Source organism: Phycodurus eques, chromosome 4 (genome assembly GCF_024500275.1).
Source record: "Phycodurus eques isolate BA_2022a chromosome 4, UOR_Pequ_1.1, whole genome shotgun sequence".
Lineage (NCBI taxonomy): Eukaryota > Metazoa > Chordata > Actinopteri > Syngnathiformes > Syngnathidae > Phycodurus > Phycodurus eques.
In genome coordinates, this window is record NC_084528.1 from 4,672,811 (window position 1) to 4,816,989 (window position 144,179).

General features: G+C 41.8%; 4 protein-coding genes across 7 annotated transcripts in view; 2 read left to right on the plus strand and 2 right to left on the minus strand.

Moving 5' to 3' along the window:
• Positions 1-10,053, minus strand: part of seh1l (SEH1-like (S. cerevisiae)) — a 16,540-nt gene extending 6,487 nt beyond the window's left edge. For both annotated transcript variants that reach the window (XM_061673703.1, XM_061673702.1), the window contains exons 1-7: positions 9,867-10,053; positions 9,386-9,436; positions 7,363-7,509; positions 5,217-5,428; positions 4,484-4,582; positions 1,350-1,490; positions 1,094-1,248 (exon numbers count right to left, since the gene is read on the minus strand). In XM_061673703.1, the coding sequence (XP_061529687.1) occupies positions 1,094-1,248; positions 1,350-1,490; positions 4,484-4,582; positions 5,217-5,428; positions 7,363-7,509; positions 9,386-9,436; positions 9,867-9,977 (916 nt within the window). In that variant the 5' untranslated portion in view covers positions 9,978-10,053. The remainder of the gene's footprint in view (positions 1-1,093; positions 1,249-1,349; positions 1,491-4,483; positions 4,583-5,216; positions 5,429-7,362; positions 7,510-9,385; positions 9,437-9,866) is intronic.
• Positions 10,054-13,520: 3,467 nt separating this feature from the next.
• Positions 13,521-36,790, plus strand: ptpn2a (protein tyrosine phosphatase non-receptor type 2a). Its single transcript, XM_061673706.1, has 9 exons — positions 13,521-13,781; positions 17,239-17,329; positions 17,797-17,897; positions 18,059-18,157; positions 29,701-29,838; positions 30,020-30,229; positions 33,361-33,522; positions 34,446-34,633; positions 35,129-36,790. Exons 1-9 carry the CDS (start codon positions 13,725-13,727, stop codon positions 35,319-35,321), a joined length of 1,239 nt encoding a protein of 412 aa, XP_061529690.1. The 5' UTR covers positions 13,521-13,724; the 3' UTR covers positions 35,322-36,790.
• A 6,531-nt stretch (positions 36,791-43,321) lies between these two features.
• dync2i2 (dynein 2 intermediate chain 2) lies at positions 43,322-54,087 on the minus strand. 2 transcript variants are annotated; one of them, XM_061673705.1, is made up of 9 exons: positions 53,935-54,087; positions 51,666-51,926; positions 51,476-51,585; positions 51,178-51,335; positions 50,998-51,107; positions 49,046-49,213; positions 46,414-46,529; positions 46,174-46,331; positions 43,322-44,166 (listed from the first exon to the last, which is right to left on the minus strand). In XM_061673705.1, the coding sequence occupies exons 1-9, from the start codon at positions 54,067-54,069 to the stop codon at positions 43,928-43,930; spliced, it is 1,455 nt and encodes a 484-aa protein (XP_061529689.1). In that variant the 5' UTR covers positions 54,070-54,087; the 3' UTR covers positions 43,322-43,927. The 2 variants fall into 2 exon arrangements, with proteins under 2 accessions (XP_061529689.1, XP_061529688.1); XM_061673704.1 differs by having other exon boundaries at positions 46,414-46,646.
• Positions 54,088-55,675: 1,588 nt separating this feature from the next.
• On the plus strand, positions 55,676-83,775 carry cep76 (centrosomal protein 76). 2 transcript variants are annotated; one of them, XM_061673708.1, is made up of 13 exons: positions 55,676-55,875; positions 56,612-56,767; positions 56,895-56,979; positions 57,069-57,293; positions 57,410-57,595; positions 67,899-67,996; positions 72,506-72,634; positions 72,724-72,912; positions 74,229-74,395; positions 78,270-78,429; positions 78,577-78,750; positions 78,990-79,207; positions 83,380-83,775. In XM_061673708.1, exons 1-13 carry the CDS (start codon positions 55,813-55,815, stop codon positions 83,516-83,518), a joined length of 1,989 nt encoding a protein of 662 aa, XP_061529692.1. In that variant the 5' UTR covers positions 55,676-55,812; the 3' UTR covers positions 83,519-83,775. The 2 variants fall into 2 exon arrangements, with proteins under 2 accessions (XP_061529692.1, XP_061529693.1); XM_061673709.1 differs by lacking the exon at positions 55,676-55,875 and adding an exon at positions 55,898-56,066.
• The last annotated feature ends 60,404 nt before the right edge of the window (positions 83,776-144,179 follow it).

The window sequence follows — 144,179 nt, forward strand, 5'->3', positions numbered from 1 at the left end:
TTTTTGGGGAACATTTATTTGATAAACTCCAACACCAAGAACAAACATTTCATCTTGATAGGCAATTTAAGATAAATATAGAATAGTGAACAAGAGGCTGAATAGGTGTACGGTATGCTAACGCAACACATTCAGCTAACGTTACATGACGCAAAAACAACGAACTGAGAACGTGCCTGGTATGTTAACGTAACATTAACAGTTAACTATAACTCAGATAACTATAGCATAAAGAGCACGCTAACAAGTTTACCAAACCATCAGTGTCACTCCAAATCACTAAATCCAATGAAATCTTTATCCTCGGTGTCACTTCTAAACAACTCCGCCAATTCCGGAGGTAGACGATGCGCCCCTTCATCTTCTACATCGTCTAGAGCACCCTCTTGCGGTTATCAGTGTGAAAATAACGTGAAATTATATAAATGTGTTAATAATTTCTCATATAAGTCACTCCAGAGTATAAGTCCCACCCCCGGCCAAACTACGAAAAAAACTGCGACTTATAGTCCGAAAAATACGGTACGTGAACATACCTCAAGCAATCTTTGAACCAACTTCTTCTCCCGAGCACCGGTGACCACCACCACAAGTTTTTCCCCATTTTGTTCTTTTTTGACCAACACAATACACGCGCGATCTATTGTTGTCGCCGGGGCCATGGTAACAAGTGTATCCGGTTGAGTTTGAGCTGACAAGATAAAGCCCAGTGATCGTAAAAGACGGGATGTAGCAAGATTTTATTGCAGTAGTGTGGCTTAGTGCAATCGTGAAAGACCAAATTTGTCTTGTAGTCTGATCCAGGCATTACGTGTTGTCTGTCCCACACCGCCAATGTGGTTTTTTTTTTTTAAACAACTTTATTGGCTGTCAGATATTTACAGTACTACGTCAAAAGACACGCGACAAGGCTAAGAATAAACTAGCTTTTGGATTCAAATATACTGTACACGATGGAAACGCAGAGTAAATGTCTTTTACGGAGCTGATTGGCGAATTATGACAAAGCTGATCAGTATAAAATGCAAATTATCGTTCGATGCCGATCAAGCCGATCAGATCGGTGTAAAGTCTATTCTTAACAGACACTAACCTTTCCATAAACGCACACAGCCATCATCCCCAGAAGAGGCCAGCAAGGTGCTGGTGATGTTCCAGCTCACACGCCACACCTGGGAGTTGTGGTTGTCAAACTGGGCGACAATCTGCACCTCAAACTTGGTCGGTCCTGTAGCGGTGCTCTCCTTTCTAGATGAAGATGCAAAGCAACGAAGTGCTTGATGCAATATATTTCTGTTATGCATGCATTAATGTCAATTTATAGCATAAGAAAACAGTGAATTAGTCACCTTAAAGGGACAAGTTTAAAGATTCTGACATCTTTTGTTGCAATGGCGAGGACATGGAAAGATCGTCCCAGATTTGGAGCAAATGCAATGTCATGCACTGCATCGGTAATGGTCATCAGCGTCTCAGCTTTGGCATATTTCCTTTTCCACAATGGTAGGAACAAAACATTAAGTTAGCGTCTCATCTTTAACATATTTCCTTTTCGACAATGGTAGGAACAAAACGTTAAGGTAGCAGTTATTAAAGAGGAATTATACCCCCCCCCCCCTTTTTTTTAAAACAGGAATATGTTGTATGTGCACCCACGAGTCTAAACATGGTCTTTTGATTGATATTGCAGGGCTTTAGACTAAAGTTTTGCACTGGTGTACCCAACTGCTTTTCTTGGGTGCACAATATATTGTGAATCACGATTTGATCGATAATTTATTAATGCTTAATATGGAAAAAGGGATAATCGATTTTATTTTCTATACCTTTTGCTACTCCGTGAAATTTCGTTGCTCCGTGAGACTTCCGCAGCAGATCTTGTTGCACGAAGGCAACATAGAGAAGACGCTAGCAACTAGCGAGTCTGAAATAGTCCCCAAAAAAAGGGCACGTAATGTCTCTTATTTGGAAACAATCGGAATCTGCAAAACGTGTATGAAAGCTGTTGCAACGAAGAGAGGCATATCCGTGAAAAAAAAAATCACTTGAAGATGAGGCATGTTATCAAGTGCGATGCATGCATCACGCTAGAGAGAGCCACAACTCCCTGTGCCCCTCCTGTAAACCACAAGAACTTAACAAGAGCTATGTTCAGCTCCTCTCGTTATGAGAGGTCGACCACCAAATAGAGGGAGGCAACGTCAACAATCTCATTCTATATACTGTAGCCAAGGACATGATTCCTATTGACAGTAAAAAAAAAAAGACTGATTCAAAAACCTGATGAAAACATTGTATCCCAGACACGAGTCGCCCAGTAGGAACTATTTTGTTGAGGAATTCATTGCCTAAAGTCTACAATAATGTCAGGAAGTGTGTTGGCTTAAACCTTCTGCTTTATTGTGTGAATCAAGTTGGTCTGGTCCGGTTTTATACATTTATAAACTTTAATACAATAAATATAGAGTCATGTCGTGATATTAAATTTAGGCTATATTGCCTTAGCACTAATTTTAGACAACATTCAACACTCCAGTTTTACAGGTTCACTCTAATAATAAACATTTTTGAAAAACAAAAAAAAAAAAGGAAGTTTTTGGGAACTATTGACTGGTAATAAGAAACTCATTTTGAGCACAATTCCAAAGACCGATAACTTCGTCACTTAGAAATGTGTCGGTGCTCCGTGTCAGAGCATTGGTTAGGCCTTTTGGACGAATCAGGCGAATCATTCTTAACATTGTTCACGAAGAAGTTTTAAATCATTCTTTTCATCCATCTTCCACAGCTATTTCCACTCTAAATCTGATGGGCCGAGGCCACTCACCTATGGCTGTCACAATAAAAGATTTTAGGACGATATATTTTCCCAGAAACTATCACAATAAACCATAGTATTGTTGATGTTTTTTATTCCACTGATATTATATTAGCGCATAAAGGCTCTTCCACACAGCACTTGGCAAGTCGTCTGATGCCCTCGACTTTCCCATTCATTGTGTGCACACTGAGGGCACATCAGCGCGTTTTGACATGACGCTGAGGGTCGCGTGAATGCGTCGCATCATCGGATAGAAAAATGTTCTATTCTGGAGTTCCTCAAATGGGAGCGGGGCTGGGGGAGAGATTTATTAATCCTATTTTACCTGACTTGTACTGTAAACGCTAAGGGGAAAATGGTGGACGGCATAATAACTACGGTGTCCCACGAGCCCAGACTTTAGGCCATTAAAAAAATAATATACAGACACGACTCTGCGGGAGGTTTTCCAACTCCATTTCAAAGCTCCCTGCTCAGCCTGAAATACACCACAAAGCGCTCTTCGTGGAAGTAGAAAGCTCACAAACAAGTTTAAACGCCGAGATCCTGTCATTAATTTTTTTTTTTTGCTACCACCTCCTCCTTAAAATAAGCAAAGTTAGGGCATTCTTTTCCAACAATGACAAATACATATTGCTGAGATGCGGTCCACTCAGCGGGGAAAGCCTTCGGTCTTAGACTTCCTTCTAGACTGTTGCGTCACTACTTCCAAATATGGGATGGTCGCACCCCCGTTGCAGTCGTCGTTGCGCTTTGACGCGGGAGCCTTTCACACTGAGCAAGTGCGGTCTGAAAACGCCTTAATTCAAGTACATCATTTTGAAGAGTTAACTTTTAATTCAAGAATATTGATCATTGGCATTGAAATGAAGAACAATAAATAAAATATGTTAGATAAAAATAAAAAAGTCTCAGCCTCTGTTCACAACGATTTCACTTAAATACTAACCATTTGGCAGAGAGGCAATTAACAGACAATATACTGACAATCAGGTTTACAGTTGCTTCAGAAAAAGTGCAAATGTGTTAGTTATGTTAGTGTTAATTTGGTAACAGAAATGACACAACAAGCAGATCAAACCAACGAGTTGTGCATCAAGCAGGGCTGCAACTAAAGATTTAAATTATTAATCGATGAATCGGATTTAAAAGACGATTGTTATCCCTTATACTCAAAAACAGGAGATCATTTCAAATTCACAGTGCCGAAAATGAACAAACTGATTATGATTCAGTTTCTGGTTTGGTCCATAACATCTGTCACATGATGGTTTGAACCCACAGTTGCTCAAATTTTGTTCAACCCACCATCTCTTCAGCCCATAATTATGCTAGTTCTCGCAGTATACACGAGGAGCCCACTACCGGGTTTGGTCATGTGACGTTCGCAACACAACCGTGAGAGCAGTTGTGGAGTTCATTTCAGCCCACAGCAGATGGCGATATTGCCCAAAATGGCGACCACCTGAGATGGATGAAAATTGATGAATTAATCTGTTTCATTCTTATTCTACCAACACAATATTCATCAGAATACTGTGTCTAGACCAGTGGGGAGACATATAACGTATCCTTGCATAAACTTTTTTTGTTTTAACTTTAATTCCTCAGTGTTGATTATGACAGAAACTGTGTGACAAATAACACTGAGGGAAACCCTACCTTGTGTTTTCATTGTACTCATAGATCTGGACTTTGCCACCGTACGTGACATTGCTGTCGTCGCTCCCCACTGCGAACATTGGCGGGTGGGCACGTGAGCTGGTTGGGAGGGATATGCACAAGATTTAATTTGTATGTAAGTGCAATGGATTATTATTATTATTATTATTATTATAATACAGCCACATTTAAAGGGTCCGACATTTTGTATTTTAACACATGCCAAAATGTTTGACGGATTTATTTCTCTGACCAAAATAGCGTAACAAATGGAGACAGCTGTACTGGGTCTAACCCAAACAAATAGCCCATTATGTGAAATACAGCTTACCATCCTAAGTATTGAGCTAAAATAGTATAAGAGTCATCCATACTCTACAAAATACTTTGCTTTATTTCACTGCTAAAAGATACACTTACATGAGCTACCTTACCGGGTTGACCATCTTTCATGTCCGTTATTTTTCCAAAATGTTAATCAGAGATATTGGTTCATCTCACATTCTTTGTGAATGAGCAAATGAAGTGTTAAAAAAAAAAAAAAAAATACATATGCCAATTGAACGTTGAGTGGAACCTTCAGTGCTGCAAATAACTGAATTTGAATATTTGCTACAAACATGACAACAGTGTCAGCGTATAAAAAGGACAAAAGGTGAACACCATATATCATCGTATTAATTTTATATAATAATACAATACCCGCTAGCTTTCAATAAAACGCAGGTCTAACCTGGAGGGATTCCAAGAAATGCAGCTGCAGGTGAGCTTGCAAGAGATTTCATGCTGCAGGGACCACTGACTCAGGTTCATGACATCCGGAGCCTCATAGATCCTCACCACTCCATCCGCAGAACACGTGGTCAGCATTAGACCCATGTGTTTGGGGGCAAATTTCACATCAGTCACTGATGTTCTACTGTCCACAAGTGTGGTTCTTTTTATCTAGAAGAAAATAATGGGAGATAGCTTCGTCTCGTAACACATATATCAGCAAACTGTCACACAAACATTTGTTGAAACAATTGGGTTTGATGTTTTTTTGTTTAATTCATTCTAAAAAGGTTCCATTGTAAACGGGGGTATACGGATATTTAAATAGATGTCTGTTATAATTGAAGTGCAGAAGTTGTGCTTTATGTTGATGATGATATATGCAGTGATACTTACTCCATATTGTTGCATTGTCATGTATTTGCAATGTATATGTGCCAGTATTTTACTGACAAAACCTTTGACATCGGGCTGCGAGTGTGTGTGACATGATGCGAAAAATTTGATAATCTCATGAGACTTCAGCATAGTGACCATCTAAAGCACGTCAAACACGTGGCCCGCCGTGTCATTTTATGTGACCCATGGGGGCTTGAAAGGTCTTAAAATAAGTCAATTGAGCAGTTTACACGTGTATTCACATCAATATTTCCCATAATAAATCGTTGCCTTACAAATTACCTCCAAGTGACGGGGTCTTACCACTAGGTGGTAGGGTACCCGCATCAGTGTAAAGCAGCAGTTTTATAAGTGACTTGAGAAACGTCTACAGAGGATCCCAAAATGTCGAAAAAACAAAGATTGGAAAACGAATAAATATTTTTGCTGCTGCTGTGTTCACGGGTTTCTGTATTCATGCAGACAAATTTTGACAGTATTCACTATTCACACATTTCTCTTTAGCAGGTGGTATACCAGGCCGATTTGTATTTCTAAAATGCTAACTCTGACACCAATGTTCTGAGTAGTGTAAAATTGCTAAGTGTAAATAAAAAAACTTCTGAAAAAAGTTAATGTCATAACTTGGGTTTGGCAATATTCTTCTTTATTAAATACTTTGATTATTTATTGATGAGCAACGCGGGTTTCTTAGGATTCATGTTATAATACCAGGGCAATAAGTAATAACAAATAGAGTTATTTAACAATATGTTAAAGAGTATAGTTACATTTATTTTACATTACATTTAGTTACATGAACTGTCTTCGAACTGGCCAATATGATCCTTGGTGAAAATGAGCTTGACACCCCTGGCTAAAGGATGGAATTTGTATTGTTTATTTTACGTGACATCATGATACAGTGTGTTCCAGTGACTACAAAGAGGACAAATATAACACCACAGAACCAGAAATTGACATTCAACATGGGAAAGCAGTAAACACATAAAATGCTTAAAATACTTAAAATGTAAATGACCACTGGATAGGGCTCCAGCCTGCTCAACACAATATGATCATATGTCAAAGATCAGTGGGTAAACAAAAAAAAAAAAAAAAGTATGCGAGCCTGTAAAGCGCACGACTTCCAAAAATTTCTGTTTGGTTTCCGCTCGCTTCACAGCATTGACACTCCGTTGGTCAAGGCCGCTAATGACTTGCTGCTTGCAGTCTAAATAGGCCAATATTCTATTTTCATACTCCTTGACCTCAGCTCAGCATTTGACATTGTTGCCCATGATGTCTTGATCAACTGTCTGAAAACCAATGTTGCATCAGTGATGTGGCTCTGCACTTTCAAATCCAACTTATCATTTGACAACGAGGTAACCAAACCTTCTCATCCAGAAAAATTATCAAGAAACCATTCCTCTCCCCCACAGACAGAAAAGGTTACTGCTGCCATAGCCAAAGACTGCAGTTAGTCCAAAATGCTGCTGCCATGTTTTTAACAGGTACTAGGAGAAGAGACTCCATCATACCAGTCCTTGCTGCCCTTCACTGGTTACCTGAGTTTTAAAATTTATTTTTGGCCCATATGGATTTGTTTGCAACATTGAATCTCTCGAGTGAATGAGGATGTAGCGGATACCATCTTAAATATTAGCTTCCCCGTCAGATGTTATTCATGCAAGAAGGAAAAAATAATCTGGCATTGTACTGACCCAGTGGCTCAATCCCCTCTGTTTGTCATTTGATTCTCCGACAATCTCCTCCCAGACAGCCGCTGTCCTGTCAAAGGAGCATGATGCAAGCACTTGTCCAAATTCTGGATGAGCCCAGGTCACTCTCCACACTGATCCACTATGTGTCTGTGGGCAGAGAGAAGAGCTTATCAACCGTATCCCCACTAGAAATGCATTTGCGGACACGGAAGACAGTTTTCGCCCGTCGTCCTGCTCTTCTTTCTCTCTTCCCATAACGATCATGAGTTTCATGTCAAGTCCCCAGACCTCAGCTGTATGTCACCGGCGATCGACGTCCGCAGGGACATTAAGGAAGTTGCGGCAGCGCGCAGGGAGAACCTCTCAAAGTCATAACAGGTGGTGAAGCAGCACCAGTGTTACGATGCTCAAAGTGGATAAACATTCTCGCAAACCACATTGCTGGGTCACTTGCAAGTTACCTTACACACACACACACATTAAAAAAGATGAGATCAACAAAAGAAAGAAAGAAACGATCACTGAGGACGAGAGGAGTGCTGGGTAGTATCCACGTGACCACCCACACAGCTGCTGCCAGCAAAAGGCTCACGAAAAGAGGTAGATGTCCGTTTGCCGCAATTTTTATTATTGTTTTTTGTTCACACAGTAATTATTTTATTACTATTTTCTGCCAAAGAAAAACATTTTTAATGAGAGTTATACTCCATGGGCTCCACCCATTGCTAGGCAAAATGGCTCATTTCCGTGCCGTAATTTCCTTCAACGTAATTTTCGGTGCGCCACCAACTGGGCCAGCGTGGGAAATGAATGGCGCAGTCACTAATAGACTTTACACCGATTTTATCAGGCTGATAAAACCGATATTGAGCATTTTATGCTGATCGGCTTTAATGTCATGATTCGCCGATCCGATTAATGACGTCATTGATCGGCTCCGCAAAAGAAATGTACTCCAGGTCGCCGCGTGCACAGTATATTTGAATCCAAAAGCTTGTTTATTTTTAGCCTTGTCTCATCTTTTGACGTAACATTGGAAATATCTGATGGCCAATAAAGTTATTTTAAAAATAAATAAATAAATAAAAAATACATGTCGGCAGTGTGGAACAGACAACACGTAATGCCCGGATCAAACTACAAGACAAATTTGCTCTTTCACGATTGCACTGTCAGACTACTGCAATAAAATATTGTTCACATACTTTTTATACGATACGGCTCACAAGCAGGCAATAAAATGTTATGTAGCCTCGCAAGCTAGTGGTATCATGAACGGTTGTACGTAAACATGCCGCCGTTCTGTCAAATAATGCTCTAACGATTCGGTGTGGGTGAAGTAATTTAATTAAAACTAAAGTAATTTAACTACAGTAAGTTAGCACCCATTATTTCTGTCATGTAATATTGGTTTGACCTGACTGATTAGAATACACGATCTGACTAGAGCAGTGATTTCCAACCTTGATGGAGCCCAGGCACTTATTTTACAATTGAAAAATTGCACGGCACACCAACAAACAAAAATGTCACAAAAAGTGGATACATTAATTACTGTATTTACTTCCTGCCATCTAATAGAAGACCATTCATTTGTTCTGTCTGTCACTATGCCTCATTGGCATAAATAAAGGAAAAAAGATATATTATTTATTGTAAATATAATTTTTGGAGCAATTAAGTACACAAGTATATACAGTAAATGAACAGGTAATTTAAATAGACACATTCCTCCATCTTGTGATCGGATCGGTGATCGTTTTTTTAAATTCTGTGAACGGCCCCAAAAATCGTGATCGTGTAAAGCCTAGTCACTAAATATTACAAAATTAAATATTGGAAAGATGTTAGAGGAGCTGACAGACAGTCAGCATTTTGTCATCTCCTCTAGTATTGGCTTGGGTCAAAATAAACGTTTTGTTTTCTTTAAACAAAAAATAGTTGTAGATTTCAATATTAAGCATGCACATTCAGTGTGACTTTCTGCAGAAATAGTTTCCAATGTTCAATTTCGGAATCTTACCTTCCAACTGGCGGTGCAGTGCCACACCCCATTCTCACTTTTGTCCCACACCTGAAAAGTAAAACCTTACAAAAGTAACTGTTAACAGTCTCCAGGCAATCAATATGCCTATTTTTCCATTAAAATCAAACACGACTATGTGAGGGGATAGACTAAATTTAAGCTTGTCCGTTTTCTCATAAACTGGGGTTGTACACAATGTATTTAAGAAACGTATGTAAGAATGTGCGTTTACTTGTGTAGGCTATACAACGTAACTTATCTTCATTTTATATCCTACGTAAGCCAAACCACTAGTTAGCTACGATGGAGCCACCCTTATACGCCAGACCTTGCAGCACACAAAGAAAATTGAGTTGTTTACGTCTGCCGACAACTTATCAAATGCAACACCATGAATTCAAAAGTCCGCGCGATGTGTTGGAAATGTGGGTATGGTACAGCCAAGTGAGGCTACTTAAGCTAACACGAGTTAACTTACTTTGACACTTTGGTCACTGGAACAAGTCGCCATTCTCCGGCCGTGAAAATCATACGACACATCATGAATTAGATCTTTATGATCCGCTGCAATGCTGCGGGCAACAAACATGTTTGCAAATACAGGTAAAGTACACCGAGGACACAATGCACTCCTCAAGCTAACAGGCCTGTCATGACGTGAGCATTTGTTGGCGCAATGAGCACAAGTGATGTGATTACTAAGAATGACCACAGCGGGGCGCATTTTAGGAGTTAAAAAAACAAAACAAAAACAACTCCTCTTGTTAGAGAAATTAAAAAAATTGGTAAAATGCGCCCATGCGACAGTGGTTATAAATCACCACATTTATGTTGCTTTATGTAGTGTCTGACTTCGGCATAAAACATTAAATGGTATTTAAACTAACATCAGTTCTTCTTCTTCGTCGTCTTCGTCTTCATCTCAAGTTTTTTTTTGGTTATAATTTTTATTTTAAACATTTAGAAAATACAAACATGGCAACACGTTTTTACAACATCATGACATAACTGCCAAGGTAGCATGCCCATATTACAATAGAGATAAAACTGACAAGTACAATAAAGAAATAATAATAATAATAAATAAATAAATACAGCTCAGTAAATTAAATTAATATATACAAGTGCATCAATCGTAATAAAACTCTGATAATCGGTAGTTCGTCAATATTAAATTCGCTAAAAAGCAGGAACTCTATGCCTCCAAGTTTGTTAAATATGTAGTTTGGGATAGTACCAATGAGTCGCTATTAGACAGCCACAATTTTATCCAATTTACTTTCAAAGTGCGGCACGAGATGGTGAAAGAGGTAAAGAAGAACCCAAAGTTCACTGTGGCTGAGCTCCAAAGATGCAGTCGGGAGAGGGGAGAAAGTTCGAGAAAAGTCAACCATCACTGCAGTGACCCGACGGAAGCCTCTCCTCAGTGCAAGACATATGAAAGCCCGCATGGAGTTTCCTAAAAAAAACACCTGAAGGACTACAAGACGGTGAGAAATAAGATTCTCTGGTCTGATGAGACCAAGATAGAACTTTTTTTGCCTTCATTCTAAGGTGATTCTGCTCATCACCTGTCCAATACAGTCTCAACAGTGAAGGATGGTGGTGGCAGCATCATGCTGTGGGGGTGTTTTTCGGCTGCAGGGACAGGACGGCTGGTTGCAATCAAAGCAAAGATGAATACGGCCAAGTACAGGGATATCCTGGACGAAAACCTTCTCTGGAGTGCTCAGGATCTCAGACTGGGCCGAAGGTTCACCTTCCAACAAGACAATGACCCGAAGCACACCGCTAAAATAGCGAAGGAGTGACTTCAGAACAACTCCGTGACTGTTCTTGAATGGCCCAGCCAGAGCCCTGACTTAATTGAGCACCTCTGGAGAGACCTGAAAATGGCTGTCGACCAACGTTCACCATCCAACCTGACAGAACTGGAGAGGATCTGCAAGGAGGAGGATCCCCAAATCCAGGTGTGAAAAACTTGTCGCATCATTCCCAAAAAGACTAATGGGCGTATTAGCTCAAAAGGGTGCTTCTACTAAATATTGAGCAAAGGGTCTGAATACTCATGGCTGTGTGATATTTCAATTTGTCTTTTTTAATAAATCTGCAAAAATGTCAACAATTCAATTTTTTTTTCTGTCAAGACGGGGTGCTGTGTGTACATTAATGAGGAAAAAATGAACTGAAATGCCATCCATCCATCCATTTTCTGAGCCGCTTCTCCTCACTAGGGTCGCGGGCGTGCTGGAGCCTATCCCAGCTGTCATCGGGCAGCAGGCGGGGTACACCCTGAACTGGTTGCCAGCCAATCGCAGTGAACTGAAATGATTTTTATATTGCAGCCATTTGCTAAAATCATTTTTTTTTTTTAATTAAAAAATGAAATGATTTTAGCAAATGGCTGCAATATAACAAAGAGTGCAAAATTTAAGGGGGTCTGAATACTTTCCGTACCCACTGTATGTGCCGTATGATTGGCTGGCGACCAGTTCAGGGTGTACCCCGCCGCTCGCCCGAAGATAGCTGGGATAGGCTCCAGCATGCCCGCGACCCCTGTGAGGAGAGGCGCTACAGAAAATGGATGCATACTTTCGAAGTGCCATTGAGACAGTGCAAATCTATTTCTTTGAGGCCACCATCTCCTATTACTTTAACCATGTGACTTTTTTTCATGTAATGTGGCTTATTCCTCCAAATGAAGTTAATTTGGAAGATAGTTTAGAAGCTTTTGAAAGCTAGCATATACGCATCTGGATAGACTGTCCATTTCGGTTAAGTAGAATTGGCCGAGCGGCACGGTGGTGACTGGTTAGCGCATCTGCCTCACAGTTCTGAGGACCTGGGCCCAAATCTGGCCTTGATTTTGTTCTCCCCCTGCCTGCGTGGGTTTTCTCCCGGAAACCGGGTTTCCTCCCACTCCTTCCCCTGTATGTGTGCACGTTGCATTCACTTCATTAAAATTCTAAAAGTTTATCTTACACACAATCATGATATCATATTTTACCTTGCTATAGTTCTTTATGTATCCATTATTCTTCTCTTCAATTTGCTGCTCTCTGTTATATTTTTGCACTTCATAATCTTCTCTGACACGCATCAGTTCTGTACAGACATAGCTGAACGACATCATTCCTCTCCTGCTTCCTCAGTTAGATTGGATAGAAAATACAATTTAACTTGAAGGTTTTAGGTTTGTCCATCCATTCATTTTCTACCGCTTATCCGGGTCGGGTCGCGGGGGCAGTAGCTTTAGCAGGGACGCCCGGACTTCCCTCCCCCCAGCCACTTCATCCAGCTCTTCCGGGAGGATCCCGAGGCGTTCCCAGGCCAGCCGAAGGACGTAGCCTCTCCAGCGTGTCCTGGGTCGTCCCCGGTGGGACATGCCCGGAACACCTCACCAGGGAGGCGTCCGGGAGGCATCCAAATCAGATGCCCCAGCCACCTCATCTGGCTCCTCTCGATGTGGAGGTTTTAGGTTTGTGTAAAATTAAATTAAGTACAGTGGACCCCGCATATTTGTGGTTCGGCACCTGCGGATTCACCTATTCGTGGACCCCCACCCAAAAAAGGTTAAATTTTGGGTCGGGGTAAACCTACTCCAGTTTTTCACGGAAACCGCTTATTGGAGGTATTTTCCCGCTTCTTCACGCTTTTTTTGGGGGGGCTTATTTACACTTTTTTTCTGGGAAAAAAATAACTTTGGGGAGCGGATTCTCAACCCTACCCAAGTTTTTTGCAGAAACCGCTTATTGGCACTACTGTCCCGCTTAGCCAGGTTTTTTGTTGTTGTTGTAAATAAATGAGTAAAAATTATAATGGGAGTCAATTATTTGCAGGTTTTCGCTATTCACGGTTGGCCCGATCCCTATCCCCTGTGAATAGCGATGGTCTCCTGTATTATACATAGAGTGTATTCAAACGTTCTTTAAAAAAAAAAAAAAAAAAAAAAAAAATCAATTGTCTGAGAAAGGATTTAAATAGTTTTGTACTATTGAAGACAGGTTAATTTATGGGGGTGGCATTTAAAACAAGTTCAACGCCAAGAACAATGTGTGTTTAAAATGTGAAGATATCCCCAAAGGAGAGTCAAGAGGGGGCGGGGGATAGAGTCGAGCTGGCAAGGAATCATTATCAGCGTGAAGCGTAGTGGAGTGGAGAAGTAGCAGACAGACAGACAAGACAAGACAAGACACACAGCCTCCCCCAGGGATCCCCACGGTCAAATAGATAAACGACTGTGTAGATGGCTGCCAGAGAGGAGTAACTTAGGGAACGGAGCTGCAAACATTACTTTCGTCAGCCACAAAGTGTCCGGGCAGCTATTCATATTACAATGGAGCAAGAATTTGAAGCCATTGATTATTCCAGGGGATGGCAAAACATTTACAACGTAAGTTGGTCGCTATCTACTGTAGGCCTCTGGTGTTTTCATGCCGCTCGTTTGCTAATTTAACTAGCAAGCTAATTGTATTGCTAGGATTTTAAGACATTTCTGTGCTTGCTAGACTTCAGCTACTTTTCCGAGCGACCGGTCTAATAGGCATGGGGAAATGTAATCTGTTTATGCGAATGAGACTCAATTACCCTACCCACATTTTTAAGGACAGACTTAAGGAGAACTAGCTTTGCGTGCTAGTACCCCTCGACTTCCGTAGCAAGAAAACGTGCAAATGCAGTGTTTCCAAGTTGAGCTCGGTTAGCTAATGCTATTTGACGGCAACAGCAGACGCTCGCCGCGTCAGTCAGTTTCTGAGAAGTCGTCATCAGCACGACTTCCCAAGAAAAAGGCACGTGTTCGACCGCCATCTCCAAGGGAGACGTGCGTTCACATTCGCACTCTTCGGTTCCGGTTTAACCAGGCTGCTGTGACCATGTCACATGAAAACTCCCTCAAAAACAACATTCACTCAAACAGACACGCGTCATATACGTTACAACAAGGACAACATAAGGGCAGCGCTGACGATGAAAACAAAAATGTTACCGAGAAAACAGCAGGTGGAAGTTGTTTCATAGGTATGCAGGCAGTATTGTAGAGACACGTGTGCAATGAGCGCTATTGTAGAGGTGTATGCTCCTAATAATGTAATAGTAAATAGTTGTCAGAGGTTTTGGCAGTGATTTTATTGTATTTTTTTTAAAATTTGGTTCAGTCGTTCATGTTTCTCTTTTCCATTTTGCTACTTCAGCATTTTACAAAGTTTAGCTATGAAAATATAGATTGTTGCACCTCCAATTGTGTGTATCTTTCTGTTTATATATTGTAGAGGTGCAACAGTTAATCAATTAGTAAACAACTAATCGACAACTATTTTGAGATTCGATTGATCGTTTTGAGAAATGTTTTGAAATGTTTGTTTCGCATAAAAATGTCCAAATCCTCGGAATTTCGGCCTCGCAACAGTACATATTCTTGGATTTCAGTACTCCTCCATGAAAGCAGACTGACCTTTGCGAACATCTGCTTTTCCTTAGGAAAAGAATGATCAACATTTGTGCCTACTTTCTGACATTACAGACAAAACCAGTAACTTAATCATTATCAATGTTTGTGCGTCTTCTGCACTGTACATTTATTAAAAATTTCCTCTTTTTGACTAAGGGATTCATTTTTTTTAATCAGGTTCATAGATTAATTGGAAAAATATTTGATAGATTAAAATTTTTTTGAAATAATCATTAGTTGCAGCCCTAATATACTGTTCTATTATATACTGCAGGATATACGTTGCAATGATTTGTTTTGCAAATATGAAATAAAACGTATATATTTGCTCAGGCATTTTTTTTTAACTAACCTGAGCTGTTCAGTACAAAAAAAACCCAAAAACGTTAAAGGGGGCATATTATGGAGCATTTGTCTTCAGTTGCCAGTACTGTATACAGATATTTAGGCCTCCAGAGTGCCTGCCTACCCAGCACGTTAAATTTCACAAACAAGTAAATATTTTGTGAGCTGCCTCTTTACGAAAATGTTGTCGTTCTAAATTTTGCAGGATTGTGCTCTAACAGTGTAGCTGGTTAGCACACCTGCCTCACAGTTCTGAGGATCCGGGTTCAAATCCGGCCTCGCCTGTGTGGAGTTTGCATGTTCTCCCCATGCCTGCATGGGTTTTCTCCGGGTACTATGGTTTCTTCCCACATCCCAAAAACATGCATGGTAGGTTCATTGAAAACTCCAAATTGCCCATAGGTGTGAATGTGAGTGCGAATGGTTGTTTGTTTATGTACCCCGCCTCTTGTCCGAAGATAGCTGGGTTAGGCTCCAGCACGCCCGCGACCCTAGTAAGGATAACCGGTATGGAAAATGAAGGCATGAATGTGCTCAAACAGTGAGAGTAAAAATCTATGACATTTTGTGTGACGCTACATGCGCCACATATTGTTTTTATGGGCGGTCACTTTTTTCTTCGGACTCTGGAATTTATGCTATAAGTGGAACACAGAAGAGGGCTGAAATTGCTTTTGAAAAGGGCCACTGTCACAAAAACAATGCAAAAAAAAAAAAGCAAGACATAAAACATTTATTCATGCTCCTTGGATTATAAAGTGGTTATAGAGGAAAGAGGAGGTCTGCAGCCAAAAGCAAAGTTCAAAGTTAACAAGCAACTATAGCGTCCAATGTCGAGTAACACACACAATACACATACAGAAAGAATGTCTCGATTCTCCCCGCCAAGCTTCCGGTTGTAGGGCACCATCAAAGGCAGTCCACTAGCTACAACGTTTCCGCGACTGTTGCAAAAGTACTGCCTGTCAAGGTGCGAAAGCAACAAGCGGCAACACTCAAACATCCCTGAAATTCTCTTTATCAGAAACGGTGCTGCTGTAAGCCTGCTGTTGAAAGGGCGCAACCGGGCGCAAGCGCTGACATTCTCCTCCAATGAATGTCCCGCTGCCGCTGTAAACAGTCCACCACGGACCGCTCCACACAAGTGACAAACAACACTAAATGACAAAAAACAACGCGCAAACAGTGGAGCTCTCGAAGAACGCTGCCCTCTTTCGGCGCTACTTGCCTCGTTGCAACACCCTAGCTCCGTCTCCGGTTGTCATGGTAATTAAAGGCATACTTAACCGCATTATTGCATGTGACAGGACTGCCCCTCAAAACAGCCTGAGTTCAGTAGGCTTAAAAACAGGGTGTAAAGTCAGCTGTAAAACTTGATTCTTAGGCTATTATTACGAAAGTATGTTAAGACACCTGGGAACTGTTTAAACTGAGAAAAGATGCATTTTCTCCTTTATAACTTAAGCAGCTGTTATTGAGTTGAGTTGCTGCCAAAATGTTTGGCCACGACTGTATGGGATAGACTACAATTTATTTCAGTGTGGATGACAGTTTGAAACTGAGGGCATTATTGTATCACTGAAGCTGAAATACTAATTTGCATATACGGAGGTGGCATTCCCACTGTAATAATCTCCGCCTTGGAAATTATTTGTATAGCATATAAACAATGGTCACGGAGTGTTTTTGCTTAAGCATGTGAAGACAGAGATGCAATGAAACAGCCTTTATTACAAAAGACAAGTCAAGCAGGATGCCAGAACCAAATAACAACTGAAAGAAATTCAGCATGCACTGCAAGATTGCATATTAGCAGGGCTAAAAGCTTGCAGTTTGTCCAGCAAAAATAGCTCGGTCATCTTTGTGGACAATACTGATTTTACAGATTAGGTTAATAGTTACATTTGCGCCTCAAAACAAAAATGAAAGAATAATTATTGTCCGGTGAGGGCCAGGCTAAATAGAGCACAACTTTACCCAGATGGATTACAATTTCCCACCAAGTAATCATTTCAAAGCAAAGCTAACATTGTTTGTGTTTTGTCTGCTCCTCCAGGAAATCCGTAACCAAGCCAATGAATATCCCTACAATGTGGCAAAACTTCCTGTGAATCGGAATTTGAATCGCTACAGAGATGTTAGTCCATGTAAGTCTCACAACAGACTTGTATGTTGAGGTGGGCATGATGTGTAGCAATTGTAAAGGTAATGTTGTGTTCAAGTAAAAACAGCGTAAACAAGGAGAGCAAATGTTAGTGCAGTTAGTGTTATTTAAAAACCAAAATGATGACAAAAAGTTGTAAATGTGATATGTAATTACTGTATGAACCTACAACAATGAATGCTGGAAAAGTGAGCGAGGTTCTGTTATTAGGCTGCTTTGACGTGGATAACTTACAGCAGGAATCGGTTAACAAGTTATTTTGTTTTGAAGTTGGCTTGTGCATTTAAATTTAAAGCTGTTGAGTTTCAATTTTTCCAATTGACAAGCTGTTGATGTTCATTGATACGAGAATTGTTGAAATATCTAAGTCATTGACCTTTCTTCAAATAGGCATCCTTAATTGAAGTCAATAATGTCTTTGTAACGCTTTTCTGTCTCTCCTGATTTTAGATGATCACAGCCGGGTAAAACTTGAAAACTCTGAAAATGACTACATCAATGCAAGTTTAGTAACGGTGGAAGAAGCCCATAGAGCTTACATTCTTTCTCAGGTGAGGTGCGAACTAGCAAGTCTTGTTTACAATACTTAATTCACTCTTAAAAGTTTGACAATAGACGATTGAATTAATTGGCTAGGCTTATTTGGAGAACACAATGGATTTAAATCTCTTTGTGACGACAGTGCCTAATTCATTTTCACTGGGATTTACAGGGACCTTTAAGGAACACTTGTGGTCACTTCTGGCTGATGATTTGGGAGCAGTGTTCCAAAGCTGTTATAATGCTGAACAGAATAATTGAAAAGGGATCTGTAAGTACATATCAGTTCATCACCTGCAACCCTCATTGTCTTTTCAAGAGACAAATCTGCACACTGGGCTATAGATTATTATATTGTTTTTATAATATAGACATGGGTTTACTTGCAGTGTTTTTTTTTTTTTTTACCCAATATTCCTTCAGGTTGTGCTCAGAAATGGCTACGGACAAGTTGAAAGGATAGTAAAATGCTAGATGCCGTATTTACATTTTAAATTTGTTAACAATACTTCTGACCTGTTTCAAATTTTCAAATAACTAAACATAGTGGACTTAGTCTACACAAGCTTCAAGCTTTTGGTGGTATAAAACAAAAATGAGTCCAAGATAAATATTTTTAAAACACTTCCCACCCTCATTCTAACCTATAACTTAACTCAATTGAGGAAAAAAAAAAACATTTTAGAGAGTGCAAGAAAAATAAACTGTTACTGACTTACTTATGTGGTGGTTCCACAAATGTGGGCACCCTCTTATAACTCGGAAGTTGGCTGTGTTCATAATTAACCAATCATATTAATTTCTGGCGATACGGTCGACATCTGCTTCGCAGTTCTGTGGACCGGGGTTCTAATCCTGGCCCGCCTGTGTGGAGTTTGCATGTTCTCCCTGTACCTGCATGGGTTTTCTCTGGGTACTCCGGTTTCCTCCCACATCTCAAAAACATGCATGGTATGTTAATTGAAGACTCTTAAATTGTCCTTAGGTGTGAGTGTATGCGCGAATAGTTGTTTATATGTGCCCTGCGATTGGCTGGCGACTAGTTCAGGGTGTACCTCGCCTCTCGCCCGAAGATTGCTGGGATAGGCTCCAGCATGCCTGCAACGCTAGTGAGGATAAGCGGAACGGAAGATGTATGAATGAATGAACATTGATTTAAAGTTCCTCTGATTAACCCCTAATAAAGGTCAGATGTTCCATTTTGTGTTGTCAAATCCTGAGATTTAGCAGAAGCCTCAAGGCTTTGTGTTGCCACTGACGGGTATTTTGAACTGTTTGTAATTCTCTCCACCTTGACCAAGGCCCTGGCTCCAGCTGAAGAAAAAATGCACCAAAGCATGATTCTGCCACCGAAACGCATCACTTATAGCAGGGATCTTGTTTGATGTGCGTCCCACATCCTAGACGCACAAAAATGATCAAGGATGCATAAAGCATGGTGACTCTGCGTCCAGTGGCGCACAACATTGCTTACCTATGTACAGTATGTGTGCAAGGCTTGAATTAAGCGGTCTCGCATCGCAGACTGCGGGTCAAAATTTGCATTTTGCGCATAAAAAAACTGCAAATCAGGTTTAACACTTGAGACGGTGTGAAGACGGAAGCAGGCAGTGATCTTTGTCACTGATGTGTGTATGCGGAAGTGAAGCGATTCGATTGAGGAGCGGGGAAACAGCGGTTGCAAAATGCGATGCCGAATTGAGAAGAGAGAGGAAAAAAGACAAATGGCGAAAGTGTGGTAGCATTTTATAGTGAAATGCAGGCAGAGCACCTGATATTTGTAACCAGGACCTTTCAGTTAGCCGAGTATGACGCCGCGTCGGGGGACCTGAGAGACAGAAGTGAAGTTAAACATAGCGCAAATCAGTGAGGTTAATGTTAGTCTACTTTACTACCGTGTGGCTTTTTTTTTGTAATTATTATTTTTTTTAATTCACCGTGACAAGCAAAGTATAAGGCAGCCATGACGGTAGGTACAGTGTGCTTTTTGCTCAGTGTAGTCACTGTGTGACATATGGCCAATGTGATGTAAGTGACACAACTTTGAGTCAAGTATGTGATAAATGTGCCAAATGTGGCCAGAGAGGTAACATGGATCATTATCTTGTACCCAAACAGAGGAGGGGTTGGGTCAAGGGAGATAAAGGAAATATTTTTCTCTATCAAGGTTTCTTCAGTTTAGTTTGAGAAAATTGAACATTTCTAAAACTTGCAGTAGTGCAAAGAATATTTGTCTTATTCCTAGTCAGGCTTTTTTTTTTTTTCTTTTATATTTGAGATTTTTGCATGTTGTGTGTTGTAAGAGTTGCAGACAACTGTGTGTTTTGGCTGTCAAATGTATTTAAAAGAAAATTGTATTAATTGTTCAACCTTGTCATGGTTTTTAAAATAGATTTTTATGGTTTTGGTCTTGTCACAGTCTCTGCTTGTCTTGGTCTTGTCTCGGTCTCAACCCCCAAAGGTCTTGGTCTTGTCTTGGTCTCATTAGGCTCTGGTCTCGGGGAAGTCTTGGTCTTGGATAATGTGGTCTTGAGCACAACACTATCCACATCCCCAGTTATAAAATAGTGTGCACATTAGAACAACATTAGATTTATTATTATTATTTTTTTTCAAGTTAAGTTGATAGTTGAATGCACGTTCATTAATTGATTTTTTTTTTTTTTTTTTTTCCCTCAGTCGTCCGCTTGCTTTGCTCGCTTTTGCCTCCAAACACAAGCTTGCTTGCTCACTCGCACTACTTGCTGTCCTCAGTTGCACTGGCCCCACCCCACACCTCTTTCAGCCGATCACATTCTGACACTCGCTCTTCCAGTCATTGCGATACCTTCATGGCCTCGCAGACAGTCGGAACCTGTAAAACTCGTAAGACCAAATCACGTACACCCCAGCAGGCTTGCTTCTTGCTGTAGGACATAGTAGTAGTAGTATAATTTGAAAAAAAAGATTACAGGTGGAAGGAATTCTTTGCAAGAATGTATTGTAGCAAACCGGCGGCATGGTGGCCGACTGGTTAGAGCGTCAGCCTCACAGTTCTGAGGACCCGGGTTCAATCCCCGCCCCCGCCTGTGTGGAGTTTGCATGTTCTCCCCGTGCCTGTGTGGGTTTTCTCCGGGCACTCCGGTTTCCTCCCACATCCCAAAAACATGCATGAATTGGAGACTCTAAATTGCCCGTAGGCATGACTGTGAGTGCGAATGGTTGTTTGTTCCTATGTGCCCTGCGATTGGCTGGCAACCGGTTCAGGGTGTACCCCGCCTCCTGCCCGAGGACAGCTGGGATAGGCTCCAGCACGCCCGCGACCCAAGTGAGGATAACCGGCTCAGAAAATGAATGAATGAATGAATGAATATTGTAGCAAACGTACGGTTGTTACATGGATTGTTCGGCGAGTTTTATAAGATCCGACCGTCTTTGAGACCATCAGGTTGTTTGAGTTTGAGTTGTGATTGGATAAGTGAGTCGGGGGGTGTGGCAACTGGAAGGAGGGAGAAGTGTGTATCTGAAGGATAAAGGCTTGAGTAAAAAAAGAGTTGGATGTTGTTTTTTTGACAACTGTTCATTTTGATAATAAAGAGGTTATTGATCGATTCCCGCTTGTCTTCGTTTTGTTATCTTAGCAGACGCTACAGTATACAGTATTTTTTTACTGTTATAGGAGGGTGTTTGGTGAATTCGCTGATGTGACGATATAAAGTGTACATCAACTAGCGTTAGTGAGTGCCTTTTAAGATGGGTGTTCCCAGCGCTTTTGTTTTATTTGAGGAAAAACTTGCATATTTTGCAAGTGACTGTGCTACCGGTCTCATTTTTAGTAAAATATTTTCACACACTTGAAGCACCACTGCTTGTTTTCTGTGCTGACCAAGCCCCTGTTGATTTCAGCAAGGCACTTATGCTGTGAATGCCAAAACAGATGAATACTGATTAATCGGCTTCAAGCAATTAAACATCATTGCACAGTGGTAAAGTTGATGCGTAGACTAGTTGGTTCAAACCCAGGATATGCAACCACATTATTGCAGTTGTTTATGATGATTCCCCCTCTCTAAAGTATTTTCTTTTTTCTTCAAATGAGTAGTACAGGTTCCAGGTCCCATCAATAGTAAAAATAGCTTTGAAATGATTTATGTCTCATTTTTTATATCACAAAAACCTGGCATTTGAACAGGGTGTTTGTATATTTTAATGGCCCCACTGCTAACAAATACTTTTTTTTTTTTACATGTTTAATGCATATTATATTTGGACATCACATACATGCATCTTTTTGCCACTTTTTGTTTCTATTTTACCACTTTTCACACATTTACTCATCAGTAACAAAGATAATCCCTTTGTTATATTTTATTTATATTCTGTGTTTTCCAAATTTGTTGGCTGCCCAATATTTCTTGAAATATAGCTATCTGCTTGTACAGCAACCCAAAAAATTGTCTAGCTCACAGTCACATTGTTTTCTCCCTTCTGGTTTTGGTACTGTAGTCCAGTGTTTCCCAACATTTAGTGAACCAAGGCACATGCATTCTATTGCCAAAAGTATTTGGTCACCTGCCGTGACTCATATATGATTTGAAGTGACATCCCCTTCTTCCCGTTCAATAGGGTTTAATATGACATCGGTCCACTTTTTTACAGCGATAACAGCTTTAACTCTTCTGAAAAAGCTTTCCAGAAGGTTCAGGAGTGTGTGTAGAGAATTTTTGACCGTTCTTCCAGAAGCGCCTTTGTGAGGTCACACAGTGATATTGGACGAGAAGGCCTGGCTCTCAGTCTGCAATGTAATTCATCCGATCACACCAATGGGTATTCTATGAGGCTGATGTCAAAGCTTTCCACAAGGTTCAGGAGTGTGTGTAGGGAATGTTTGACCGTTCTTTCAGAAGCGCGTTTGTCAGGTCACACAGTGATATTGGACGAGAAGGCCTGGCTCTCAGTCTGCAATGTAATTCATCCGATCACACCAATGGGTATTCTATGAGGCTAATGTCAGGACACTGTGCAGGCCAGTCAAGTCCATCCACACCAAACTCTGTCATCCATGTCTTTATGGACCTTGCTTTGTGTGTTGGTGCACACTCATGTGGGAACAGGAAAGAGGCCATCCCCAAACTGTTCCCACAAAGGTGGGAGCAGTGAATTGTCCAAAAGCTCTTTGCATGCTGAATCATTGAGAGTTCCTTTTAACTTGAACCAAGGAGAACAGGGCCCATACAGACAAAGAACCATTCACAGTCACAATCACAACTACGGACAATTTAGAGCCTTCAATAAACCTACCATGGATGTTTTTGAAATGTGGGATGAAAACGGATTACCTGGTAGGTGCACAGGGAGAACATGCAAACTCCACACAGGGAGGCTTGATCTAAACCCAGGATGTCAGAACTGTGAGACCGATGTATTAATCAGTCGCCCACCGTGCCACCATGCAGTTGCACATATTATTCATAATTTTAAGATCCGCAGGCTGTAGCCAACCTACATTAACGTGGCCGCAGGAGGAAAATTTATGACAAATTGAAGAGATGGATAATACGAATGGTAACAAAAGAGCCCAGACCTCCAAAGAAATTAAATGTAAACTCACAAGGTCAGGGTACATCAGTGTCAGATCTCACTAACCGCCGTTGTTAGTTTAAGTGGACTTAATGGGAGCTAACCAAGGAGGACACATCTGTTGAAAAGAGATCATAAAAATGTGAGAGTGTAATTTGCCATACTGCATGTTGACAAGCCACAAAGCTTCTGGGAAAATGTCCAATGGACAGATGAGACAAAACTGGAATCTTTTGGCAAGGCACATGAGCTCTATGTTCATAGACGCAAAAGTGAAGCATACCAAAAAAAGAACACTTTCTCTACTGTGAAACATGGAGGAGGCTCTGTTTTGTTCTGCGACTGCTTTCCTACATCTGGCATAGGGTGTCTTGAGTCTGTGTCATGAAATCTCAAGACTATCAAGGTATTTTAGAAAGAAATGTGCTGCCCAGTGTCAGAAAGCAACTTGGTCTCAGTCGCCGGTCAAGTGTCTTGCAACAGGGTAATGACTGAAAACACAGCTAAAAACACCCAAGAATGGCTAAGAGCAAAATATTGCCTCAAAAGGTTGTGCAACATAATATTAAGGCTACCATCATTTTTGTCAAGGCCGGTTTCATGAGTTTATTTTTAAAAATAATTCTGTTGATCCACAATTCAAAAGTAGTGCCTGATTGTCATTAGTTTATTTTCATTAGATTTGTACTACTACTTTTGTCTGCTTCAAGTTATTTCTTTGACCACTTTGTGTTTTTCTTTCATTAACAGAGGGGTACCAACAATTTTGTCCATGTGTGTATGTTTGTGATTTGCATGTTTTTTTGTTTTTTTTTTCTGTGGGTCCATGCGGCAGTCACAGCTAAACCTAACAGCACCAAACCTCACTTGCAAAGAGGCCAGGTACCACCTCTTCAAGTGGAGTTTGTGTGCAGCATGGTTCAGAACTTCAGATGTTAGCCTGAACACTATCATACTGGTGGCATTATCGCGGAACGAGCGTTTTACCTTCACCACACCTGGAAAGGGCAACTTTTGATGGCTGGAACAGTTGTTATTAGAAGTAAGCTTCAATGTGGTAAAAGGCGCAGTCGGGACATTACAAAACCTTTTTGTTCTCCAACACCAAAGACATTGCTTCACCCATATATCACCAAAATGCGACGCCGTGTTTTGATTATCAGTTTTGGTAGTTTAAGAGACGGCGAAAGAGATTTAATATAAACCATATTGTTAAACATTACAATGTAAGTACTGTATAGCATTTTTGAGGCTGAAGTGTTTACAGTCTGATGAATAAAATAATATGATAAAGCCCTGCTTTGTTATGAAGCTCAGTTAGTTAATTTTGTGGTTGTATTTTGCCAGGCTGCAGTCCTGTGCTGACTTAAAACTAAATTACTTCATGGCATGACAGTTTGTTTTAAGATGACATGTTTTGTTTAAAAAAAGGAGTGGTTTGTGTTCCATTCTATTCTTGTTGTCATGACAATTCTCTGTTGGTCAACTCAAATGACTGTTTTATGTCTAGTTCCACTTTTTTTGTGGCGTCTCACAATGTAGTATGTGATCCTTCACAACTGTGAACACTTGAAATACAAAAAAAATAATAATAATTCCATCCCGAACAGAGCTTTACTAATTCTTCGAAATGGCCTAAGCTATCGAAATTTCTTGGGCCCTACACTAACTTTTGCACTGGTAGCACTGGTGCGGCCAACTTTTTCAGTTGGTCTTAATAGCCTTTCTTCTATCTAGGCTTTATTGTAATTAATAACATTTATGTTAGGCTTTGTTGTATTTCATGTTAACTTATTGTACTGAAAAAAGAGAACAGATTCCAATTCAAGTTTAAACAAAGATTTGTATTCACACAGGACATCATCCACTTTGCCAACTCTTCTCTAGGGAACAGGACATTTAACATCAAAGTGTAAGATGAAGGTTTCTACAGGTATGTGCCCAAAAAATTTGAATATCGAGGGAAAGTCCATTTATTTCAAAAAGTGAAACTTATGTTATATTAGTTCACCACACACAAAGTGGAATATTTCAAGCATTTATTCGTTTCATTTTGAAGATTATGGCAGAAAGATAAAAAAAAAAACATTAACAAATGCAGTATTTTACAAAATTAGAATATCATGACAAAGTTCAACATTGTAGGCTGCCTGTGTCCCAATCTTTTCAGCTAATTAAAATAAAACACCTGCCAAGGTTTTCCTCAGCCTTTAAATGGTCTCAGTCTTAGCAGACTTCAGAAACATTGGGAAGACTGCTGACTTGACAGTTGATCAGAAAATAAACATCGACACCCTGTATAATGAGAAAAGGTCTCAAAAATAAATTGCAAAAAGAAGCTGGATGGTCATAGAGCGCTGTATCAAAGTACATTAACAGAGTGTTAAGAGGAAAGGGAAAATGTAGCTGGAAAAGGTGCACAAGTGACAGGGATGACCGCAGCATTGAGATGATTGTCAAGCAACGGCGATTCAGAAATCTGGGGGAGCTTCATAAGGAGTGGACTGAGGCTAGTGTCAGTGCGTCAAGAACCACCACATACAGACGTCTGCATTACATGGGCTACAGCTGTAGAATTTCATGTGTCAAGCCATTCCTGAACCAAAAGGTCAGAAGCATCTGTGCTGGGCTAAGGAAAAAGTACTGGTCCTCTTTTCAGATTAAATTAAATTTTGCATTTCATTTGGAAATGAAGGTCCCACAGTCTGAAGGAAAACTGGAGAAGCACAAAAGTCAAGCTACTTAAAGTCCATTGTGAAGTTTCCACAGTCAGTAATGGTTTGGGGAGCCATGTCATTTGCTGGGGTGGGTTGCTTGTCTTTTATCAAGTCCACCGTCAACACCGGTGTCTACCGGGAAATTTAAGAGCGCTTCATGTTTCCCGCTGCCGACGTGCTTTTTGGAGACTGATTTTATTTTCCAGCAGGATTTGGCACCTGCCCACAAAGTCAAAACTACCAATTACCTGGTTTAATAGCCATGGAATAACAGTACTTGATTGGCCAGCAAATTCGCCTGACTTGAACCCCATTGAAAATGTATGCGGTATTGTCAAGAGGAAGAGGAGGGAACAGAAACTCCGAAATGCAGACGATCTAAAGGAGAATATCGCAGCAACTTGGGCTACAATAACACCTGAACTGTGCCAAAGGCTGATCACCTTCATGCCATGCCACCTTGATGCTATAATTAAGGAGGACCAACAAAGTACTGAGGGCATATTACTTTAATACACTTTTCAGAAGGCCAACATTTCTATGTTTGGCCAACATTTCTGTGATTAAGATCCTTTTTTGTTGGTCACATGAAATATTCAAATTTTGTGAAATACTGAACCGTTTTTTTTTTGTCTTTCTGCCATAATCAAAATTGAAACAAAGTCTTGAAATATTTCACTTTGTGTGTGGTGAACTAATGTAACATGCAAGCTTCACTTTTTGAAACAAATTATTGTAAATAAAGTGACTTTCCCTCAATATAATTTTTTTTGGCACATACCTGTATATACAAATAATAAATAGAATGATAAACAAAGTACATAAAAAAGAGTGTGTTTTTTTAAAAAAATAAAACATGAAATGGCATTCTGCTGTGTTATACAAAGATGACACCATCACACGAAACACAAATTAACAAGAACCACATTAAACAAGAAAAAAAAATACAATGAACATGAATAACATTACACCCATACAGAATTTACAGTATTGCGTGCGTACACACACAATTTTACAATATGTTCACACATGGCACACGAGCACACAGTCATTTACGTCATTTATCTCTGACGCTGTGTCATAGGGGATGCCAGAAACTTTAACCAGGTCATCTCCCTGTCTATGCCCTTATCCTTGTACAGAGCGTAAACTTTGGTTGGGCAGTAAATGTACTTGCCTGCTTGCCCCGCGAAGCCTGTGTGAAAGTGCGGTCTGTCAGGTCCAGGTTTCAGCACGTGACTGCAGAAACGACACACAACCGACCACTCTGCGGAGTCTCTTCCCTTCTCTTCTTCTCAGCCTGTTGAGGCCATAATTTAGATTAGATTAGATTGTGGTAGCACGGGCGGGTTGATGACGACTGACTCCATTTTTTACCACTAGAACGCTGGCCATCTGGGAGCCCTCGATCGAAGAGTGCTATAAGAGCTGTGTCTCAAGTGATGACGTTGCCCACTCTGTGCACCGGGCGAGATCCTGGCCATAGCCCAGATCCTGCAGCTCTGCCTTCATCCACATCTCCTGGTGTTGAGAGCATGTTGTTACCTGGTTTTCCAGACATGTTATTCACCGCCAAGCATATCTTACACTTTCACATTTAAACTGGAAATGAACACGCACAATATCCTTGTTTAGAAAAAATCTTTTGGCTTTTCATACAAAATAAAACAAGAAAAAACAACTAAAATAAGTAAATAATTTGTACACTCTTCTGATTCCCCTTCACTGGCAGCTCTTTGATTTGATTTGATTTCATTTGGTGATAGTACAAAAAAAGGGCACATTAGCACGTCCCGACATAGTCAAGCATGGTCACCAAGGATAAAAACACAATTAAGGCCGAGGGCATAAAGCTACAGTATGTACACAAGTACATATTAGTAATCACATTTTCTTTTATGGTGCAGAAACCTGAAAAACAGGGTAATGGCAGCAGCAGGGCAATATACACATACTGTACATATTAACAACTTAAGATCATCCAAAATTAAACCATTAAAATAAAAATATGACTAAAAGTGTGTAACAAAGTGATGTTTTGTAGCCAGTTTTTAAAGTAGTCAAGGAATCACTTGATGTCCTTTGACAAGTTGTTCCATTGGACTGCTGCGCTTTCAGCCATTAACCAACCTCATTCATTTGAATGAAGAGGTAGTTCTCCCAAAAGATGCCAAAAATGCAAAGCATGCGATTAAAAATTGAATTAAATCAAATTTCATTATAAGACTTTAGGAATATAAGCATTTCAGCACACTATTTTAAGCACTACCCCATTCATTCACATGTGACTGTGTTTTTATGTTTTAAGTATTTTCTCTCAATTCTCTGTTGTTGTACCAGAGCAGCTCCAACGACCGGAGACAAATTCCTTGTGTTTTTGACATACTTGGCAATTAAAGATTATACTGATGTTCAATGCAACCTAACAAAATCGCCACACAAATGGCTAAAAAATGCAAAGGAATCCGACTATAAAGAGACAAAACAAAATGCATCATAAGACACAAAAAATATGAGCATTTAAGCACAGAATTAGAACATAAATATGTGAGATTTTCATTCAAATCACCTCGTAGGGAATTGTCTGTTTGTATCAAAGTTTCCGTGTTTAAAATAGCTCATGCACGATGTGACTACACAAAAACGGTCATGATTTATGACAAACCTGACCATGAAATCGCTTAAAACGTAGCTGCTTGAGCCAAACACTCTGATTGCTGCACAGCTGCCAAGAAGTGGCATTGCAATGTAAGTAAATTGTAATGGTTTAGGGCTTTTTCAAATTTCCTGATTCCTGTCCGAAACATGTTTGAAGCGCCACAACCGGACGTAGTGGTCAGAAAAAATATGGCATCCGTAGTCGTTCAGCACTACTATTAGAAATGAATGGGATTCGGTTTCGTGCTATTAAGCTGAACTATTCTGCGGTTAGCACATCCACCTCAGTTCTGAGGTCCCAGGTTCAAATCCGGCCTTCCTGTGTGGTGTTTGTATGTTCCCCCGGTGCATGTGGGGGTTTTCTCCGGCTACTCCATCTTCTCCTCACATTCCCAAAACATGCCTGGTAGATTAATTGAAGACTCAAAATTTACCATTGGTGTGAATTGTTGTTTCTCTATATGTGCCTTGCGATTGGCTGGCGACCAGTTCAGGGTGTAGCGCCTCTCGCTCAGAGTTACCTGAGATAGGCTCCAGCACACCCGTGACCCTAGTGAGGATAATGGAAAAAATAAAATCACCTTAGAAGGTCTTTAAAGATGCAAAATCAGCCAGGGCAAGTCATCCCAGGTTTGAGAAATCACATGCATGTACAAAATTCATTTTCATTTGCACGTATTCCTCCCATAAGGGGCAAAATGAACTGTGCGACAATTTCCAGATGTAATCCTGTTTGCGCCCCGTTAGTATCTCAGCTTTCACATCTGTTTGCATGCACAGTCAAGTTTGTGCCTCTTTTTGCATGTATAAACCTGAAATGAACTAGGCCCCTTTGTCTTTTATACCATACTGAGTTAATTCCTTTTTGATTTTTTTTCAGGAAAAATGTGCGCAATACTGGCCAACTACGGAGGAACTACAAATGTCTTTCACAGATACGGGTTTTGTTGTCAGGCTACTTTCAGAGGAGGACCATTCCTATTTCACAATCAGAGTGCTAAAATTACAAAACATAAAGGTAAGTCTTCATAAAGGCAACTTCTAAATATTTATTTTCATGAGTTGTCAAATCCTGCAGGAAAATTGAAATGCTGGGGTTTAATGTTTCTTGTAATAGTTCCCCAGTGAAAAATCAGCCCGTTCAACTCTGTTTACACAGTCCTCATGTCACGATTAATGTCACACATTGTCTGTTGTAGACAGGGGAGTGGAGATCAATTTATCACTTTCACTACACTGCATGGCCGGATTTTGGTGTTCCAGAATCTCCCGCCTCCTTCCTCAACTTCCTTTTCAAGGTTCGGGAGTCTGGTTCACTGGACATGGAGCACGGGCCCTCAGTTGTGCACTGCAGTGCTGGGATTGGGCGATCTGGGACCTTTGCCTTAGTGGACACCTGCCTGGTCTTGGTAAGAACAGAGATTGTCTCAAAATTGGCCATTGTGGATAGTACCTGTTGCTAAGGGTTGACATGGGTTGACAAAGGCTACTTTCACACTGCAGGGCATGATGCTCAATTCGGATTGTTTATTCAAGTTGATCTTTTCATGTAGTCATTCACATTACAAAAACAAATGCAACCTCTACTGTAGATGGAATGCGTCCGTGACGTCACACCCATGCGCACAACGGCAAGGCGGTGTGTTTACGGAAGTAAATGTGACCCCCTCACGGTGGTCTCGTCATGACGCATTTGTGGCAGTTTCAAGGATTTTATGCAATCGGAGCCAACATTTACTTCGAGTTCTAAAGTATCTTATGTCCATCACTCTTTTCCTGCTTCGTCCGCAGTTTGCTTTTGTCATGCGTCTGTTTTGTTGAACAATTGTGATGTTTGTCGCCTTTTAATGACGTTTAGGTTGGATGAGCTCCCTCCCGTGAGCATCCATATTGCACTCGTGTCTTACACATATCCTATTTAGATCCACATATGAAAGAGGCCTGGATCGAATATGAAAAAATCAGAATTGTACTGTTCACATTGACATGAAAAAATCTGATAAATGTCACGTTGGGCAAAATTGAGCTGCAGTGAGCTGCAGTGTGAACATGGCCAAAGAGTCATAAATTCACCAAAAACTTGCGTATTAGCAGGACCAAATAGCATCCACATTTTGGAATTTTAAGTAAGTTATTTAAGTCTTCCATATTCCTGTATTCCCATAAATTAAATGAAAATGAATGTTGTTTTCATGATGGCATTTTGAAATGCTAAATAAAGAAACTAACCAAGAACGTTGCTAAATTACCTTTTGTCTTTACATATTCCATGACATATTTTTACATAGGTGTGTGTGCGTGTGTGTGTGTGTGTGTGTACGTACGTACACAGTGCCGTGAAAAAGTATTGGCCCCCTTCTCAAATGTTAAAGATTATCAAACAAATGTAGATATCAGACAAATATAACCCAACTTAAAAATGCTGTTTTTAAATGATTTAATTTAAGGAAAAAAACAAAACTATTCAAAGTCACCTGGCCCGGTGTGAAAAGGTGATGGCCCCCTAAACCAGTAACTCGTTGGACCATCCTCACCAGCAACAACTGAAATCCAAGTGTTTTCTGTAACTGGCAATAACTCTTTCGAAAATATCTCTGTGCAGATATTTTAGCCAACTCTTTCTTGCAGATTTGTTTGAATTCAGAAAAAAATAGAGGGTTTTCGAGCATTAACGGCCTTTTTAGGGACATGCCACTGCCTTTCGATCTTATTTCAATCCGGACTTCGACGAGGCCACTCCAAAACCTTCATTTTGTAGTTTTAAACCATTCAGAAGTTGACTTGCTGGTGTGTTTTGGATCGTTATCCTGCTGCAGATCCCATGAGCGCTTTACCTTGAGGTCACAAACTGATGGCTGAACATTCTTCTTCATGATTTTCTGTTAAAGAGCAGTATTCATGATTCCATTAATCAAAGCAAGTTGTCCAGGTCCTGAAGGAATAAATCAGGCCAAGACCATCACACTACCGCCATGATGTTTGACTGTTGGTAGGCTGTTCTTTTTCTGAAATGCTGTGCTTCATTTACGCTAGATGTAACGAGATACACGCCTTCCAAAAAGTTCCACTTTCATCTTGTCAGTCCAAATATTGCCCCCAAATTCTTGGGAATCAATCAGATTTTTTTTAATGGAAAAGTTAGACAAGCCGTCATGTTCTTTTTGGTCAGCAGTCGTTTTCACCTTGGAACTCTGCCAAAGATGCCATTTTTTCCCAGTCTCTTCCTTATTGCCGAGTCACTGTTATTGTCGAACACTGACTTTAACTGAAGCAAGGGAGGCCAGCGGTTCTTTAGAAGTTGTCCTGAGTTCCTTTGTGGCCTGCTGGATGAGTCATTGCTGTTCTCTTGTAATTGTTGTGGGCCGGCCACTCCCGGGAAGGTTCACCACCGTTCCTTGTTTTTTCCATGTGAGGATAATGGCTCTCTCTATGTTCGGCTGGAATCCTAAAGCTTTCGAAATGAGCAGACTGATAGATGATTGGATCGTGTCTTTTTTGTTTTGTTTTTTGTTTTTAAATCTTTTGTCCGACTTCATTTTGTCAGACAGGTTCTGTTTAAGTGATTTCTTGATTGAACAGGTCAAGAGGTAATCAGGCTTGGGTGCGATCGGTGAAAGTTAAACAAAAATTGTGATTAGCCACAATTAATTCATGATTTAACGAGGGGGGAATTACTTTTTCACACAGAACCAGGTAACTTAGATTTTTTTTCCCTTAATAGCTGAAATAATGGTTATTTCAGCTATTAAGGGAAAAAAAATCAGCATTTTAAGTTCACTTGGGTTGTATTTGTGATATTTATATTTGTTTGATGATCTTCAACATTAAAGTGAGAAACTATGCAAAATGGAAGAATTTGAGAAGGGGGCCAATACTTTTTCACGGCACTGTATGTATGTATATATAATATTTTCAAATTTATTTGCGCAATACAGTACAACAAAATCAATATGTTCAAATAACCGGATGCTGGTGAGATCAGAAAACCAGGTGGGCTTTATACAATTAATCTCACCTCATTATGCATTCACAGGTACAAATAAATTTACTGTCCATACAAAAATAAGATGTAGGTAAACAATGAAAGTAAAGGAATTCAGAAGTTTAAAGAAAAAAGTGCATGCGATGCAGCAAAAATGTCCTGAACCAAAATCTAAAATTCAGTGCAGCTGACTGAGATGATGCGTTGCTTAGTTCCACAATTGCCTACTCAGTAGACTTGTCAAAACGCCAATTAGACTCAGATGGCCACTCAACAATTTGACTTATCTGCTCTGATAGAACTATATTGTAACAATAATTAAAAAAAAAAAAAAGTTGTTAAATGCACTTGCAGTGTCAGAAGGATGAGAGTAAAGATCATCATCATTAAACTGGGTGGCAAGACTGGTTGAAACTTTTTTCCTAGTCTTAGTCAATATACCGCAATTCAAGAATCAGGTTTTACTCAACGTGAATAACAAGGCAAATGTGTCAACTGTTTTCAAAAGCGTAGATTTACCTGTTCCTTCTTATCAAATAAGAAAAATGTGTTTTACAGATGGACCGGAGGAATAATCCAGCCTCAGTGGACATACAGAAGGTTCTTCTGGACATGAGGGATTACCGCATGGGCCTGATCCAGACTCCTGACCAACTGCGCTTCTCGTACATGGCCGTCATCGAGGGAGCCAAACTCCTTGGGACCAACAGTTCATCACAGGTAGCTCTTTGACTGGAGGTGACAGCAAGGATGATTGTTTGAATACACTTTAATAAATGTAATCAAAAAATGTATCAGTTTAAAGTGATTCATGAAATATTGCTATTTTTCATATTACCGGTAATTTCAAATGGAAGAAAATTATATAAGGGGTTTATTTAAAGAATACCTTTTTCAACAACAAAACATTACATTATTTTTTTCACAAAAGAAAGCAGTGTGGCGGCACGGTGTACGACTGGTTAGCACATCCGGATCACAGTTCTGAGGACCCGGCTTTAAATCCGGCCTCGCCTGTGTGGAGTTTGCATGTTCTCCCCGTGCCTACATGGGTTTTCTCTGAGTTCTCAGATTTCGTGCCACATCCCAAAAACAAATTAACTAACTGAAGACTCTAAATTGCCCATAGATATGAATGTGAGCGTGAATGGTTGTTTGTTTATATGTGCCCTGCGATTGGCTGGCAACCAGTTCAGGGTGTACCCCGCCTCCTGCTCGCACTTAGCTGGGATAGGCTCCATTATACCCACGACCCTAGTGAGGATAAACTGTGTAGAAAATGGATGGATGTGGTGTGTGACTCTTTTCCTAAATACAAATACAAAGGGGTTTACAATGGTCCCGATTATACGAGTTTCAAGTTTGCAAACAGCATACGTCATTGCAATATTTACCACAAAAAATTGTTTTAATCATTGATGTGCGGTGAGGTTTAATTGCACCTTCTGTTGCTTGCTGCCAACAAGTGAAATTCCTTAAGCCTCAGTTTTAATACATAATTAATATAGCTTTTCCATAGAACAAGCCACAACCTTTGCTACTGTCCCAAAATAATAAACGCCTTTCCATGTGATGGAACACAGTTCTCCTTATGAGCTTAATTGTTATATCATTTTTTACAATATTTTTTTCCCTTGTATCAGGTCAAGCTGGGAGTGAGGACAAGTGATTATTTGGAGCCAGATCTGCCTCCACCTCCACCTCCACCCAGACTGCACTTAAACAACAGCAGACCTTGCCAGGAGTCCCAGCCTACCTTAAAAGACCACATGCCGTTGCTGGTAGAGAAGCCTCACAACCAAGACCACAGCGAGGCAGAGAGCACTGGACAGTAAGAAAACTGGCTTTTGAATCTCATTGACTTGAAATGTAATTAAGAAAAAAGATGGATGCATAAAGACTTAGTTAATGCAGTAAGGGAAGTTAAGTATATTTAAAAAAAATTAGACACAAGAGTGTTTCTGGTGACAGAAAAGGGTCTTTCCCAAAAGTTACTACAAATTTGTAAATATCGACTTGTCTAAACCATTCAAATATAAGATTTAGTGAGTGTCAAGAGTTTGATCTCAATTCTTTGTTGATTGATTGGGATACAATATGTCACTACTGAACTTGTGTCCATGTCGTGTAATTATGTTTCTGTGTGTAGCTGCAGTTTCCCTGTGGATTTATACATATTTGTGGTAACTTTTCTCACTCAAAGAATACCTACTTCTGGCTTCTTAATCTTCTCTGTTGCATTTGTTATTCCATTCTAATTATAGGCTAGACTCATGACGTAAACGTTTGATTTGTTGACGACACATTCCTTGACTTGCTCTCGCAGTGTGAAGAAGCGACACCGCGAAGAGAGGATTGCCAGCACCTCACAGAAGGTCCAGCAGATGAAACAGAGACTGACCGACTCGGAGAGAAAAAAAGAGAAGTGGCAGTACTGGAGACCCATTCTGCTTAATGTCGGTGCTGGTGCCGCAATGGCTTTTGGTCTGCTGGTGTGCTGGATGTATTCCTCCCAGTGAGCCTCTCTCACTCACTTCGAACTGACTCTTATTTTGCACCAGTACCTGAGATTAGGTACTATCAAAGTAGATTTAGAGGGTATTTATTTCTTAAGGTCACAATGCGGGAGCGCTAGATCAAATGACTCTGTATATTTTTAATAAATCTAAACAAAATTAGTAACATCTCAGGATCTTGGTGCCAGCATGAGGATTTTCTTTCCTTGTCTATGAATGTACTGTATCATTTCATGGAAAATTGGTATGAAATGTGCAGTACAAAAGGTTTTTTTTTTTTTTTTACTTTTTTCATTCTTTATTTACAATGGTCAGATGTGTGCAACCCATCCTTAGTCACATCTTTACATTTATAAATTCAAAACTGCTTTCCAGGAATTTGATACTTGAGTGTGGGACTTTCTTTCCACTCCCCCATCCCCTGTTGAATTTCATAAATGCGTTATTTGTGAAATGCGCCACTTGTTCTTCCATTCACATTCAGCAGGGCATCCCAAAATGGATTGAGTTTATATTTTTTAGATGACTGGACACTCGGAAAGCTGCCTTGCTTCTGTTTTCATTTGAGGAAAAAGTTTTGTTCAATTATATGAGTGAACGTTTAGCTTTCATGTCCTTTATTCGGATCTGACAAATAGTCAGGTCCTTCACCTCATGGTGCACATACTGACCCACTGGATGGGTTCATTTTTGTGTCATTACACATTATCCCACTTATTACTCTTTAAGGAAACCAAAGCCAACCTGTTTATTTTCTCGATCTTTTTTTTTTTTTTTAAACTCTTATTAGGTGGAATGTATATATGGCGGAGGTCTGATACAACTGACTCCTATTCCTAGTTGCACCTTGGTGTTGCATGTAACCGCATTGGTTTGCAACTGAGTGGGACCAAGCTTTATTAGTTGGAAGTGCATGACGGAATATTATTCTGTGAGCAAATGCAAGAGTGTGTGTGTTTGCTATTTGAGGATGTGCCTTCATGTGATTTGAAATGGAACTGTGCTAACAGGTTTCCTGCAAGCTCAGCATCGGTTACGTGAGATTTTATACCCCCTTAACAAAAAAGATATTTGCAGTGTCCTAACTGCCCAAGGGTTTTGTCAATTCTGTCATAAGTATGGTCTGATTTGATTTGGATGTCTTGGTGTTGACTGACTGCATGGCGGCTTATTCTTCTGTGAGCAAATGCAAGTCTGTGTTTGCTATTTGAGGATGTGCCTTCATGTGATTTTAAATGGAACAAATGTGTGCTACCAGGTTTCCTGCCAGCTCAACATCAAAGTTCATGTGAGATTTGACCCCCCCCCCCTCCACCTTTAACAAAAAAAGATATTTGCAGTGTGCTAACTGACCAAGGGTTTTGCCAATTCTGTCATAAGTATGGTGTGATTTCGCTTGGATGTTGACTGACTAGTTCACTGTCTGGCTTTTATCCGTTTTTCATTGAACCCATAAACATTTTTATTCATGGCATTCCATTTATTTTTGCTTTCCAGATTCAATGTTTTACGTTTCGCACTTTCAAGTCACAGTGACAAAACTTGTTTTGAAAAAACAAACAAAAACAAAAAAAACAACTACTTATTAAAACATTATCCTGGCCAAAGACTGGCCTTGCATCTGTTACTCTGTAGATGATAGTATTCATGACAGCTTTCAACTTTTCTGTATTGTTGCCATAATTTCATTCAGAGCCATGAGTTTCATCATTCTTGGCAGACTGGCAGTGCTCTCCCCATGGATTCCAGGAACTGATTCAAGGTAAGAGAAGTACTGGCTCATAGTGACTGTTATTTTCCGCCATCACATCATTGTAAATCACAGTCTGTAAGTGTCCCGAACTCAGTAGTGCCTTTATCAAACATTAGTTGTCCTCCCATTGGAAGGCATGGAAATGTTTAGTGGAGTTCAAGGACTTGGATTAATTTGTCCACATAAAACAGTTCAAACATTTTGAAAACGAGAAGTAACAAAGAACAAGCAACAAAGTACAAAAATATACCATCTCTGTCACTTAATAACAAGTGTATATTTTCTTTTAAATCTTCATTTGCAAAAGAATCTCCATCTTTATTCAAGCTGCAATTGCCAAAGATTATATTGTGTCAGAATGAGGATAAGTTGTTACAAGGCCATCAGCTTGTCACCTTAGAGGATTTTCAGTAGTGGGAAGCAGCTCCAGCAGATGATGACGATCTGGGTCGAATTAAGTCATTCCAGAGCAATCTCTTTTCTCTCAGTGATGACACGAGTGCCAGCAAAGTGTGCCTTCTTTCCATCTTGCCTTGCAGCTTCAATTACAGGGTCATAGCTTATTTCTTGTTGCTTTGTCATCGGAAGTCAAATCTTCGGCGAACCTCTCTTGTAGATCTGTTTGTAAAGCGAAGAATAGTCATCCTGGGCCTCTTTGAAGCCTCTTGGTATGTTCCAAGGCGGTGGACTATATCAATATCATTAGTAATTTTTTTGTGTGACAGGTAGGTACCATAGCGCAGCAGAGCTTGACAACCTTGGATTTAATATCTTCTAAATTTCCTTCAGGGACAACATTGCTCGTAGACGGTAAAAAAAAAAACTGCAAGGGACATGTCTCTCATGTCCCCCCCAATAAATGGCGCATATGGTGTGAATACAATTGGAAATAAAATGGAGACCTTTACTTAATGATCTGGAATAGTTGACAGCTTGACGTACTTTAGCTAGGTTAAGTTAGGCAAGATAGCAGTTAGCATGGTGAGAGTCAGCTGCCATTCCGTTAATCAAAGAATCGTACGTTTCATATAATAACAAGGCAGCAATCCACCAATATCCAACGCAAGATATATACATTTTAAAAATCTAACTTTGTTACAGGTTAGGAAAAGAGAAAAAAGAAGTCGCGGCCCGGGTATAATCTGCCGGCCGTACAAACTTTTGCCCGGTTCTTTTATTCTGGTCGAGGTAATACTTCAATGAGTAGGCCAGATGAAAAGTTTAACAATTTATTCGAAAATATAAAGTCAAACAATAAGGCTGGAAAAGGTTCAGCGCTGGGCTCTCCCCCACTTGGTTCAGAACAACGCCCATGGAGAAGAGCCCCGTCCAAGCTTCAGCCTGCTTGTTTTACGGCCAAAACTGCTTCCCGTCACGACGTCATGCAGTCTCGGACCAATCCTATTTTCGCCTCAGTGTTTGAGGTCTGTTCGGAAATTCAGTCCGACGCGCCCAGAGACCGCGGCACCCGGAGACAGAGCGTGCTCCACTTTCTATCTTTACTAATGAACATGTTGGCTATTGCTAGGGATATGTCAGTCCATCCGCCATATTGAATGTGTCAGTTTTACTTAATGCAGCCCTATGGGGGGCACAGGCCACTGCAAACTGTAGGCTGGTCCCAAGCCCGGATAAATGCAGAGGATTGCGTCAGGAAGGGCATCCGGCTTAAAACTTTGCCAAACAAATATGAGCGTTCATCCAAATAATTCCATACCGAATTGGCCGTGGCCCGGGTTAACAACGTCCGCCACCTGCACCGTAAACCAACCGGGCGGCGGAGGAGATTCAGCTACTGTGGGTCGAAGATGAATGAGAGGTGAAAACCGGGTTCTTTGGCAGAAAGAAAAGAGGAAAGCACAGAGCCAAGAATTGAATGTGGGGACTTTGAATGTTGGGACTATGGCAGGAAAAGCTCGGGAGTTAGTTGGCATGATGATTAGGAGAAAGGTTGATATACTGTGTGTCCAGGAGACCAGGCGGAAAGGCTAGATGTTTAGGGGCAGGGTTCAAATTATTTTACTATGGTGTAGATGCTAAAAGAAATGGAGTAGTGGTGATTTTAAAGAAGAGTTAGCAAAGCGTGTCAGATTGAGTGATGAGGCTGAAACTGGAAATTGAGGGTGTTATGTGTAATGTGATTAGTGGCTATGCCGCACAGGTAGGATGTGACCAAGAGGTGAAAGAGAAATTCTGGAAGGAGCTAGACGAAGTAGTTCTGAGCATCCCAGACAGAGAGAGAGTCGTGATTGGTGCAGATTGTAATGGACGTGTTGGTGAAGGAAACGGGGGTGATGAAGAAGTGATGGGTAAATTCGGCGTCCAGATAAGGAACCTCGAGCGACAGATGGTGGTAGACTTTGCAAAAAGGATGGACATGGCTTTGGTGAACACTTTCTTCCAGAAGAGGCAGCAACATAGGGTGACCGGTAGAAGCACGCAGGTGGATTACATCTTGTGCAGACAATGTAATCTGAAGTTTACTGATTGTAAGGTAATGGTAGGGGAGAGTGTGGCTGGACAGCATAGGATGGTGGTGTGTAAGATGACTGGTGGTGGGGAGGAAGATTGAGAAGACAAAAGCAGAGCAGCGAACCATGTGGTGGAAGCTGAGAAAGGAAGAGTGTTGTGTGGCTTTTCGGGAAGAGGTGAGACAGGCTCTTGGTCGACAGGAGGAGCTTCCAGAAGACTGGACTACTACAGCCAAGGTGATCAGATAAAGAGGCAGGAGAGGGCTTGGTGTATCTTCTGGCAGGAAAATGGAGACGGAGACTTGGTGGTGGAACCTCAAAGTACAGGAAATCATACAAGGAAAGAGGTTAGCTAAGAAGAAGTGGGAGACTGAGCAGAATGAGGAGAGGAGAAAAGGAATACATGTAGATGCGACGTAGGGCCAAGGTCGAGGTGGCAAAGACTATACAAGAGGCATATGATCGCATGTATGCCAGGTTGGAAAAAAGAAGGAAAAAAAGATCTATACAGGTTGGCCAGACATAGGGATAGAGATGGGAAGGATATGCAGCAGATTAAGGTGATTACGGATAGAGATGGAAATGTGTTGATTGGTGCCAGCAGTGTGCTGCATAGATGGAAAGAATACTTTGAGGAGTTGATGAATGAGGAATATCAGAGAGAAAGAAGAGTAGAAGAACCAAGTGTAGTGGACCAGGAAGTAGCAATGATTAGTCAGGGGGAAGTTAGAAAGGCACTAAAGAGGATGAAAAATGGAAAGGTAGTTGTCCCTGATGACATTACTGTGGAAGTATGGGAGCATCGAGGAGAGGTGAATGTGGAGTTTTTGACCAGCTTGTTCAACAGAATTCTAGCGGGTGAGAAGATGCCTGAGGATAGAGGATGGAGGAAAAGTGTGCTGGTGCCCATTTTTAAGAACAGATGTGCAGAGCTGTGGGAACTATGGAGGAATAAAGTTGATGAGGCACACAATGAACTTATGGGAAAGAGTAGTGGAGGCTAGACTCAGGACAGAAGTGAGTATTTGCGAGCAACAGTATGGTTTCATGCCTAGAAAGAGTACCACAGATGCATTATTTACCTTGAGGGTGTTGATGGAGAAGTACAGAGAAGGTCAGAAAGAGCTACATTGTGTCTTTGTAGATCTAGAGAAAGCCTATGAGAGAGTACCCAGAGAGGAACTGTGGTACTCAATGTGGACGTCTGGAGTGGCAGAAGTATGTTAGAATTGTACAGGACATGTATGAGGGCAGCAGAACAATGGTGAGGTGTGCTGTAGGTGTGACAGAGGAGTTTAAGGTGGAGGTGGGACTCTGTCAGGGATCAGCCCTAAGCCCTTTCCTATTTGCAGTGGTTATGGATAGGTTGACAGATGAGGCTAGACTGGAGTCCCGTGGACCATGATGTTCGCAAATGACATTGTGATCTGCAGTGATAGCAGGGAGCAGGTGGAGGAACAGTTAGAAAGGTGGAGGCATGTACTGAAAAGGAGAGGAATGAAGATTAGCCGAAGTAAGAGAATATATGTGCATGAATGGGAGGGGTGGAGGGGGAAGAGTGAGGCTACAGGGAGAAGAGATAGAGACGGTGGAGGACTTTAAGTACTTGGCGTCAACAGTGGTAAGAATGTGAAGAAGCAAATCCAAGCAGGTTGGAACGGGTGGAGGAAGGTCTCAGGTGTGTTATGTGACAGAAGAGTCTCTGCTAGGATGAAGGTCATAGTTTATAAAACAGTGGTGAGGCCAGCCATGATGTACGGATTAGAGACAGTGGCACTGAAGAGACCACAGGAAGCAGAGCTGGAGGTGGCGGAAATGAAGATGTTGAGGTTCGTTCTCGGAATGACCAGGTTGGATAGGATTAGAAATGAGCTCATCGGAGGGACAGCCAAGGTTAGATATTTTGGAGGCAAAGTTAGAGAGAGCAGACTTCGATGGTTTGGACACATCCAAAGGAGAGAGAGTGAGTATATTGGTAGAAGGGTGATGAGGATGGAGCTGCCAGGCAAGAGAGCTCGAAGAAGACCAACGATAAGGTTGATAGATATAGAGAGGAAAGACATGAGGGCAGTTGGTGTTAGAGGAGGATGCAGGAGAGAGGCTCACATGGAAAAGGATGACACGTTGCGGCGAACCCTAACGGGACAAGCTGAAAGGAAAAGAAGAATGTGTCAGTTTTACTTGTATTTAGTGGCACACATACGCTAACAACGCTCGGAGTTACCGAAGGTTCCGGGGTGCGCGCCCGGAGTGAACTTCCCAACGCACCCTATGTTGATATGTTGTGCGTTTGTTGTGTCCGTGCAACTAAGTGTAATGCAATTATATAATCATAAGGATATCTGGGTGTGTATCTGAAATGGGATGTATTAAACAAATGTATACAGTGTTGTGTAAGCATGCAGACAGTGATTTCTCTCAACTTAATAGTTGGCATGGTAGATGAGTGATAAGCATAGCCACCTCACAGTTCAGAGGTCGTGGCTTTCAATCCAGGCTCGGGCCTTCCTGTGTGGAGTTTCCATGTTCTCCCAGTACTTGCATGAGTTTTTCTCCGGGTACTAAAAATGCAAATAGATGAATTGAAATCTTCTAAATGTCCTTTATATACAGTATTTAATATTAATTTAGTATTCATTTTCTAACATTGTTCAGTGTTGAACCTCAACAAAGTGTGGAGAACAAACAGAGATGTATGGTCTGGGTGTCCGGCCTGAGAAAGATCAGCCCTGCCTGATTCGTGAAAGCCACATTCTCCATCTTTTCCTTGACAAATGTTCAGTCTTGTCACCCTGATGCCAAATTGGTGCCGGTTAACGCTGAAATGACTTTATCCCTACCACCTGTATTGTTGCACCCAAACACCGCACAGTAATGTCACAATCTTTTTAAGTTGGGTCTCAATTCTTTCTATTCAAACGCTCAATAAGTACCGGAAGAAAAAAACAATGCGTCGACCTCCAGCATGGGAGCCGTGTCCGCTGGGCCGCTACGTCACGGGAAATCTGTACAGCATGCATGAATGAGCTCGTGGATTGACGTTGAACCTGACATGCATCAATGCAAAACGTAATCTTTCGACAGTTTTAACTTAATGGATCAATGTGCTCTTACAGATGGACAGCAGTAGTGTAAAAAAGTGTTTTTAGGCTATATAGCTTACACGCAACTAATAGGAAAATAAAAAAAAAAATCTCCTAAAACTCTAATAGGAAAAAAAAAACAAAACGAAAATCAATTCACAAATTAGGAGCACTTTCAATGATAGACATGAAGGCAATATTTGCAATGGTACTACCACTGATGAAACTACAAACATCCAGCGCTATACAGGTACATTTCCTAAAACCTGCAAGGAATGTGACATCAGAATTTATTGGTTTTTCCTGTTCAATCATAGCAACTCCCTGATTCGAACAAGCCTCGCAAACAATATAAAGAGGACAAAAATAAAATATTAATCATACTGCATACAAACTAGTGTCATCATTTGTCCATCCATCCATTTTCTGTAACCACTTTTCCTCACTGAGTGGGAACTGAACCCATATTGCTGGCACCAGTTAGTTGAATGAACCACTACGCAATCAGTGATCTATCATCACGTTTATGGTCAAAATTAAGTGAATTACAATTTGTTGTAATTTTATCCTGTACAATAAAGTACTGTATATTTACTTTTAAATTTAACATTATATAGACTGATAATCTTACTGACTTGATGTGTTAACTCTTTAAATGTTTTTTTTTTTTTTTAATTTAATCAAATCCTACTGCTGTAACTCCCGTAGTGTTGTTTTTTTTTTTTTTTTAACTTATCTGTCTCAGTTTAGACTCAGACTGATTTATATTATACGCAATATGAAATGAGAGGGAAGTATGTGGAGCCAGTGCGGCACAGGTTGCAGCCCAAAAAATGGACAGTGATTAGTGCAAGTACTATGATAGTATCAAAACGTTGTATACAAACAGAAAAAAACAAATATTGAAGATAATGTGAGTGAAGTCTCTCTCGCTCTTTTTAAAAAAATTTTTTTGCCAGAGCACAGCCCATATTTTGCTGCAGTTTTTGCACATATTCACTCAAAACCACTGACAATTTTCATCAGACTGTGATGACCAATCTTACACTGGAAATGCATGAACAGGAACAACAATGGCATCACTATTACGTCTTCAATGAGAGAAAAGGAGCTCAGTTTGGTCCGAGGTGAGATGACCGAGTATAGAATAGTCTGTGTTCATGTAAAACACCTTCTGAGCCGTATTTGGCCCACTCGCTTTTGACTTGCCTTGTGAAACTCCAAACCCACAAGACACATGGCTGCAACTGAAACCGGCACTCCTAATAGTCCATTGCAGCAGTCTCCATCCATCCCATCGTGTCATTCTGCTACTTGATTGGCTATCTGCTCCAGGAGATGGCCTTCTGTGGGGATCTGCTCTGTCAAATCAGTGCTGAGCTTCCAAACACCAACTGTCCCGTCTGTTTTACCCACTGCAAGGAGGCCAGTGTTTTGACAGTTGAAGGCCAAACAGGTTGCAGCGTGGCCAACGCCTCCCGGGTCAATTGTGGCTGCTGGTCTCAGGGACCTGCGACTCAGATCGAATATTTGCACCTCACCTGGTGGAAAGAAGAGTGCTCAACATAAACGAATACATCTTTTGCAAAGCAAGCTTTTCATCCATTTCTCAGCGAACACATTACAGAAAGTTGCCGATGATTAGATTTTAAGTCCAATAGATTTGTACTTAATCTTTTGGAAATGTTTGTTTCCACACATTTATTGTTAGATTTTTGATTTTAATCATCATATATGTGCAATAAATTTCAATTGAATCATTAGTTAAGTCAAAATCATTTTCTTATATTCAAGCACAATGCTAATGTTCAAACTGGGTATGAATATTACAGTGCCTTCCAAACATGAAATACTTAACATGCTAACACTTGGGCCTGCTACACAGTATTTTCATATTGGTGATACTTGGAAAAGCCAAGTATTTTTTTATATTATACTTGGTGTAGAGGTTTGAGAACCTTTGCTTTGTATAAATACATTAAATTTCTTCGGAACACAATTGAGGTTCGCGTGTTGGTGTGAGGCTGCGTGGTGGACGACTAGTTAGCATAGCTGCCTCACAGTTCTGAGGACCCGGATTCAAATCCGGCCTTGCCTGTGTGCAGTTTGCATGATCTCCCCGTGCCTGCGTGGGTTTTCTCAGCTTTGTCCAACTTCCAGAAAACATGGATGGTAAGTTAATTGAAGGCTCTAAATTGTCCGTATGCATGAATCTACAGTAAGTGCGAATAGTTGTTTGTTTATATGTGCCCTGTGATAGGCTGGCAACCAGTTCAAGGTGTACACCGCCTCTCGCCCAAAGTCAGCTGACGTAGGCGCCAGCACACCCGCGATCCTAGTGAGGATAAGCGGTACGGAGAGTGGATGGATGTTGGTGTGACCCTTCACAACTGGAAAATTAATTGCCCACCCCTGGCCTAGTGGGTTTACATACTTTTCCACCCTGCACTATTGATAACTAGATTGATACTGAAATATTGATACCTCTGATACCTGATCTTTATGGTCAAGAATTGAACCCTCAATCAAAATATCAATACTTTTGCTCCTGCAGCCTTTCAAGGTAGTGTAGCTCATTATACAGTGGAAAGTAGCGATGGACCGAAATTTCAGTCGCCCAACCTCGATGCTTTCCACTGTTCGGCTACTTAAGGGAAATGCTCGTTGCGTATTAGACGCCGCCCCAGCTACCTATGAGCTACAGCTAACGTGAGCAAAAACAATGCCGAGGCGAACGTTCGCTTCGCGTCCGTTGTCAACGCGGCATGAGTCACGAATCGTCACCTCAATGGCAGCGAATAACCTACAGTATACTTCTGACAAGTATCATTATCAAATAAGAGGAGAAAAGGAGAAAGATGATGACGCAATGCTAATTACTAAACTATCGCAACATTACGTCGCAAAACACCAATATTAAGTGACTGGGTGATACAGTACATTTGTCACACAGGTCGGGTTGGAACCGCGTTATTGCGGAGCGTAAACAGCTTTGAGGGGAAAAATAGCAGGCAAATTAATAAGTGTCTCGACGCTACACAGCCACACAGTCACCAGTACCGGAAATGAATTTGTGTGCCACCGCTAGTCTGCTACATCGCTTGAGAAAATGGGCCTATAAGGTTAAAAGCACATTAATATAACAAATATTTATAAAGTAAAATAACCTGTATTAGTCCCACAATTGGGGGAATTTCCATTGTTTCAGCAGTAACAGCGGATACAAATACAAAAATTGCATGAAAAAGACATTTGGCTGCAACTGCAACCAAGGTTGATGCAATACATACATTAAAATAAAGAGTGAAGCCATAGTTTACTAACAATTACAATTAGAGTAATGATTACGTTGTGCAGAATTATGTTTATCCTAAAACATAATGTACTGTGGTAATGTTCTTGACAATTTAAAATATGGTATAGATTATATTTAAGATGTTTGAGGTGGATGGGACTTATAGAATGTCATTGCATGTTTTCGTTCTCCCGAATGCTACCGTCAAACAATTTTTCCTGACTGAGTGAGATTTCCTCCACTTTGACACTACCTTGTTCCGTGGCTGCGGCAAAAAGCAGCGGCCTGGTCGGAGACCACTGCACCTTAAAAACATAAGTGTCTGACACTCGAAGTGAGCGCAGTGGGTTGGTCTGCAGCAGGGAATGAAGGTGAGCCAGGCCATCAGTTCCCGCACTCAAAAACAGGTTCCTAAAGAAAACACGTCAGTCGCTTATGAGTCACCAGTTATATTTAGACTGATTTACTCACTGCGAAGGCCTTAAATCTGTACCTGTGAAAAGGTGAGCAGTGTATGGAGTGGACGGGGCCGCTGCCAGGCCTAAAGGAGAAGACGGCCGGGGCTCTCAGTGGCACACTGTGATATTCCGATGAGACTGCGGCTGGTGTCTGTGAGGAGAGGGAACACCTAAGCAGAAGGCCACCCTCGGAGCCTACTAAGAATGTGTCTGGGTCCCATGGAGACAGATCCAAGGAGGTGACACCCACAGTGCTGGTGCCTTGGCCCTAAAAACAAAATATAACAAAGCAACCACTATATCTGTTTATTTAACTGAGCATTAAAATCAACTCTAATTGACCAATTAAAAGACAAAAAAAAAAAAAAGATAAAATGATGTCAGTATGTCATCCTATCAGGATGTGAACATGGTTGTTGCAGAAAGTTTGCTTCATGAGCATACTTTGCTCATGTTTCACCCCATTCATCTTACTATTATTTCATATGTTTACAATTCAAGGTATCTTCATTATCCCCTAGGGGCCACTTTATTTTATTTGTATTCTGTACCTCCAAAAAGACTCAGGACTTCAAGTTATATTTTTCGACATTCGGTGAAGTGTTTTTATATTGTTCTACATGTATTTTTATTTGCTTAGTAAGTATACACGCCCAACGATAGCTGGGATAGGCTTCAGCATGCCCGCGACCCGAGTGAGAATAAGCGAAACAGAAAATTGATGGATGGATGGATAGTAATTATGCTTATATCATGTTGGGGTTAATGTATTAATTATTGACTGAGGAGTATTGTTTACACAAGGTGCTAGTAAAATGTTGAACTACTCTCTAGCTTCTTCAGTTTTCAGTATGGATGCTTTAAAACTGGTTATTTTAAAAACAATAAAAAACACTGTGATAATAAGATGGGGTGATATGAAAAAAATGAATCATGATTTTTTTTTTTTTTTTTTTTTTTTGCCAGCTCGCCCAGCACCTACAACCAAACAATTTAATCAGGTTTGACAGTACAAGCGCCAACGATTCAGATAAACTCATAATACAACAATCAGCACAGCAGTTTTACTAAGCAAAACCAAACGCCGAAGAAACAAATGAAATCGACAGCCTGATGATTCAACCTCTAAGCTGCTTGAAAGTCCTCTGAAGCTGTTCATTTATGAAAAGTTAAACAGAAGCACACGTGCCAGGGAGAATGATCCCACGGAGGCTGTAATGCAGCGGCACGAGGACTGTGTCAGGAAAACGGAGGCCAGACTTTATGGATGTTAAATAAAACCTTTTTTTTTTTTTCTTCTTCCTGTTGTTTTATGGTGCTGTGAATTCTCTCAGTTTGCATCCAACATAATACCGTATTATAGAAATATGTGTAAAACTAGGGCTGCACACATATACACTCATTGCGCGTGCCATTATCGTGACGCTGATATTTTTTTCGATATGTTGCGCAACCCTATGTAAAATGATTTCATATTTTATTTTACACACATATTGCACGTGCCATTATCGTGACGCTGATATTTTATTCGCTATATTGCGCAACCCTATGTCAAAATGGTTTCATATTTTATTTTCATATATTAGCCATTAACATTTTGACTTCTCTTAGGACAGAGTGAGAGAGAGAGAGAGTGGTTCACATATTAGTATTCAAAATATTCACAAAACTCAATTTTGATTCATCTTTTATGTTGTGTAGTGTATAAAAATAATAAGTCCGAAGTAAATTTTTGATCCACACAAGAGGAGGCTGGTCTATTCCAGAAACAAAAGTATAAAAAAACAAAAAGTAAAAGTATACTATATATACTATATATATACTATATACTAAAAGTATAAAAACAAAAGTATACTATTAATGCGTATGTAGAGGTGCTGCTGTATCAAAATGAGTTGTCTTCCTCCAAATTAGGGTTGAGTTAACTTATGAGCTAATGATCTACTAAAGACACTCCAAACATCTATTTCTGGTCTCCGTACTTTTGTCCATACATTCATTCATACAACAAAATGTTGCCTGTTTATGTGATGTGGGAGGAAACCGGAGTGCCCTGAGAAAAAAATAAGTGTGAATAACTCTATGACTCCCGGGCGGCCATTGACTTCGAAAGGCTTTCTGCCAACCGTGGTGTGACGACACGGCAAACGCTCCCATATCGCTACATACATTATTATTTTGATATCAAAAGCTATTCCTAAATGTTTCGTTTTAAACGGTTCATGAAATAAACCCAATTAGTTGTTAAGGACATCACGGGGGGAAAAATTACGTATTGCACGCGTCATATTTTGTTGGTTTAAAATAAAATTGAAAGAAACCAACATTTTCTCTGGTTTCCGGGAGAAACGAACAAATGAAATAAAACCTACCTATATTCTACTGCTGATGACTAAAGAAAAGGGTAGAAACAAAACTTGTTGCTGGTGAAAGAAGGAAGTCTATTCTTTCATTTGGTAGATTCAGTGTGTGTGTATATATATATATATATATATATTATATACCGTCGTAGCAATACAACAATAGGGGTACAGGATCCAAAATGTCAGTGCTGGTAGATGAACAAGAACACAAAGCTCCACTTCTGTCATTTCACAGACAAAGAAGATTTGCACAACATGGAGGTAAAACAATACATTCCAAAGTATTCCTGTGTCCGAGCCTTACCTTGAAGCTGGTCCTGCTCGAAAGAACCTGCTGTTGCACGAGTGCAAAGGCTGCTTTCAGGACAAGTTTTCCTTGCTCCGAGCTCACTGTCCACAGCAGAATCCTTCCTCCCGAGCATGCACTTAGAACACCAAAGTCTCCTTTATTCTGCAGGGCCACCCAAGTAACCTACAGTATGTAGACATGACAAGACACAAACATACAGCTACGTTTTATCATCCTCCTATCCAGCAGTAATATTCACAAGCAAAAAATAGAGCTGCTTTTTGCAGGTCCAGACTGACTCTCAAATCTTTCTTATGAGTTCTCCTTTACCACCACAATGGAGTCAACTGGGATACATTTGAGCTCACCCCCAATCCTAATGAGGACAAGAGCTTTGCAAAAAAGGATTGCTTTCCAATCATGAAAACAAAACAAAAATCATAGAAAAATAATGGCATTACCATCATGTACAATGTGATTGAAGTATGGAGTCGAAAATTATGCAGCAAAAAATAAATAAATCTTACAAAGTTTATTTTATGTATATTTTACAGGAGAGCCCCACTAGTCTTACTGTTTTTGTATATTCAGCAGCAGAGTCACAAAGGACAATTGTTCTGTACGCAGTGCTGTAGATAGACGGGTCTTTTACACCCACTTTAACGAAAGCTAATCGTTAGTTAGTCAGCCAATCGGCGCGAAATAAAGAAACAAACTCACTCTCATGAACCCCAAACTAATACATTCAATCTCACTTCGCAACAGAGCTAGTTTCAACCATGTACAATGGATACAGTGCCGCGAAAGAGTATTGGGCCCCTTCTCAAATTCTTACATTTTTGCATAATTTCCCCACATGTAAATAGACAAATATAACCCAAGCAAACTTAAAATGCTGTTTTTAAATGGTCATTTCATTAAGAAAGAAAAAAAAAAAATGTACCTGGCCCTGTGTGAAAAAGTATTCCCCCCACCCCCCCTTATTAAATCATAAATTAATTGTGGCTGATTACAACTTTTGGTTAATTTTCACTGATCAAACCCAAACCTGCTTAACTCCAGACGTATTCAATCAAGAAATTACTTAAAGGTCAGAGGACAAAGATGTTATGGGGTCAGTGAAAGTAAAATTGATATTTGCATTTATAATGTAGGCGGCACGGTGGACAACTGGTTAGAGCATCTGCCTCACAGTTCTGAGGACCGGGGTTCAATCCCCAGCCCCGCCTGTGTGGAGTTTGCATGTTCTCCCCGTGCCTGCGTGGGTTTTCTCCAGGCACTCCGGTTTCCTCAAACATCCCAAAAACATGCATGGTAGGTTAATTGACAACTCTAAATTGCCCGTAGGTGTGGATGTGAGTGTGAATGGTTGTTTGCTTGTATGTGCCCTGCGATTGGCTGGCAACCAGTTGAGGGTGTACCCCGCCTCCTGCCCGATGACAGCTGGGATAGGCTCCAGCACGCCTGCGACCGAAATGAGGATAAGCGGTACAGAAAATGGATGGATATTATTCAAAAGTAACAGTATTCTTACTTGAGTACAATATTAGGCTACTCTACCCACCTCTGGTTACCATTAACCTAGTGGACTTTCGTTAGACAAAATAACATGGTTTGGATGAACACTAGTGTTTAAATACAGAACTTTTAAGCGTGAGAGGGAGCACAGGTGCAAGGGAATACTTTAAAAAGTGTGCCTTAATAACTTTAGCGTAAGAGAGGGTTAAGACTATTAAAAACAGTTTTTATACAATCTTTCTATATCGGGGCTTGATGGGTCTGGAACCGATCCGTTGGGGCTTCACTGTAGCATATAGTGTATATGAAGAAACTTGTATATATGGAAATCTCCAGAAATTATTGGAAGGTTTCTTACAATTCTTGGTAGCTTTCTCTCGCTACAAAAGGGAAAAAAGGGAAAGATTATTGGTAAATTCTTCAATGCCATCTCCTGTGGACTCACTCACCTGACAAACAGGCTCTCTGTGGCTGTCTGCAGACATGCCAGTTTGTGCCAGTACTGGATCTGTAGACTGACTGGTGTCCCAGATCACCACTTCCCCACTGTGCAGACCACCTGCAGGCACAGCAGCACAGACGCACCTTGTTCACACGTGTCACTCACCCAAGGATAATGAGTTCCATACCTGCCATGAGAGCGGGGTGCTTGGGGTGACAACACAGAGATGTCACTGCAGTAGGAACATCAATGACCAGATCAGCTTGTTTGGTGTTCAGACCTCCATGGTCTAGGTTCCATGTGCAAACATACGACTCGTCATTACTCCAATCACCTTCTGCCATCCTTCCAATCACACAGACATATTGCCTTCCTCACCAAATGAATTACACATGCTTGAGAGAGGCTCGCTGCAGGAAAGCTTTTCAACCAGGTTTGTGTTTTCAGAAAGGTAGGAGAAGTCAAGCTTTTGAATGATTTCATACCTGCCATAAGCACAGGCTATTACTGCACCAGTACAACTCCAAGAGACGCTTGTTACATGAAGATCTCGCTCGAGTGCCCTAGGATGTTGAAGTTGGTGAAGGCACAAAACCTATAAAAATGGCAGAACTGGCAATAAACAGAGAATAATCTTGTGTCTAATATTTCATGATAAATCAATTTACTGCTTACCATCTTATTGTGTTCTTCCCAGTTCACCTGAAAGCCATCAAAAGCATGACTCTTGGAATTTCTGACCAGCTCTCGGATGACTGGGACTTCAACCTGATGTAGGAAGTCCTTCAAGCCGGACAAATGCAACACATTTTGGGGGTCCTGGAGAAATTGGGTCGTTACATGATCCTGGAGCTCTGTCTGTGTACTGCTGATGACACTGGAACGAGTCTGTACTCCTGCTTCAGCACTGTGAATGGCTCTGGTTTGACAACCTCTCTGAGACATGTACAAATATACACACATCCAAACAAGGACAGAATGGAGGAAATGCTTTTTCAAAGACATTCAAGTAATTTCCTTTTGTTTTTGCTTTATTGGTTGCTCATAAGTGTTTGGCTGCTGTGACATCTGATGACTCTGTCGGTACCCAATTTGAATAAAAAACTAACAAACAAACACACAAAAAGAGAGAGCATTCTGATCTGATAATTGTACAACTGGTTGGACACAAAGGAAGGCGAAAATAGTTGTACAGATTGGCGAGGCAGAGGGCTCATGCAAGGAAGGATTTGCAGCAGGTTAGGGTGATTAAAGACAGATGGAATTTTATCCCAGTTTTTGTTGCGACTCGGCCACTGTTCATCCAACGCATTACGAAGGTTTTTATGCTTCATTATTGGGTGCAACTGTTCAACGAGCCACCATGGGGCCAAAGGAAGTTGCATGTGTTAAAGTAGACAAGAAACACCATAGAATTAAAGAAAGAAGGCAAAGGAAAGCACGACAACGTCCGATTTCTTTTCCTCTTCCCTATACCCTCTTTGCCAGCTTTTATAGACCATCAAGAATCTTCAATGTGATGTTTCATGCATCCGAGGACAGGAATTACTGGACAGACAACGACAGTAGTAAACAGCGGCTTGAGTGAAGATTCTGCAGGGCATACGGCCAATCGCTTACTGAATGAACTACATAAGTCCCTGCTTGGCTGCAATATAAACTTTTTACCAATAGAGGGTAGTAAGAGACTATAACATGGTCATACAACCGTAAAAGCATGACTTGCCTTGCCTTGTCTTAAATTTCAATATTACGTTCAATAAAGGTAAAATGATGTTCATTGTTTATGTATTTCATTAGTCATTTGTATTTATCACAGTTTTCTGCATGTTAAAGAACGGCTGCTCTCTATAAAATGTATTTTTTTTCTTTTCTGTTTCTGTTTTCTTTACTGTCATTCAATAAACACACCGCCAGTGCACATCCATCCATTTTCTACATCGCTTATCCTCACTAGGGTCGCGGGTATGCTGGAGCCTATCCCAGTTAACTGCGGGCAGGAGGCGTGGTACACCCTGAACTGGTTGCCAGTCAAACGCAGGGCAGACATAATCAAACAACCATTCACGCACACATCCATACCTACGGACAATTTTAAAGGGTTTGCTTTTCAATTAACCGACCGTGCCTGTTTTTGTGACGTGGGAGGAAACCGGAGCACCCGGAAAAAAACCAACGCAGGCACGGGGTGAACATGCAAACTCCACACAGGCGGGGCCGGATTTGAACCCGGGTCCTCAGAACTGTGAAGGGGATGTGCTCACCATTCGCATGACTAGGTGCAAAAATGTTTTAAAGAAATAGAAGAATAAGGTAACCTAGTGAATGTGCTCTATTGTACTGTCAACATAGCAGCATTATTTCATAATAGATGAAACTATAGTCCAGTGGGGATCTCGTTGGAGAGTGGGTAGTGGCGGTTGTGGGGCTGTTACACTCCATAGACTTAGTTGTTGTATATGGGTGTTCAACAGTCTTATTGGCCAGGAGGAAGAATCTGTCTCCGAATCTAAAATCATCTGTGACAGAAGAAAGCCAGCTAAAGTGAAAAAAAAAAAAAGAAAGGTTTGTAGGACTAGTGAGACCAGCCATGTTGTATGGTTTGGAGACAGATGCAATGAGCAGAAGACAGGAGCACGGAGATGGACGTGGTGGAGCTAAAGATGCTGAGATTCTCTTTGGAAGTGACGACAAAGGACATCGTCAGGAATGATCAATAAATGGTTTAGGGACAAACCCAGAGAGGACAGATTGAGATGGTGTGAACGTGCACAGAAGGGAATTGATGTACTGATGAAGAATGCTGGAAATGGAGCTGCCAGGTAAAAGGCAGAGAGGAAGACCAAAGAGATGATTTATGAATGTGATGAGCAAAGACTTCAATTCGAGCAGAAGATGCAGAGGACATTCTATATTCAAATCCAACGTCGTCGCTCAAACGTACCGACTCCTGCGCCGTCTGCTGAGATTTTCTCCAGGAAGACTGGATACTCACTGGCACTTGGGCTTCGTCCGTAAACATATCAATAAATCTGATTATGAACCGCTCGAGTTCACTATTAAACAGAGCACGCAACATCCGTCAACAAAAGCCAATTTCTTCTTCGTCTCTTGTGACTGCTTCTTCTAATCATATTAGCGCTCGGTAAGCGTACGTTGGGCGTGTTAACGCCACCTTCCGGTACATTGCGATATTACAAAGGACCTCACACGGTCCTTGGCCGGCCAAGACCTGGGCTTTTCCATCCACATTCCCAAAACATCCTTGTTAGGTCCTTTGAAGAATCGAAATTGCATATAGCAGGCGTGAATGTGAAATGCGGCTCTAGTTCAGTCTCCTATGAGGGAGAACAAGAACACACTCGGGAAGTCACGGGGGTTATAGTACCGGGCTTAAACCGAGATATCAGAATCAGAATCATCTTTATTTTGCCAAGTATTTCCAAAAAAAACACACAAGGAATTTGTCTCCGGTCGTTGGAGCCGCTCTAGTACAACAACAGACAGTCAATTGACAGAGAACACTTTGGAGACATAAAGACATTGACAAAAACAGTCACTGACCAATAAAGGGTTGCTAGTTATATGCTAATGCCGGTACAATTATTATTATTTTGTTTTTTTTTTGGGACAATTGTGCAAAAAGATGCATAGTCCTCTAGCACTTAGAGCAGTTCGAATGACCAATATTGCAATAGTCCGGTGCAATGACCATTGTGCAAAGGGCGCCGAGACTTCAAGGAGTGTATGCGGTTTAAAGTGACGAGTAGTGCGATCATCTGGGGCAATGTTGATTGTGCAAATGTTGCAGATACTCCTCAGTCAGTGCGCAAGTGGTGCAGATGCTACTCTGGCATGAGTGGCCAGTATTGGTCAACAACAGATATGCAAATAGTGCAGCGTGGCGAGACTACTACAGTGAGTGCACGAGTTTGACAGCCGGGTGTGTTGAGGTGCAGTCGTTCGTGTAGAGAGAGAAGAGCAGAGGGGAGAGGACACAACCTTGGGGTGCCCCAGTGCTGATGCTGCGTGTGGATGAGGTGGCCTCCCCCAGCCTCACCTCCTGTGTCCTGCCCGTCAGAAAGCTGTAAATCCACTGGCAGATGGCAGGCGAGACGCTTAGTTGGAGAAGCTTGGAGGAAAGGAGTTCAGGGATTATGGTGTTGAATGCTGAGCTGAAGTCCGCGAACAGGATGCTCGCGTAGGTCCCCGCACTGTCGAGGTGTTCTAGGATAAAGTGCAGTCCCATGTTGACAGCATGATCCGCAGACCTGTTCGCTCGGTAGGCAAACTGCAGGGGGTCCAGCAGGGGACCTGTGACGCTCTTGAGGAGCTGGACCACCTCAACTAAGAGCGTCTTCAACTGATCGCTCCGCTCTGCCACATACAAAATGGCGTCTACGTCGACGTACAATTCCGTGCACAAGAGGACATTTATCGATAGGTCTTTGACTGACGCCTGAAGGGTCTTTTTTAAACTCACGTCGCAGAGCATGACGTACACGATCCCCGAATAACTAACTCTTTACAATAAATTTATAGAAAATATATTTTTAACCAGAAGTGTATTAACATTTTTATATTGTTTACTTTCATGTTCACACTTAATCTATGTATTATTAAAATTCCAATAGTATATTCTGGTTTTGTCAGGCATCTGCAAAGACACATTCCCGCTCGCTTACCGCTGCAGGCAGAGCATTTTGTTGTGAGTGTTGTTTACGTCGATTCCGATTGAAGGTGAAAATATAGTTAAATATAAATTTACCCAAAAGTGGACTCCCGTTAACGTATTTAAAGCTGCCCGAGAGAAGTTGCTGTAATGGCTCTTCGTCCAGAGAAAGCCTCCGAGCTGAAACAAATCATTCACAGCCATCTGATCAAGGTGAAGAAGATCCTGTAACTTAATCGGTTATGGACGTTTGGAATGAAAAGTGATGTGCTTCTGTCCTCTTGTCACATGCATAATTGATCTTTAACACGGACGCAAACTGTGTAGCACTTTTATAACCGCTTCTTCAAGAGCAATAGTTCATGTATTGCTGTAAGTGCAATATATTGTAATACCTCAGCCAGGTGAGAAACTATTTGCAGTGATTGTGGAACATGTGTTCCATACACTATTTCAAATCAAAGAGTCCAATGATTGGCTAACACCTTTGTTGCGACGAGTCGCTCACACGAAAAGTAAATAAAATACAGCAATTCTTTATTATAATTGCATCCTGTACTGTACGTTGTTGCTCAAATGACTGAAGGATCAAAAGTATCAATATTTTGATTTGAGAATTGATTTAAAAGCATGAAAACCCCTAAAATGACGTCAAATCAATGTATATGTGAAACGAGTCAACTATTTTGTCATGCTTATTTTGTGAAAAAGTCATTTAAATATCATTTCCACCCGGCGATTGGCAGGCTTTTTTTTTGTTGTGGTTTGTTTCTGATGGCCAAATTTGTCTGGTTTGTGAAATTAAGAGGACTGTCCAAAGCAAGTGGATGTTTGTTTATAGAAGTCCATATTTGATTGGTGACAGTAGATTATCTTTTTTGTTGTTGACATAAATTAAAAACGACTAGGCGATGCGACCTTTTTCCCTTTTCCATTGTCTCCGCATTAGATGGATATTCATGGGAAGATCCGAGAGGTGCTGTCTGAGACTTTGAGGAATGATCAAGGTACTGCACATCAAGTGTTATCTGAGGCAGACTTCCTCCATGCACTGCAGCGCAGGGGCATCATAGATGACGTGATGAAGGACCTACACTTTTCTCAGGTTGCTCCACTTTCCTACTGTGATATTTTCTTGCAACGAAGCAAGTCTTTTTATTCTGTTAATCTAATGTATATGGATCAATTTGTTAGAATAAAATTCCCCTTCCCCCCACACTTTGCTTTGCTAGGTAGCACCTAGCCATATGGAAACACGATCTCCTCCCAAATCCACCCCTCAGTTGATTGACGAAGAAAACATTCGGCTGACAAAAAGTACTAAATATTACTAGAAAATAAGTCAAAATCAGCTTAATAGCTGAGAACTTGTTATTAAATACTATAGCTGTTTTTTGATGTTGCAGCCAATATTGACCCATCCAGGCGTTACCTGTATTTGCAAGTACTTGGTGGTAAGGCCTTCTTGGAACACCTTCAGGAGCCTGAGCCTTTACCTGGTCAGGTGTGCCCAACATTCAAGTTATTCCTGCACTTCCGAAATCAGAGGTTTCACTCCAAGCCAGTGCCCTGTGCCTGTGACCCTGACTTGCAGGAGGGCTTCCTGTTCCAGATCCACATAGATGGCACAGGTACATGGAAATGACAACTGTTATTGTGGCATTGTTACATGTTGCAGTCTGCTGTGTTCTAAATATGACCTACAATGAATGCTGTAAATGTGGCAATATTTCTTTTGATTCCGCAGGAGAGGGAAGTAAGATGGCAGATGCAACTACTATGCTGTCCATTTACGATCCAGTTCACTTGGTGCTGATCAAGACTGACACCTCCAGTGAGACGACGTTGGTCTCATCCTACTTCCTGGACTGGAGGACAGTCCTTAGTTCACCTAGTGGGAAGACATGCTTGGCTGTGGAACTGATGGGAGTGGGTAAGAGAAAAATTCTTCAGGTTTTTTTTTTCTTTTATAAGTGTTTTAAAGCGTAAAGCCAACAGTTATTGTACAATGGCTATAAAACATCTACACGCCTCTGTTCAAGTGGCAGGGTTTTGTGATATAGAAAAATGACATCAAGATGAATAGTTATAAAGCTTTTTCCACTATTGAAGGGATGTGTGAACTGTACAAATCAATAGAAAAAACATATTTTTGAGAGGGGAAGTAAAAATACACAACTGAGATGTGTTTAAATAGTGTGCAACATCCTCTTATACCTGGAGATGATGCTGTCGTCAGAATTGCTGTCATCACATTTGAACTCATCTTAAATGGGAGTCAGACACAGCTGCCACCATTTAAAGTGCGTCTGATTAACTCCAAATAGTATAGCTGTTCTCGTAGGCTGTTTTGGACACGTTTCTAGCAGAAGCCTGAGGGCTTTGTGCAAACTGACTGGTGGAAAACGTTTTGAAATAATTTGTCTTGGACTCATTTTTTATCAGAAAAAATGGCATTTGAGCAGGGGTGTGTAGACTTATTTATATCCACTCACACCCCAAAAAAATCAGTCTCGCAGTTGCAACTTCCCACAGCCCCTTTTAAGTTTTAAACCTTTGAAACTGATCTTTAATTCTAGTGGTATACAGTACATTTGAAGATCCTGTTTCTAGCAGCAGACTAATTAAATTACACTGTCCGTGGCAATAAAGTGTAGCGTATATTGGTTTGGATAAAAACCTAATTAATTTAGGAGAAACGAATAAGCCGCAAGCGACGCCTGCGTGACTTCGGATTTAGCGGGATTTCAAGTTTAAGCGTTGAAATCAAATTTGATCTCGAAAAGGGGCACCACGTCTCTTTTTAGATGTGTAAAACTTCGGGACAAAGTGACGAAAAACCTCTGTCTCGTAATCTGAAGGTTGCTACAGGAATTAGATAGGACCTCCTCCACTGTCCATATGGGGTCAGGTTCGGGTTCAGCCGTTCTTTTCCTACGGAAGACCTTTGGCAAGCTGTTCTAAGCAGTTCTGCGGCTTCTGGGTAATTTGGTAGGGCAGGTAGGCTACGCTGAGAATCCTGCAGTGACCGAAGACGGTTAGGGCCACTAAATTAGGGTATGTAGCAGAGCAGGAATGTACAAACAGGGGTTATGGCGTCTTAGCGCGGTTGATGTCAATTGCCTGAGTTCCTTCAAATTTAGTTTGTTCATGAATTTCAGGGTCAAATTTGCATTCGTGTTGTTTGAACAATTTAGAAATAACAATTTGGCGGTCATAACTGCCAGGCGGCAGGTGGTGCCGGGTGACATCCTCAATGTGCAAAGTGGCATCTTTGAGGGCGTCGCTGATTGAGCGAGCTACAAGAAAGGCTTTTCCTCTGAACTCAGGATTAATATGCAGAGCTGTGGCGTTTGTAAGGGAAAACCCCGAGATGGGCCAGATTAGTGGGGCCTGTCAGGGCCGTAGACCGAATCATTTTAATTAAGCCGAGGGGTCCCAAATGTGGGAGAAATCTATCCATTGCTAAATTGTCTTTGGAGGGAGCAATTTCACGTAGCCTGTCGTTCATGAACCTGTTAGCAATCTGTGTGTTAGCATAAACCGTTAGGAGCAGTGACAACACAGTGGTTATGAACTGCCTATTTCGGTTAAGGGTTGCACTGCAAGCGTCGAGAACTGAAATGGCTATTCTTGGCGTGTTGCTTAGCGACCAGGAATTGGTTACTTTGTTAGCCATGCATTGTCGTGTGGTGGGCATTTCTGACTGGAATTCCAGGGGTTGCGTCTCGATGGTACAAAGGCTACAAGCATCACTGGTGGGGGCGCTGTAGATACATTCATACAGTCATTTCGGTCGTTATGTTTTTGGTTTGCGGCAGAGCAGCGCGTTCGGTTTCACCGGTTTCTCAGTCGGACATCTGCGTTGGCGGACTTGGTGTAGTCCTTGGGGTAGCAAGGATGCTGTCACGGATGTTGGACCTGCCTGACTGGTCCCAGACGCGCTTTCAGCTGTAGTTGAACTTGTACTGAGTGTATGGGTCACCAGGTTTTGGTCTGCAGCCAGGTCCACTCTGATGATGTCATCACACTCAGTCGTTCCCATTTGAATGATAGTAAAGTGTCGCGAAGGAGCAGTGAGTTGTACTCCACCGGAGCTAGGCAATGGGAAGAGGTCTCGTGGGTAGAGTAGCCAAATATTGTATAGTAGTCAAGTAAGAGTACTGTTTCTTTAGAATAATATGACTCAAGTAAAAGTAAAAAGTAGTCATCCAAATATTTACTTGAGCAAGAGTAAGCAAGTACTCAATGAAAAAAATACTCAAGTAAAGAGTAATTTGTGAGTAACGTCTGATTTTATTTTGATTTTATTCATAGGGATAGTGCTAAAGTTGCCATGTCCACTGCCAAAACAACAATAGAAACATCTGCAATTTACCACAAGGTGTTTTCTCAAGTTAGAAGTGGGCTGAAAAATCTCAGTTTGGGCAGTCACAATTGAAGAGCTGGATGACACAGCTGTAGTGTTTTGGCCTGTAAACATACTCGCGCGGCTGTATTTTCCCCACAAAAGTAAAAATAAAAAGTACAGTGCATTTAAAGCACTCTGACAAGTACAGTTTATCGAAAATGATACTTGAGTAAACAGAGTAAATGTAGCGCGTAACTACTCTGGAGGTGACCAATCACGGGGACTTCGCGATTGAAGTCATGGGAGTCGGAGCAGATCAAGAGGCCAAGATTAGGAGATCTGGGAATGTGGCTGTTGTTTCGTGTGAGGTTGTGTATTAGCAGCACGGTGGTCTGAGAAGTGTCTAGGAGGGGTGTGGCATGCATCGACACGCCCAGGTCGTAAAACTCCGGCGACCAAACGTGCGACCAGTCAAATAGGGAAGTTAACAGTCGACGCTTTTACCATAGATTCGTCGTCGCTCAAAACATCCTAACCGTCGGGGATGGTTTGTCCCGACTTAAGGTTCAATGGTTGAAAAGCACGGTTCGCGGAATCGGTATTAGCGCGCGACCACAAAACATTGTTAATGGTGTCAACTTGAATGGCCAGTTGGGCTAGTACATCCGCACCTATGTAAGTTTTATGTGGCAAATTGGGGACAACTAGGAACCAGTTAGTTAATGAGTGATGGTTCCATTGCAGGTTCAGGGTGCACACACCCACTGCAGTGACGGCAGATGGCGGCACGGTATTAACAGGAAAGCAAAAAGTTTTCAGCGTTAATTTAAGGTCAGCGTTCTTAAGTCGTGAGTCTCCAAAAAGTGCCTGAGAAATTACTGATTTGTCCGCCCACAAGGCAAGGATGACGTCATGCAAATTAATCCCAACAGCAACATTGGGGCAGCAGCGCTCTTCGTGCGGTGGTTGGACAAGGTGGCAGAGAAACGAGTTCTCTAAGTTGATTCAGCGGTGGTGAGGTGGCTACAGGGGACTCGGTGGTGTCGTCAATGGGAGTGTCCTCACTTGAAGGAGTGCGGCTTGACAGGTCGGCGTCCTCCGAGTGGTGCAACACCAGGCACCGGTCTGAGGACAGTTCCCGAGCTGGTGGTGGTAACGCCTGTTCCACTTGCGCCCATACCTGAAGATTTTTGTAATCAATTAGTGGCTCGAAGCGGCATAGCAGGTCTTGGCCGATGAGCACGGGGACGGATTCAATTGGAGACACGTAGACTGGATGGACTAACTTCATGGGGCCAATTGTCCAGTGGAGCATAGCTAAGGTCTTCAGCTCGGTGTTAGTCGCTGAAAATGCACGGATAGTTAGTGCGCAGCGTTGCAGTTGAAGGTCACAGCCACTGGCTTGCAGCAAAGTCAGAAGATGATTGAACACAGCATGGGACATAACAGTGATGTCTGCCGCGGGGTCAATCAGAGCTTCGCGGACAAGTTCATCCTCGAGTGTAACGGTTAAATACAACTTCCGAGAAGTACCTTTAGCGGTTAGTTCTCCCAAAAGCTGTCGGAATGGCAGAATGTTATTCAGTAGCGTAATGTCAACCGAGTCAGGGGCCTCGTCTGGGTCTAGTTGGACGATTAGGACGGCACGAGAGGGGTCGAGGGATTGGTCGTCACAAAGTGGTTCGTGAAGGTTATGGTGAGGTGAGGTCGTTGTGGAGTCGATTGGGGTCACAGAGGCACTTGGCAGGTCATTAGGGGAACAACGGAAGTTACCTGGTTGACCTATCGTGTCCTCTGTGGCCCTGTTCGACTCAGTCAGGCCTAGCCATAATGATGTGTCCCATTTTTTGTCTTTGAACAGGCTGCGAAGCACCTCAAGTAATTCTTCTGCCACGGCACTAAATTCCCTTTTGGAGCTGTTAGTTCGGGAGCCCTTTTCCCGGTTGTCACTAGTCGTTTTAGGATCTCGGTTAGACGAGCCAGATTTAGGCTGGTCGTTGCGTGTACCCTGTTTCGACATGTAAGTTTGGCGCGAATTGGAGTTACGGTCATTCCATGATTTTGGTTTATCATTGGATTGGTGTTACGAGGACCATTGTTGTACGCGGGCCAACATTGGTTATTTGGATTGAACGACTTCTTTACGTTGTCGGGTTTAACATCGCTAGAACGTTGTGTGTCAGTCGCACGTGTGTTGCATGTATCTCCCTCTAATTCCATCTGCGGTGGTTCGTTTGTGAAGAAGACAACCGAGTCTTGTGCTTTAGAGGGAGGGTGTTTTTGTTTAGCGAAACCTTTGGCGGCCAGTTCAAGCAGTTGGGCACTGGACAGTGTGCACGGGCACGCTGCCACGCCCATCTGGTGTTTGGATGTAGGTTTTCGACAAACAGTGTTTTGAAATTTTTGTCCTCTTCCATATTCGGTTAATTTAAATTTCTGAAGTACGCTTTACACAACCAGCAATAATAAGCTTGTGGTGTCTCAAGTCTCCCCTGTTTAACTGTGAGGGCTGCAGATAAGTCGGTTGCGGCCTTAGGATCTACCGAGCCGGGTAATCGGCCAGTACGTGAACTGGTTGTCGTTCAATTAAGCTACTTACTTCTCGTCTAGACCTAACTTGAATAAGGTACAATCTGTCATCAGTAGTAGTGGAAGGGAATCGTTTAAGGTGAAATTTGAGGTCTCTAAGATACGCTGTGTCGTGTGATCCGTTCGGTTTAGGTTCGAACCTGTTGCGTGCAACTTTATCTAAGTCTTTTAGAGTCCTACCTGGAACGGCGCTGGGTTGAGGGAGAGTTCGGGGTGAGTCGAAAAGGTAAGCTGCGACTGGTGGGGCCGCCACCCGTGAAAAGGTCGCACGGCACCCCCTGAAGGTGGGTTCCGGCCCAAAGGTTGGAGATGTTTTGTAGGGCTCTGTGGCACTTCTGGACCCCGGGTGTCTGTAACAGGGGCAGGAGTGATGGGATGAGTCAGTGAGTTGTCGGACAGCTGTCAAGCTAATTGCCTCTTGTAGCTGTTTTTGTTGAATTCCGGAAGTTAGTTCGCTCGAGATAGGGTCCTGGGTTGATTTATCATTGCCACAGTTTAATTCACCGCCGTCTTTAGACGTCAGGTGTTAGGTCGGCTATCCGAGCCTCCGCATCATCACGTTGCATTTCAACATCAAGGAGGCAGGCTTCAGCCAAGTTTAAACGCGCGGTGCTTTCTGTCAATTGTACAGTTAACTGGACTTGTTTATGCTGTTCAGCTTCCAGTCGGCGCTTCACCCGAGCGTCCTCTAGGTTGCTCCATTTGAGTTGGGACACCAAGTTCAGCACCATGCAACCAAGCCTTTGAGCGAGATTTTTATCTTTTAAGGTTTTGGACTTGGCGTCACTCATAAATTGCGCGATGTTGTTATTGAGGACTTCAAGGCTAGCATCTTTGACAGAGTCTGCATAGTCTGGGACAAGATCACTGGTTAAGTTACTGACGAGTTCTTCCAGAGTGTCAAGATTGTCGTATTGACTGGGACTTTCTGAAAGTTCCGCCATGACTCCGTTGCATCTGCAGTCGCTGTACGCGGTACGCAGCTGAATTGTTTGTAATGTAAACTTGTTTAAGCCGTGTGTCTAACTTGGACTAGAGGCACAATATAAGCGATGTAATTAATCGTTAAACAATTAAATAGTGTTCGCAATTTATGGTGCGAGGGTTTATCATCCCTTTAAAGGTGTTTGAAAATGTGCGTCGAAGTAGTGATCGAATAGAGCAAAAGTGTTGACGGCGTCAAGAATAATACAGGACATGTACGAGGGCAGCAGAACAGTGGTGAGGTGTGCTGTAGGTGTGACATAGGAATTTAAGGTGGAGGTGGGACTGCATCAGGGATCAGCCCTGAGCCCCTTCCTGTTTGCAGTGGTGATGGATAGGCTGACAGATGAGGTTAGTCTTGAATCCCCGTGGACCATGATGTTTGCAGATGACATTATGATCTGCAGTGAAAGCAAGGAGCAAGCGGAGGAAACGTTAGAAAGATGGAGGCATGCACTGGAAAGGAGAGGAATGAAGATTAGCCGAAGTAAGAAAGTATATACGTGCATGAATGAGAGGGGTGGAGGGGGAAGTGTGAGGCTTCAGGGAGAAGAGCTAGCAAGGGTGGAGGACTTTAAATACTTGGGGTCAACAGTCCAGAGCAATGGTGAGTGTGGTCAGGAAGTGCAGAAACGAGTCCAAGCAGGTTGGGACGGGTGGAGGAAGGTGTCAGGTGTGTTATGCGACAGAAGAGTCTCTGCTAGGATGAAGGGCAAAGTTTATAACACAGTGGTGAGGCCAGCCATGATGTACGGATTAGAGACCGTGGCACTGAAGAGACAACAGGAAGCAGAGCTGGAGGTGGCAGAAAGGAAGATGTTGAGGTTCGCTCTAGGAGTGACCAAGTTGGATAAAATTAGAAATGAGCTCATCAGAGGGAGAGCCAAAGTTACATGTTTTGGAGACAAAGTTTAGAGAGAGCAGACTTCGATGGTTCAGACACGTCCAGAGGAGAGAGAGTGAGTATATTGGTAGAAGGGTGATGAGGATGAAGCTGCCAGGCAAGAGAGCTAGAAGAAGACCAAAGAGAAGGTTGATGGATGTTGTGAGGGAAGACATGAGGCCAGTTGGTGTTGGAGAGGAGGATGCAGGAAATAGGCTTACATGGAAAAGGATGACGCGCTGTGGTGACTCCTTGAAAAAGGATGACACGCTGTGGCGACCCCTAACGGGACAAGCCGAAAGGAAACGAAGAAAACCAGTGGGATAAAATATTAATTATTGGCTCTAATCTGACGAAACCAGTTTCCAGCCTTGCATTGTCACGCGCACATCCTTTTTAATCCTTGTAATGAATGTTTCAATTGTATGTGGTTGTTGAAAACACTGTAATATTTGAAATGTGGCATTTGTGTTGTGTGGGGTGAAACATCTCCTCGGTTCAGTTGACAAACAGATTTGACATCAGACATTCAAATTTGCAGAAATACAACCACTAATGGCGCTGTTGTGATGGTACACATACAAAGTTCTTATATCTTGCAATATTCAAATTCGGTGAAGATTGTGATTAGTTCCTCCGGAGTTGGAGTTTCCACCGCCTGTGGGTGTCACTGGTGCTCCATCCATTGTCCCAGACAGAAGGAACAAATCTCACTGTGGCTTCATGGGGAGCCTACGAACAGCGGAGGCTCCCCATGAGTCTCACCTTCTTGGTCGTCAAGCCAGTGTCCCGGAAAATAAGTATTTGTTGGTGAGACTCTTCAGCTTGGCTGGGGTTGAAAGTTAATTAACTTAGTGTCCGAGTGAGAAACCAATGTCCGTGTCTCAGTTTTGATGATCTCCTTCGGAGTGGCTGGTAATTCATTTAGGATCCGTGTGCGAAGTTATGTCTCCTGTGCTTCTCCTTTGATAAGTGGACCAGGCTTTCCTTAGATGTGTTGTATACGTAGACGGGTTAAGCGGGGCAGCCGAGGCAGGTATGTGGAACAGCACGAGATGGGGGGGGTTGCTGGGTGTCATCTTTAATGGCATGTCCATTACAATATATTAATCTAGTTTTTAAATATTTTGATACCTTTAAAACCTAACCCTTTATTCATCTAGGTGAGGCAATTGAGAACTGATTCACATTTGAAATGCCAACCTGCAGACAGTCTTTGAGGCAGGGAGTTTTATTACAGGTACATGTCAATAAATTAGAATATCCATCCATTTTCCGTACCGCTTATCCTCACTAGTGTCGCGGCCATTCTAGAGCCTGTCCCAGCTGACTCTGGGCAAGAAGCGGGGTACACCCTGAACTGGTCGTTTATTGTAATTGTTTGAGATGATACAATATATTTATTGTAATTTATTGACATAACACCGAAATAGATTGTGCAACAGAAGCCTGAAGATGACTTTAGATGTGCTTTATTAGATGGAAAATGAGCAGGACATTAGCCTGAAGCCTCACACAGTTTCACTACAAATTTGAGAGCAATAAATCTATTGTCATCTGCAGGCTTCCACATGTTTATTTATGTATTTATTTGTTTATTTTGATTGTTTGTTTGTTTGTTCATTCAAAAAGAACTCTTTCTAATGTCTTGGCATTCAGGCGATTAAATTTTTTTCTCCAGTTAGTTCTCCAGCTTTAGAAAACATCGGTTCACATGCACATGGACATTTTATTCTCCATGTGCTATGATGTAATGTAATAGGTAACTATATCAGATTGTACAGTTTGTATATGTATTTGCTTCTATTTTCCTTTGTTTTACTCTGCTGTCTGCAGCCAGGTCGGCATTGCAAATACGTTACTTGGATAAGGTTCAATGAATAAATAAAAAATGCAGGACTTCATGGACAGCTCTTAGTGAGTTTTTAAATATAGCAGTGTGAAGTATTTAGTATCTGTAAATGTGTTTGCATGGAAAAAACCCAAACCATTGTACATTGCAAATCTTTATTTGTGCACGTAGAAACACAGACAAAAAGCCAGGCTTTATTTGCTTGTCTTGGACAATGGCAAACACGGCAGTTTTCCACGGCAGTTTTCCAGGATTAGGGTTGCATTTTTATTTTTTTCTCTCACCGCGACTGATTGGATTGGACCATCAGAGGGTCCCGCCTGCCGGCCTCACGCCCCTCATCCCCGGCTGAGGAAGATGCACACTTGATCGGTGATTTAAAGTTTTGCTTTTCAGTATATTTTAATCCTCTTATTTCGAACCTTGTCTAATGCCGCATCCAGTAATGGCGGCTCTGTGAATGAAAAAGTAAATGCCTACAGAGGTCTGTCAACCAATCAACGTTTGTCAGCAAAGCCCGCCCCCTCACAGAGTTCCTGGTAGCTTTAGGAAGACCCTACCCGCCAGGAGGAACTACATAATCCAGGGCCTTCTGTACCCTGGTAGTTTTTTCCGGTGGGGACAGAGGCGGAACGCAAACTACAAGGGTAGCTAGGGAAGTTCCTGCAAAGGTTCCTGCGGTGGAAAAGCCCCTATGGAGGTCGTGTTCGCCGAGTCAAAGAGGAAGAGTTTCATCTGGGTTGTTATCAGCGAAAAGGTTCAAAAGCCGGCATCTGTAATGGTATGGGTGGGTGGGGGGTGGGGTTAGTGCCCATGGCATGGGTAACTTGCACATCTGTGAAGGCACCATTAATGCTGAAAGGTACATTCAGGTTTTGGAGCAACATATGCTGCCATCCAAGCAATGTCTTTCTTCAGGGAAGTCCCTGATAAATTTCAGCAAGACAATGATGCCAAGCCACATTCTGCATGTCTTACAATAGCGTGGCTTTGAAGTATAAGAATGCCAGCAGGCCAGTCTCCCACCGAAAATGTGTGGTGTATTATGACGCGCAAATATGACAACGGAGACTCAGGCTGTTGAGCAATGGAAGTTGTACATCAAGCAAGAATGGGGAAAAAATTCCACTGACAAAGCATCAACAGTTAGTGTCCTCAGTTCCCAAACGCTTATTGAGTGTTATTAAAAGGAAAGGTGATGTGATACAGTGGTAAACATGCCTCAGTCTCAGCTGTTTTGGAATGTGTTGCAGGCATCAAATTCAAAATGAGAGAACATTTGCAAAAAAACAATAACATTCCTCAGTTTTAGCATGATCTTGTCTTTATAGTGTATTCAATTCAATATAGGTGGAAAAGGTTTTGCATATCATTGTATTCTGTTTTTATTTGCGTTCTACTCAACGCCCCTTCATTTGAATTGGGGTTTGTATTAGAAACAACCCTCAGTTTGATAGTAGTCGTGCATTTCTTTGCCACTGCAAACTATAACCACAGGAATAAAAATAAAGTAAACACATACAGTATGTTTTTTTTTTTTTTGCCTCATATCAACTCAAGTTATTTTGTGTCACCAGGAAGTGAATGCAAGTTGCCGGCTGGTGTTTTGACAGTCAGTCTCGAATTCTATCCTCCACTCACAGAGACACTGAGCACTGACATCATCAGCACACAGGTAAATTATTCCAATAAGTAAAATCTTTATTTGTAAAGCCCTTAATCACAGAATAATCTCAAAGGGCTTCCCAGGCCCATAGTTGGCAATGTTTTACAACATCCCCGAATCTAAGCCCCCCAATCGGGCAAGGAAAAACTCAAAACCCCATTTGGGGAAAAACAAACATTGAGAAGGGACCAAAGATGGGGGGGATCCCCCTTCTGGGATGACCAGGGTGCAATGGATGTCAAGTGGGCAACATTTATCACATTCTGGTGCTGCACAATGTTCATTACGATGACAAGAAGCTGAACAATGTTCATCAAAATGGCATAAGAGTCAATTTAATGATAAAAGGCGCCACACGGTAGACGCCTTCGGTGTTTCTGCCTCAGGACCTGACCCGGTCGGTAAGAGCAGAATCCTCCATGGCAATGACTCCGGGGGAAGTGGTCCACCTTAGATCTTATCCCAATTGGTCAGTGCAGGACCCAAACAGCAGCAGCCTCAACATCACCTAAACCTCTCTCCGAGGTAAAGACAAGGGGGAAGAGACAGGACGAGTAAAAGAAGCCTACATGTACTTTAACTAAATGCCAAAGAGTAGAAATACAGTGAGACGAAAAGTATTCAGACCCCCTTAAATTTTTTCACTCTTTGTTATATTGCAGCCATTTGCTAAAATAATTTAAATTATTTTCCCCCCTCATTAATGTACACACAGAACCCCATATTGACAGAAAAAAAACGGTATTGTTTAAATTTTTGCAGATTTATTAAAAAAGAAAAACTGAAATATCAAACAGCCATAAGTATTCAGACCCTTTGCTGTGGCACTCATATATTTAACTCGGGTGCTGTCCATTTCTTCTGATCATCCTTGAGATGGTTCTACACCTTCATTGGAGTCCAGCTGTGTTTGATTATACTGATTGGACTTGATTAGGAAAGGCACACTCCTGTCTATATACACTAAGACCTTACATCTTACAGTGCATGTCAGAGCAAATGAGAATCATGAGGTCTGCTGCACTTAAGGTTCCTAAGAGCACAGTGGCCTCCATAATCCTGAAATGGAAGACATTTGGACATTTCGACCAGAACCATTCCTAGAGCTGGCTGTCCGGCCAAACTGAGCAATCGGGGGAGAAGAGCCTTGGTGTGAGAGGTAAAGAAGAACCCAAAGATCACTGTGGCTGAGATGCAGTCAGGATATGGGGGAAAGTCCTAGAAAGTCAACCATTACTGCAGCTCTCCACCAGTCGGGGGCCTTATGGCAGAGTGACCCGACGGAAGCCTCCCCTCAGTGCAAGACACATGGAAAAAAAAGCCCCCATGGAGTTTGCTCAAAAAACACCTGAAGGACTCCAAGATGGTGAGAAATAAGATTTTCTGGTCTGATGAGACCAAGATAGAACTTTTTGGCCTTAATTCTAAGCGGTATGTGTGGAGAAAACCAGGCACTTCTCATCACCTGTCCAATACAGTCCCAACAGTGGAGCATGGCGGTGGCAGCATCATGCTGTGGGGGTGTTTTTCAGCTGCAGGGACAGGACGGCTAGTTGCAATCGAAGGAAAGATGAATGCGGCCAAGTACAGGGATATCCTGGACGAAAACCTTCTCGAAAGTGCTCACAACCTCAGACTGGGCCGAAGGTTCACCTTCCAACAAGACAATGTCCCAAAGCGCACAGCTAAAATAACGAAGGAGTGGCTTCTCCGTGACTGTTCTTGAATGGCCCAGCCAGAGCCCTGACTTAAACCCAATTGAGCATCTCTGGAGAAACCTGAAAATGGCTGTCAACCAACGTTCACCATCCAACCTGACAGAACTGGAGAGGATCTGCAAGGAGGAATGGCAGAGGATCCTAAATCAGGTGTGAAAAACCATAATTCCCAAAAAGCCTCCTGGCTGTATTAAGCTCAAAAGGGTGCTTCTACTAAATACTAAGCAAAGGGTCTGAATATTTATGGCTGTGTGATATTTCAGTTTTTCTTTTTTAATATATCAGCAAAAATTTCAACAATTCCATTTTTTTCTGTCAATATGGGGTGCTGCGTGTACGTTTTTTGAAAAAAAAAAGAACTTAAATTATTTTAGCAAATGGCTGCAATATAACAAAGAGTGAACATTTCAGGGGGTCTGAATACTTTCTCTACCCACTGTAAGGCTTAAGTCGGTATTTAAACATTTTTACTGAGGTAGCAGCGCTAATATCAGCCTGCAGAGCATTCCAGAGTACTGGAGCCCGAATAGAAAATGCTTGAGAGCCTGCAGACTTCTTTCGAAAAACAGTGCAAGCAGACACGTTAGCCCAAGCATCCACAATCCATTCACAAATTGTGGCGTAACTCGCCCGGCGCTGCCTCCTTGTCTTAATAAAGCTGTGTTCGCCGTCTGTCATCCATGGCTCCCACGCCGCTCGCAACTTTACTTTGAACGCCCTGTTTACTCCGATGTCCAGCGGTTGGAGTTTCTTCGTCAAGCCTTCCGGAATGATGGCAAGCTCCGAGCTATTGCCCCGAGTCGAATGGTGACTGTAGAAACGCTTCTCCCGGCTGTTCTTTGCTCATTAATCCATTGCTCGAGTTGGTCTTCCAACTCGGGCCACCTCGCCTTGTTTCCGCGGAAACTCAGCTTTGTCTCCTTAACTTGGCGAAGCTCGTTTTCCTGCTCCCTCCACTTGCGAACCATGGATTCGTTGATCTTGAATTCTCTCGCGGCTGCTCGATTCCCATCCTAATAGCTTGCAGTTTAAACTGTGCTTCGTAAGCGTGTCTCTTCGCAGGTGCCATTTTCGGGGGTCCTTAGCCAAACCGATGCACATACCTGAACTATATACCTACTGGGGGCGTGTCTTTAGCCTCCTCTGTCACGACCACCCTTCCCCCTTTAATGTCTGCATGCTGTCCTCAGTCACGTCCGCCTTCCTCTATATAAGCAGCGTGTCGGCAGGAAATGCTCCCAGTCAGTCAAGTGGAGTGCTCATCAAAGTCACACAACAACATTTACACATTTTGGAACTCGGGGCACACATAATTCGCGACGCACTATAAGACGCCCCGTCCACTTTGGAGAAAATGTAAGACTTTTAAGTGCGTCTTATGGTCGTTAAAATACGGTACTCAATTCTGTTTGTTAATTGTTGGTGCGTTTGTGGATCAGCGGGCACGCACATTTATTTTTCAGACAAACGTAATGCAGTTTCAAGTTGAGAATATTCACACGTGTGGGATGGCCCTCAATCCATCTGCTAAGCAGCAGTGTTGCTGTCTCCGTTCAGAGCATAGACTACAGTATATATAGATGTTCGAGAGCTAGCCACCATTTTTCAAACACTAATAATAAATTGGTTTGTATCTTGCTGACAGATGATGAAGGCAATTTCTTTATATTTGACTTACTAATGATGGGGATGCTAGTTGTCCACCTTGTTCAGCTATGGTAAATTTACCGGAGATTTTAGCAGGTTCGGACCATAGACTGTTGGATTCCTATAAAAATTACTTGCAGTCAAGTCATCAACGAAGACAGCAACACTGCCACCTAGCGGATGGAGGGAGGGCCTTCCCACGTGTGTAAATCTTCTCAAGTTGAAAACTGCGTTAATTCACAAGCAAAATGTAATATTTACAAATGATAGGTCATAACACTGCCCTGTGATTGGGAGGCGACCAGTTCAGGGTGTACCCCGCCTCTCGCCCGAAGAAAGCTGGGATAGGCCCCAGCACGCCCGTGACCCTAGTGAGGATAAGCGATACAGAAAATGGATGGATGAAAGTCATAACACAGTGGACAACTGGTTAGCACATCTGCCTCACAGTTCTGAGGACTGGGTCCTGGCCTTGCCTGTGTGGAGTTTGCATGTTCTCCCGTGCCTGCGTGGGTTTTCTCCGGGCACTGCGGTTTCCTCCCACATCCCAAAAACATGCACGGTAGGTTAATTGAACACTCTAAATTGCCCATAGGTGTGAATGTGAGTGCAAATGGTTGTTTGTTTATGTGTGGTCTGCGATTGGCTGGCGAACAGTTCGGGGTGTCACCCGCCTCCCGCCCGGAGATAGCTGGGATGGGCTCCAGCACGCCCGCGACCCAAGTGAGGATAAATCGGTACAGAAAATGGATGGAAGGAAGTCATGATAAATGCACACACATTCAAAAAACATGAGGAAATTGCAGATATATTTGTGGATCTGAAAAACGTGCAAATAATATGTGGATTTGAAAAACACGTGTGAATCTCTGATATATTTGTGGATTTGAAAAACACTTGTGTGAATCGTGCATATACAGTATTTGGGAATTTGACAAACACGTGCAAATAATTTTGAGACATATTTCTCCCCATAGATAAGAGTGTGCTAACCCGTGTAATATTTTATGATATTTCTCAAGTAGACCAGGAGCCAATGCAACACTGATTAAAATACTGTATTTTTCCAATCCACGTGTTCATCTCTTTAATACAGATAGCGTTGGTGTGAGCCTGCTTAAGCATATTGGTGACACCTTGTATTTGTATTCAGCAATCTCTAGAAAGACAGAGGACAGCAGAGAGGGAGAGGATCTTCCTGGTTTATGCCAAACAGTGGTGGAGGGAGTTTCTTGAAATCCGGTCAACAAACCAGTCCAAAATGGTCAAAATCTTTGCACAGGTTTGCTTGAAATGTTTTCATTTTATGCTAGTAACATTTGCAGCGCAATTATATGTCACAGCTTTGCTAGGTTTCTGTCTAATCTGCAGGATGAAAATGGAATCAACAGACCGGTGTGTTCCTATGTGCATATCCTCCGGGCCGGCCGGCTGCTGGAGAGTCCTCGTCGGGCGGCCCGCTTTGTTAGCCTCCTGGCACATGAGAAGGCCCCGTTGGTGGGAGGAGGAGAGAAGCATGAGCAGTGGTGCACATTATTGGCTTTCCTGTGTAGAGGAAAGGTAATGTTGATGTTTTTTATTGCTTTAGTAAAAAAATAATTCAAGTTGCCAGTGACATTGTACACAGCCAAATACACACACATCAATTATAACATGCATTTTATTTACTAATATCAAACACAAAATACTTAAAAAAAAAAAAAAAAAAAAATACCTTTACAAAGATACATCTTTGCAAGGAAATATAAGTCATTGATTGACACTGACAAGGAGGAATTGCACTACATACTGACATGGTGGTTCTAATATGTTATTATCATATACATTTTTATATTTTGCCTATCATGTAACAGAAATAATTCCAAAATATTAAATACTTTTGTTTCAAAATCATCAAATATTGTATAGTGTCCCTAATGTGGAGGTCTATTGGTGTAGCGCAACTATTTTACTTGACACATCAAGACTAAAATGGCAAGTTCTTTTGTTTTGCTTTATTCCACCCAAAATTCTAATCTAATAATTTCAATTTTTTTTCTATGATATATGATAGAATATGATAGAATATCTGAGAAGGAAGATGTCATGCAAATATGCATTTTCTTGTGCATTTCCCAGACCACCGCAGGATAAATGTTCGCCGCTGCTCTGCTGGATGTGCCTGGCAAGGCAGACACAACACAGCTTTCACATAGTGCCGCTTGTCAACTATGATTTATGAGTTTCATTCCAGAGAAAATTAATTTCGACTCATCTGTCCCCAGCCTTTTCGGACGCTGCCGTCCATATTATTACTACTGGGGTACATCTATCATTCTAAATTGTCCTGAGCTCGAGCCAGCATACTGCACCAGCACTACGCTTTCATCACATCTCTTTACTGCATAACATGTTCCAGGATAAAGACAGTTGCTTGCTGGCACTGTCACAAAGCAAACACCCTGAAATGCAGCAGGCAACAATCAGAAGACAAATGTATACAGTGAACGCGGTGCAGCATTTGTGAATTATCCTTTTTATGGATTTTCTTCAGACCTTTTTCTCTTTCTTGCACTTAAAAACTCACCTACTATAGTCACTGTATTGAGGAGCTTAATTTAAACAACAGTACTCCTTTGCTGCCATGTTGCGACATCTTGGGTGAACTACGTTGAAGTGATTTGAGGAGATTCATGTAGACAATAAGTACGATATTGCTTTGCCGTCATCTTATTGAATAATTTTCTGTCCAACTTAACATGTTCAGATCACGTTACGTTAAAATTGTTGCTTGGTTGGGACCTTAATGGTGGAAACGAAAGACTGCCAGACTAATGTTAAGAGACTACCACCAGAATGTTAATCATGTATTTTAACCTTATTGGTGTCACCCACAGGGGGACTGTGAGGACCACTCTACCCTGTTGTGCAGTCTCCTGCTGGGATTCGGCCTTGACGCATATGTGTGTGTGGGCACCAAAGCTAAGGGGATACCTCACACTTGGGTCCTGACCAGAGGTACCGATGGAAGTATAACTTTCTGGGAGAGCCTGACCGCACACAGGTTTGTTTCCACTCACATACTATCGAAATCTCACCTCATAACAGTGCTGCTTCCAATTCCCGCAGTTTTGTCATCATAGGTGGACTCCAGAGGTTTGAGAAGTGTTTTCCCCCTTCCCGATTTCGTCTTCTTGAAATGTTTCCCATCATCAAACAAATTCAAATATTATATAATATTATATGGACGGGTGTTGTCCAGAGTTTGCGTCTGTTTTCCTTTTTTTTTTTTTTTTTTTTCTCTCTTCTCCATGCTGCGTAGCTTGACCGCGGCATGCTACTCCTTTTGTACATTCTTCAGGTTCCCGATCCAAGTTGTTGTTGAAGCATTTAAATGACGTTCCCCACGACGTACTTCAGTTGTGCACAGACTGCAAATAACTTACGTGAAGTTTGTCTGAGAAACCGCAAAATAGTCCCACACTTTTCAACGACAAGATTAAAAAAACTTTATTGGCCGTCAGATAGTTACAGTAAAATGCCACAAGACATGTGACAAGGCTAAAAATAAACTAGCTTTTGGATTCATACGCAACAGCGACACGGAGTAAATGTCTTTTGCAGAGCCGATCGATGACGTCATTGATCGAATCGGCGAATTATGACATGAAAGCTGATCAGCATACAATGCGAATTATCGGCCGATACGGATCATACCGATCAGGGTGTGTTTTGGATCATTGTCCTGCTGCAGAACCCAAGTTCGTTTCAGCTTGAGGTCACGAACAGATGGCCGAACATTTTCCTTCAGGATTTTTTGGTAGACATCAGAATTCATGGTTCCATTTGTCACAGCAAGTCTTCCAGGTCTTGAAGCAGCAAAACAGCTCATCAATAGGGTTGGGCATCGAGAACCGATTAGAACCGGGACTAACATTCCGGTTCTCCCGGAATCGTTCACATTTAAAAATGTTGGTTCCCAGTTTCGATGCCTACAGTCCGTTGACCCAGAAGACGAGCGCGCACGCAGACGTGCTTGTGCCCAGTGGCAAACAAAAGTGTCTCTTAACTTTGTTAAAATAAATTACCAGTCCCCTCAGTGCATGCAAAGTAGGCTTTCGCGATGTGAAGATGTCTAGCGTGCTCCCTCTTGCTCCGAGCCTCAGCCTACACTGCCCACAACTTCAGTGAAGTCAATTGGGTGAGTGTGAAACAATAAAATATGTCTATGCCAACATTGAGGCAGCTAACAAGTTAAACGGTGGTTTGCACTCTTGCACTGATGGTTTTTAGTGTTTGTTTTAGTCTTCCAACCAACGTAAGAGCTGATGATAGACACAAAAATAAAATATAAATGATTTTACAATGCTGGAAACAAAGTAGAAACAGTAGGATTACAACCTTAACATTGAGCAAAAACTTCACCAAAGGTCAAACTAGCAACTTTACATCACAATGAATTGGGACAAAATTCACATAAACATTGTCTCACAGTATCACAAACACTAAGCTTGTGCCTCACCGCTGCGTAGGACAAGGAATCAACGTTTTACAAAGCATTTGGTTCCATTCATTACTCTTTTGCATGCCGTTTTACTTTTGTTTTCACAGGTGTCGTGTGAAGTTACCTTTTGTGCCAAAATGCATTGAGTTCCGGTGCGTACCCTTCAAAATAAAAGGCTACATGCTTAAAACAGGAAGTCAAGTTAAAACTTGCACATAAATTATAAACCATTTGGTGTGAGAATAATTATTTTAAAAATGCTGTATTTAACTTTTAGCTGAAACAATGAATATTTTGTCAGTTGGGTTAGTTCCACACACATTGCCTTTTAGTTCATAGGTTTGATATTGTTAGTGGTTGTAAAGAACCCTGAGTCAAATGTTCATTTTAGTCTGTGTTGTGGGCTGCTAAGGAAATGGATGCTCATGATTTGGACACCCCTTATTTAAACCATGCAAACGTTTTTGACCCAACCCCTAAAAGAATCGGAATCGAGAATCGTTTGGAACCAGAATCGAAATGAGGCCTGGGTGTGGCTCGAGAAATTGAACTCAGATATGATAAACCAGTTTTAAAAACATTCACTTAAAAACTGCGTTTTGTGTTAACTTGGGTTGTCTTGGACAAATATTTAAATTTGTTTGATGATGGGCAACATTTAAGTGTGACAAACATGCAGATAAGAACACAACACTTTTTCATAGCACTGTATGTGCAGTGATGGTACCCCCAACAATAGACGAGGAGACAAAAAGTACATTTTAGATTTTTTTTTTGTCTTGTAATCTTGTGAAAGGAAAGAGTCTGTTGTCCAAAATATATACAAGGATATTTGGAGCACATTTGGGAATTTATTAATGAAAGCAGTAGATCCAGTCAGCATTCCTGCAGTGTGTCCACCTTATTTGCTTGACTCGGTGCAGGAAAGTACAGTATAAATGCACCACAGAACAGTGATTCTTAAAGTGTGGCGCTAGTACCACTAGTGGTATATGAGCTCCCTCTAGTGTTAATGAAACAATCACAGCCTAAGTACATTCAGTTGTATTTAACTTCTAAAGTTCAACATGTTTGCAGTTACTCTTAAAGAGCTGTTTTTTTAAACATTTATTTATGTACAAGTTTAACTTATGTGCAATAATTTTTTATTGAATCATCATTTAAATATAGTTTACTATTCCATAAGCACATTGTTAATGTTCAAACTGAACAATATTAGATGTATTTTTTAGGAATAAAACCTCTGTCCTATTTTGATGAACACCAACTACACTGCTTTATTTTAATGTAGGTCATTATGGTATTAAGTATTTTTTCAGGTGATACTATTAAATATAGGTTGAAAAGTTTTTGTAAATCATTGTATTCTGTTGTTGTTCACGTTTCACACAGTGTGCCAGCTTCATTAGAATTGGGGTTTGTAATCCATGTAAGAACAAATAACCAAGTAGGTGAAAACAGCAGAAATGTACAGCACGTAATTGTTAAAAGAGTTTTTAATTTGAACGTCGCTTCTTTGTGAGAATACGGTGATGTGGTGAAACTTAATTTTTCTCATCAGATTTGTTTGCCAGCATGATTTGGATTTTAAAAAATAATAATTTTTGCAGCACTGATTTTTGAGTGCAGTTTGTGACGTTTGAGGGAGTTGTTAGATCAAAAAACTGACACCAAAGTAGTAAATAAAACTTCGATTAAACTAAGAAGCAAAGTACCAAAACGACTGAGGACTGGGCGTGGCAACAACTGAGCTCTCTTCACAGCGGGGCTGAAAAAAACAACAAGAAAGCAATCAGTCCGAACAAGAGTCACTGGGAAAAAGCCAGAGAAAAACTCTCAAAATTCCAACAAGATAATGAACTGAAAATCATTAGTGAACACAAGGAGCCAGACCAAAAGTTCAACCAAGGGAGGTAGTGAAACTTGAAGCAAGCAATTTGAGCAACTGGGAAGGGAAGTGAACAAGAAGGCAAAATGGACCAATAATACCATGCAAGTAAAGAGGACGATCTGGCAAGGAGTGGAAGTCAGAACGGAGGTTAAATCCAGAGGGTGATGAGTAATGGGAGCTAAGCACACCTGACCGTCCCAGCCCTGAAACAAAACAAAGACAGGCAGCACAGGAAAAACAATAGTAACGGTGTCAAAATAAAACAGAACCAAAAGTGACTGAGAACAGCAGCTCTTTGCAAAGGCCGAACCATAAACCATAAAAAATAAAATAAAAAGGGGTTTCATCAAGATCCATACTGCTGAAATGTAATGGTCCTAAAGTTTTGTGTCAAAAAATTGAATTCTGCGTTTATGTTAATGTTCATTGGAATGATATTATTTTTAAGTTGGGCAGCATCTACTGTGTTCCATCATGCCAATCGATCTGTTAGTATGTTCGTCATAAAACTGAGCATGCTTATTGCTACAAATGTCTGGTCAGATATCTTCATCAAGCCATAGACCCAGATGCCCCACCTCTGGCCCCCCAGCCCAAACCCTCATACCCCTACCGCACTGTGGGCTGCGTCTTCAACCATCAGAGCTTCCTGGCCAACTGTCAGCCCTCTGACGCTGTGGAACTTTGTGTCTTTGACCTCCAGGTAAAGCATTTGGTGTTTATTCCGTAGTGTGCTTTAAAATCAGCCATTAATACTAATGATCAGGTTGGCCAAAAACTAAATAAACTAGCCTTTAGTTTAGTATTTCCAGTTTCACTTGAAAGGAATGTATAATTTCCCTCCTTTTAGAATCAATCTCGGTGGAAAGCAATGAGTGAAGAGGCTCTGAAGTCAGTGTGTGACTCTGGCTCCATCAGCTCTCTGCCCCCGCTTCCTCCACTCAGCTCATCATCTCTCGATGCTGCTGCTGTCAGCAATCAGCTAGAGCTGGAGATGAGATACTTGATCTCCGAGCATAGGAAGGTACGACTTAGTGTGCCATTGAACATATAGAGTCCACTTTACATTTAGGAGTTTGAACACATTTTTTACGGTTCTGTTCTCTGCACTAAAATGTAAATTAAAACTCCCGAATAGCCACACAGTCCATGTTGCAGATTATTATTGTATATTAAGAGTTACTTACACATTGAAGTTATGATGAAACAGTCACAGATGAGCTGATGATGTGCCTCATGTGGTTCTATATCTCACTCCTACAGGACTTGAACCTGACATCCGTTTGGGATGACCACTTATCCTACCTGCTGTCCTCAGCCTTGTCAGCATATGAGATGGAGCGCTGCACTGGGGTCTCATGTGGAAATGAGGAATTTCAGGATGCAGTAAGGAGGGCTGTACCGGAAGGGCACACCTTTAAAGGCTTCCCCATCCATTTTCTGCACCGCAATGCCCGTAGAGCTTTTTCCACATGCCTCAAGTAAGCTTGGAACTTTATTCAATGCAGCCGACTCAAATTTTACAGCAGCTAGCCAAACTTGAGTTGGAAATGATGTTCCTATTTACAAGAGGTCCTCAGTTTACGATGCTACTGTACCTACATTTTGAAACGTTTCGAGGTTACAAACGGCGTGCAATGGGACTGATTTCTGCAGTGGCATACAGGAAGACGTCGTCATGCGGCAAAATAAGGTTTACTCAGTTGCTTTTTTTTTTTTTTTTTTTTTTAAATGGATTAGTAAATTAGTTAGTAGGAGCCAAGCCCGGCAGGGGAGTTTTAGTCGACTGCCGGGGCCACAAAGGTTCACCAATGCTGTCCGGCATCCATGTTTCATCCGTAGAAAGCTTTGACAGAATATGAGAAACGTGTAGGACCCATCAGAACGTGATGGGCCAGGAGGGAACGTACTCACATCCGTGGTAGCCTGCATGCCGAACCGTAGTGCGCTAAGCATCCACTATGTTTCGGGCAAATGGGGTTGCCGTGGCCGCCAGGAATATAGTGTAAACACAGCCTTAGGGCCACTTTACTGTAATCTCTACTTGTATCGTACATAATATAGTATCAGTACTACTGAATGAGAAGAAACCTTTTAAATGCTTGTACAGTGATTCCCAACCAGAGTGGCGCAGTACATTAGTGTGCTGTTGAGAGGTGTCCTGTGGGGACTTATCCAATTAATTGGTCCAAAAATTACAATTTATTGACTACAAATAATGTGCACTATATTGCCCAAAGTATTCGCTCACCTGCCTTGACTCACGTATGATTTGAAGTCATATCCCGTTCTAAATCCATGTGGTCCAATATGATGTTGGTCTACCCTTTACAGCTACAGTGTAACAGCTTCAACTCTTGAGGGAAGGATTTCAACAAGGTTTAGGATTGAGTTTATGGGAATTTTTGCCCTTTCTTCCAGGAGCATATTCGTGAAGTCATACACTGACGTTGGACGAGAAGGTCTGGCTCACTGTCGACTCAAAATCAACCCAACGGTGTTCCATCGGGTTGAGGTCGGGACTTTGTGCAGGCCAGTCAAGTTCATCCATACCAAATTCACTCATGCATGTCTTTATGGACCTTGCTTTGTGCACCTCTGCACAGACATGTTAGAACAGGAAGGGGTAATCCCCAAACTGTTTGACTGTTCAAAATCATGTGGTATGCCGAAGCATTCAGAGTTCCTTTCACTGGAGCTCAGGGGCTAAAATTGTTGACATTTCCAACTTTGTGGGAACAATTTGGAGACGGCCCCTTCCTTTTCCAACATAACTGTGCATCAGTGCACAAATCAAGGTTCATAAAGACACGGATGGTAGAGTTAGATGTGGATGAACTTTGCTGGCCTGCACAATCCTGCCCCCAAGCCTATAGAACACTTTGAATTAGAGCAGAGACTGAGAGCCAGGCCTTCTCGTCCAACATCGGTGTTTGACCTCACAAACGCACCTTGGCAAAAGTGGTCATAAATTCCCATAAAATCACCCCTAAACGTTGTGGAAAGTCTTTCCAGAAGAGTTTAAGATGTTACAATTGCAGAGGGTGGATCCATGTCATATTAAACTCTATGGATTAAGAATGGGATGTCACTGAAATTCATATCTGAGTCAAGGCAGGTAAGCGAATAATTTGAGGAATATACTGTATCTTTGTTCATCTAATTATGATAGGCAGAACAATTAAATGTTTTTCCATGAATCGCAGAAGGTACATTTAACCTGTGTATCCGCCTGTTGCCATTCATACAAAGGAATAATACTGTAGCTTTGTCTTAGACAAAACAGGCGTAGATATAAATCTGTGAGTAAATTGAGACAAAGTCGTCATTATTTCAGTATATATACTTTTTGTGACATTTTAGTTTAGCGGTGTACAATGAGAATTTTCGAATGTAAAATACAGTCCCTTTCCCCCAAATTTATTTTTCCATAATTCCATTCAAAAAGTTCAACTTTCAGTAAATTATAGATTCAGGGCCCACAATTTAAACAATTTCAAGTATTGTTTGTTTTTTTTTTTTTTACATAATTTGGGCTTCCAGCTTGTAAAACCCACGAAATCAGGAATTCAAAAATTTTGAATACTGTGAAGAAATCATTTACTCCTCAGTGTTTGTAGAAAAAAGGAAAAGAAATTAGGGTCACATTAAATCAATCAAAATATGGTACTTTCAAAAGGATACGTTAATCTTCAATACTTGGTTGTGTATCCATCCATCCATTTTCAACACCGCTTATCCTGGTTAGGGTCGCGGGACGCTGGAGCCTATCCCAGCTGACTTCGGGCGAAAGGCGGACTACACCCTGAACTGGTCGCCAGTCAGTCGCAGGGCACATATAGACACGGACAGCCATTCGCACTCACATTCACAACGTCACTGAGTGGGAACTGAACCCACGCTGCCTGCACCAAAGTCAGGCGAGTGTACCACTACACCATCAGTGACTTGGTTGTGTATCCCTTTACTTTAATTACTGCCTCGATGCACCGCCGCATTGAGGCAATCAGCCTGTGGCATTCCCTGGGAGTTATGGATGCCCAGATTTCCTTGATGCTTGCTGTCAGTTCCTCTTTGTTTTTGGGTCTGGTGCCCCTCGTTTTCCTCTTGATAATACCCCATAGATTCACAATGTTGTTTAGATCCGGCGGGTTGGCTGGCCAGTCAAGCACTGTGATGACATGAGCATCAAACCAGGTTTTGGTGCTTCTGGCGGCCAGGTCCTGCTGGAAGATGAAATCTGTATCTACATACAGATTCTTAGCAGAGGGAATCATGAAGTCCTCTAAAACATTCTGGTAGACTGTTGCCGTGACCTTGGATTTAAGAAAGCAGAGGTTACCAACACCTGCAGTGGAGATTGCACCCCAAATCATGACTGGCTGTGGATATTTCACACTGGACCTCAAGGAGGTTGGGTTCTGTTCTTCACCCGTCTTCCTTCAAATCCTTGGATCTTGATCCCCGAATAAAAGGCACACTTTACTTTCATCGTAAAAGAGGACCTTGGACCACTGGCCAACAGTCCATTCCTTGTTCATCTTGGCCCAGTTGAGACTCTTCCTACGTTGGCTCAGGCTCAGAAGTGGCTTGAGCCCAGGAACCCGACTGTTGTATTCCATCTCGCGGATGCGTCTGAATGTGGTGGTATTCGAAGCTGTGACTCCTGCCTCATTCCACTCTTTCTGGATCTCTGCTAGTTTCTTGAATCTTCTCTGTTAGATAATCCGCTGAAGCCCACAGTCATCTCTTTTGCTGGCCGCATCTTCTCCTGCCACCTTTTGTCCTTCCACTAGACTTTCCATTGATATGCTTGGACACAGCACTCTGTGAACAGCCAGCCTCCTTAGCTATGAACTTTTGTGGCTTACCCATCCTATAGAGGGTGTTAATCATGGTCTTCTGTCCAGTTGTCAAGTCTGCAGTCGTCCCCATATTGAACCCAACTGAGACGATTGAATCCAACTGAAGCAATTTAATGACACCTGGGGAAACCTGTGCAGGTGCTTTGAGTTTAGTAGATGCTTAGTATGTGACACTCAGTTTAAAACATTTATGGCCTGCAAAATTTGGACTGATTTCTTCACAGTATTCTATTTTTTTTTTTTTTATATTCCTGAGTGCGTGGGTTTTATGAGCTGGAAGCCCAAATTATGTAAAAATAAACAAATAAATACTTGAAATTGTTTAAATTGTGGGCCCTGAATAACTATCAAAGTTTACCTTTTTGAACCTGAATAACTATCAAAGTTTAACTTTTTGAATGGAATTACGGAAATAAATGAACTTTTCCATGATCTAAATGTTTTTTGGAAAGGGTCTGCATGTGCCTTGGCTCAATAAAGGGAACCACTGTGTTTGTGTACATCATATATAAAGATAAGACAATGTCCAGTTTTGATTGACACTGTTGGGGAGTTAATACATTGTATTCTTAGCCATTGCCCGCTCCTGCTACAGAGATCTTTTGTGTGCTTTAAACACAATTGACGGTTCTAATTGGATTACCTCAAAAACCCTTGTTTCGGATCATATATGGCTTGTGCAGGTGTACCTATGTCGTGAGTGACTAGTGAATGTATAAAACGTATTGTGTTAATGTTATTTTATGAAGTGATTCACAATCAGTTCTGTATGTTGTGTTGTTGTGCAGGTCCCGATTCTGTGAGGAGATAGTGTATTGTCGTGGTGACCATGTGAGGCTGGCCCTACGTGTTCGGGTCTTTATTTACCCAGAAAATGTGTGCGCCGTGTGGTTCATGTTTGCTTGTAAGTATCGCTCTGTGCTCTGACAGCCTCAAGCTGCTGTGATCTCAAAACTAATCAATTTACAGTCCTGCGTATTGCACATTTAGACTTAAGGTTTTAATATATACAATATTATGACTGAAAAAGTAACAGGTACGTTTGATGGCGTTTTTATGATCATACAGACATGTTTTTGTCTGGCTGTGTCTGCTTTTTAATGCTTTCCTTATATTAAAGTCCCAGAGACTTGCACATTTTCACTATTTATATACTTATGTAAATAAATCTTTATATCATTTAATGAATTTGTTTGAAACCTTTTATGACTTACCACAATTACAGTGCTGTGAAAAAGTATTGGCTCCCTTCTCAAATTCTTATATTTTTGCAGTTTCCCCACTTAAATGTTTAAGATCATCAAACAAATGTAAATATCGGACAAATATAACCCTAGTGAACTTAAAATACTGTTTTTAAATGATTTCATTTATTAAGGAAAACAACTATTTAAAGTTACCTGGCCCAGTGTAAAAAAGTAATTACTCTCCCTGTTAAATTCTGAAATAATTTTGGCTAATCAAATTTTTGGTACATTTTCATTTATTACACCCAAGCTTGATAACCTCCAGTCCTGTTCAATCAAGAAATCACTTAAACAGAATCTGTCCCGACAAACTCAAGTCGGACAAAAGATCGAAGAAGCTGTAACAAATTGACACGATTCAAAGAAATTCCAGAACAGTCGAGAAAGAAAGGAATTGATATTTATCAATCTGGAAAGGGTTACAGAAGCCATTTCTAAAGCTTTAGGATTCCGGAGAACCATAAGGAGAGCCATTATCCTCACATGAAGAAAACATGCAACAGTGGTGAACCTTCCCAGGAATGGTCGGCCTTCAAAGATTACCCCAAGAGACCAGCAAAGACCATCCACCAAGCAACTTCTAAAGAACTGCAGGCCTCCCTTTCCACACTCGTCAGAGACTGGGCGAAAATGGCATCCATGGCAGAGTTCCAAGGCGAAAACCACTGCTGGCAAAAAAGAACTTGACTTACTTTTGCAAAAAAAACTTTTGAGAAAATTTTACTGTGTATGCACTGACGAGATGAAAGTTGAGCTTTTTGGCAGGTGTGTGTCTTGTTACATCTGCTCCTTCAGGACCTGGACAACTTGCTCTGACTGATGGAACCATGAATTCTGCTCTTTAACAGAAAATCCTGAAGGAGAATGTTCAGCCATTAATTTATGACCTCAAGCTGATGCGCACTTGGGTTCTGCAGCAGAATAACGATCCAAAAGACAAGAGCAAGCCAACATTTGAATGGCTTAAAAAAACAAAATGAAGGTTTTGGATTGGCCGAGTCAAAGTCTAGACTTGAATCTAGGCTTTACACGATCAGGATTTTTGGGGCCGATCACCGATCATCCATCCATCCATTTTCTGAACCGCTTCTCCTCACTAGGGTCGCAGGCGTGCTGGAACCTCTCCCAGCTGTCATCGGGCAGGAGGCGGGGTACACCCTGAACTAGTTGCCAGCCAATCGCAGGGCACATACAAACAAACAACCATTCGCACTCACAGTCACGCCTACGGGCAATTTAGAGTCGATCACCGATCATCGAGTTTAAAAAAAAAAATAAATAATTATAACCGATCACTAGATGGAGCAATGTGTCTATTTAAATGACTTGTTCATTTACTGTATATACTTGTGTACTGTATACTGAGTACCTTCAAAAATATTCTCTAGTCAGGTCATGTATTCTAATCAGTCAGATCAAACCAACATTACAACATGACAGAAATAATGGGTGCTTACTGGAATTAGATTACTTTATTGTAATTAAATTACTTCACACACACCGAAACTTTAGAGCATGAGTCAACATAACGCCGGCATTTTTACGTACAACCGTTAGTGCTAGCACTAGCTTGCTGGGCTACATAGCGTTTTGTTGGCTGCTTGTGAGCCTTATCATATTAAAAGTACGTTAACATAACTCAATGCTTGAACGAATGTCTTCTCCCGAGCACCGGTGACCACTACCACCACACGGTTTACCCCATTTTGTTCTTTTTTGACCAACAGAATACACGCAAGATCTATTGTTGTCGTCGTGGCCGTGGTAACGAGTGTATTCTGTGGCGTTTGATTTGACAAAGCCCACTAATGGTAAATGACGACAAGGCGAAGAATATACTAGCTTTTGGATTCAAATACACTGTATACGACACCGACGTGGAGTGAATGTCTTTTGCTGAGCGGATCGGCGAATTATGACATTAAAGCCGATCATCATAAAATGCTAATTATCGGCCGATACCGATCAAGCCGATCATATCGGTGTAAAGTCTCCTTGAATCCGATTGAAATGCAGTGGCATAACCTTAAAAAGGCCCTTCATGCTCGAAAATCCTCATTTTTTTGCTGAATTCAAACAATTCTGCAAGGAAGAGTGGGCTAAAATATCTCCACAGAGATGTGAAACACTCACTGCCAATTATAGAAAACCTGATTTCAGTTGTTGCTGCTGAGGATGGGCCAACCAGTGCTTAGTTTTAGCGGGGCATTACTTTTTCACACAGGGTAAAGTAACTTTGAATATTTTTTTCTCCCTTAATAAATGAAATCACCATTTAAAAAAAAAACAACACCATTTTAAATTCACGTTGGTTATATGGTCTGATATTAACATTTGTTTCATCATATTAAATAGAGCAAAAATATAAGAATTTGAGGAGGGGGCCCACACACTTTTCACATACACTGTGTTATTAAAAAAAAACAACAACAATACTTTATATCCATAAAATACATTTAAACATATGTTCGAAATTTATATCTACACATAGATGTGTGTCCGTCCTGTGAATATTAGTGCTTCGTTTGAGATGTAAAATTGTTGCAGAAATCTACTGATTATAAAAATACAAGCAGACTCACAACAGTGCAACAATTCATGTGCCTGCTGAATTGTTATACTTTAAAGTAAAGAGCAGACAGATGATTGATGAGCAGTCATTAAATTAATGAGGAAAATGATGCCCATCATATCGTGATTTAAAAGTTTTCTTTTAAGAGACTTTCATTAAAACAATTACCAAATTCAAAATCCTCTGTGAATTCTGCATGAAGCCAATATTAAATAACTGTGAATGTGTAACTATTGAGTGACGGATCAAATCTGAGCATTGTAACACCTGACTCCCACAGTAGATGGCGTATTAGGATAAACTTGATACTGTATCTAGTCAGCTACAGTATTTACCTATAAATTTGTGCTCATAGTACTTTCACTAAGTCAGGCCACTTTTATCACGTCACCAGACCACGACATACACCAAGATTTTATTCCGTAGACAAATGTCTAATTGACTGGCCTTGACTGGGATCGGCTCCATGACCCACTTGACCTTCAGCTGGATGAATTTAAGATTTATTATCCTCATTTAGCTTGATTTAAATCTTAATTTGTTTCAATGCTCGTCTTTTGGCAAAGTACTTAAAAATGATATGCAAGTGTCAACAATATTATAGATGTTTGGATGTGATATGAGTAATAATTGATGAATGAACTGATTATGGCGGCATGGTGATGACTGATGAATGGATGAACTGATTATTTGACTAATCAACCCCCTGGGTCACACCTGACGGAGCAATAGACAAATATTAAGGTATAGGTGTATAGGTAGGCAGAACACATACACCTATTTGAAAAAGTAGTTATTTAAAGAGTCTACAATTTTTAAAATTAAATATTTAATGAAATGTATGTCTTCACTTGAATTTAAAATATTTAAAAAATGTAAAAGCATTGAAAGCTTTGTGGTTAAGTCTTGTGTTATTGTCAATGAAGTCTGGTCTTCAATTAAATACTTCATTAGCCGGCTCACCAATTTAATTTTGACAATTTTTTTTTTATTTTGTTGGTCTGCTGCATTGTTTTCCATGATTCCATTGCACTGTGCTGTTTGATGTTCAGGGGAAGTTCCTGACAAGCCAGGTCAAACTTCAATAAGCAGCACTGTCAAGGTGCCCAATTAATTTCCAATTTCTAGTTTCTAATTTGCAATTCTGCCTTTGCCCCAGAGTTGTTGAACACAAAGATCAGTTGGGAGGCTGGAAGAGAGAAAACGAGAGCTAATGAATAATTTGACTTCTCCTGAATTAATCACAAACACACCTCAGCTCCACAGGAAGAATATATAGCTCCGGAAGTGTTTGATGCTGGGAATGCAGGTTTGTTTTCAGCTCATATAAATCAGCAGTGCTGAGGTCTAATTGACTAATGGGGCCTGCGGGATAGCAGCTAAAATGGGAAGTAGGGGGAACGCAGGTTCCTGTCATAACCATCACTCGCCGCCCGACAGTGCTGCTGGCATGCAGCACTGTCGGGCGGCAGTGCTGCATGTCCTGTGAGACATCCTTGTGTTAGCACCTCCTTTAATTCTGATGCACATTGGTGATGACAATAAAATGGCCATATGCCAGGGGCCTTTGACTGAAACGTAAAAAGGTCCAGTTCCTCAAGCCAAGCGCCACATCATTCTGTATAGCCTGCATTGTAATTTAGTCCTGAATATTTTGTCCTCGCCAACTTACTGTCGAATAAAAGGTATTCCAACTATATTAATAGAATTTCACGCTGAACTGCTTGGATTCATCAATATTTTTTCACATTAAATCAAGTTTACGTTTATGTAATTTTGCCCGTTTTGACTTGCTCCATTCTTTTTTGATAGTTCTTATGAAAATCATGCATCTCCATTTGAAAGTTCCTGACCTTTTAACACCTAAACCCAATCATGACACTCACCAGTTCACCTATGGAACGTTCCAAACAGTTTTTTTTTTTTTTTTTTTTTTTTTTTTTTTTTTTTTTTAACATTCCCCAACATTGCCAGTCTTTTGCTGCGCCTGTCCGAGCTTTTTTGGGAATGTGTCGCAGGCATCAAATTCAAAATGAGAGAGTATTTGCAAAAAAAAAAAAAAAAAAAACAACAACAAAATGCAAAAAACAACAATAACATTCATCAGTTTGAACATTAAATATCTTGTCTTTGTAGTGTATTCAGTTGAATAAAGTTTGAAAAGGATTTGCAAATCATTTTGTTGTTCTTATTTACATTTTACACAACGTGGAATTGGGGTCTGTATTTACTACTAGAAATGAACGGACCAGAACTCATCTATTGAGGACGGCTGCGATATGCAGATGAGTATTGTGACTATTATTCCCAACACTAGTATCAATAAGTTTGTCCGTATAGCTTTGGCAGAGCAAAATAGAATGTGGGACACTGTTTGAAATACCACACATAAGATCTTTTTTTGTTGTTTCAGCCGTTAATGAGTACTTTACATCATGTGAGTTGCCCTCAAGTACATGGAGCATAAATAATCAGTTGTTACGGTATATGTGCATGATAGCCATTTTGGTATTTTGCTGTGCTGATTTTGCCTTGCAGTATAATGTACAACAATGAAGTGACATTGAGTGAGGATGAGACTTATTTCACAAAATTTGGGAGAACACTGCACTTTCAGAGAAAAATGCACTTTCATGCTCCTCTTCACTTAGCAGATAAAGAATTTAGGATGCCCCGGGTCATAATAAATGCAACGCTTGGGAGATTTCAAAGAGGAAAAGGCAAACCTAATGCGCTCAATATCCCTGCCAAAATTGCCTCTATTCATTTCCAATTATGAAATATTTTCATTAGTGCTGAGAAATTCTATAGCGCAGCGATCACTCCCTGCCCGTGAAATTCAACTTTCTGGGAAATTTGTCAAAGTGAAACAGATTTCGGTTTAATGCTTTTATTTTCTATCCGCCCTACTCCATCTTGACAACACTGATCTCATGATTTTTCTTGCTTGCAACAGAAGGTCCACCCTGCATGTTGTTTGGCTTATTAATTGACCTAGAATATCCCTTAAGCCTTTAAGCACAAAAGAGTCCGAAATGGATTCACAGGCTTACAGTTCACAAAACGACCTCAGCATGGTCTTGAGAAATCCCATGTAGGGAGAAGAATAAAGGAAGAACTCTTGAGAAGGGATCCCAGATGGAGGGAATCCCCCTTACAAGATGACAAGCTTGAAATGGATGAATAAGAACCATCTTTTTCGAACACAAAAATGGTTGTTTGCGGACGTGTCAGTTTTTTTTGCCTGCAGTAATAAGATTCTAGTTGGTTGGATCGTCCAAGTTGCTTTACCAGCTCATTATTTTTTTAAAACTAAATCTACTTGGCTTTCAGCTCTAGTCTGCACGTCTGGCTTAGTCAAGTAAATGAGAAGACTAATGAGCTACTGCTTATCAGTACTAAGTGATCTTTAATTCAAGAGAATTTAACTTGAACTAACCAACAGCCAATCAACCCTCTGATCCTATATGAAGTAATTAATTTCAGGTGACTCTATGGACAGTAACCCTGCACATCAACACAAACTGTAGGCTATGTGACTTTTCATTTGAATGAGAGTGTTTTTATTTTATTCAAATGTTTTGGTTTTGTTTTCAAACTAATGTTTAAAATTTCCACATTTATTGACCTCATAATGGAATGGTTTGAAAATGACATCTTGGTGACTTTAGGTGTATATATTATCGTTTTTATTGAAGACCATCTGAATTAATGTATTATTGTGTCATGGTGACTAAGCATTCAGAATTTTACCTGCATTATTACTCACTTTTCTTCCGAAACAGCCCCACGAGCTGTATACCACTTGGAACTAATTACCCAACTAATAATTAGGCTGCACCTGTAACTCCATATCAGATCATTTATTATTATGTCTTCCTATCTTTCTGCCACCCGTCACGTCTTTGCATTGCTTTCTATTTTCTGTCTATTTTTGTAATGTAAAAAAAAAAAAAACCTGCAGGGGGTAAAGGAAGGAGTGGGTGAGAGACTAAGGGAGGAGCAGTGGGCTTGCATGGCCTGGAGCCTAACTAGTAATAAAGTCATTAATTCAGCTGATTAAGTTGGCCTTTGGGTTAAGGAAAAATCATATCCATCTCCCTTTGAGATGTGACTGGGGAAGCACAGAAGAAGGAGAAGCCAGCTAATTAGTGCTTAAAAACAGAAGGGGGGGGGGGGCAGAGAGGGAGATGGGAGGGAGGGACAAATGGAATGAGAAAGACCCTGTCTGTGTGTGATGGAGGTTTGGGGGAGGGAGGTGGGGTGAAGATAGGTGTTTGGAATGAACTACTAATGAGGCAGGTTTGGGGTGAGGGAGTGACGAGCTCATCAAAATACTCTCCTGCCAGGCGGAGCATCACCCTCAAAGAGTGAGCCTGCTTACCTTTGAGCCTGACGCTGCCACTTAATGATGTGGAACAAGAGCGAGAGGGAGAAGTCAGGTTGAAACGTCAGTTTGCATGCAGTCTAATGAGCTTATTGTTGGATGCAAGAGAAGAAAGGCGGCAAACACGGCAAAAAGGCGATGCGGTCTGCATCCAAAAACCACCGTGCCCCCTCTGAGTGACAATAGCGCCTTTATTTATCAGATTTTTTTCAATAAAGTGGGATGACTGTAAAAATGTTCAACTTTCAACATTTGATTAATTGCAGTGTGTTCAGAATGATAAAAACTGATGGACAGACTCATCCATTGATATTAGGCAAGATGCATTTTCATGTGTACTATTATTGCTATCAGTCACAATGAAACAATTGCAAATGAACCAACTTGTGTTTAGAAGGCGAACCAGTGAGCTGTTAACGATAATTACTACAAACAAAATAAAATGTATCATATTTTGATTGATTGAATCTTTTTATTTCAATGTGCTATTAAAAATACTTCATGTTTTGCGCATGGATAGCAGCAAATCCATGGTGCGTGTTATACATAGGTAGAAGGGTTTTCCTGATTTCTGGGGTCGATTTTGGGGATGTGTATCAGGCACGTGCACACACAGACATCAAAGGGGGGCGTTTGAACCCCTTGCCCTTTTTCTTTCTGCAGACAAATTGCCCTATTTTCTGGGGCCTAAATTTATCTCTTTTACATTTACATTCCAGCTTTGACACAACTTCCCTGTCAAATAAAAAACTCCAATTAGCTGGTCGGGAGAGGACGCTAAATACGCTCAGTAATACCCTTCCTCTCCCCCACCCTCTCCCTTCTCCTGCAGCGGGGCTGCAGCACAGAGACAGGTAGGAGCAGACATATGTCGCTGGCTTCCCTGGGCCTGAGCTCATCTGAGATGGACTGACGCAAAGTGGAAAAGTGTGCTGCGGTCTGATGAGTCCATAATAAAAAAACATTTTCAAAGAGGAAATGATTATCCAGGTTGTTTTCAGCGACAAAGTTCAAAAGGCAGCATCTGTGACATTATGGGGGGGGGGGGCTGTGAAGGCACCATTAATGCTGCAAGGTACAGTATATACAGGTTTTGGACCAACATATGCTGCCATCCAAGCAATATCTTTTTCAGGGATGTACCCTGTTGATTTCAGCAAGACAATACTAAGCCACATTCGGCATGTGTGGCTTTGTAGTAAAAGAGTGCGAGTACTAGACTGGCCTGCCAGTAGTCCAGAGCTGTCTCCCACTGAAAATGTGTGTCGCAATATAAAGCGAAAAATATGACTACTGAGACTTTTGAGCAACTAAAGTTGTACATCAAGCAAGAATTGTCATGTTCTATCTTTTGGTTGTTTTGTTTTGTTTCATGTTTTCTTGTGTGAAGGCAAGGGTTTACAAATCATTGTATTCTGTTTTTATTTACATTTTACAAAATGTCCCAACTTCATTGGAATTGGAGTCTGTACAACCCCAATTCCAATGAAGTTGGGGCGTTGTGTTAAACATAAATAAAAACAGAATACAACGATTTGCAACTCATGTTCAACCTATATTTAATTGAATACACTAAAAAGACAAGATCTTTAATGTTCAAACTGATAAACTTGATTGTTTTTAGCAAATAATCATTAACTTAGAATTTTATGGCTGCAACTATACTTTGTAGTGTATTCAATTAAAAATAGGTTGAACATGATTTACAAATCATTGTATTCTGTTTTTATCTATGTGTTTAACACAACGTCCCAAATTCATTGGAATTGGAGTTGTTTATTATAATGAATAAATCATGATATTCATCTATGTAAAGACACTGATCATGTTAATGATTTCTCACAATAATTATTTACTATAACAAGGTAGGAAACGGATAAATATCAAAATGCAACACTATTTCTATCTCTGCAAGTGTTTAGTTTTCAAATCAGCTACTCGTGATCCTTGGGGGTGACCATGGGCACCACGTTGGTCTTCATTACATTTTCTTGTCTTTTACTCATCTTGATTGTCAACAGTAGAGCCATGCCATATGAACACATTACAAGGTAAATAATAGCTTTCCAAGCATTAAATGTACAACAAATCACATTTTGTCCCATTTGGCGATTAACATTTCTTTCAATTTATTAGCGCTTTTAAGGGGAACCATCTTGTTTACTGCTGGGTTGCATCTGATTAGTTTACATGGCAAATACACTGAGAGCTCTTTGTCAACCTTCCCTACAGCAGAGAAGGGAAGAGGAAAGAGAGACTGTTGGCTGTCTTTTACAGCAATTCAAAAGACTCTTCGAGTCCATTAAAAATGCAGTTTCGTCTTTGGATCCTCACGGACAAACAAATGTGCATTGTGGCATTAGCCAAATAACCTTGGCCACTGCTGTTATCACGGTGGTGAGTCAAAAGGAAGACAGTGATTGGAATGGAGTTGCTCCCATTTTCAAACGCTCATATGCAGTCAAAAACGATCAGTCACTCTCTGGCAAGACCGCTGTTTGCCTCAAATCTTCTATGCATTGGGATAATTAGAATACTAGAGTGACAGACTCCCCAAAATGTGGCATTCATCAATTTCTTGGGCCGACTCAAGGATTTTCTTAAATACAAATATGTTTGAGTCACAGCCAAATTCATGGAAAATTATTCGACTCAAGAAAGAACAATTTCATTACATTTGGTTACTAACCACCCATCCATCAATTTTCTAGATTCATTCGGGTCACCGGTGAACTGGAGCCAATCTCAGATGACTGGGTAAACCCTGGACTAGTTGCCACTCCAAGCAAGGCAATTGTTACATGCAATGTATAATATATTAGTAGTAAAACTCTGACTGGAGACGGCTGGCATTGCCCCCGACAGAACACAGGTGTTCGGCCCTGGTGGAGTCCTCTGCATTTTAATGTGTGCCATTCCACTTCATGACTGCAGTTGTATTTTGCTACTAAACAATATTTTCCAATGTATTTTATCGATTATACTCATTAGACTCCCTCAAGGGGAAATTCACCTCGCACGCAGCTGTATATTTTAGTGTTGAACACCAACCACACAGCGAACCAGATCAGATCACATCTATGCAGGTATGCAAGGAGAGATGTCAGACTTGAAGAGGTGCACAAACAGTCCTGCACCTCTTGAGTTGGAGGGGTGTGGGGGTCAGTGCCTTACTCAAGGGCACCTCGACAGTAGTCAGGAAACAGATTAGCATCCCAAAAATAACTAGTTGCTATTTTACTGTTTGTCTACAGCGGGACTCCAGCAATGATCCTCCGGTTCCAAAGTCTATAAATTATATCCAATAATACAAATACAAAAAACAATCAAAATATATTATTTATGTAGTTTTTATCTTTGGAATTACAAAACATATTAGAATGTCAAGTGATGCCAAAATGATTATTGCATTGCAGAATTGGGAAAGATTATTTCTACATAGAGATCTGCATCGCAACTATACATGTATTTTACAATACTGTAATGTTTGGCTGAGATCATCCAACGAAACTGATTTTATGAGTTGGGATTGAATTATTCTGAGGCTACACAAGATTAACATGCTAGGCGTAGTGGAAGACAAGTGTGCAAAATCTAAGTAGACAGCCAATGAACTGTGATGCTAACAGAAGCAGAGATGTGAGAGTCACAAGAAGAAAAAAGCAAACAAAAAAAACATGGTTGTGCTCCTATTGGCTGAGATAGTGAGGGATACAGAGAGAATATATATATATATATATATATATAGAGAGAGAGAGAGAGAGAGAGAGAGAGAGAGAGCGGGTCCAGCTCAAGAAGATCAATACCATGAAAGAAATCAACATAGCTTTTTGGGGCAAAGAAAAAAAACATCAAGGACTCTTCAGAAGAAGAAGAAAAAAAGCCACGCAGGCGACATCATCCACTCCACTTATTTGCTTCTCTGCCCCAAAGCAGACGATGGAAAAAAACAGATGGAAGATTTCCAAAAGAAATTGTTCCAGCAAAACTGTTTTGCTCGGCATGCTTTATATCTTCCTTACCTCCCATGTAAAGAGTTTACGCTGGCAATTAAGGATTCGTATTTTCAGGGGATTTTTAAATGCAATTTCAAAGGAAGAATTAATCTGCAGTCAGCTTCAGTATTTTTTATTTTTTTTAATTTTTCACAATTTCACACACCTCCCGTGACAGTAATTGCTTAAGAGTTATGAGGAATCCTCCTATTTGGTATTCAAAGAAGCAACAATGTCTTTTGGCAGTTGCCTGTCCCGTTGTAATTCATCTACCATATACTGTATTGTCTGACAGTGGAAAAACAACATCAGATTGCATTTACAGCATCATTTCACTGCTGGAAATTCTGTAAAACAGTTTAAAAAGGAATGGATGAGACAACACTAACATTAAGCATGGATATAAAAATGGATGTTCCTATGAAACAAAATTACAATATTTTTTGAAGTGGAAAAAGGGTAATAAGAATGGGGATTTAATACTCTATACAGCATTAAGATCATATCTTCTCATTTTAGACCCCTGTGCATGCCATAGGGTCACTTACATGTACTTAATCCCCTATCCTGCTGGATCTGCGATGTGGGCCTCTGGGAACGCTGGACCTGTTTCCCCCTCCTCCTCTTCGGTCTGGTTTTGTCCGTGTGGCCCTCCTGGAGCGCTGCTCTGTCCCTGGGTGCCGGGGAGGTGCCCGGTGGCCCCACTCCGGGTGTCTCGTTATGGTCTGCTGGTGGGGGATTGGGGGCCGTGCTGCTGCATCCTGGACCTGTGTCCACTTCCCTCTCCCCAGGGCGCTCTGCCATGGTCGTCACCCATCCCCCCCCCCCCCCCCCCACCCCCCTCTCCCTCAGGCTGTGTGGTGTCCCCGGCTTACTTGGGGCTTATAGTAGGGTGTCACCCCCTCTGCCTTGGACGGGCCTGCCTTCTGGGCCCTGTTCTGGTCACTGGGCGATGGTCGGTTTGGGGGGGGGGGGGGGGGGTTGTCATTAGCTTTAGGGTAGGGAGGGGCTTCCCCCCCTTTCGGACCCACAGGAGTCTAGCCTCTTGCTTCACACACACGGCACATTTTTAGTACTCACACTGTACATACTATGCACATTCACATCAGATTCAGGGTCCCCTGGGGGACTGGCACTAGGCATGATGGGGCAGGCACTGGGCTGGGTGCTGGCACATCTGTGCTGATTTTCCGGTCTGGTACCCCCCAACCGGGCTGCGGCCCCCATGCTCTCCAAGAGCGGTGGGGGCGATGGCAGTGGTGGGGCGTGCTCGGTGTGGGATGGGAGTGGGCCTATTGTGGTTGGGGGGCAGTGGTCCGGTGCCCGTGCCCCTCCGTTTGGGACTGGTCGGGGCGCTTCAGTTCGGCAGTTCTGTTCATAACTTTTATGGACAGAATTTCTAGGTGCAGCCAAGGCATAAAGGGGGTCCGGTTTGGTGGTCCGGTCAGTATTGCATCTCTGCTTTTTGCAGATGATGTGGTTCTGTTGGCTTCATCAAGCCGTGACCTCCAACTCACACTGGAGCAGTTCGCAGCCGAGTGTGAAGCGGCTGGGATCAGAATCAGCACCTCCAAATCTGAAACCATGGTCCTCAGTCGGAAAGTGGTGGAGTGCCCTCTCCGGGTCGGGGATGAGATTCTTCCCCAAGTGGAGGAGTTTAAGTATCTTGGGGTCTTGTTCACGAGTGAGGGAAGAATGGAACGGGAGATCGACAGGCAGATCGGTGCAGCGTCTGCAGTGATGCGGACTTTGTAGTGGTGTACGTTGTGGTGAAGAAGGAGCTAAGCCCAAAGGCGAAGCGCTCGATTTACCGGTCGATCTACATTCCTACCCTCACCAATGGTCACGAGTTGCGGGTCGTGACCGAAAGAATAAGATCCCGGATTCAAGCGGCCGAATGAGTTGATTTTCTTAGTCCAGGACACGCTGGAGAGACTACGTCCTTCGGCTGGCCTGGGAACGCCTCGGGATCCCCTCGGAAGAGCTGGAGGAAGTGGCTGGGGAGAGGCAAGTCTGGGCTTCCCTGCTGCCCCCGTGACCCGACGGGATAAGAGGAGGAAAATGGATGGATGAATGGATGGAATTGTCAGTAGAATATGCCATGACTAATTGCAGCACTACTGGATGCAAATGTTTCTTGTGACAGGTCGGTTTAATATCACTTCATAAATAAAGTGAGGAAAAGTCATCAATCGGCAAAGGTGAAAACATTTTGATCAGCTCCCTAGTTTTCTTATAAAGGTTCAATGCACTTGTGTATCAAATTTTATAAATATGGATTTTTCAAAAAATATATAAATACAGTATATAATATATACATATTAATTAAATATTGTCTATATTCAAATGTCGTTTTATTTTGTTGTATGTATACTGTATTTACTGACATTGGTTTTCTGAAGTGTTCCCGAGCCCATGCGGTGATATCCTTTACACATTGATGTCGGTTTTTGATGCAGTCCCGCCTGAGGGATCGAAGGTCACGGGCATTCGATGTTGGTTTTCGGCCTTGCCGCTTACATGCAGTGATTTCTCCAGATTCTCTGAACCTTTTGATGATATGATGTGCACCGTAGATGATGAAATCCCTAAATTCCTTGCAATTGTACGTTGAGGAATATTGTCCTTAAACTGCTCGACTATTTTCTCACGCACTTGTTCACAAAGAGGTGAACCTCGCCCCATCTTTGCTTGTGAATGACTTAGCAATTCAAGGAAACTCCTTTTATACCCAATCATGGCGCCCACCTGTTCCCAATTAGCCTGTTCACCTGTGCGATGTTCCAAACAGGTGTTTGATGAGCATTCCTCAACTTTCTCAAGTCTTTTTTGCCACCTGTCCCAGCTTTTTTGGAACGTGTTGCAGCCATAAAATTCTAAGTTAATGATTATGTGCTAAAAACACTAAAGTTTGTCAGTTTGAACATTAAATATCTTGTCTTTGTAATGTATTCAATTAAATATAGGTTGAACATTGTATTCTGTTTTTATTTATGTTTAAGACAACGTGCCAACTTCATTGGAATTGGGGTTGTATGATGGACCCAAATTTGCACTGTTAGTGAATAAGATGATTGCGTGACATTTTTCAACTCATTCACAAAACGGTTGGAATGCAGCCCTATGGGGGGCACAAGCCAGTGCAAACTGTCACAAGCCCGGATAAATGCAGAGGGTTGCGTCAGGAGGGGCATCCGGCTTAAAACTTTGCCAAACAAATATGAGCGTTCATCAAAAGAATTCCATTCCGGCTCGGTCGTGGCGCGGGTTAACAACGTCCGCCGCCGGCGCCGTCGACCTGCGGGGCGCCGGTGAAAATTCAGCTACTGTGGGTCGATGTCGAAGAAGAAGAAGAGGTGGAAAGCGGGTTCTTCAGCAGAAAGAGAAGAGGAAAGCACAGAGCCTAGAACTGGATGTGGGGACGTTGAATGTTGGGACTTTGACAGGAAAATCTCAGGAATTGGTTGACATGATGAGAGAAGTACGTAAGTAATACGATACGATACTATACAGTGAAACACTTCAAAAGCCAATTTAGAATTTAAACAGTGATTTGAGTGATTTTGAAAGGCAGAATTTTCACAAACACATTCCACCAGTGAAAATTCTTCATCTGACAATCTTCAAGAATGCAGTTCTTGCAGAATCTTTAGCAGATGGGGTTGTCGTGACATACATCAGTTTTGAATGTTCGAGAAAATGTTTAAAAGTTAGACACAAAACGTTCGCAAATATGAAAGAATCAAAGATAGGAAGAAATGCAAACAGTAGTGTAAACTGCCCCTTTCACAAGAAATTGCTATCAAATAAGACACAAAGTTCAGCATTCTATTTCATACATAAACATGTTAAGACCATTAGTGTTGGATCCAGCAAGTGCTCAGAAGACATAGCAGAAACCAATACGCATTGGTCAAAAATAGTCTACAACAAGAAACGAGTGAAGATGCCAGTGGAACTAAAAATGTTCTTCATGAAAAATCACAGTGGGGAAAAAAACAAAAACATTGCTGCCCCAAATAAGGTATGTTAATGCTGTGATACGCGGAGCTTAAAGGGCTCCAAGGCTTCCGTGAACAGAACGTAGATCAGTAGTGGCAGAACATTTGTAGGGCATACAAAGCAGGTGTGGGGATAAATTCCTTTTGTGTAGGATGATAACACTTTGTGGGAGAGCCAGAGTAAAGGTACCCGTCTGTGTACTGTCGTAATCACGGATCATGTGACTTAAGTGTACAACAAAGTGCACGGGAGTAATTGACAAGTGGGGAGGGAGAAAAAAAAAAAAAAAAAAAAAAAAAAGGTGGCGCAGAGAATAAGAACAATTAGCATGAAGTGCGCCTGTGTGAGCTCTTTGTGCGTGCACCAGCAGCATCGCACATTCAACAACAACAACAACAACAACAACAAAGATAGAGCACTCCACAAATCTAATGCTGCTGCTACAACAACGGAATATTTGCACTAATTCCAACAGTGAGTCTAGATTTAATAAATTCTGTATTTGTAGATAAGATCTGTTTTTATTGACATTCTCAGAGATAACCTTAAAAGGTGTTTCTGTGTCAGGCAGTTTGCATTAAAAAATAATCCATATACATATAAATATATTTAACCTAACAATAATGACAAAAATGTGATCAATTTGTTTTTTGGGTTATCGTTGTACTACTGGCCCTGTTGTTTGCGGACAAAAGGACAGCAGTTAATAGAGCGCTTTTTTTTTTTTTTTTTTTCTGATCTTCCCAGAGGAATCCAATTACAGCACTGTTTGGAGATCAGTGAGATAAGTGCATCTAAGAAAAAACAATCAGAGCCTATCTGATTCTCCTGCTTTACCAGGACGCATCCTTGCAATGACGTCGCTACTTTCTCCTCTTTCCTCTCCTTTGTTTTAATCCCCATCTTCTCATCACTTGATGCTGATTTTCCCCCTTCTTTTCGTTCCAATATTTATCTCCAATTCAAATCGTGTTCTTCCTCAAATCACAACAATATTTTCCCAGTGTTAATACTTTGTTCTCTCCATAGCACATTCTGGAATACATTCACATTCATAAGCATATCAAATTGCACAAGAGATAGCTACGGTGAGCCTGAAGATGGTGCGCATACACAGTAAGCTGAGTGAAGCCGAGTGGGCATTTTCATACTCGGTAATAAAAATATCACAAGAAACCCTTTGGGTTGCAGTGACCTTTGATGAGAGCTACATTTTCGCCTCGCTTGCCTGCTCTTTTGTGAAATGCCCCCCCCCACACACACAACCTCACTAACTCCTTCCTCCACCGCTGGGCATTGTGGCTCAGCAACTGCGACGCCCTGAAAGCTTGTAGAGCCATACACAGTGTAAATAATTCATCACCGACTGTAAAGGGGAACAGGAGGGAGTGGTCTGGCGGTGGTGGAGAAGTGGAGGTCTGATGGAAAGACCTGTGGTATTCCTGCATACTTTTTGAACCATGACCCAAAAAAAAAACAAAAAAAAACATCTTTTTAAATCTTTTTTTTTTTTTTAACGAGAATTACCTAATGGAATGAGGAAAAATGTGTCATCCAGACAGATATACTATTTGGAGGCAGAACATTGCTTGTTAAATTAAATATTGTAAAATATTGAATTTCCATAAGGAATATTGAACCCTAATTCTCCTTTGCAGTTTAAGCCTATCCCAATGCTACAACACAAATGTTCCCTTTGAATGGAGAAGCATTGTTGTAGCGTCTGAATTATGTTATCACTGCTGTCGCTCCTGACTGCTGATCCATAAACGGAGAACAGATGAATGCATTATTGGCACCATTATGTTCAAATGTCAACATGTCACTGTGGTATACAAAGAGTACCACAGCAAGTCCTGTAAGTGGCTCATGCATTTTCCCAACTGCCCACCTTTGCTCTACTGTACAAATAAAACACATCATCAGTGGCCTTTTTAAGGAATTGTATATAAAAAAAACAAACAAACAATGTTTGTCATTGTACAATACGGGCAGGAACACTCCCTTTTATACAGTTTGCAAGGAGTTCTATACACTTCCATAAATACATTTCCATATCAGTGAGAATATACTTCAAACTTTATTTTTGTTCATTAAAAAAAAAAAAAAAAAAAAAAAAGGGAAGCTTTTTATTATTTGACTAACAGCATCTACAAACAATCCCTCCTCTCTCACATTCGTGAGCTAGTATTGAAAAGTATTGGCTGAGTGGCTGTCTTGATGCAACCTCAATACAATTTCTCTTAAAACTTGTTAATTCAACTAGTGTACATTCATGCAAATGATAATGTACAATTGTTGCTGTTGCCTACATGATCAGTTGCAAGTCTTTACATGGAAAATGCACAAAAAGAAGTTGTCAATTTGTCTGTCCACATCCATCAGACTCTCAGACTTTTTCCCAGGTAAATCTTGGCTTTTTCTAATGAAGTATGTGAAGTATTAGATCAACAAATGATCAACTGGTTTTCTGAAATAGCTCAAAATATTTAGCTCAGTAAAAAAAAAAATGTTAGCTCAGTAAAAAAAAGTAAAAAAACATAAATGTAAATCTTGTCCAGTCTCTTGCAATCATCAAAGCTTTACTCATTAAAACAAACTCACCGCTTTTAAAATAAAACCAATATATTTTACATTTTATTCTGACTTCATGAACACTGCAAGGGCTGGTCAGAATTTGGACTTGCCAGATGTGGCCCGCAGGGCGTACTTTGCCCAGTCCTGCTCTAAAATGAAAAAGATGAGTCGTGTTTTATGAAACTCAATGTGAGATACACATTACATTACCTCACACTGTAAAAGACATTTCTGTAAATTTGACAGTTATTTACCACATACCATCGAGTCAAATACTGTAAAGTAATTTTACATCTGTATCAGCTTTATAATCAGCAGTGTCAGCTGTATAATCCCTTTTTAGTATTTTACTCGATGGTATGTGGTAAATAACTGTACAATTTACAGAAAGGTCTAATGCCTAGATCAGACTACGGGATTTTAGCCCCGATATTGGTCCGATTACCTATGGTGGCCGATTTCCCGCATCGGGCCCGACATATTTTGTCGCCAATGAAAAAAAGTCTTGCAGTGTGACATAATCTACGACCAACGATTTGGCCCTACGATAGCCCCACAACGCTAAAATGAAAAAATGTTTCATTTTTTTTGGGATAGCTTCCGTGTAGTGTGACTTATCAACGACAACTCTCCGACATCGCACCTTGACGTCGACCAATTGGATTGCGTATTGTGACTGGCGCATCGCCTCGCGTCCTTGCCACTGTCAACATACTTGGTCGCCATTGTCAACATTTGTTCACGCGCACAAACCAGTTTACCGAAGCTTCAGAGCAAGATTCGACAAAATGTCGGGATCTCTACGTACAAATGTTAGTGCTAGCACTACCTCGATCAGCTACATACCGTTTTGTTTCCTGCTTGCGAACTGTATCGTATTAAAAGTACGTGAACTTACCTCAAGCAATCCTTGAATGGATAGCCCAAAACGTCATCTCCTGAGCGCCCGGTGACACTTTCCATTTTGTTCCTCTTTTTGTTGTTTTTTTCCCCCAAATTGTTGTCGCCATGGTAACGGGTGTATCTGGTTGCAGTGAAAGGCGCCTCCCCGACAGTGTTTGACTTGACAAAATAAAGCCCAGTGATCGTAAGATGAAGATGATATCGGAGTACAATAGTTCGGCATAGTGCAATCGTGAAAGACCAGATGTGTCTTGTAGTCTGATGCAGGCATAAGAGTGTTTCGCTAGGGCTTATGTCCGTTTTTCTGCCCCCTGTTCCCTTTTTTTCTGCCTTCACAGTCACCTTTCCAATTGGTGGTGGGCGGAGCTTCCCTTTTGCACCTGTTGGCAATTAGTGCCATGGGTTTTTTTTAAACTTGGTCTCAGTGGAAGGAAGGATTCTTCCTCCACATTGCTTGTCACCCCAAAATCCACGAGTTATTTAATCTGTCCGTTTCCTGCCAGTGCTCTTGCTTTCTGTCTGCACCTTTTAATAAGTACCGCTGTGTTTTTCTGACTTTGTTTCTCTCTTCCTTGTGTAGGTAAGTGTGTTCAGTGTATTTTTTTTTTTGTTTTTTTTTTTTGGGTCACTCATTTTAGTTCTTTCTAGTACAGGTTATTAGTGCTGATTTAGTTTGAAGGGGGGCCTTCCTCCCTGTGTTGACTCTGTCTACCTAGAGTTCATTTTAGTGTACAGTTATATACATATATAAATAATATTTGTTTTGTCCTTGTTGTTTTGTATTTCACGCTTGCGTGCTCCCCGGTTTGTGAATAAAATAAATGTCGTTGTTGTGTTTGCTTTGGGTATCCACATAACAGCTGAAACCAATCATAACAGGGGTATGAAACATCACCTGAATATGTGCACGGTGGAAATGAACATTTTGATTTCCCAGCGTGCACAAAAAAAAAAGGTGAGTTTGTGTGCGTTATCATTTCTGGTATTGTCATATTCTTTGATTAAGTTTGAATTTGTATTCATTTTTACAGATGTTGGGTGGCCAATTCAGCACCGCTGTGTGTATGTGTGTATAAAGGTTTACAACATGTTAGGAATGTTAATGTATGTCTAGTATGAACACTGAACAAAGATGATATTGATATTATATTTAAAACGCCTTTAAGCTCCTCGGATAAAAGAAAAATGAAATGTACCCATCATTTCCAGTGTGCATTGTAACATTCATGTTTCCACACTGTTTAAGGATTTGTAAATGACAAGAAACACATACAAGAAAATAGGATTGTCCAAGAAAGAGAAAGCTCTTAAAAATCCAATACGTAGAAGTACTGAACACTAAAGGGCCTATCTCACTCCCGAGACTGATATATTGTGCGCGTTGTGTGTTTTTATTATTATTTTTTAAACGTAGATGGAACGTTACGATTGATTGATTGTCCATAGACAGCAATACAGGTTTCCATGTGTCATTAATGGAGACACACAGGCTTAATAACAGCTCGCAATACAGACAGAAACATTTACACTTTTAACGTATGGGCTGAGCAATAATAATAAATAAATATATATATTTTTTTTATCAGTGAGCATATCGAGGAAAATGCTTAACGTCCATAAAATCCCAAATATCGGGGCGTTTGTCCTGATATTTTCAGAGGTTCAAGTGGCCATTAGTAGAGTTGTCCACGTAAATCTTTGTGACGACTGGTTGCAGCTTTGTGTCATTAAGCTACATTAAGCTTTTTCTCGATAGTGAGCGTATGGAGGAGTCTCCAATAGGTCGCTGCGATTTCATTGCAAGTCCCTGGCTTCCCGGCTAGTCTCCAGGAGTCGTCACGGAGACGTCTCCGCGACCAGCGGAGGCTGAGGTTGCCCTCAGGTCGCCAACTAGTCTCCAGACCAGTGGGATAGGGGTCTAACAATACGGCACCATCGCAGAAAAGCATTGTCGTATATGCTTGTAATATATGCATGTGGTGTTCATAGCATGCCTTTGTGCCTCTCTCATTGTCACGTGCAGAGTGCTCGTCATTCAGGGACGGCGCTAGACTGGGGCTACGGCGTGCTACAGCCCCGTCAGAAATCGGTGTAGCCCAGGTTAAGCCCCTCCAGCATCATTTATTATTTTTTTGAAATATAATATTTTCCATTCATTTAAGTTAAAAACAATTACAATGTTCCAAAATTGCCATTTTGTTTGAATCCAATCCCTGCTTGTGTGTTCGTTGTTTGCCAGGGACAGTGTTTCATTTAAGATGAGGGAGGTTCACAAAATGAGCCAGGTCCTGTAATGAATGCACAGCAGGACACGGCATGTATTTTTGTTTGCAGTAGCAATATAATCACAAAGATTGTAATGAGCCACTTCCTTTTTGCTCTTTAAGTGTGTGCCCATTTGGCACGTGGTGTTTGCACTTCCCCTTGTGGATTTGTATAGTATATTATTGCCATTTTCTCACCTAATGATGTTGTAATCCAAATCATTAGCGTGCGTGCACTACAGTCTATATGTTATTCATGTAATTATTAATTTCATTTCTGAAGTTGTGATACAAATAACCACAAGCTCTTTGCACTTTGTAGCCTATATTAATTTCACGATTATGAGTTGTATACATAATGTTGGGATCCCCCAAAAATATTTCCAAGGCATGGTTGTCAGTCTTCATTGTTTATGCATATAGAATAAATGCACTTGTTGTCCCAGTTTGGATTTATTGTTTGTTTAATGGCATGCGCATGGGCGCTGTCTGGTGCTGTCACCTTTGCACGTGGAACATTTTTGCCATAGCATTGGCGTCAGTCGTCATGGACTTTGCCAAAATTCGTTGGCCAAAATCAGTTAAAACGACTTTTATATCGGACATGCTTGTGGTGTATATCATAGTTACTTTTATTGAAACAAAAAATGACACGTCACAAAATAATTTTTTTTCAGCACCCCCCCACGTATCGGCCCCCCGGGAGAGAAAAGATCCTGGAGCCGTCACTCAATCAATCACCTTGGGGAAGGTTTGAGACGAACATCGTCTGATTCGGGTGCCAAACGAGGATGCGGGTCTTGTGGTTCAAGCAGAAGAAGCTAAATGGCGCTAGATTTCGAATGACACATTGTATGAAGTGACGCATTACTCCAGAACCCAACAGTGTTGCCAGTAAGTTACTGTTAAACCCCGAAGAAATGTCTAACAGTGCAAAATACTCTATATGGCCTCAGTGAGCATTTGAGTGAATTAAATAAGGAGTTAAAAACGTATTCCATGCCTTGGATTCCACCCTGAAAGCATGGCCAAGCATAATTGTGTGATAACGATGCTTTATTCCTCAGTACTTACTCCCCATTACTCTGTAATGATATTCATGAGCTGGGCCCACCATACGTCTGTGAGGGTGTTCAAGCTATAGATCCAGCAGCTTCTCCTCAGGGTTGTTTGGGTGAGCCCTAATGACCGAGGCCCATCTAATCCCCCCGAGCCTTGAGCTGCACTCTCCTTTGTAGGGCGACGCTCTGATGAGGCCTTTGAAGGAATGTCACACTGGTGTCTCGGGCTCGCCCTTACTTCACACACGCAGAGCCACACACACACGCGCGCAGACTCACAGCCTGCCCCGCGGACGTACGAGAAACGCAAACAATTGCGGAGGTGAGCGCCGAACCATATTTGCATGTTCGCACGTTGCGAGACAAACACACAGGCACACACACACACACACACACACACACGCACACACACACAGTGGGGCCCTCACAGTCAGGGCCGCAGTAATAGGCACCCTGCCATCTGGATATCCTGTCCAGGGGGCCGTAAACAATAGAGCCCACTCAATATGGCAATAGATATTGTCAGTGCACGTGGAAGTGTGTGCATGTGGATTGTTAATATAACAGGGGATGTTGCTGGGTCTTCCAAACCTAAAACCAATGTTTTCTCATTATCCTGAATTCACCCCCAGGCTATTACATATATATATATATAATTGGAACAAAAAAATGTTAGCGGTGCAAGAATATAGAATAGATGCACAGTCAGTTGCGCATTAAATAAAATAGTCAGCTTTAATTTCATCGAATATTCTTCCCTTAAACGATATTTCTTGAGAAAAACTGTTTTGTGGTTTTCATTATTGTTTCCATGCCAGTGATGGGTCAAAGGCATTGGGCGTCCTTTTCAAACGTGCTCCATGGTTGAAATTTTGGAATCAAAGGGGCGTCCTTTGGGACTTCCTTTTCAATGCTCCGAATACTAGTAACCATTTATCCATTGTCCCTGTTCCACATATGAAAAATAATTGTCATAACGAAATGTACCCTCCCCCCGAGCCTTTTATGAAAATCAGATCTTGAGTGCGCCTAATTAGGCGTGATTCACGGTAAAGGAAGGGGGAAAGACAGGAATGTGAATAAATTGAGAACAGGAGGAGGAGAGAAAACAGTGACAGGCTGGTGATTGATGTGAAGGCTGTGATGCACATCAACTAACGGAGACTAATGGACGAATAGGAATGGTTTCTTTATCTCTCTGACAAGAAAAAGATGACAGGATTCAGGAATATTTTTTACTTGAACCTTATCAGGACCATATTTCACTTAAATATAAAAAAAGGACCAAATGCTGTTAAACTGTGACGATACAGTATCTTGCTTTGTGACAGGCTGCTGCGCTCTCTCAGCCATCAGCGGTGCTCCTCTGAATTGGCTCTAGCATTAATTGTTGGGGGGGGGGGGGAACAAGAGGCTGTCAGCCCCCCAATTCCAAATGGGGAGCCTCTTTCTTTCTTTCTGATTCACCGCCCTTCCAAACCTGCTCTGTTCTTCCTTCCTTCCTTCCGTCCTTCCTTCCTTTCTTTCTTTCTTTCAAACATTTGGAATACTGATCAAGACTCTTTTACCTCCACAAAGGTTGAAGAAACAATTCACCTCTCTAACAGTTCTCGGGCTCACTCCGTTAAAGTTGAACATTTCGATGAACCTGTACCGCGTACATAAACAAATAACACACAGTAGTGCATATACAAATATGAATCCAAACATACCGTGTTGGCAATAGTCTGCACTTCTTTTTCATCTTCAATATCTTCTTTTTTTTTGAGTGGCTGGGAGTTGTACGTAGTTAATTTACCAAATATGGCGCCTTGACTGGAAAAGGGCTACAGCGTCCAATGCTTTGTTCTTTAGTTAGAATAAACAAATTGGGAGGAATGTTTGTCTATCAACCCACAGAAGCTCAGCGAGCCGGGGGTCACATTACCTGCCGCATATCCCGCGTACCCACAAAGCCTCTGCCGTCTCTGGATCAGCAGAAGCCGTCAGCCGTGCATGTTCATTAGGCGCAAGGCTCCTTTGCCGTCAACTCCACGGAGTGATCAGTGTTCTCTTTCTAGGTCACTGGTTATGCGATGCACTGTGCCACTGGGAGCCACTCATATTCCACTTCCACCTCAGCAATAGAAGGCAGCCACGTGTCCAATTATACTCCCTCCACCAACCCCGTCCCTCTGCCATCGGATCTGGAGCAGTCATCTTCTCTCACACTGTGTTCCCTGAGTCCCTGAAGATGCCGGGGACAGACAAGGAAAGATTGTTTCCTGATTGCCGGCAAGAGGAAAAAGAGGGAATCTTTTTTAAAATATTTAGTGGGGAAATGGTCTCGCTTGGATTGGGGTTTTGTTTTGTTTTATATTTGATGTTGGTAAACATCAGAGGTACACAGGTCTTCCATTTAAATCACAGAGATGTCACAGTCAATGAAGGCTTTCACGGTGACTACACTCATGACTTTTTCAAAGCTGTTGTGACACGAGAATGTTAACATGGCTCTGGCTCATGAGGGAAAGATGTGATTCGTGCACTTTGGAGCTGTTTAATTCAAAAGGATTCCAGATGTATAGCCCCTAACATCAGTAGACGATCATTTGTACTGTATTGTTCACCGCACAACAGCCCCGTCGTGTTCAGGTTGGATGTTTTGGCTTGCAGATTCTCTCAGCTGTACTCCAGCTTCTTTCCACCGTCTACAGTATGTAATGTATGCTAGGTTCAATGCAGACTCTAGATTGCCAGTATATGAATGTGGATGGTTGTCTAAAGCGGCTGTGCGATTGAGTGACGATAAGTCCAGAGTGTCGATTTACTTTTACGTTGCACGTTGTTTATTTCAACACGACAAGTCTCAGCACCGCAATAAGGTACTGTAAAAAAAAAAAAAAAAGCATATTCTTTCAGAGAGAACAGGGTTGTTTCATCTGAATATTAATCATGCTCACGTGCGCATTTATTTATTTATTTATTTTTAAAAGAGAGTGGACAAGGAGAATCCAATTAAAAAGATGAAATGAATTAGGTATTGTCTTATCATCGCTGTGGTGGCTCAGAGCAGTTTCATAAAGGAGGTGAAAAAAAAACCATGTTGCCCATGTAGAAATAATTTTTAAAAAAACATACGTGTATTAATAAGAATCAAATTGTATGAAAAGGGTGGAAAGCACAATTTGGACTAGTACTGTTCAATGCTATAATGCAGATCGCCTGTTTCCGCTCTCACCCCAATCAGCCACCTCCCAACACTTTCATATAACGACTAGGGTGCAGGGAACAATTCACCACGTGTGAATTCCTGTGTGAATTCAATTAGAAAGAGCATAATTGAACTATGCTACAATTTGTGAGCTGCTCTGCGTTCAGTTGTAGCAGTGAGGAAGAGGTTGGCGAGCTGTTTTACCAGAACCGAACATTGTAATTAACAATAGAGTTTGGTTAAATTCCTAATCTACAAATCTACTACTGTGTGCTTTGTCTATTGTTACTCTTTAACTCAACATATCTGCAAATGTGATTTGATTCGATACAAGTTTTGCCGTGAAATGATGAAAAGCGGATGCAAAGAAGCAGTGAACTGCAGAATAATATGACAAGCTACAGTGTATTAATAATCGTGATGTGTTCTTAAACACTGATGTTAGGTTTTACTCAATTGACATGCTTGAGGTCATTTGAAATACTGGGGTTAAAAATGTGATATACGAAGGGGTACAAAAGGGAATCGCAGTTGAACCGACTATCAAAAGCAGGTTAATTTGAATTACTGAAGGAAAACGACATTTTCACTGTGTATAGATTTGGTTGCACGCATGACACCACACTGAGAACCAAACCACACAACTGCAATGATACAGGTTAGGAGGGATGCGAACGTGATGACTTGAGTGAAGAATGGTGTTTTGATTGCAGACTAGCATCTCTCCAACAATTTATTATAATCTGCGGCATTTCAACCTCGTCCCATATCCCACACGTTTATTGAAAGAGCTACCTCGGAGACGGAAGTGTTGTTGGGTACGACACAAGGTGACTTTTCAATCAAATGACTCGAGACTGACGTCTCGGTTAGTCTGACCCTGATGGGAGTCTATGCTCTACTCAGTGCCAATTTAGCCTTTCTATATTGAGTGGTTAGCTCCTTCCAATGCGATCTCTAAAATGTCACCCATCCACACTGATTTCCTCGTGAATATTTTAAGCACTTTACAGCCGGTTTTAAATCAGTCTGCAGAAAATCGAAATTAAAAATCAGATATAAACATTCATGAAGGCAACCATTTGGAGAATAGAGCATTTGTTTGCATAGTCAGGTACTGTTTACTGGCATTTCGCTGTTTATCACAGCTCGGCCCCCAGAGTCTGTAACATGAAATGCAAAGGGCCTGTGCTGCTTTTGTTAATTAAAGCTGTCAATCAGAAATGGGATTTTTTTTTCCTTCTTTCTCCATCAGGATTTATTTGTGTCACTCTGACTGATTAAATCTTTGATGAGAAGTTTCTGCAAGAAAACAATTGAGTTGTTTATCTTAGTAAAATATGAGTTGCTTTCCTCTACATTAATGAGTCTTCATATTTACAATTTCTTACAACAGAGTACATAAATACATTTATTTGAAAACGTATTCTGAAGTCTTCTGCTCGGCTGTTGCAGATCACATGGCATGACTTCACTTAAGAATGAAGAATATAGGAGTGTTTAATAACCCAGCTCCCCATCCTCTGACACACACACACAAATTATTACTATTTGGGATAGTCTCATTTTGAATTAAGCCTACGTTACCGTCGTCACGGTCTATATTAAAGCATGATTAGTACAGACGCAGCAAGAACACGTTTTAAAATGATTGCGTGAATTACAATGTAATATACAGGTGAACAATTCAATAATAGAAGGAAAACAGTCCTTATTGATTGATAGATCCACAGATTTGTTCCATCGATCAGCAGTAACATTGTATGCTGACACGCTGCTCTCGCCTCGCTTCTGTGTAGTGGGAGAAGATTGCATCAAACTGCCTTTCATTAAACAGTGACAGACAAGAATGCTGACACCTGCAGTCCTGCCACTGCCTGACAATGAGAGGGTCGCCTTAACCTGCTAAGAAATGCATTAAACAACTGTTCAGTGTCTATAAGGAATGGGCATGAACCCATTGTACCCTTACGGGGACGACTGCATTGAAAGTATTCTTTCGGACAGTTTTATAAATCTGTGTGCACAGCGCAGAAGAGGAGATAAGCGTTGAGAAATGGTAGCAAGTAAGAACTCAACAAGGAGAAAAGCCCAAAGAAACGCCAACTCAGCCTTCTGTCAGTGATTGTTCAGCAAGTCCCTCGTCTAACAGTCTGCCAGGGCCGCTAAGAATGAATGCCAATTATCACACCCAACATTGTTTCTCAACAGTACATTAACTAACCATTTGTTGAAAAGCCTCTATGCTCTCAGGAGTTTATTGTTTTTTTTAAAAAGCAATTCAGAATCCCATCGCAATAATCATCCCTCATAGATCGGATTTTCCTCCCCCCATCAAACAAACTATTGGAAGACTGACTGAACATTTCATGTGAAAACTGAACAATCAAATTTTGTATTAATGTGTGCAGTTTGGGGCGGCACGGTGAGGATAAACGGTACGGAAAATGGATGGATGGATGGAGTTCGGGCTATTGGAAAAATATGTGAGAGTTCGTATATCATTTCCTGTTACCCTGTTTATTTCATTTAATCTAACAACGTGCAAAAAATTCTCAGGTGTTACATTTTTAATGTTAAATTATAACAAATATAAGTGTACCAGCTCTGGTGTAGCTTTGTTGTAAGACAATATTTATTCAGGCAAAATTACACAGGTTGAAAAGGTAATGCACAGTAAATATGGGTGATGTGTTTCTTTAACATCAACATCAATCGACAAGATTGTGCCCACTAATTTTGTGAGTACCATCAATCCGGCGCGACGTGTGGCGTAACTGAGCAGAGGCGGGTTAGCTCCGGTGTTGGGAGTTTTGTGGACCAGGATGTAGGGGTGATCTCAGCCGACTTCAATCCTGTCCAATTGAAGCAGCTCCTCTCGTTCCCTTTAAATGCAGCACGCTGACAGTGTTTGACATGGCTTTTGACATGGCTTTTGACAAGCTGATTTGCTTGAGTCCGGGAGGTCGAAGCGCAAAGTACGTTTATACGGACCTGCAAGCAGACCTCCACGAGCGGATGATGTTTCAAAATACATAAAAGTGATGAAAATAAGAATAATCAAATACCTACTGCGCTGGACTTAAGACGTGGTCCCAGCAAGCGTTTAGATCCCAGTGAGTCACATGTGCTAACCATAGCTTTTCGTGTCACCTCTCCGGTCCTCAGCTGCATGTCACCGGCGATCGATGTCCGTAGGGAGATTCAGGAAGTCGCGGCAGCCGGCTGGGGGAACCTCGCCACATCATGAAGGTAGGTGAAGCAGCAGCAATGTTACGACGCTCAAAGTTATAATCAAGTGGATAAAAGTTCTCGCAAACCACATTGCTGAGTCACTCGCAAGTCAACTTAAGCACACACGTTCAAAGAAATGAGATCAACGAAAGCAATAAAAACAGATCACTGAGGACTAGAGGAGTGCTGGGTCGTGACCACATGACCACCCACACAGCTGCTGGCAACCAACAGCTCCTCGAAAAGAGGTAGATGTTGTTCGTTTGCGACAATTTTGTATTATTGTTTTCGTTTACAGGAGTAATTATTACTTTATTACTACTTTATGCTCCAGAAACGCATCACAATATTTTTAGTGAGCGTTTTACAACTACACTCCACCCATTACTCAGCAAAATGCCTCATATCCGTGGCGTCATTTACTTCAACGTCATTATCGCTGCGCCACCAACTGGGCCAGCGCGGGAAATGAATCGGGCATTCACTAAATATAAAAAAATAAACTGCTGAAGAAGACAACAAGATGTTAGAGGAGCTGACAGGCTTAATCAGCATTTTTCTTCTCTCTCTCTCTCTCTCTCTCTCTCTCTCTCTCTCTCTCTCTCTCTCTCTCTCTCTCTCTCTCTATATATATATATATATATATATATATATATTTATATATATATATATATATATATATATATATATATATACACACACACACACACACACACACACACACACACACACACACACACGGAGGCCGACTGGTTAGAGCGTCAGCCTCACAGTTCTGAGGACCCGGGTTCAATCCCCGGCCCCCGACTGTGTGGAGTTTGCATGTTCTCCCCGTGCCTTGGTGGGTTTTCTCCGGGCACTCCGGTTTCCTCCCACATCCCAAAAACATGCACGTTAATTGAACACTCTAAACACTCACTCTCAGAAAATGGATGGATGGATATATATATATATATATATATACACAGTGGGAAGGGAAAGTATTCAGACCCCCTTAAATTTTATACCTTTGTTATATTGCAGCCATTTGCTAAAATAATTTAAGTTATTTTTTTCCCCTCAATGTACACACAGCACCCCATATTGACGGAAAAAACGGAATTGTTGAATTTATTGCAGATTTATTAAAAAAAGAAAAAATGAAATATCACACAGCCATAAGTATTCAGACCCTTTGCTTTGTATTTAGTAGACGCACCCTTTTGAGCTAATACAGCCATGAGTCTTTTTGGGAATGACGCAAAAAGTTTTTCACACCTGCATTTGGGGATCCTCTGCCATTCCTCCTTGCAAATCCTCTTCAGTTCTGTCAGGTTGGATGGTGAATGTTGGTGGGCAGCCATTTTCAGGTCTCTCCAGAGATGCTCAATTGGGTTTAAGTCAGGGCTCTGGCTGGGCCATTCAAGAACAGTCACAGAGTTGGTTCTGAAGCCACTCCTTTGTTATTTTAGCTGTGTACTTCGGGTCATTGTCTTGTTGGAAGGTGAACCTTCAGCCCAGTCTGAGGTTGTGAGCAATCTAGAGAAGGTTTTCGTCCAGGATATCCCTGTACTTGGCCGCATTCATCTTTCCTTCGATTGCAACTAGCCGTCCTGTCCCTGCAGCTGAAAAACACCCCCACAGCATGATGCTGCCACCACCATGCTTCACTGTTGAGACTGTATTGGACAGGTGATGAGCAGTGCCTGGTTTATTTTTTTAGACCGCTTAGAATTAAGGCCAAACGGTTCTATCTTGGTCTCATTAGACCAGAGAATCTATTTTGGGATCCTTCAGGTGTTTTTAAGCAAACTCCATCCAGGCTTTCATGTGTCTTGCACTGAGCAGAGGCTTCCGTTGGGCCACTCTGCCATAAAGTCCCGACTGGTGGAGGGCTGCAGTGATGGTTGACTTTCTAGAACTTTCTCCCATCTCCCGACTACATCTCTGGAGCTCAGCCACATTTATCTTTGGGTTCTTCTTTATCTCTCTCACCAAGGCTCTTCTCCCCCGATTGCTCAGTTTGACCGGACGGCCAGCTCTCGGAAGGGTTCTGGTCATCCTAAACGTCTTCCATTAAAGGATTATGGAGGCCACTGTGCTCTTAGGAACCTTAAGTGCAGCAGAAATCTTTCTGTAATCTTGACCAGATCTGTGCCTTGCCACAATTCTGTCTCTGAGCTCTTCAGGCAGTTCCTTTGACCTCATGATTCTCATTTGCTCTGACATGCACTGTGAGCTGTAAGGTCTTCGACAGGTGTGTGGCTTTCCTAATCAAGTCCAATCAGTAAAATCAAACACAGTTGGACTCCAATGACGGTGTAGAACCATCTCAAGGATGATCAGAAGAAATGGACAGCACCCGAGTTAAATATATGAGTGACATAGCAAAGGGTCTGAATACTTATGGCTGCGTGGCTGTACAATTTCAGTTTTTCTTTTTTCATAAATCACCCAGATTTTCAACAATTCCGTTTTTTTCTGTCCATATGGGCTGCTGTGTGTACATTAATGAGGGAAAAAATGTATTCAAATGGCTGCAATATAGCAAAGAGTGAAAGATTTAAGGCGGTCTGAATACTTTCCGTAGCCACTGTATGTGTGTGAACAGACTTTTAGTGTGATGAACACCAACAAAGCATCCTACAGATCCCACCTGAGTGATGAACACCTCAGATGTGTTCTGAGAATTGCCACAACAAAACTAACACCAGACTTTGATGCATCGGCAAAAATAGGTGATCAACAAAACAACACTGTTCCCATTAAAAGTAAATCTAAGTAAACTGCACCCACCGTGGTGTTTTTTTCAGTTTGAGAGATGCTAATGGTGTTTAATCTCATCTCATAAGTTAAAAGCTCAAGTGTTTTGTGGATATTGATACCATTGCATTTAATTATGACGACTGTGGTAGCTGGTCACATGCGCTGTTGTTTAGCCCCTTCCTCTTGTGTTAGGGTCGGCACCTACCCGTTTAAAATTTTAAATGCATGAAAGAATCACATACATTTGTTTATTGCATCAAGGCTTTTTGACTTTGTTTTTTCGTTAGCATTAGCAGCTAGTTTTGTGAGCGATCACACAAATAGTTACACAACGGGCCGGCCATTTGCTGTCTGCGCTTCCTGTACATTACAGTCTGCTTTAGTTCTCAGGAATCAGTGTTGTGCTGTACTTCTTTTTTTTTTTTTTAATTCACTTTGTTTACCTTTATCGATCAGCACACGTCGAGCTATGGGGAGTGATATGTCTGAAAATGATTTGGACGTATTTTTGAAATCCATAAATATAGCCACGATTTACACGTGTTTTTCAAATCCACAAATTATTTGCACCTGTTTTCCAAATTCACAAATATGTCCGCGATTTACACGTGTTTTTTAATGTTGTGTGTGCATTTATCATGGGAGGGAGGGACCTCTGTTCTGCCATACAATGCCAGCCCGGTGTTAATGCTCATTTACATTTTAGGAGGACGGAGGTTGCTGCAGTGATTGTGTTTCCTGACATACAACATCAAGGGGGTTAGAGGGCAACAATAGCGCCATCATGTAAGGATGTCACAGGGACTGTAAGGGATATATAAAAGAGAGAATTGGACTCTGCATTAATGCTCTGCACATATATGATATCTCTGGGCCTGATCCTTTCCCCTTCATTCCCTGCCCTTCAGCAGCCACAGTGCAATTATGTTTCGGATTATAATAAAAGTCCTTGCACAAAGCTCTGGTGAAACATGCCTTTCTTATGTGACCTCTTTCAGTTAGCTTTCATAGTAATTTAAATGTACCATATTTAATCAAAGTACGTATTTTTGTAATCAAATCTGTAAATCATTCAGATATATAGGACCTGCATTCCTTCCATGACAGAAAAATAATAAATTCTTACCCTTGTTCAGGGGTGGGCAAACTATGGCCCGCGGGCCACATCCGGCCCGATGATTATTTCAATCCGGCCCGCCAAAGACTGGTACAGAATCACCCAAATCATATCCAAATCATGACTACATTCATTTGACCTTGTCCTGTAATGCCGAGTGGTTCCACCAGGTTGCGCTGTAATGCCCAGTGGGACCACCAGGTTGTCCTGTAATGCCCAGAGGTTCCACCACGTAGAGCAGTAGGTACAGTGATACATGGACTTGACTTTGGCTGTTCTGTTTTTACGCTGCTACTGCTCTGAAGCGTTCTTAACCATGAGTGGGCCAAAGAAAAGAAAAGTCGACAGTGAGTGCCGAGTGTTTAATATAGAATGGACTACTAAATACTTTTTCACTGAATGTCCACTTTGTTATGAAACCATTGCGGTTTTAGAGGAATATAACATCAGCCGTCAGTTTTCTACCAAGCATGCTGATTATGCTAATAGCCAATCAACGCAGGAACTGATGGCTACGGCTCAGCGGTTAAAATCAAGCTTGCAGGTACAGCAAAACACCTTTATCTGACAAACTGCCATCCAAGATTCAGTCTCACAAGAACCTGAAACGGCACCATGGGAGCTGAAGATAGAACTGATTGATCGCCAAAGTGATACTGTCTTAAAAGAGATGTTCAACTCTCAAACTGGATGAGTTGTATGCTTCATTAAGCACAGACAAATTTCCAAAAACCTCTCCTTGAACCGTCACCTTACCGTGGTGGAGGGGTTTGTGTGTCCCAATGATCGTAGGAACTAACTTGTCTGGGGCTTCACGCCCCTGCTAGGGTCACCTATGGCAAACAGTTCCTAGGTGAGGGACCAGACAAAGCACGGCTCCAAAAAACCCTATGAAGAAAGAATCAAATGGATCTAGGTTTCCCTTGCCCTGACGCGGGTCAGGAGCCAGGCCTGGAGGTGGGGCTGGAGGTGGGGCTCGAAGGCGAGCGCCTGGTGGCCGGGCCTGCAGCCATGGAAGGGACGGGTCCTGACTGTTGTTTGTGCCTATGCACCAAACAGCAGTTCAGAGTACCCACCATTTTTGGAGTTCTTGGAAGGGATACTGGAGAGTGCTCCCGCTGGGGACTCCATCGTTCTGCTGGAAGAACTTTAATGCTTCAATGCTCACGTGGGCAATGACAGTGAGATCTGGAACGGCACAATTGGGAGGTACGGCCCCCCCGATCAGAACACGAGTGGTGTTCTGTTATTGGACTTCTGTGCTCACCATGGATTGTCCATAACGAACACCATGTTCAAGCATAAAGGTGTCCACACATGCACTTGGCACCAGGACACCCTTGGTTGCCGTTCGCCTTTGTGGTCGTGTCATCGGACTTGCGACCGCATGTCTTGGACACTCGGGTGAAGAGAGGGGAGGAGCTGTCAACTGATCACCACCTGGTGGTGAGTTGACTCCGATGGTGGGGGGAAGATGCCGGTCTGACCTGGCAGGCCCAAACGTATTGTGAGGGTCTGCTGTGAATGTATGGCAGAATCCCCTGTCAGAAGGAGTTTCAACTCACTGGAGCGGTTCGCAGCCGAGTGTGAAGCGGCGGGGATGGGAATCAACACCTCTAAATCTGAGACCACGGACCTCAGTCAGAAAATGGTGACATGCCATCTCCAGGTCGGGGATGTGGAGATGGCATCCCCAAGTGGAGGAGTTCAAATATCTTGGGGTCTTGTTCACGAGTGAGGGAAGAATGGAACGAGAGATCAACAGGCGGATCGGTGGAGCGTCTGCGGTGTTGCAGGCTTTGTATCGGTCCGTTGTGGTGAAGAAGGGGCTAAGCCGAAAGGCGACTCTCTCGATTTACCGGTCGATCTACGTTCCTACCCTCACCTATGGTCAAGAGCTGTGGGTCGTACCCGAAAGAACAAGATCCCGGATACAAGCGGCCAAAATTAGTTTCCTCCGCAGGGTGTCCGGGCTCTCCCTTAGAGATAGGGTGAGAATCTCGGTCATCCGGGAGGGGCTCAGAGTATTGAGAGGAGCCAGATGAGGTGACTCGGGCATCTGTTTAGGATGCCTCCAGGACGCCTCCCTGGTGAGGTGTTCCGAGCACGTCCCAAGGGGGGAGACCCCGGGGACGACCCAGGATACGGCGGAGAGTCGTCGTTGCCTGGGAACCCATCGGGATCCCCTAGGAAGAGCTGGAGCATGTGGCTAAAGCTACTGCCCCTGCGACCCGACCTCAGATAAATGGAAGAAGATGGATGGATGGATGCAATTTCCAAAAATCCGGAAGAGGATGCTGGTGGTGTTTGGCTCTACATACAGAGGGTATCGGAATTATTCAGACCCCCTTACATTTTTCACTTTTTGTTATATTGCAGCCATTTGCTAAAGTCATTTCAGTTATTTTTTTTCCCTAATTAATGTACACGCAGCACCCCACATTGACAGAAAAAAACGGAATTGTTGACATTTTTGCAGAGATATTAAAAAAGAAAAACTGAAATATCACACAGCCATAAGTATTCAGACCCTTTGCTCAGTATTTAATCGAAGCACCCTTTTGAGCTAATATGATGATAATAATGATGGGGAATGATGCAACAGGTTCTTCACACCTGAATTTGGGGATCCTCTCCAGTTCTGTCAGGTTGGATGGTGAACGTTGGTGGAGAGCCATTTTCAGGTCTCTCCATAGATGCTCAATTGGGTTTAAGTCAGGGCTCTGGCTGGGCCATTCAAGAACAGTCACGGAGAAGCCACTCCTTCGTTATTTTAGCTGTGCGCTTTGGGACATTGTCTTGTTGGAAGGTGAACCTTCGGCCCAGTCTGAGGTTGTGAGCACTTTCGAGAAGGTTTTCGTCCAGGATATCCATGTACTTGGCCGCATTCATCTTTCCTTCGATTGCAACCAGTCCTCCTGTCCCTTCAGCTAAAAAATACCCCCACAGCATGATGCTGCCACCGCCATACTTCACTATTGGGACTGTATTGGACAGATGATGAGCAGTGCCTGGTTTTCGTCACACATACCGCTTTGAATTAAGGCCATAAAGTTCTCTCTTGGTCTCATCAGACCAAATAATCTTATTTCTCACCATCTTGGAGTCCTTCAGGTGTTTTTTGAGCAAACTCCATAGGGGCTTTCATGTGTCTTGCACTGAGGACAGGCTTCCGTCGAGCTACTCTGCCATAAAGCCCCGACTTTTGCCCATCTCCCGACTGCATCTCTGGAGCTCAGCCACAATGATGTTTGGGTTCTTCTTTACCTCTCTCACCAAGGCTCTACACCCCAGATTGCTCAGTTTGGCCGGACGGCCAGCTCTAGGAAGGGTTCTGGTCATCCCATCATCTTCCCTTTAAGGATTATGGAGGCCACTGTGCTCTTAGGAACCTTAAGTGCAGCAGAAAATTTTCTGTAACCTTGACCAGATCTGTGCCTTGCCACAATTCTGTCTCTGAGCTCTTCAGGCAGTTCCTTTATAGCAATTTGTCATAGCAAAGGGTCTGAATACTTATGGCTGTGTGGCTGTACTATTTCAGTTTTTCTTTTTGAATAAATCACCCAGATTTTCAACAATTCCATTTTTTTCTGTCCATATGGGGTGCTGTGTGTACATTAATAAAGGGAAATGAACTTAAATGATTTTAGCAAATGGCTGCAATATAACAAAGAGTGGAAAATGTAAGGGGGTCTGAATACTTTCCGTACCTACTGTATGTGTGTGAACAGACTTTTAGTGTGATGAACACCAACAAAACATCCTACAGATCCCACCTGAGTGATGAACACCTCAGATGTGTTCTGAGAATTGCCACAACAAAACTAACACCAGACTTTGATGTACTCGCAAAAATAGGTGATAAAAAAAAAAGCCTTTTTTTTTGTTTGTCTATTTTTTATATGTAAGCATCTGGTCCTGGGTTGGCCCGCCTGTCAAAATTTAAAAGTCAATGTGGCCCCTGAGCCAAAAAGTTTGCCCACCCCTTCCCTATTAGTTGAGGTCACGATAAAAATCCCAATTCAACAAAATAAATGTAATTCCATTGTCCGTCTATTGTACTGTGCTTTTTGATTTATTCACAAAGCAAAACAAATCATGTTATTTTGTTCCCAGTCTGTGGTCTATGGAAGCAGCATGTCAGATATGAGCAGAAAAAGTGCGGGATCAGATGCCTGATGAAAAGCCATTTTGGGCGGTCTCCACAGGAGTGTTGCTGTGTAAAAGGGAGGAGGAGGAAAGAAACAATAGAAAGAACATAATGCTCTGCACAGCAGGATCCATGCTCCCACTCCACCTGGGACTCTGTGTGGAGGACCCCCCCCCCCCCCCCCCCCTCCCAACCACACACACACGCATGCACACAAACACATACATCATGTGGGGTGACCCTCTTCCATCATGAATATGGATGTGTTGGAAGAATGCAAATGCATTCTGGCCTGCTACACAGACAGACAAGTCAGCCGCACAAGAGAGAGAAGGATATGAGAACAAAGGACCAACCTACGTTGAAGCTGCATGGATGCCTTCACTTCCACGCCAAAATCATGTATGTATAGAAGTGCACCACAACGAACAACGATGCTGTTGCCTTTGATACTAAGTAGCGCACTGTATAGTTTCATGCTGCACCGATGCGGAGGCAGCAAAGCTGTTAATATATGTCACTCAATGTTTGATTTTAAGAGACAGAGGCTGAAGAGACCACGAATGAGATGCCAAATGAATCATTCTCATATGTTGTGTGAACATTTGCTGCCCTAGAAGAGCATATCTGCCAGTCAGTCAGCAATGAATAGACCCAATAAATATTAGATGAAGTCAGGAAGAAGACAACTCACAGGGCACTGGTGATCTCAGTTTGCTAAAATGCTGAAAGCTGAAACCATCAGTGCATATTTGCTTTTAAAACATGACAAAATATTTCTTTTCCAGTAACATTTTCCAGCTAAGTTTTAAACTCCAAACGGGCTGTATTACAAAGATTAGAAATATCGTTCTGGAAATTGCCGTGCTAAGCAATCAAGACCTTCCACAGTGCTTAAACGGAATAAGCGATAAAATGGATGGCTTTATAGATAGTGACATTTAATGCAGGAGAAGAGCCAAGCCAGACGCGGTGTACAGGGGTCTGCTTGTAAATAATTAATCTTTGCTCTTCATGTCTTCTTGTCAGTACAGACGTGGGGCTTGTATCCTGGCAATGGGCCATGAATTCCACATGCTGCAGGGAGAAGGAGGCCCTCAGGGGGGAGACAATCTTCAACTTGCCTCCAGCAACTGTGCACACGCGCGCACACACTCTTACGATCGTCTAGTACACGGCGCGTGTGCAAGAGAGATTGCTCAAACTAGATATTTGCATATACAGATGCTAAAATGGGCGCACGTGTCAGTGCAAAAAATGGTGTATAATTCATATTTGTGTGTTTGCACACACACAGGCAGCAAAGCACGGGCTTACATTTACACACAACCATATGGCAGGATTCATGCTAGCATAGTAAAAGTAGATACTTTGTTAAAAGATGCATACTCAGTGAGGGCTAAGGTTGTATGCACACACATGCAAAGTCAACCATATGGTGAATTAAGCCTATTGTTTGGTTAGCTGTAGTTTAATAACCAAATAGCATTGTTCCAGGTTCTGGTTCAGTAAAACAGGCCTAGTGTACATGTTCTTTTACTAAATGCCAAAGATTAGAAATAAATCTTAAATTGGGATTTAAACATTTCTACTGAGGTGGCAGCTCTAACAGGACATTCCAGAATACTGGAGCCCAAATAGAAAATGCTCGAGAGCCTGCGGACTTCTGGCTCTAGGAGTCACCAAAAGACCAGCATTTTGCGAGCATAGGTTTCGAAACGGAACATACTGTACGGTACAACTAAGTCAGCGAGGTAAGAGGGTTCTAACCCGTGTAATATTTTATGAGTAAGTAACATGACCTTAAAATTACATCTAAAGTTGACCGAAGTTGGCGTATTTTACAAAACGGGTTGTGTACGCCGGGGGGCGGACACACTGCTGACTTTATTCACCGCCAATCAAAGTGGCTTATTTCATTTGTTCGCTCCCTTGCATGGAGAGAGCAACCTGTGCTAAAGCATTGTCACTTGACCAGTGTGGCAAAAGACAACGTGATCTACGGCGGAACCTCTATGAACCGGACCCCGATACAATGGATATCGGATAAGACGGACTGCCGGGACTGAACAACTTAAAATGCTGTTGACAAAGTCTGTTAGTTCCAGAATTGGCCGCTGCTGTTTACTGGCACTGTGGCGCAGTGCAGGCAGAGAATGGGACTGACGTATTTTGGATTTGAATTCTTATTTCATATGTTTACTGAAGCACCACAGAGACAATATTACACCCCAAATACTATAAAAAGTTGGTTTGGTAAAATATGGGACCTTTAAATACGTCCCGGGACTACATATATTTATCTCCACCAATGCACAATTGTTTGCGAATGTATGCCCCTCCCACATACTGTAGCTGCGTGCTGGCCAGTGGGGTGATTTACAGAAATAAAAGTGAGCTCATCATGAACTGTCTGCCCACTAGACCCGGTTTTGGTACTTTCTTGGTCTGGTGTACCCCCAGTACATTTAAAACACAAACTCCCACCACATTCCCTGTTTACATCCCAGACATCCAAACCTCATTTACTCAAAACTTGCATTCCATCAACCTTAGCACACATTTTTCTTTTTCTATCAATGTCCATTGTCCCTCCCTTACTTCAAGTAAAGAGTGCGAGTGCCATCGTTAATGTTCATTATCCTTCGAAGCGTATGTCAATAGGCATCACAAGAATGCATCATAACCAACACTCAGTGGAAGAGTACACTTGCTTGAACGAATAATTTTTTATTTTAAAGGTAAGGGCATGCAACTGTACATATCTGACTATCTTAGTGACAGTATATTGTGTTCTATTCTTTCTGAATGCATTCTGATTGTTATGTGTTGCTATGCAGCTGCAGATCAGTCAAATTGGCCATGACTATACTTGTCCACTGCCGAAGCAGCCCGCATTGGGTGTTTTAACACCACGGTTGATTCCTTAGACCATATATGTCAAACTCAGGCCCGGGGGCCAGATTTGGCCCACGATGTAATTATATTTGCCCCGCAAGACCATATTAAATGTGTATTAGAGCTGGCCCACACATGCGCCACTAATATAGTACATGCGCCACTAATATTACAAATCCCAGAATGCTTTGTTAGTGTGTTGGCCCATCAGTCTAGACTGGCAAGCGCCCCTTCCCTTTCTTTTAGCAGTGGTTAGCAACTATGCTACCAGTCTCCTCGAGCAAATTTACACTTCCCCGTCCCAAAAATAGCCAAACGGATGACTAAACTAAAAGTCGTGTGCGGAGCAACGTGGCTGTAACAAAGAATATAACATATAATTAATGATATATAACATAATTAAATGGCTTTTTTTAATGCCCTTTATCAACTTCTAGGCAGGGACTGTTAATAGTTTGAGGTTTGAATTTTTTTATTAAAGAACATTCTTATTTTTTGGGGTTGTTTTGCTGTTGGCCTTTGAAAAAAGATTTACATAAAAAAGAAAGGTAGTTGGAGATAGATAAATAGAAGACAGAGAGACAGAAGAATCCATGTTATCTATTTAAATACAAAACAACAAACAAATACCACTGATGTCTTTTATCGCAAATTCGATTTCTCGTGTTTATTATATTCAAGTTTGTTGAGTCCAGATTCAGTGTTTAAGCAAAATGTAAGTTTGTTGTCAAGGATTAACTTTAACGCTACATTTCTGCAGAAAAGGGAAACATGCACATCGCAGTGATTTTTCATTAAATATTCAGTTTGGCCCACGACGTTGTCCCAATTTTTTATTTTGGCCCACCTTGAATTTGAGTTTGACACCCCTGCCTTAGCCAATGGAAGAAAATGACTGATGAAACACTTATTTTATTTGGACAAAGGGTTCCTTGGTCCATTGTTTATTGCTAGTGTGATTGTCCCAACATGGAAAAGCCATTGTTTCACCTCTATGACTGTCATACTTCATTTACGTGTAAACATTTTTGAAATGGCAATGAAAATTATTCACAACATATATTCTATTCGACATGCGTTTTCGTGGTTACTTGCTTCCCCAAAATTATTGTAGCAATCAATTTACTTTCTTTAGCTCAGCAATGTATTCGTTTGCCTCTTCCATTAATGCTTGCCATTCCATCACGTCAAACTTCATTTTGCACTTCTTCCAAATTTTCCATGGTAAAAAAAAAAAAACAGTCAGACCTACCACAAAACCATCGTTTAAATGATGAAATAAATAGCAAAACTAAACATTTTGTCAGTGTGGTTGTTCTGTATGTGTTTGCAGTTTAATGATTAGCAAGCATGTATAATGGCTTGGCCCAAGATCAGACTATTCAGTGTTAAACTGGAGAGGTGCAGTATTTATTAAATCTCTCTTCTACTGAGCAGACATATTGAAATGAAAATAGTGCAGCTGCTAAATATTTAAAAAAATGTGCTCATAACAGTTGCCATGGAAATGGTGACTAAAGCGGCACATGGTCAGACAATCCCTCAGCCAAAAACTCACAAGGACACATGAGATTCACCTTGTTATGTGAAGCTGTTGGTGAAATGAAATGCAATTGAAATGTATTCATGCCTCAGCAGCAAATCCACGTGCCCAGCTTACATTTTGGAAGAAACACCACATTGCAGCAGCTGCAGCCATGGCATCCATGATCACTATACAAAGCTAATAATTGGTGATTATATTTGCCTTCATTATGAATAATCACCACCCTGGCCACGAGATATGTACATGGATATTGTAATGAGCTTAATTGTGCACATTATCACATATCTGCTAAAAGCATGCATTATCCATTTTTCGTACCGTTCCAACCACATACTATATGACAGTATTAAATAGCTAAGCTAAGCAACATTACAGACTCCTGTGGACATAGGGAGATCTCCTCGCACATTTAGTCTCTTTTTAAGTTGAAGAATTGCCAAAAGGTTCCGTGCTTTTCACAATCACAACACAAATAAACAATCAAACTATTAGGTAGACGTAGAAAACCTTGCTTGTGTACATCAAACGATTAGATTAGTTTAATGCTTTTAAAGTCTGTGCATGTTTTAAGGCTCGTGCTGGCTGGTGTGGTAGAGATGTAAGCCTTCCCTCTCTGATGGGTCATGCTGATTATTATTCTAATGGCCTCTCAGTCAGATGCAAATAGCACTAATAGCTGGAGGATGAGGAAGACGGTGTGTGTGGGGTGGGGGGGGGGGGGGGGGGGGGGGGGGGGGGGGGGTTAGTCAAGGGAGTGCAAGCGGAGAAATGGAAGTGAACAGAATTAGATTAGCATTTTTGTCAGAGAAAGATGCAAGCGCTTGCATGAGAAGGCTGGTGGTTTTTGTTTTGAATGTGAATATGTGTGCATGTGAATGATGAAGAAAAAATCCTCAGGGTGTACTTGAGGGCTTTATATTTCACTGAAGATTACCTTCTCATTTCAACCCTACTTCGATATATTACACATGTGGCAACGTGAACTGTATTTGTTGTGAAGCCTGCAGCACATTGTAATATGCCGTCACCCAATGAAGTGAAAGGGCATTGAATTTACAGTTACATTTCAATCATTTGCATTTAGGTGGCGCTGTCGAGCCATTTTTAGGAAATCGTGCCCGAATACGTGAAATTATCACATTTTTCACCAGGCCCGATGTGCGTGCCAAATTTCGTGAGTTTTCGTGCACATTTAGTGCCTCAAAAATGGCTTTTTTGTAATGACTAGAATAATAATAATAATAATAATAATAATTTCTACAAAAACAAGAGGGACGTCGCAGGTCTACCTGCTCGGGTCCGTATAATAAATCAGTTGGGGGGTGGGGCAATATATAGTTGAGAATATAATGTTACAGCATTCATTTCGGTAGGAGTCTTATCAGCAAGCACCATCTTGACTTGGCAATATTTTCGCATCTCTTGTGCATAGCCCTATCTGGTTCTCGATACAAATTAAGGTCTGGGTCCTGGCTAGACCATTGCAAAATATGAAAATTGGATAAAATCTTGGCTTCATGGTGACAGATGAAACTCCTCTTTACCTTCAGTGTTCTGCTATTTTGTTGCGCAAAAACTGTCATGGCAAAGCTCTGGTTACAAAAAAATGACCCGAAAACACGATGCTGTACAATGTACATGAAGGTTTGACATTGATTCATAAGCTTCAATCATGTTCTTAAACGTTTTAATTTCCTCCATCTTGAAATTATGTAGACATTGGATATTCCACAGATGCTTACTACTAAGTGGATTGTTAGTGACCAAAATGGTTTAAACCCACTTCTACCAGGATTTTCCTTTCTCCTTGAAAAAAATAGAAGTAGTCCTTGGTTCAGGTGCAACATAAGAGTGATAAAGAACACTCCAGGGAGAAGGGGTACAAATCAATTCTATCCATCATGGAAGTCAACACCATCTAATTCCTTTTTAGAAAATGTAGAGGCCTTCCCATTTACAACCCCATTTCCGGTGAAGTTGGGACGTTGTGTTAAACATAAATAAAAACAGAATACAATGATTTGCAAATCATGTTCAACCTATATTAAATTGAATACACTACAAAGACAAACTGATAAACTTGTTTTTAGCAAATTATCATTAACTTGGAATTTTATGGCTGCAACACGTTCCAAAAAAGCTGGGACAGGTGGCAAAAAAGACTGAGAAAGTTGAGGAATGCTCATCAAACACCTGTTTGGAACATCCCACAGGTGAACAGGCTAATTGAGAACAGATGAGTGCCATGATTGGGTATAAAAGGAGCTTCCCTGAATTGCTCAGTCATTCACAAGCAAAGATGGGGAGAGGTTCATCTCTTTATGAACAAGTGCGTAAGAAAATAGTAATAATAAACAGTTTAAGGACAATGTTCCTCAATGTACAATTGCAAGGAATTTAAGGATTTCATCATCTACGGTCCATAATATCAACAAAAGGTTCAGAGAATCTGGATAAATTACTGCATGTAAGTGGCAAGGCCGAAAACCAACACTGAATGCCCGTGACCTTCGATCCCTCAGGCGGCACTGCTAAAAAAACGACATCAATGTGTAAAGGATATCACCACGTGGGCTCAGGAACACTTCAGAAAACCAATGTCAGTAAATACAGTTTGTCGCTACATCCTTAAGTGCAATTTGGTATGCAAAGCAAAAGCCATTTATCAGCAACACCCAGAAACGCCGCCGGCTTCTCTGGGCCCGAGCTCATCTAAGATGGACTGATGCAAAGTGGAAAAGTGTTCTGTGGTCCGAAGAGTCCACATTTAAAATTTTGGGAAATTGTGGACGTCGTGGAAAGACAAAAAGAACCCTCCGAACGCTAATGGATGCAAAGTTCAAAAGCCAGCATCTGTGATGGTATGGGGCTGTGTTAGTGCCAATGGCATGGGTAACTTACACATCTGTGAAGGCACCATTAATGCTGGAAGGTACATACAGGTTTTGGAGAAACATATGCTGCCATCCAAGCAATCTTTTTCATGGACGCCCCTGCTTATTTCAGCAAGACAATGACAATGTATTCTTTTTTTGGAACGTGTTGCACCCATAAAATTACAACTGAATGATTATTTGCTAAAAACAATCAGGTTGATCAGTTTGAACATTAAATATATTGTGTTTGTAGTGTTGCCCTGCGATTGGCTGGCAACCAGTTCAGGGTGTACCCCGCCTCCTGCCCGATGACAGCTGGGATGGGCTCCAGCACGCCCGCGACCCTAGTGAGGAGAAGCGGCTCAGAAAATGGATGGATGGATGTGTTTGTAGTGTATTCAATTCAATATAGGTTGAACATGATTTGCAATTCATTGTATTCTGTTTTTATTATGTTTATGTTTAACACAACATCCCAGCTTTATTGGAATTGGGGTTGTATAATAATAATGCATAGTTGTACAGGAATGACTTTAATTGGGGTGATATGAATCACAATCACATCTTGTTTGTAACGGTTTTTGCATTTTTATTGAACCACTACATTTTTTTATATTTTCTTTACAGGGAAATGCCATAATAAGCAATTGATAAAGAATTAGGGTCCAGCTTGCTCGTTACTCTGAACAGAAAAAGTGGTAGAAAAGATGATATAGATGGTATAGATTATAGCGTATTATTATAGAGTATCCGTCACACTTTTTTTAAAATAATTTTTAATTTTTTTAAATTTTAATATGTAGATAAATAATTGCTGTTTCTTGTATAATAAGACTGGTGTGCATTCATCATAAAAAGAACTTTGCATTGATCACGTTTTTTAAATTTGGAGCTGTAGAAAATTGGACTAATAATTATGATTCCTGGCTAGTTTTGCAGTTCTACTCAAGGATGGCTGATCATATGATCTGTGGGAAAAAGGTTTGCTGTGACACACACCCAGCACACTGCCAAGAGCATGGATTAGATATCAGGAGACACGGTAGGACAACAGGAGAGGAGAGATTTGAAAGTGAAAAAATACAGACAAGACATTTGTGGTGGTGGGGACTAAGGATAATTTTGAGAATTATTACGCTCATGTTGAAAATGGAATGGTTCTATTTCCTAGGTTAAAAGTTAAACATCTAATTTTAATGTACAATACAATATTTTTCACTCCTACATACCTGTGGCTTAAAGTTTTGTGCTATTTGATGTCCAAAACAACTATATTACGACCACAGTACTGAGAAAGGTCGTTAAACTAGTAATGCTCCTAATGTCCAACGCTGAACAGACAATAGCCGTGTCACTGGTTGAGCTAAATGTGTTTATGATTTGACCAAGTCATTAAAAACAATATAAATGAAAAGGAGAAGGGTTAGAAGAAATTGCCATCGCAATGGTCTCATATATGTTAACACTTAACCTAGTTTATTCTACTACTTTCTTCTGGGTATTTTCTACCACTCTGAATGGTCTGTGGCACCATGCCAGCTTTTGGTTTCGGGGACGAAACTCTTGATCGTCAGTGAAAATATTGTCTAGTGTTTAGTGTGCTGTGTTGGTCATCCCGGGTAAACCACACTAAATATCAGTTAAGATGTTAAAAATCTTTTTGTGTACAAGGCTAAATTGAAAGTCACATCTCCCACTGCCAGCTCCTCTGCATTGAACTCTCTGTGGTAAAATTCATGTGCCCCGGCCAATGACAGCTGTGGGCCCTGAAGTGGCGTTTCCAAGAGAGGCAGCCAAACATTCCTCTCTCCTTTGTGAATGACAATGGGGCACGATAACAACAGCAACGGCACGCCACTCAGGCGACGAGAGGAAGAGGAGAAGTGGTTGCTCGTTTCCTGAGAGTGTCAATTATCAGGCCCGCTATTGCTTGTACTGCATCCTTTATTCTTCCATCACATGGTTTGAAACCCAATACTTTCCACAGGGTCATGCGTTTGGCAGAGTTGCCCACGGATTGTGTCGGAGCTTAATTTACATCCACTTTCTTCTTAAGTGGAGCTTGATTCATCTGGAGAGGATGTTAAAGCTTGCTCACAGACTTGATAGAATACTACAAAATGAGTGCTGACAAAGGACCAGCTCTTGAACAACTGAGCTAGCTCTAACAGCCTTCAAATTGTTTCTCACTTTGTGCTTCTTTGACTGGCTAGCCAGTGTTGCCTCACATATACTGTTCCATTGGTTGAGATCGCGCATCGAGCCAGTTGTATTTTCTGTTATTTTGACTAGCTTTGAATGGTCACATCTTATTTTTCGGTTTTCTACATGTACTCCGGTTTCCTCCCACATCCCAAAAAACATGCATGGTAGGTTAATTGAAAGACTCTAAATTGCCCTGAGGTGTGAATGGTTGTTTGTTTATATGTGCCCCGCGATTGGCTGGCGACCAGTTCTGGGTGTACCCCGACCCTAGTGTGGATAAGCGGTGTAGAAAATGAATAGATAGACAGCATAATGGGAAGCGACTGTTTTCTATGGCATAATTCCCTGTCGAAATAAGGTTAAAATCTGGAGAGTGTCAGCGGAGCTCATTTCATACCAATATTGAGAGCGTAGATTTAAATTTTGCAGACAAAAAGTAAATGCCTGACTCTGGGTAATACTCATCAAGGTTGATTGTTGGGTCAACTTGTGCGTTGAAATGTCTGAAACAAGTATAGGCTAGTAATAGAAGTATGGCTCCTATTATTTTTACCTTCCCAGGGGCTTGCTGAGGTACCGTAACCAAAATTTTCAAGGTAGCTCGTGTGCAGGGGTGTCGCAACATAACAGGCAATGCAGGCAATTGCCAAGGGCCCTAAACTGAAGGGGGTGGAAGGAAGACGGTTGACAATGGCCCATATCAATAAAAAAAAAAGCACTGCTTTAATAACGCAACAACGTGTGGCTGTAACCAACCCCCGCAAAGGGACCCCTCTCTAACAGCTTGCTTGTGGCCCCTATCGCTGACAGAGGGGGTGATATTGGTCCATATCAATGACACACCTCCAAACAGACCCATGTGTGTTGGAAATACAGTGTACTTCTTCAGCAGAACAAAATTAAGTGCAAGTATTGATCAGGACACACAAGAAAAGAAAAAAATGCAAAAGCGGCAAGTCAGTGTGTGTGCGTCTATCTATTGCATGAGAAAAGCCAATTTCTGCCAGTCACACCAAGCATCACAAAGGTTCACTGCACATTATAAGCTAACATTAGATAAACACCAGAGCCTCTAATAAACAACATAAGGTAAAACAAAACCAATATATATCCGTTTTAAGTTGTTATACAGAACAGGTAGCCTATATTCCATTATTACAAGGGTCACGGGCGTACTGGAGACTATCCGAGCTGACTTTGGGTGAGAGGCAGGGTACACCCAGAACTGGTCGCCAGCCAATCGCAGGGCACATATAAACAAACAACCATTCACACCTCAGGGCAATTTAGAGTCTTTCAATTAACCTACCATGCATGTTTTTTGGGATGTGGGAGGACCTGCAGTTCACCTCGATGGAGAGTGCCTGGTGGCTTGGCCTACACTCATGGAGCCAGCCGGGCTCAGCACAGAGAAACAACATGGATCCTCTTCCCACAGGCTTACCACCTGTGGGAGGGGCCTGCATTGTGAGGGGGGTGTTGGCCGAAGGCGAAGACCTCGGTGGTCCGATCCACAACTTCAGAAGTTGGCTGGAGGGATGTGGAATGACAACTCTCTGGGAGGTCCCTGTGGGACTCTGGAGAAAATTGGATACTGGCAGGCCAAACGGAATGTGGCTATGTAGGTTGCTAAGGCAAAAAACTCAGGTGAGGCCATGGAGAACGACTTCCGGACGGCTTATAGGAGAGAAAGGCGAGCATTTTAGCAGTCGAGTGTTCTAGAATTTAGCAGTGATTTCTCTCATTGATAGTTTGGGATCAATTACTGTACAAATGGCTGGTTGTGTTTGACTTCAGTGTAATACAACATTCAGATTTCAACTATTTGTTGCCTTTTCAAACAAATCCATGATTTTTATCAATGCTGAAGTGGTTGTACTGCATGGGCTTGCATGCTGGTTGACAGGCCAGAAGTGTGTACATGATGATGTGTCTAAAACAGTTCTGTCTTTGTGTGCCTTTGTACACACTTTTGCTTTCAGCTGGTGTGTGGCTGGCTTGAGCAGGACCAGCTGGCCGGCCATACCAGAGCTGTGCTATCCTCCGACCCTAGACTGGTGGGAGATCCGGGCTAGTGGTGGCAAGGCCATAAATCCATGGACACGGAGCATGTGGAGACATTCAGACGGTAGACACATCACCTGCTGCCGGCCTACACACTACCTCCTCACTGACCTCCCTCACTGCTGTGCCTTTGCTCCTTGCAAATAGTTCCCATGGAAATAAAAATGCTAATCTTTTGTTTAGTCAGTTAAAAACAATACCATTCAGTCCTTTGGTGCGAGCTGCTGTGTTCTGAAAAACTGTTTGGCATTTACGTACATTTTAAACGAATGTCCTACATCTGAAAATGCAAAACTTTACTGACTGGCATTTATTTTTAACTTTAAGGAACAGATGTGTGAACACTTCCCATGTCCAGTTGTTGGCCAGTCATACAAAAATCAAATGATGTTTGGGGGAATTTCAAGATTACATTACAGTTGTTATATGCCTACATACAGAAAGGGAAATGCACAATGAGGATTCAAATGACAAAAGAGGACATGTCAGAGGAGTGGGGCTGTGCAAAAATGTCATTTCTAGAACAGCTGAGGGTTTTGCTTTAATGCACATTTTAAGGCACTTTAAGGAAAACAAAGTTACATGATAAGATACCTGACAAACAAAGCTTTGTATTTAACCCGAAGGTGTGATTATTTTATTGCTGTTGAGAGTGATTTTTACCCCCCCCCATTTCACTTATATGATATGATTTTAAGCAGTTGCATAGTCATAATACACTGCACCATGTTCCAGTCAGGGTCAGAAGTTCTGTACCACAGAACTACCTCAGCAAGCAAGTCTAATTTTCACTTGAAATTAACATGCGTGATTCCTTGAATTATTAAGTAGACTGATCAAAGGCTACTCGGGCCCTCTGTTTGATCTGAAAATGCAAATTAAAATTTTAAAAAGGTAAATGTCAGCTGCCCTGCTCATATAATGGTATTTCAGTTCGTATCCATGACATTACTTGTCTAAGCCTGATATTTGGAGGTGTAAACAAACAATGCACGGTGTAATTAAAGGCTTAATTAACTCAAGTACTTGAAGGGAACACAAGGAATGAGACCACTGACAGATAGGTCTTCCTCTTTCCTCTCCTCTCTTTGCACAAAAACTTGCATATGTGTATTTCAGGCCCCATTTCGTGCGTATGCAGTGTTATTAAGTGAGGCTCCTGGCCCCTGGTCACCATTGGGTTTATTATTTATTTATCTTGATTGCTTTCTCTATGTACAACCCCAATTCCAATGAAGTTGGGACATTGTGTTAAACATAATATAAATATAAAAAAAATAAAACAGAATACAACGATTTGCAAATCATGTTCAACCTATATTTAATTTAATACACTACAAAGACAAGATATTTAATGTTCAAACTGATCAACTTTATTGTTTTAACAAATTATCATTAATTTAGAATTTTATGGCTGCAACATGTTCCAAAAAAGCTGGGACAGGGTCATGTTTACCACTGTGTTCCATCACCTTTTCTTTTAACAACATTTAAGAAACGTTTGGGAACTGAGGACACTAATTGTTGAAGCTTTGTAGGTGGAATTCCTTCCCATTCTTGCTTAATGTACAGCTTCAGCTGTTCAACAGTCCGGGGTCTCCGTTGTCGTATTTTACGCTTCGTAATATGCCACACATTTTCAATGGGAGACAGGTCTGGACTGCAGGCAGGCCAGTCTAGTACCCGCACTCTTTTACTACGAAGCCACGCTGTTGTAACATGTGGAGAATGTGGTTTGGCATTGTCTTGCTGAAATAAGCAGGGGCGTCCATGAAAAAGACATTGCTTGGATGGCAGCATGTTTCTCCAAAACCTGTATGTACCTTCCAGCATTAATGGTGCCTTCACAGATGTGTAATTTACCCATTCCATTGGCACTAACACAGTGCCATACCATCACAGATGCTGGCTTTTGAACTTTGCATCCATAACAGTTCGGATGGTTCTTTTCGTCTTTCCACGATGTCCACAATTTCCCAAAACAATTTTAAATGTGGACTCGTCGGACCACAGAACACTTTTCCACTTTGCATCGGTTCATCTTAGATGAGATCGGGCCCAGAGAAGCCGGCGGCTTTGCTGGGTGTTGTTGATAAATGGCTTTTGCTTTGCATAGCAGAATTTTAAGTTGCACTTACGGATGTAGCGATAAATTGTATTTACTGACATTGGTTTTCTGAAATGATCCTGATCCCATGTGGTGATATCCTTTACACATTGATGTCGGCTTTTGATGCAGTGCCGCCTGAGGGATCGAAGGTCACGTTGGTTGGTTTTCGGCCATGCCGCTTACATGCAGTAATTTATCCAGATTCTCTGAACCTTTTGGTGATACTATAGAACGTAGATGATGAAATCCCTAAATTCCTTGCAATTGTACATTGAGGAAGATTGTCCTTAAACTGTTCAACTATTTTCTCCCGCACTTGTTCACAAAGAGGCGAACCTCGCCCCATCTTTGCTTGTGAATGACTGAGCAATTCAGGGAAGCTCCTTTATACCCAATCATGGCACCCACCTGTTCCCAATTAGCCTGTTCACCTGTGGGATGTTCCAAACAGGTGTTTGATGAGCATTCCTCAACTTTCTCAGTCTTTTTTGCCACATGTCCCAGCTTTTTTGGAACGTGTTGCAGCCATAAAATTCCAAGTTAATGATTATTTGCTAAAAACAATAAAGTTTATCAGTTTGTCTTTGTAGTGTATTCAATTAAATACAGGTTGAACATAATTTGTAAATCGGCGGCACGGTGGACCACTGGTTAGAGCGTCAGCCTCACAGTTCTGAGGACCCGGGTTCAATCCCTGGCCCCCCCTGTGTGGAGTTTGCATGTTCTCCCCGTGCCTGCGTGGGTTTTCTCCGGGCACTCCGGTTTCCTCCCACATCCCAAAAACATGCATTAATTGGAGACTCTAAATTGCCTGTCGGTGTGAATGTGAGTGCGGATGGTTGTTTGTTTGTATGTGATCTGCGATTGGCTGGCAACCAGTTCAGAGTGTACCCCGCCTCCTGCCCGATGACAGCTAGGATAGGCTCCAGCACGCCCGCGACCCTAGTGAGGAGAAGCGGCTCAGAAAATGGATGGATGGATGATTTGCAAATCATTGTATTCTGTTTTTATTTGCGATTAACCCAATGTCCCAACTTCATTGAAATTGGGTTTGTATGTTCTTCTGTTTATATTGTGCTCAAATATATTTGAAAGTAAGAAAAAAAATTAAGTGCTTCGGTCAGCAAAGTGTGAGATTTAAATGGGAAATTGCCCACATGCTCAGAGTCATTCAGTCTTGACTCCAAATGTTGGGAGAACATAACCCAGCACACATACACCCACTCTACCACCCACACAGACACACATCCACCTAAACACACACACACCCGAACGCACACACAAGTTATACACACTAAGCATGTAAAGTCAGGCTTGTCTTCAAGTCACAGCATCCCTGCCAGATGTCAGGGAGTGTTGATAGACTAACACTTTTGTTGGAAAACAATAAGTGTGGGAGTGTTTGCATGACTGTGAATGTAGTACATAATTGTCTGCTTAAGTGTGTGTCTGCAGGTTGTATGTCTCGCACATAAGCAGTCTTGGAGCAGCTTGTGCACAGTAGAGCCTCACAGCAGGAGTTGAAGCAGACGGTGTTGCTTTGTCTGATGAGGTGCTAAACGTTTGTTGTTTTTTGGACTGCCTAATTTGTTGCCATAAACATATGCATGTCTTCATCAGCTGAGTGAGGATTATGAACACAAATCTTCAATAACAACTATCCGAAACATTTTGCAAAATTAACAAATCTCCACTATTGAGTGATTTGTACAGATTCCATAAGACCCCTGAGTTATTATTTGCACTGAGAGGTTGAAAAGGGGGTTTCCTTGGTCATTCGTAATACAGTAATCACTATGGTCCTGATTTACTAAAAAACGGATCACTCAAAAATGGATCACTCACATCAACAGATGTGGAAGCTGATCGACACCCAGGATTGCATCTTTCAAACGTGCAAAATTGCTGATCAGTTCATTTTTCGTGTCCTAGGAGGAGTATATACAAATAGATGAATTTAGCATGTGTGATTCATCAAACCTGAGACAAATTGTGATGGCTCATTTTGCATACCACCATGTCTGAAAGGTAGGTGCAAACCAGCACGCAAAGTGGTTCAAGTGAAGTCAAAATGATAGGCACCATGGAGAAATTTTTCGCTTGCATGAACATTTTTTAAATGCAAGAAATAAAAAATATTGTGACATATTGTCTGTGCATCAATGGAATTTTACAGCTTCTGCAAGATCCAGGGGCTGACAGTCACAAGAAGGAGTCATGCAATACCGCCCATGACAGAACGACCGTTCAACTCTGCATTTCAATCCGTTTGTGTCATTACAGTACACTGCGTTAATTGGTGATGGCCTCTCCTAGAATTTAATTTTAAAATTTAATTTGACACGAGACTTTATGCAGGATAGTGGCCAATCACTTGGTACAAGTTAAATCAAGCAAAACATGGCTTCTATGCAGTTGTCTTATCCATCCATCCATCCATTTTCTGAGCCACTTCTCCTCACTAGGGTCGTGGGCGTGCTGGAGCCTATCCCAGCTGTCATCGGGCATGAGGCGGGGTACGCCCTGAACTGGTTGCCAGCCAATCGCAGGGCACACACAAACAAACAACCATTCGCACTCACAGTCACACCTACGGGCAATTTAGAGTCTCCAATTTATGCATGTTTTTGGGATGTGGGAGGAAACCGGCGTGCCCGGAGAAACATGCAAACTCCACACAGTCGGGGCCGGGGATTGACACATCCTGTGTAACTACAGCACACGAGAAACATTTCTCTGGGAGAGGGCAGCACCATTTGTCACAGTGCCCTGAAATGACCCAGATGCAAGGAAATGCAGAGTTGAAAGCAGTTTTGTCAGAGGTGACAGGCTCCAAGTCAACCCTTAAATAATTCAGAAGCTCCAAAATCACATTGCTGAACAGACCTGTCACAATAAATTTGGTTTGGAGCATTTAAAAAATGCTTAAAAAATATTTTCTCCCCGTCAGTTCTCATTTTACCTGTGCCTCCTCGTCAACTGGAATTTTTTGTCAAGATAAGACAACTGGGCGGCACGGTGGACGACTGGTTAGAGCGTCAGCCTCACAGTTCTGAGGACCCGGGTTCAATCCCCGGCCCCACCTGTGTAGAGTTTCCATTTTCTCCCCGTGTCTGCGTGGGTTTTCTCTGGGCACTCCGGTTTCCTCCCACATCCCAAAAACATGCATTAATTGGAGACTCTAAATTGCCCGTAGGTGTGCATGTGAGTGCGAATGGTTGTTTGTTTGTCTGCGATTGGCTGGCAACCAGTTCAGGGTGTACCCTGCCTCCTGCCCAATGACAGCTGGGATAGGCTCCAGCACGCCCGCAACCCTAGTGAGGATAAGGGGCTCAGAAAATGGATGGATGGATGAAAGTAGGTGCGATATCGAGGCACGGAACTTTTTCTAAGAAATTAAACAAAGGGCTAAACATCCCGAAATTAGAATGGCTCCTAAGAGGAACCAAAATAATCAAATGAATCAAATGATGAAAATAATCAAAAGCAGTGTGCAGCAAATTGGCCAACAGGGCAATTCATCCTTTAGATGAGATTGTGATGATGTAATGTCAGAATGCGCCTTCTGCATTTTGCATCTAGCGCCTTTCGGTCTTCGGCTGTGACGTCACACGAGGCGAGCAGCGTGTTCATTCGGCATTGTGTGCTATTATTCCATGCTGTTGTTCCCGTCCTTGTATATTTGTTGTCGTATGATTTAGCAATTTCACGAGGGTTTATTGTGAGGCATTTGGTTGTACAAATCGTTCAGGCAGTGGCAAGAGTTTGTTTTGGCTTTCCAAGTGAAAAAGAAATACGTGACCAATGGATAGGGAAAGTCAATCAACAGGGGAAGAAACGTGGTCACGTGTGGGTGCCTAGTAAGCTTTCCGAGCTCTGTGCTGATCACTTCGAACCAATGTGTTTTGAGAAAGACTTAGCAGAAAGCATTGGATACTACATTGGAGTAGTTAGGCAGAGGCTGAAACCAGCTGCGGTGCCATTTTTTCTATGGCCATCGGGACCTCAACCACCAGCAAGAGAACTAAATATCAAAGCCGCCATGGTGCAGCGGTGCAGACAAAAGGTGAGGATTTCCTTGTATATACCTACGACTCAATTATGGTTACTATGCACTGGGCAGTAGGGAAAAAAAGACCCACGCAGTACTTTTCAGTACTGTCGTGTATACTTTTGCCTATATGACAAGCCAACAGACACTGCAAAGACTTTCTGTGCGGCATGTGATAACACCACTCGAGCGAGGGGCACCCAATATATAGGAATACTGCATACTATGTAAAACCTTGTCCCGTGTCACTGAAACATATGTGAATATATAATACGCATAATCGTGCTCAAAGATATTGGCAGCCCTGGGGTGCCATTATTTGTAGCTATGACTGTATAGAAAAAAACAAGCTTTTGGCATACCGTTACATCGACCCAGTGGCCACTCTCTTTTTCTGTTGTGCAACTGCTACTTGGCTGCTCGTCGTCGTCACTGTCAAGTTCAGTTGGCTGCTCCTGTACGTCAAAATCCTCCTCCTCCTCATATTGCAAAATGTTGCTCGCCATTGCGTATAGAGTGTAGTGCGCTGTGTTTGGCAATTGCAACGTCACTTCCGCTAGTCCTTAGAGTAACCACGTCTTGAGGTACGGGGCTGCGACTCCAAACACCCACCTTGAACATCGCTACATAGCACGATGTTGCGTCGTCACGTCTTCGCAGCACATACACAATTCATGGGTTCGTCAATGGAGCGCTGCACCCTGCTAAAGGCTTTTACATACTGTGGCACGCCCGCACTCACACACTGGATGTGTCTTGTCCTCTGCCGAAACACTGACACTGACTCACAGAATCCCTGTGGTTGTCACGTACGTGGTTAGGGCGAGGGAGAGTAACGCAAGGCAAGAACATGGTGGACCCAATTGCAGGGAAGCAAGGCAGGAGTGCGGGAGTCTCAAAATAATATTTAATCTTCAGAATGGGGAAACAAGGATAATGGCTAAAGCAAAACTGAACAAAGTCCCACAACAGATAACCACCAGGGTCTTTACATGGCCATTCAGGCGGACGGCCACGGTGCCGAACCCAATGGTAATGGAGGGGCCAGGCAATAGGGTTGGGTGGCGGCCGCTGGACGAGCGCCTCCGGAGCGGGGACGGGTGGCGGCCAGCTGGACGAGCGCCGCCGGAGCGGGGACGGGTGGCGGCTGCTGGACGAGCGCCGCCGGAGCGGAGACAGGTGGCGCCAGCTGGCCGAGGAGCAGGAACGGGAGCCTGCCGCAGCTGCCGAGGAGCAGGAACGGGAGCCTGCCGCAGCTGCCGAGGAGCAGGAACGGGAGCCTGCCGCAGCTGCCGAGGAGCAGGAACGGGAGCCTGCCGCAGCTGCCGAGGAGCAGGAACGAGAGCCTGCCGCAGCTGCCGAGGAGCAGGAACGGGGCCTGCAGTCGCTTCCTCAGCCTGCCGCCATTGAGGTTTGGGAGTAGAGGGTACGGGAGTGGAAGAGTGCACAATGTCTCGGGAAGGTGAACCAGGAAAAATGGCTGGTACTGAACATGGTGGCAGGTTTGACTAGACGTGACTTAATTGGAGCCGTGGAACAACGTGTGGGAACAGGTGAAAAATTAAGTGACTTGTGAACAGGGGAAAAACAACGAGGGGGCAAAATTTGACCTTTACTTGGGCGCCTTCGTTGGCCACCACGCGGCGGTCCCGTGTAGATGGCCAAACGGGTGCCCAAGAAAAGGTCCGAGGAAAAGGTTTTGGACTCACTGGGGTTGGAAACGGGGCGACGTGACAAAAACTGACGAGGACGGGATAAACTAGGGAAGGAATCAGAAAAATCAAAATCTGTGTCAGATTCAGAATCAGACAGGAGGTTAACTAAATCGGGGCCATCTTCACAATCAGAAAAATCAGAATCTAAAGAAACATGTGGATGTAAAATAGTAGGGCATGGTGAATAACTAGGACAAGTGGGGGGGACCTGATGAAAAGGACAGAAAAGACTGAACTATAGGGCTTACTGGAGGAGGGTAGGTATGGATGGCAGGCTGAGGACGGTGGGAGGCAGTTTGGTGGTGTCCAGGGTGACGCCATGTTCTTCCCGCTGGGTCCTGTTCTGGTCGGTTCATTCTGTCACGTACGTGGTTAGGGCGAGGGCGAGTAACGCAAGGCAAGAACATGGTGGACCCAATTGCAGGGAAGCAGGGAGGCAAGGCAGGAGTGCGGGAGTCTCAAAATAATATTTAATCTTCAGAAAGGGGAAACAAGGATAATGGCTAAAGCAAAACTGAACGAAGTCCCACAACAGATAATCAAACCAAAGTAACACTTGAATATCTATAACTGGAAACAAACTATGACCTGCGAGTAAGACGAGGAATAGATAGGGAAAATGACACCTGACAATGACATACCACAATGATAAAGACAACTGACGACTATGACAAGGTAAAGACATGTGACAACGACAATGAACCGACAAGAACTGAAAGAAACCAGGGAACTAAATACAAACAGATAGACGAGACAACGAGGAACACCTGGACAAGACATGAGTGGCTGGAGAGAGCTGATTGGTCGACAAAGTAGATGAGAACAGGTGGACACAACAACTTAATGAGCACACGACAAACATGGAACACAGGAAAACATGGAACAAAACTAAACACAACCCAAACCAAAACACAGACCATGACAGGGGTTTGATCAAACCCAGGTTAAGAAACAGGTTGTTCGAGTGTGTAAACGCAATTTTGGGCTTGCTATTTGGGATCTCAGTAAAATATCGCAATTTTAGTAAAGCACTTGTAACACGCCCGCCAACACGCAGTCTAGCCGAGTGAACATGCAATTTAGCGCCCGCTATTTGTGATCTTAGTCAATCAGGCCCTATACATTTTAATAAGCCGGTAAACAGAAGGTGACAATGATGGATGGTTTACATATAAGAAGCTGTCTTATTAAGTTCTGCACATTGGTTAAAATAAAGCATCTATTAGGTGTGTCAACAATACACATGGAAGCTGTCAATGATTAATACAAGTACAATGTGTATGCCGTCTTACTCTGATCGGTCTATTGTCTGTATGGGTTCTAATAGTTTGAAGCCCTCTAGAATCCCTTAAGTCTAGTAACCATAAATTGTTTACCGCATGCTGGTTCCAGTAATAATGCAAATTCGAAAGGACCCTCAGTTTATTATGACCCACGACATTTCAAGGTTGAAGAAATACTGGTAGGTTGTCACACAGCACAAGAAGGCACCCTCAGTTACCATCAAATTTACTGTTTTTCTTTTTTTTTGGAATGACATAAAATAAGTGTAATTTGTAAAACTGCTTAGAGTTGAACCCCTGGGTGAAAACCAAGATTCCTAACTGCAAGACCATATGGGATATGGTCAACAGGCGTATTGAAAAGACTTCCTTTGCTACATGATTCAGCATTCCAACAAATGAGCAAATTATTAAGGTGATGAGTAGTTAGGTTTGGGGCTTATTCTACTTGAAACATCTACCAACTACAACTGGACCTTCTATGTTTGGACAATGACTAATATTCGTGTCAACACGAGACATTATGGATGACACTCCAATCTCCGCACATGCTGACCTAACAACACACAACAAGCGAGCATGCACACACAAACACACGATAGCAGGAGGTGTTATTGGACTTTGCTACAGTCCATCTGTTGTCCAGTTGGGAGGTGAACCTGCGAAGGTTTGAACCCATGACGAACCCCTCAGTATCACTCATGTTCAACAGCAGGTGCCGGAGTGTGTGATGTCTGTGAGGAGAGCCTGAGACCCACAGACCTGAATACAGACTTTGCTTGGCTTTGACTTTGACTTGTTCCGACCTACTTACTTGACTTTCCTGAACAGGTGGTGTGTATGGCTCAGCCGAGCAAGTTCCACAAACATGGTAATGTACAGTACCTTAATGTTATGTTTGACCTGGGAGTGCTGACACTGGATAAAAATCCTAAATAGGCTGTAACCTGCCATTGTGTGCCACACATTATACTGTAAAAACAAAATATGCCCCAAAATTTAAACAATTTTGGGAGTTTGAACTCATAATTTCCTATTTGTGTGACAGTTAAAGAGATGATATTGGAGTAATACATGTAGTGTACTGACTAAAATGTGTTGAACTGTATTTGTTTGAATTGCTGTTGTGAAAACTAGTTAAAGGTTTGTTTGGTTCTTTGTGTGGATGGATACTGGGGTGTCCTGCGTTCCGAGGGGTCTGTGAACTTTTCAGGGTTCTTTTTTTTTTTAATGATTGATTGAAGGGGCGGTGCATCCAATGGGATTCGGAGAAGGAGGTGGGTCATGGAGAGAGAGCGGGAGCAGAGGTTTTGTTGTTGTTTTTGGGGGGGGACCTGTGTTTTGAACGCGAACGGATTGACTGTTTCCACGCGAACGGATTGACTGTTTCAACACGAACGGATTGACTGTTTCCACGCTACGGGTACGGCCTGCTCAACGCCACCGGGCTGCCGCTTCGACGCTACGGGTACTGCCTGCTCAACGCCACCGGGCTGCCGCTTCGACGCTACGGGATCCAGTCGTTGTGCCTACTGAAGCGTTTTGAGGGCGCGTTCCTACGGAAATGAGTTTGGGTTTCTTTTCTCCAGTGAACTGAGGGTTCAACGGTTTTGTGAGTACTGCCAGTGAGGGCTACATACAGTATTAGGCGGGTTAACTTCTGTTTGTACAAACGTACTTATATGGCAATTAATAATGTTAAAATTTTGTTGTTGGATCCTCTAATAAATTTTAAACATTTCAAATATAATTGATCTCAATGAAAAATTTAGTTTTGAATGTCAACCAAATTAATTTTTGTCGAGCATCATTGAACAGATCCTATGCAAATTAAGTATAGTGGAAGCTCGATAGAACGGACTAATAAGGGTAGGGGGTTGTCTGATATAGCCGATTGTCTGTTACATTGAAGCATTTTGTGGCCTAAAACACCCAGTACAGCACAAAGTTATTGTAAATAAATATAAAAAAAGCTTGAAAATGTTTGCCCATTTTATCTAAAACTTACCATGCCGGCGCGCTTGGTCATAGTGACATTGTTGACATACAGTACTCATCGTAGATAAGTCGCTTTCATGAGCCGCGAGGAATTAATGTGCGTCCTACTTCCAAATCTGTTGCCAAAGGCAAACGGCTTGCCCCAAAATAATTTTACTGTACCAAAAATAGCATGTTCCAGGCTTCAAAGACTTCTGTTTCGTACTACTCAGAGGTAACGCCTCAGCCATGCTGTTCTCTCTCTGCTCAGTGGACAGTTGACAATAGATATAACCATCGTCACATGGCTGTGACGTCAATGCCCCACATTCAACATGGTTGCCACATAGGCACAGGAGGATCAAGTATTATTGTATATCTGTGACCTGGAAATACGTCAGTCGCATTCTCTGCCTGCATTGTGCCTCAATGCCAGTAAATATCAGTGGCAAATTCTGGAACTAACAGCCTTTGTCAATGGCATTTTGGAAACTATTTTTGGATACATTGTTCAGTCCTGACAGTCCCTTATATCGGGGTCCGTTTTATCGAGGTCCTACTGTATTTGTGTACTTCCGTGTTGTAGCTGCCTGTTGTCATTTATTTATGTACAGGTGTGGAGTTCTTAACCTGCCTTTTGGGTGTGTGCACATTTGGATGGTTTCAGTTGTTTATTAAATGTAAGCAATGTGGTATCAGATATTAGTCCGTCGAAAGTAGCTGTAACTGACTTTTAAAGAAATCGAATAAGGCACTTCATTGGAATTGAGCATTAAAACAAAAACAATCCACAACACAACCACACAACATCCAAGTGTTTTTTTTATCAGCCCTTTAAAGTCATCATCATCCAAGGACTTTCATAAATTAAAACAAATTCTTTAATGTCTGACATATAGTATTTATTGTGATCTTCCTGTGTGACTCCATCTATCTTAATTTGAAACCTCAGCTGGAGTCACTACCAGAGATGGGAAGAGAAGCCAAATATTGTATATATAATAAGTAAGTGTACTTTTACTTTAGAATAATATGACTCAAGCAAAAGTAAAAAGTAGTCCTTCAAATAAAGTAAGAAAGTACTCAGTGAAAAAACTGAAGTACTGAGTACATGGTGAGTAACTTCTGATTTTTTTTTTAAACCAGAGCATGAATGTCACATAAAATAAAAATAACTAAACAGAATATGAAAAGCTTTCTGAAATAAAATATTTTTAAAACAACACATTAAGGGAAATTCAGCTTCCAAGGAATTATCTTATACTACATTGTTTCCACTTGGTAAACAGCACTATACTGTAGGCTCACCAGACAGATTACAAAAATAGGAACAAGGCTTGCGGTGGATATCAAAAGTATACACACCCCCGTTCAAATGCTAGATTTTTGTGCTGTACAAGAATTTTGACCAAGATA

Excerpts from the sequence above, each read along its gene's own strand:
- ptpn2a (XM_061673706.1), top strand. The coding sequence starts at position 13,725 with ATGGAGCAAGAATTTGAAGCCATTGATTATTCCAGGGGATGGCAAAAC. Across the intron at positions 18,158-29,700 it reads GAATAATTGAAAAGGGATCT|GAAAAATGTGCGCAATACTG; the intron begins GTAAGTACATAT and ends ATTTTTTTTCAG. Across the intron at positions 33,523-34,445 it reads GGACCAACAGTTCATCACAG|GTCAAGCTGGGAGTGAGGAC; the intron begins GTAGCTCTTTGA and ends CCCTTGTATCAG.
- dync2i2 (XM_061673704.1), bottom strand. The coding sequence starts at position 54,069 with ATGTTGCGTGCTCTGTTTAATAGTGAACTCGAGCGGTTCATAATCAGA. Across the intron at positions 51,927-53,934 it reads AGCAGACGGCGCAGGAGTCG|AGAGGTTGTCAAACCAGAGC; the intron begins GTACGTTTGAGC and ends TACATGTCTCAG. Across the intron at positions 46,647-49,045 it reads CGAGCAGGACCAGCTTCAAG|GGCCAAGGCACCAGCACTGT; the intron begins GTAAGGCTCGGA and ends TTTTGTTTTTAG.
- cep76 (XM_061673708.1), top strand. The coding sequence starts at position 55,813 with ATGGCTCTTCGTCCAGAGAAAGCCTCCGAGCTGAAACAAATCATTCAC. Across the intron at positions 56,980-57,068 it reads AAACATTCGGCTGACAAAAA|CCAATATTGACCCATCCAGG; the intron begins GTACTAAATATT and ends TTGATGTTGCAG. Across the intron at positions 67,997-72,505 it reads CTGACATCATCAGCACACAG|CAATCTCTAGAAAGACAGAG; the intron begins GTAAATTATTCC and ends ATTTGTATTCAG.